The 124,391-nt window shown below is 36.0% G+C and overlaps 9 protein-coding genes across 15 annotated transcripts; 4 read left to right on the plus strand and 5 right to left on the minus strand.

Moving 5' to 3' along the window:
* Positions 1–2,916: 2,916 nt before the first annotated feature.
* LOC128244354 (uncharacterized) lies at positions 2,917–7,853 on the minus strand. The gene has a single exon (XM_052962368.1). It carries the CDS (start codon positions 7,851–7,853, stop codon positions 3,111–3,113), a length of 4,743 nt encoding a protein of 1,580 aa, XP_052818328.1. The 3' UTR covers positions 2,917–3,110.
* Positions 7,854–25,133: 17,280 nt separating this feature from the next.
* LOC128242414 (uncharacterized) lies at positions 25,134–29,301 on the plus strand. The gene is made up of 6 exons (XM_052959555.1): positions 25,134–25,209; positions 25,820–25,878; positions 26,586–26,723; positions 27,463–27,522; positions 28,321–28,447; positions 28,849–29,301. Exons 2-6 carry the CDS (start codon positions 25,822–25,824, stop codon positions 28,962–28,964), a joined length of 498 nt encoding a protein of 165 aa, XP_052815515.1. The 5' UTR covers positions 25,134–25,209; positions 25,820–25,821; the 3' UTR covers positions 28,965–29,301.
* An 18,625-nt stretch (positions 29,302–47,926) lies between these two features.
* On the minus strand, positions 47,927–57,850 carry LOC128243256 (uncharacterized). 2 transcript variants are annotated; one of them, XM_052960902.1, is made up of 3 exons: positions 57,692–57,709; positions 57,419–57,441; positions 47,927–53,653 (listed from the first exon to the last, which is right to left on the minus strand). In XM_052960902.1, exons 2-3 carry the CDS (start codon positions 57,439–57,441, stop codon positions 52,735–52,737), a joined length of 942 nt encoding a protein of 313 aa, XP_052816862.1. In that variant the 5' UTR covers positions 57,692–57,709; the 3' UTR covers positions 47,927–52,734. The 2 variants fall into 2 exon arrangements, with proteins under 2 accessions (XP_052816862.1, XP_052816863.1); XM_052960903.1 differs by lacking the exons at positions 57,419–57,441; positions 57,692–57,709 and adding an exon at positions 57,774–57,850.
* Positions 57,851–61,228: 3,378 nt separating this feature from the next.
* On the minus strand, positions 61,229–68,030 carry LOC128244605 (carboxypeptidase B-like). Its single transcript, XM_052962612.1, has 10 exons — positions 67,863–68,030; positions 67,404–67,479; positions 66,542–66,769; positions 66,124–66,225; positions 65,583–65,693; positions 64,035–64,151; positions 63,744–63,828; positions 63,067–63,266; positions 62,557–62,641; positions 61,229–61,537 (listed from the first exon to the last, which is right to left on the minus strand). Exons 1-10 carry the CDS (start codon positions 67,949–67,951, stop codon positions 61,332–61,334), a joined length of 1,299 nt encoding a protein of 432 aa, XP_052818572.1. The 5' UTR covers positions 67,952–68,030; the 3' UTR covers positions 61,229–61,331.
* Positions 68,031–68,627: 597 nt separating this feature from the next.
* On the plus strand, positions 68,628–80,433 carry LOC128243517 (zinc finger protein 729-like). Of its 2 annotated transcripts, none has more exons than XM_052961327.1 (8): positions 68,628–68,745; positions 70,423–73,874; positions 74,478–74,597; positions 75,097–75,215; positions 75,642–75,786; positions 76,585–76,641; positions 77,613–77,740; positions 78,824–80,433. In XM_052961327.1, the coding sequence occupies exons 2-8, from the start codon at positions 70,472–70,474 to the stop codon at positions 79,055–79,057; spliced, it is 4,206 nt and encodes a 1,401-aa protein (XP_052817287.1). In that variant the 5' UTR covers positions 68,628–68,745; positions 70,423–70,471; the 3' UTR covers positions 79,058–80,433. The 2 variants fall into 2 exon arrangements, with proteins under 2 accessions (XP_052817287.1, XP_052817286.1); XM_052961326.1 differs by lacking the exon at positions 68,628–68,745 and adding an exon at positions 68,777–69,212.
* Positions 80,434–82,656: 2,223 nt separating this feature from the next.
* On the minus strand, positions 82,657–101,064 carry LOC128245149 (probable ATP-dependent RNA helicase DDX27). The gene is made up of 21 exons (XM_052963395.1): positions 100,966–101,064; positions 99,100–99,171; positions 98,587–98,700; positions 98,160–98,265; positions 97,366–97,442; positions 96,556–96,648; positions 96,122–96,227; positions 95,533–95,706; positions 93,081–93,231; positions 90,721–90,820; positions 90,333–90,474; positions 89,703–89,839; positions 89,134–89,232; positions 88,763–88,845; positions 88,429–88,523; positions 87,732–87,932; positions 86,605–86,696; positions 85,961–86,081; positions 84,092–84,188; positions 83,099–83,176; positions 82,657–82,717 (listed from the first exon to the last, which is right to left on the minus strand). Exons 1-21 carry the CDS (start codon positions 101,056–101,058, stop codon positions 82,708–82,710), a joined length of 2,241 nt encoding a protein of 746 aa, XP_052819355.1. The 5' UTR covers positions 101,059–101,064; the 3' UTR covers positions 82,657–82,707.
* A 197-nt stretch (positions 101,065–101,261) lies between these two features.
* LOC128243506 (flap endonuclease 1-like) lies at positions 101,262–111,541 on the plus strand. Its single transcript, XM_052961306.1, has 11 exons — positions 101,262–101,411; positions 101,705–101,807; positions 103,384–103,486; positions 104,177–104,350; positions 104,984–105,120; positions 108,295–108,361; positions 108,760–108,891; positions 109,490–109,576; positions 109,879–109,943; positions 110,299–110,419; positions 111,167–111,541. The coding sequence occupies exons 1-11, from the start codon at positions 101,330–101,332 to the stop codon at positions 111,227–111,229; spliced, it is 1,134 nt and encodes a 377-aa protein (XP_052817266.1). The 5' UTR covers positions 101,262–101,329; the 3' UTR covers positions 111,230–111,541.
* A 1,528-nt stretch (positions 111,542–113,069) lies between these two features.
* LOC128243507 (uncharacterized) lies at positions 113,070–117,772 on the minus strand. The gene has a single exon (XM_052961307.1). The coding sequence runs from the start codon at positions 117,770–117,772 to the stop codon at positions 114,608–114,610; it is 3,165 nt and encodes a 1,054-aa protein (XP_052817267.1). The 3' UTR covers positions 113,070–114,607.
* Positions 117,524–121,072, plus strand: LOC128243510 (hydroxysteroid dehydrogenase-like protein 2). 5 transcript variants are annotated; one of them, XM_052961312.1, is made up of 6 exons: positions 117,524–117,658; positions 118,098–118,423; positions 119,097–119,297; positions 119,419–119,507; positions 119,644–119,785; positions 120,479–121,072. In XM_052961312.1, the coding sequence occupies exons 2-6, from the start codon at positions 118,170–118,172 to the stop codon at positions 120,705–120,707; spliced, it is 915 nt and encodes a 304-aa protein (XP_052817272.1). In that variant the 5' UTR covers positions 117,524–117,658; positions 118,098–118,169; the 3' UTR covers positions 120,708–121,072. The 5 variants fall into 5 exon arrangements, with proteins under 5 accessions (XP_052817272.1, XP_052817275.1, XP_052817270.1 ...); XM_052961315.1 differs by having other exon boundaries at positions 117,644–117,658; positions 118,148–118,423; XM_052961310.1 differs by lacking the exon at positions 117,524–117,658 and adding an exon at positions 117,663–117,804.
* Positions 121,073–124,391: the final 3,319 nt, after the last annotated feature.

The raw sequence follows: 124,391 nt of genomic DNA on the forward strand, positions 1-124,391 counted from the left end.
CTTCCAAACAATCCATAATAAGAGCATTGGTCGTCATGATTATGGTATAAAAATCAAGACCGTCCTCAACCCTTATAAACTATAATCTGTCACATCCTTTGCTAGAATCCACGAATCGTATTTCTTTGGCCAGTGTAACCAACGCACTAAGACTTCCTTTTGTTTGTAACGCGTTCGCTTTTTCAGCACTTTCTCGATATGATACTCAGTGGTTTCATTGATGTTTACCGCTTGTAACTCTGGTTCATAAAAAGTTCCATTTATACTCTCACCATCCCAAGCCTCGAGTGTGTAAACAGGTATTCCCTCTCTTTTATATCGTGACTTGACTTTAAAGAGTTCCCCTGTCCACTTTTGGGAATATTCTCGATCAAACATTCCTCTGACGTGGGAAATACGTACCGTTTGACCTAATTTATACTTATATCCTATTTTTCTTTTTATCTTCTTCTTTACCTCTTTCATTACATTTTTCTTTTGACCTTTTTGTCTTAGTAGGTATTGTTGTAGTCTACTTTCACTTTCGTTGTCTTTACCAAGAGACGCTGGGTTTTTGCCCAGACTTCTATGCACGGTGTGATTGTAACTATAGACAAAGTCCTGTAACTTGTTCATATACTCCTTTTTTCTTGTTTTTAACATGTATCTAAACAGTTTGTGCTTAATGGTTTTGATGACCCGTTCCGCGTAGTTGGCTTTGGTTTCATTTTGTGTCACAATATGGTTTATATTCAGTCCTTTTAAAAACTTAGATACTTGTGTGTTTTTAAACTCGCTCCCTTTGTCGGTCCGTATGGTATTTGGCTTTCTATCTCCATTTAATATTTTTGTTAAGGCTCGAATTACTTCCGTCCCTGTTTTCACTTTTAATGGTTGACACCAAGTGTACCTAGAAAAGATATCTATAACCACGAGTACGTACTTGAAATTATCGTTTTCTTTGGACAATGAAACCATATCCATTAAATCCATATCCCACATGCTATCTATCCCATTCACAATAACTCTTGATCTTTGAAAATGTCGTCTCGCCCCTCGAGTGAGTGAGTAAGCTTCTTGGTCTTGTAACCATTTTCGGATTCTGTAACGCCCAATTTTATATTTGGACTCTGATTTAACGACCTCATAGATTTTGTCTGGTCCCGAAAAACTGGCAGGATGGTTGGGGTTGAAGTAGATGGTGGCTAAATAGTCTTTCCAATTCATTATACATGTATCCACTTTTTTCTAGGTTGTCTTTCTTTCTTTTCAACTGGGCGTCCTGGGGGTCGCAATGTTATATCACTTTTAACAATGAGAGTGACGGGTATATGTAATTCTTTCAGTCCCTGGTAAAATTGTGTGGCACCGACGGGCGTGTAACTTTTGTGTTGATACTGTGTGTCTTTCAGCAAGTCGACTATATGAGATCCAAGAATTGTGGACCCTTTATAAATAAGTTCTCCCTTTGAATTCCACCCTATTGTGTCATTTGGATCTCGTGACGTAAAGGTCAGTATCGCTTCTACTTTAGACCGATACCGTTTTGGTATCACTTCTAAGATTTCTGAAATGGTCAAGCCAGAGTCCTTTGATGTTTCTACATGTTCCATGGTTTCAATCTCAGCTACTCCTCCTGTCTGTGATGTAGGGGTTGTGATAGGACGGTTCAGTAACCTTTGGTATTTGTCGTAACTTAACAGCACTGATTTTTGTATAAATTTCATTTTATAAGGTCCCGTAGGGCGGGTTCCACAGATTTCAACAGTTGAGCAATAAGCGCACTTTGTCTACACAGTAGTTCTTTTTTCTTCTTACTACCAAGCTTCGTATCTCCAATTCGGCGAATAATGTTTTTGTGTTTCTTAAGCTTCTGTTTTTGTGACGGTGTGATAGGGAGAATACTTCCAAGCAAATTTACCACGACCTGGGTCAACGCTCGCAACTGATCGTTGGTAATGGTATCCAACAGTACTTTTCGTTGCTGTTTGGACGAGGTATTCATCAGAAGCTGTAAGTAGCTCCAATGTTTTTTGACAAGTCGACTCATCTTTAATGGTAAAGTGCTCTATTCCCCTTATAATAGTGTGTAGATTATAGGGTTCTCGCGGGGGAACACCTTTGTTCTCATTCTATACTTATCTTGACCCATTGGCGTTAAGTCCAAAACTAAATAACCAAAGACGTCATTTGTTGCGTCTTGATAAGCTTCCAATAAGGCATTGGCTTTACCTGGAAACAATTGACGTCCCAAGGTCATTATCTGAGACGTACCCCGTACATTTTTGAACAGCACAGTATACCAACTATTTAAAGCGATTGTTCTGGCTGATTTACCTTGTTGAAAAATATTTTGGGACAAGTAGATGACACTCAGACGGCGATGATGACACCCTTGCGTAAACAGCAACTGTGTCTCTTTACTTTCAACCACCTGATGCATGAGATCGTCTATGATAATCAAACAATGGTCTCCATTCGCAAACTCTTCCACTTCTGTTTGTGTCGGAAGTCCCGGATGAAGTTCGAAATGGGGTATAGTCTTGTCCATCTCATCGTAAAGAGACTGATACACTCCATAACACCACATGATCTTCTGGGGTGGCTCTGTTCCATACATCATATCAAGATGATGTAACAACCGGTTCACCCACCGAGTTTTTCCACTTCCGGTTGGCCCCACTACAGTCATACTAGAACACGGTTTGAACGGAAGTAAGGGTATTTCACTGGACGCTGAGTGGGGGTGGATATTGTTGTTCTGTGGTGGTGATGTTGGTAATGGTTGGAGTGGTGGTGTCGGTACTTCATGTGACAGGTCATGTTTACTGCTCATGGTTTGTTCAAACACGTCTTATTTGTCCACGATGGTCCTTGTACATTGTAACTGACCCTTATAATGTTTAATTTGAGTGACTAAAAAAAACAACTGAGAAATATCGTATATGTTCTTTTATTTCAAACAAGACATGCCACAGTAAAACAATATCAAATATGATATGTACAATCAGGTAATAAAATGGTTATTCAATAACAGTACAAAAACATGCCAAAACCATATAAAAAACAAATAGTCACGTACATATCTTATTTACAATGTTAAACAAAGGTCAATCCAAAACTAATTACTTTCAGTAACCATAAGGTACCGTATCAAAGTTGTCTATTCTTCTACGCTTCGTGTATACCATTTGGTATGTTTTTTCTTCTTTTCTATTGTAGAGCTTTCGTTTTCTTTTGTCCCTACATATTTTTCTCGGATTAACTACTGTTACTGCTGATAGCGCTTCTGGGCATGTAACTATCTGTTTCACACTGTCAAAGTTGATCATTTGACTGTTTGTAAAATGTAAAGTGAAACCTCTCACTTTACAGGTTTCTTTGTTTGTATTGGTCTTATATGCGTAGTTTTTTGGACCTGCAGACACAAAATCGACAATGTGTTCACCTTCACTCAGCTCATCGGTGAGTTCACCCAGATAATCACCTAGTGGTGGATCGTACTGACCGGGTTGACTCACGTAGACAATAGAATCGGTATCAAAGTAGATTACTCGACGATCCAAATCTTCTAATACACTGTAGAGTTTAAGTCTGGCCCAACAGGTCGTGAATGTGGCCAAATAAATGTTGGTTTTGTTATCCACAGGTAGACAGTCATTCTTGTACGTCCATTCCATTTGAAGTGTGTCTTCAGCGACGATGTGAAAGTTCTGCGGTTGTTTCATAGGATCAGTGAATATTTGAAAAAACTTGTCCACTTCCGACTGGTGGAAAAACTGTGTTTGTCGCATGTTAAGACGTTGTCCGAATTTACCCCAGAAACTATTGAGGCACAACTTGGCCAACGCCCTCAATCCGGGATTTTTAAGGATCATATCACTCTGTAGCGAGACGCCTTCCTTTTGAAAGTAGTCATTGATATATTTGAGGACATCCTCCTCAGTTTTGATCCAGTCGGGAGGACCGCTTGCCTCCTGTTTGAACTTGAGAAAGGTGTTGATGTACTTGGCAAACAGACCCCCATCTTGTGAAGAGGGATTGTATTTTGTCGTGTCAGACCAATGGTACACTTCGTAGATTTGAATGATTGTGTATCCTTGCTGTACAGCCGTTTGAAGTTCCGGTGTACACCAGGTTCCAATTATCGCCCTTTCATCTTTCGAACAGATGCAATCATTTTGGTTTTCTGTATCGGCGCATGTTTTACATAGTGGGAACTTGAGTTTTCCATTTGAACGGTAAGGAAGTACTGGGTGATAGAGTCCTCTAGGCGGTAGTATTTTTACTTTGGCAATACCAAAGTAGTCACTGATTGTTTTGAAATTTGATGTTACTATTTCAGGGTGTCCTACAGGGTATTGACAGTATTTATTGACCCACGGATAGAGTGAAGTAAAATCGATGTACTTGATTTGTTCATCACCTGTAGTTTTATAGTAAAGCCGACTGGCATTGGTTCTACCACCAAAGAAACTATCTCGGGGATCCAGTCGGTCAGTAAAGTCCAAAGAGGTCACATATTGTTGAAGTTTCGGATCAGAATGGAGTTGATTTTGAAATTCATGTTCCCAAATACATTTGTAGGTCATTCCTAGACGCTCAATATACGTCTTTTTCTTCTGGGTCATGACGTAGAGTTCTCGCATTGACCGGCTAGTTAATGGGTGAATTGTGTCCTCTGCGTAACAGACGGGACAACCATGAAAGACACAACCGTGGTACTCGTAAGCCGTATTGGTTTCGGCACAGTAGCCATCCAATTTGTACCGTGTTCCCGGTAATGTCTTTTCTCCGCCATTGAGAGCGTGTTGAATAGTGATACCATCTTGTTTGGACATCAACTCCAGCCACTGTAGAGACATCCGACTGAAACTGTCTTTTCTGACAGACGGAATTTGAGCAATAGGAGATTTTATAAACCGTTTAGTTTTGATAATGTCGTCTTCTAGATGCCCTTCTTTAATCCAAGTATCGTTCTTCAGAATTTCTAAGTAACCGTCAATGTATCGGGCAGGTGTCCACTCTTTGGCGTCATTGATTTTGACCTCCCATTCTTCTTCAAAAAACTTGGTTTTGAAGATACCCATACACACGGAAGCGATGGTTGAATAGTTAAAGGGGTCAACAGAGACGGGACACATCTCTTTAACAATCTTCCCCTTTTTCTTTTTCGTTAATAAGGCAGAAGTCTGCGTGGCGGTTTTCAACAAATCTTTTAAGGTTAAACAAGCTTTTCTTAAAATATCAACGTCACTACGACAATACTCAAGCATTTCTTTTCGGAAGTCAAAGGTCTCTTCTTTCTTAGAATCGAGCCAAGCCAACAATTCTTCTCGTTCTCTGGCACTCATGAAATCATATCCGTAATATTTAGCGTCTGGGTACGGTCCAATATAAGTCTGGTTTTCCCTAGTGTTGCATAAGTGAGGAAACCAACCCTTTTTCATCTCTGTTAAGCCAAACGTCTTTGGCAGGGCAGCAAGCTTCATGGGGAGAAAATTCAAACTGTCTATAATTGTAATGTTAAGACCTTTTTCTATCGTCATATACATAATTTTGGAACCACTGTAAATGATTTTGTTCGGGCGTATGGACTGGTCAATGAGATACTCAAGTAGAAAATAACCGTCATATCCTTTCATATTGTGAGCAATGGCTTTATAGTGTTTGTGTTGAGATGAAAATAACCAGGTCCCAAAGGTTTCCAACGTCTCACAACCTTCAAAAATAAATTCACGCTGTCCGCAACTCGGCAAACAAGGTTCCTTTTCCTCTTTCTGACAGTTTTCGCAACGATCTCCACATTTTTTACACGGTGTGTCTGGCGCCTCGTCTTTACATTCATCACATGCTGTTTGGGCGACAACAAAATTGGGTCGATGAGTCGACTTTCCACACCAAGAAGACTTACAGTTCTGACATTTAAGGCAAGTATTACAATCTGGTTGACTGTGTTCACACTCAACTGGACGGTATCCTTCTTGACATTCTAATACTTCATCTTGAGTACATTCAAAATCAAAAAAGATAAATTTAGAATCGTTTTGTTTGTATGGTGTAGCTCTCAAGAAGCAGAGATGATCTTCGAGCACATATGTTTTACAAGAATTACATAAGTATTCTCCACATCTATGATCTTTTATATTACGCTTTGTCCTATTTATGACTTTATAACAGGTACGACATTTCCAGAATGTCTCACACTGTGACACCTCTTTACTTTGGTCGTCATCTCGCTGACGGTTAAGTCCCTCTGGTCCTTGACGGTGTCTATCGAAGCACTCTTGCGATCGGCATTTCATGTTACAGTCTTTACATATCACGGTGTTTTCTGACATGAGACAGTTGTCCTTCTTACATACACGGCATTTAATCTCACATTCATGTCTTCCTAGATTGCTGTAGTGCTTGAGACATTTGTCACAAAAGTAGCTTGCGTTGAAGAATCCGGTGATACTGGTTATGGCGTTAAAATGATTGTCGTCGACCAAATACAGATATATACACGGGTGTTCGCCTGTATTAGGGTTGGTGATAAATTTGTTACCTAATCGGGCGCTGATTATCATTATTTTCACACCGAGAACTTCTTCAAACGCTTCTATGTTACTGAGACTGGCTGGGCAATCCAGAGGTACATTCGCCATTCGACTGAGTATGACTGCAAGTTGTCTCTGCTCATTTCGTTTGTTTTTCAGCAAATTCGAAAAATAACTTTTTGGAACCTTGTTGTGTTTCAGAATCAGTTCCAAATTACTTTTCTTTCCTCTGTTTTTGACAATCTCTTTCCATTCTTCCGGTGAACATCTATTTAATTTTGCCCAGCTGACCCCTATAGCTCTGGCCATACACAGTTGATCTTCATTTTCTATAGTCACGATGGAAGTTTTGAGTTGTAAAGAATTATTTTTTCCTTTAAGTTTAATGATTCTTTGTCTAGTGCCTCCTTTGGGTAAATTGATCGATCCTATAGTTATTTCAAAACTTGAGTCAATAGCCAACCCCTGGTTACTATTAAGTACCTTTTCGATATTAGACATGACCACATCGGCACAGAGTTCACTCCATTTCTGTAATGGAATAATGATCGGATCGTGGAGTCCCCCGTGATGAATGATGACCCTACCCAAATCATTTCCCGCTAAATTCCCCCGTGCCTGACCTAACAGATCGTCAAACATTTGGTGAAGACCAATTCGTACATCGTGGAGACGTTGACCGTGATACTCTTCATCTATCTTGACTTCATAGGTCGTATCCTTTGCCGCATTTTTGGCAAAGGTTCGCACACCTTTCTTTCTTATAGTATACTTTAGTTTAGGTGTATCCAATTCATGTGATGGGCCTTGTGGGAGATGGTCGGATCTATTGGACGGACCCGGTTCGTCTCCTGCTCCGCATTGAACAGCTGTCACCGGACTCCATGGGCCGTCTTCAACACAAACATGTGATGCCTCTTTCACTTCATCGTCAAACAAAGTAGCTTGAACAGCTGGCGTCGGACTCCAGGGGCCGTCTTCAACACAAGCATGTGATGCCTCTTCTATTTCATCGTCAAACAAAATAGCTTGAACGGCACCCTCCACTTCATCTTGTTCTTGAACATAATCAAATGCCAAGTCTAAATCGGCATTCATGGCAGAAGACATTTGTTGATCAGTTGATGTAGATGCTCCCCCAAAATGTTGAAGTATGAGGTCAAGTTCTTCATTGACAAAGGTGCCACCGTACTCAGGATTTCGTATCTGTAAAAGTCGTAACCGTACAGTTGAAGACTCTTGAATACCCCATGTAGCGGCAAAATTCATCAGTTCATCTTCACTAGAAATGGTGTTCAGCATGAATTCGAGGGTTGAGGTCAGTAGATCCATGTTTCTGTAAAATGATTTCCAATGTTTACAGGACGCCCTTATTAAATGTAACACTCTATATATAACACTACTATAATTAAACACAACACAATAGAAATGAACATGATTAAATGTGGGTATATTTACATACTCGAATAGTTAATTATAGTAACATGAATGAAGTCACTGGTCTATTTATAGACTTACATGTTCAACCATACATATAATCATTTCATACCGATTGTGAAATACCTGGTAAGTCATAAAGGCAAATTAAATAATCACGTTAAACTAAGCTTAGCTTGGCTTTCAAACAAATGGCTTCTCATTTTTACACCACCAAAAAGTCTAACAATAAATTGTTGTCAACATTTTATTGTAAATAAGATTTAAAAAATTGCTATTTCGACTAGATTAAATATGTATGAAGTCTTAGTTGACTTATGTAAATCTAGTTGTGATAAAAGAAGTAAGGTTTGATATTTTATCTTGTGGGGGTATTTCAAATAGTGGACACAAATTGACAGTGTGTACAATTTCGAATTGGAAATAAAGATTGATAAAATACACATAAAAAGATATTATAGACAAAATATTATTTCGAAATAGACAGATTCGAATTAGCGAATTTAGGTTTAAATATTTATTCTGACAGTAAATAAAGAATGAATAAGAGACGTCACAATGCGACAAAACCATGTTTTTAATATGGGCAATCAGGAATTATAGTCAATGAATTACATGTACGGAAATCATTGATCTACTTCTACAACTTTGGTAGCAAGTCCAATCAGCATGCTTTAATTCACACTATGATTCATCACTATTCATTAATTTTAACTAAAAGTTGTTGGGTAAAACAACAACTCTTTCTATTTTTGTTAAAGTGACATTGTTCGTTACCCTAATGCATACCAATTACAAGCTAACAATCCACATCTACACATCAACTATCATCATAATTCATCAAGCGAAGGAAAATGGTAAAAACTGGAAAAATTCAGTGTTTTGTTCAAGGAATATTTCAAGAATAGACCCAATTTAGACAAAAATTCAATTAACAGGTGAATCAATGGGCGAATAATTTGTTTACCATGTCATGTTCAAATATTCAAGATTATTCCCCTGTACAGTAAGCTACTCAGATCATGGGAGAATACTTTGTTAACCATGTCATGTTCAAAAACATTAAAGATTATTCCCCTGTACAGTAAGCTACTCAGGTCAAAATGAATGTAGCCAACCAGTATGTCGGTGTTTGGTTGTATTGTTATACATAAACAAGTTAAACTGTGTTGAGAGTGCTGCTTTATATCTAAAATTCTTAACAGTCATAGTAGATAACTATTAGATGTTTTCAAAATTTATGTAATGAAGAGAAAAATTCCTTTCAATAAAAACAAAAAGTGTATCATAATAAAGATAAAATATCATTCTTAAAATGTTACGAAAAAACTATAATTGAAATAAGTCTTTTTATCTACAATTCCCTTAACGAACATAGACAGGAACATATTTACATGGGGTTGCCTGTTAAATCATAAAATCGCTTGACCAGTTCTTAATGTGTCCTTAAATGAACCAGCGGTTGGCAATTACTAAGTCTCTGGTCAATCTGACTGTTCAGGTGCAGTGAAGTTTAACATTGATTTAAACCATAGTAAATAATCAAACCGCTGGTTTTTAAAACACAATTTATCATTGTTTTTTCTCTCTTTATTTGTGTGTGTGTGTGTGTGTGTGCGTGCGTGCGTGCGTGTGTGCGTGCGTGGGTGCGTGCGTGCGTGCGTGCGTGCGTGTTTCTGTGCGTGTGTGTGTGTGTGTGCGTGTGTGTGTGCGTGCGTGCGTGCGTGCGTGCGTGTGTGTGTACGTGTGTCTCTAAACAGGATAATACCTTTAAATATTGTTGTTGGTTTTTTTTTCCAGGTCGCTCAAAGGTTCCACATACCATACTTATGTGATGTATCAGAAGGCGTATATTTTTCTAGTGCCTATTTGATGTTATTGATGTTGGTTCAAACTGGAATGGGACAATATGTTGTCCAGAAATTGAAACTGATCAAGGTGATACCCGATGGACAACAATATCCAAACAAACAGAAAGCACGGAAAATAAGTTTCAGGTATCCTGATAATTTATACAAAATTAGGTATGCACTCATTGACGATACAATTTATTAAAAAAAAAAAAATATTCAATTGACAAAGCATTCCGTATAGTAGAGGAAATATTCAATTTGTATACGCAATTAATTGGTCAAAGGTCCACCGAATTTGAAACCTTGGTAATCAAGTTCATAAATTCATCTGACACTAAGGCCATTGGCTTTACAATTAAGACAGAGGATTCAACAACGGTTATGATTGTACTGAATTTAGATTATATTTCTTGTACTGATCAGTTGATTAGTGTGTTTCTACACGAATTTAGCCATTTCCTGGAAGGTTTTAATCATGAGCATCATCAGTTAGAATTCTACTCTCTGTTTATAGCAGTTAAAACACTGTTTTTACATCATATGTCATCATTGATAAACACCGATATCATTCAGTGGTCTAAAGTTTCAACTTACGCCATGTCTGCAGATCGGTCTGATGCACACAACGTAATTGATTGAACGGAGGTAAGTTAAAAACATAATTAACAAACCTTTTACAGAGACATGTACACAAGTTTTTAGGGACGTTAAACTTTGACGTTTAACTTTGTTTGAAATATTCATTTTGCACACTTTTTAATAACCAGAGAGTAGAAATGTAACTGATACATACTCATTTGATCAGAGTTTGGAAAAAAAAACACCATATAATATAATGTGTTATTGTTTCATAGACTTTCATTTAATCAACATTTGCATTTCTCCTATGGAAAACATTGTTGTTGTTCTTTATTAAAAACTATCTAGTAAAAAATTCATGTGTTAAAAATATGTCATACATACAATAATGCAATGTACTATAATCTCTCAAAGTTTGTTAACTCTCATTATTGTAAATATTATACATACAACATTTTAACATTGTACATTTATTGTCAAATTAATTGGTTTGTACAATACATATGATTTACCTGCAAGAGTTGCTTCTTTAATTATTATGGTCGTTTTGACAGGGCTCGCACAATAATGAGAGCAATATTCTACTCTCCAATTTATAGGGCAGGTGAAAATTGATATCGTTCATTGAATCGGACTTTATAAGTGCCTTTTCAAGTGACGGGACAAAGGGTTAATTTACACAACCACTCAAACCCTTGACAGTTAAAGTGTGGTCAATGAGACACGGACCGTGCGTTTAATCAGCTATGAAATGCTACAAATTTACACTCACTTGACCCTAACCGTCATCTGCTGTTATTAAAAATAGTTACACACAAAGAAAATAAAACATACATTCCACGGCGTCTAATAATCTCAGTAGGAAACGCTTTTTCTCTAGATCAATTAGCCAGCTTTGTATTCACCAAGCAGCTGCTACAAAATAAGTAACACTCACTTGACCCTAACCGTCATCTACTGTTATCAAAAATACACACAAAGAACTGTCTGTATAGTGCCTGTGTAGTGACACAAAGAACTGCCTGTAGAGTGCCTGTGTTTTTTTTTCTTTCTTATGGCGTGTAGTCTCCAAAGATTAACAATTTCAAGTGATTATCTGAAATTTTGTTTGAAATACGTTTTATAAAACCAGTAGAAATGTAACAAAGACTTTTGTAAATGGTCGCCTAGATAACGTTTTATTGCTTCAAACATTTAACCAACATTATTACTTATGAATTTACATTATTCTTATCAATGTTTTTTTTTTAAAACTATCAAGTACATACTCATATTTATAACATACATCTTAGTGAATTTCCTTGAGAAAATGATTATTGAAAATTGTGTAAAAGGTTTTGTTCATTTATTTTCAAATTGGTATGTACAATAAATGTAGTTACCTCTGAAGTTGACTTCTTTGTGTGTGTTAATGACTGATCTCACTACAATGATAGGCGCGAAGGGTCAAGACTTTATATAAAGGAGCTCTTAACATAATTGCTGAATTCATGCGAACGTTTTTAAGTGATCATTGACAGTTCAAGTGTTTTTCTCTAGATCAAGTGTTTGATTAATGAAGACGGACCGTCCTCGTACAAGCTTTGTGATTCTTCAGCCGTTGCTGCTACTCAATATCATGATTAACATGTCATCCGCTGTTTATTAAAAAAAAACTGGACTTGCGCGACCCCTGCTACTAATTCATTGATACATTAAATCAATCCCCGTAAAGTGCAAGCTTTGTGATTCTTCATTCACTACTGCTATTCAATATCATGATTAACATTAATAAAAAAGCTGGACTTGGGCGACCCCTACTTTATTGATACATTAAATCAGTCCCCGTAAAGATTCTTCATTCATTGCTGCTATTCAATATCATCCGCTCAAAAGAGTTGGACTGGCGTGACCCCTACTTTATTGTGGACTGGCGTGACCCCTACTATTGACTACGCAGGGCTATTTATAACTGATGATGTCATTATGCAAATTTGACTACGGAGGACCATCTATACTACTCTTAATATTGTATTTTTCCCGATATTGACTGAGAACATATTATAAACGGACGATTCAAAGGGGTGGGGGACGGCGCGCGCGCTGGGACCGATTCCCCCCACCCCAACCCGCCCCCTGAATCTGCAATTGAGTACATGCATTAAAACCGTCTCCGTAGCCTATTGGTTAAGGCGTTCTATACCCTTCATTAAATTGACTTAATACTTCACACAATTGTTCAGGACCATAAGCCAATGAGGTTACATAACTCCATATCCTTAATACAAGTTATGGCCCCTGATTGACTTAGGTTAAACTTTTAGGCAAGTAAAATTTAAGGGGAAGTTGGAATTTAATAAAAAAAACTTCCATGGGTCACAATGAACCCAATGAACAATGTTCTTTAATCATGAGCTATATAACTGTTCAAGCGTTAACAGACACATTCGTGTGCAGACGAAACTTTTATTGTTTTTATAAGCACAGAACTTGTATTTAGCATTTACAGTTTCTATATAATTCAACTGAAAGTTCTATTTAACCATAATATATCAAATATTAAGTCACCATTCACTAGCGGATTGAAAAGGGGTGCAGTTGGCGTGCGCTCCCTCTAAAATCGTCCAAGTTTACTTTTTGTGTCAATATATGAGAAGAAAATAATAAAATATACACATATAAATGCATCATTTCCGACTACAAATTGTTAAAAATTACTTGACTGAGTAACCCTCAATCCTCCTGCAAACGCCCCTAAGTAACGCCCCCTTCTAACGAGAATTCCTGGATCCGCCCCTGGTCATTATATATTTTGTTTATCAAACGGTACAGAGACCAAGTGACTGAATCTGACTTCCATTTAATGAATGAGATGGTCTGTAAAAGATTTCCGATGAATATCCTATGAAATTTGCAGTCCTCCCGTTTCGACTGGTCATTGTTTGTGGATTTATTATAGTACACAATTATAAAAAATACTATTACCAAGTTGTCTCTTAAGGTTACGGGAGCCTATACTGTCAAAAGTTAAATATATATAATTTGTCCCCCTAATGCCATAAAATATGGATGGTCCCCTTAATGCCTCAAAAATAGTATTATATATACACTGGTCTCCATAAACCCTTCTACATATATACCTGTCCCCTTAAAACCTGCAACATACTTACAAATTATTAAGGAGACCCCAAATTACGTATATTTTTTGTTAATTAATTTAAGAAGCCTGAATTTTGTACTCATAATAAATGATCATTTCAATACTAAATTATCAACAAAAAAGCAAAATAAAGTATAAAACAAAAAATATACAAATTGTCTCCTTAATGCCGTAAAAAATATACGGTCACCTTAATGCCCTAAGTAGATATATATATATATATATATATATATATATATATATATATATATATATATACCGCATATATGCCATATATGTTTCGCTCCTGGGGGGGAGGAGCGTGTATCTAAGGTTGCGCCAAAAAGTTGCACCTCACTTAACCGCCCCTAACTAATGCGTATTTAAACAACGAGGTGAATCGAACTAAGAGTGTAACATGCGACGTCAAAGAAGGCCAGCAGATCCTTTCAGAGAAAAGCATGCTCGACCCTGAAGGGATCCGTTGGTCTTTATTTACAGTAAATTCTCAATCCACACGGAGTCCGGGCTTTGCAAATTTGCATATTAACAACAAAGTAAACATACGTACTATGGACGTACTTCGGTCTATAACGGAATGTTATACTATGAACGCACATCCGTCGCCTACAGCGGACCGTTACAAGAGTGTTGTTCATATATAACAAAAAAGCTTCATGCACTTACTGAAATTGTCTACATGCATGTATATTTCAACTGTTTAAATGCATCGGCAAAACCTGTGCAAATAACGGCAGTTTGTTTCATCCTCTCCACTTGGACAGTCCATGCTGCCATCACAGACCTTTCCTGCGTTGATACAAGCTCCATTACGGCCTGCACACTGGAACGCACCGGGACATCCACTCTCTTTATCTGTTCAGGAAAGATATGCACCAATGAAAGGTAATTTTTCATCCAAAGATCGTTAAATAGCGTTAAATTGCCGTATATGTGTAGCACGAATTGCGGTTAACATAACCACCAGAAAAGTGTTAAAGTGACAATAAATACATACATAGGTATAACGAACATACATTTTGACTGATAAATCTTTAACTACTTACTAAATCATGCATGAATGGAAAATATTAATTACTGAAAACAAGATTGTAACCATGGTTTTAAAAGCAGAAAGCGAAAAAACATTAACTGATTGGTGAATTCTAAAAGATTTACTGTGGTCTACTATAGCCTCATAAGGTAGGAATACTGTGTTTTATGCTCATTTCGTTCAAATAAAACTTGGTGCCCTTCATTAAAACATTTGTTTCCGACATTTATTCATCCTTTTTTTAATATTAAAAAATATTATTAATTGTGTTAAATATTATTTGGGAGTAAGAGTACATCTTTAACAGAAAACCATCCGGTAACTTGACAGGCTGAACTATTTATGCACTAAAATAGTACAACAAACGTCAGTGTTTCTTACGAAACATGTCAATGTTTTGATTACACAACCAATAACAAAAGCGATACGTTGAATAAAGCAACATTTGTAAAAGTTTGTGTTCATGATAATAACACATTTGAAATCACTGCTAAACACTATGATTTGCGGTTTTTATCCTAACGTCGGAATATTTCATGAATCTAATACTCATAGCTGATGAAATATAGACAAAGAAGGTGAATACTTACCATAATATGCGTGAAAAGGCAAAGGCTATCCATATTTCCATTGGTAACGACCGTGGCTCTTATGGGCCTTTGGGCTACCCAAATGGCACCCGACAGCCGTAAATCCGAACACCAATTGAAATAGAAGCATGTTCAAGGTCTGACATCAAGCAAAGAGGCTTGGTATATGTATGGGACATTTTCAAGCCTCTAGCACCTTACTCATAAATCAAACTTCATAGCGTCAGAAAAGCATACACTTAGCCAGGGGACCGTTACAATAAAAATCGATTAAATTGAAATTATTTTATCTTGCTGTATATTTGAATGGATTTTACTTGAGCATGTTATTAATGAACATGTAAGTGAGGAAATAAAACCATCAACATGTGTTGCCATTTCTGACGATTATACTGATTTAAGATTAAGAAGTTGCGACTATAACCCTTGATTGAATCTGGCCCCAGCTTAAGGTCATTTCACATTTATTAATTTGGTGGATTTATGAGCATAAATAATAAGTCAATGAATACTTAAGGATTAAAATTCGTCTTTATCATTTTATGGGGGTATGGTATGCAATGGGGCTGTTCAAAATGGGTGGAGTCCAAAGGACTCCACAAGCATTTTGAACTGCGCCATTGCATACCATAACCCAACGAAATGCAAGATGTCGAATTTTATACTTATATTTACATTTATTTAAATGTACATATCTGCTAAAATAAATAGATAACTCAAGAGCATTTTCTATTTTTTTCTTTCTCTCGTTGTTCTCAACGGTGGGTAAATTCGAACAGCTACAGTAACCTAAATCTATAAAACAATAAATGCGCTGTAAGAATAAATCCTTATTCATGGGTTTAATTTTCTATATTTTCAAGGAAAAGTATATTTTAACAACGTATTATAACTGTATTACAGCTAGAAAAATACAACTGGAGTTATGAAGAATTAACATTAACAAGAAAACAACACAAATATTGCCACCTACAAAGTTCTTATTATATCTCGCGATAATACGCGATACTAACGTTTGTTAGTCACGAGTTTTCAAATTGGAGAGAAATTCCAGTCAATTTACTTGTTGAGCGTTATGTTGAAGTATCAGTTGGTGTATGAACCATGTTGGAATACGGTCTTGGACAATTCAGCAAGTGCATTGTCATTTCTTTGGAAGTTAGCATCGGATGAAACGACAGTGCCGGTGGGTGGATTAACGTTTTTAGCAATGGAAACTTTCGCGGAAGGAAAGCCAGAGGACGCAAGAAGACTTCGTGTTGAACTGAGCTCTTTCCTCTGGACGTTGCTGATTGCACTACAATATGTTATTGTTTCATTTCCTCGATTTCATGTTTTGTCAGATGCTTTATTTTTTACCAAATGTCAATTCCAAATTCCAAAATAAGTCGTCATCATTGTCATTTAATATTTCTTCCACTGTTCCATCCACCATGAAATCAAAATCTACATTAAAATCAATCAAATTGCTCATATTGCTGTAACTGCTTTACTGCTGATTTGAGTTTTGCAGGTTGCCAATAATTTTACTACGATTACCTTGAAAAAAATAGTTCCGTAGTAAATATGCCCTGCCCATTAGTATTATTGCGTCCAATGACAGGACAGAAGTATCGAACAAATGCACACGATTTCGATGGGAAATGCCATTGCACTTTATACAGAAATGATGTGAAATTGGTAAACAACAACCATCGTTAAGAATGAAGTGTTAATGTAAATATAATTAAAATGATAGTAGTGCATTGTACAAGAGGTATGTTACCAGGTTTGATCTGGGATAACTCGGGTCAACTGTTTTTTAATAATTGAACCATCTTAGCCCAATGTAGAAAATATCTCTATAAATCAAATGTATTTTATCTATAACATCTGATCCATTATTAAAATTTTCTTTCTCCAATATTTGTAACGTGGCGCTCATGCTTTTTTGAAGTTTTCACTGCAACCATAATAGAGGAGGCCCAATGTGAAGTATGGTTAAATTGACCGTGTGGTTGAGGGATAAATTGTGTGTGAGTCAACACTTTATTGTTACTGACGTCGACGTCGAGGGACTGCAATTACCGACATGTCATTACATTACGGACGTACACAGTCAGAGCTTTGCTTGTAAAGACATAGAGTCGGTCACTTTTTTAGAACATTATACACCTGCGTTAAGGTTATAAAGATTATCTTTGGTGCAAGAAAGTGAATTTCATCAGCGGGTTTCATCAAATAAAGTCAACAAGGTCACAGGAAGTTACTATAAATTAATTGATTTAAAACATGCTATCGTTAACTTATTGGATAGAACAGTTATTTATATCAAATGTATGGACTCATCGACTTTTTCTTAGCTACACATAGTCAATAACATCCGGTACTTGACCTTGTATATATGGTTGTACTCGGAACGGAAGACGCCGCAAAAATTGTTCCCTAAAGCTTAATTTTGGTTATCGATTAAGCCGATACTTGTATCGTTTCAATATAAGAATGATCAAAGTATAAAATATGTTATGTCTTTACGGCGTTATTGCTAAAAGCAAACAAGGAGAAATTTGTCAATTACAGACATAAATACGTAATAATGGTTTTGGACCAATAGGATTGCTGTACTTTTAAAAATATATGACGTTTTATTTTATTACTCATCAACGTCTTATTATGAATGTCAGATATAAATATCATACAACCTAATAAGATGTTTGCACTGGTTATACCGAATAAATTTATATGTGTCACTTTGATTACAGATCATGATATTGCCAGCTCAAACCCATAAAATCTATGTCACTTTGATTACAGATAATGATATTGCCAGCTCAAACCCATAAAATCTATGTCACTTTGATTACAGATCATGATATTGCCAGCTCAAATCCATAAAATCTATGTCACTTTGATAACAGATCATGATATTGCCAGCTCAAACCCATAAAATCTATGTCACTTTGATAACAGACAATGATAATGTGCCAGTTGCCAGTTCAAACCCACGACATTTAAGTCTCTTTTATGACAGTCCATGATATTACTAGCCCAAACCCACGACCTTTGTGTCACTTCGATGAAAGTCCATGATATTGCCACCTCAAACCCATGACCTTTGAGACTATTTGGTGACAGACCATCATAATGCCAGCCAAAACCCATGCATGACCTTTGTGTAACTTTGATGACAGTCCATGATATTGCCAGCCCAAACCCATGATCTCTGTGGCACTTTGATGATAGACCATGATATTGCCAGCTCAAACCCATGACATTTGAGTCTCTTTCATGACAGACGATGATATTGCCAGTTTAAACCCATCACCTTTTTGTAACTTTGATGACTGACCACGATATTGCCAGCTCAAACCCATGACCTTTGTGTAACTTTAATGACTAACCACGATATTGTCAGCTTAAATCCATGACCTTTAAGTCTATTTGATGACAGTCCATGGATGATAATGTGTCTCTTTCCATTTAAAACCCACGACCTGTATTCGAAGTGTCCAGTTTTTAAGTTATGATTGCATCGTTTTAAATCAGTCAAATATATATTTGTCATATGTTTCAAAGTTTATTTATGGTATAATTAAAGAACTTATATTTACATTCTGACTGCTAAGTCTTGAATGTTTTCTCCACGAAGACATTTCTGTTTTGTCTTTACTCGAAAATATGGATAAAATGTAGGCTTATAAATGTTTTCAAATTAATTAAAAATAAAGGCTAGGACGTCAGTCAGTGAGTAAGCAATTGGAAGTTTCGGGTCAAATAACAAACTTCATTACCTCTCCCTCCACAAAGTGCACCAAAAAGGTAACACGAGGAACCAAGCGTCACCCATCCGTCCTGGAAAAGGTCTTTACTTTCAAGTTTATACGGAAAACACATACGACATTTTATTCACCTTTACATATTGCCTCTCATATCTCAGTGACGCAGACCCTCCCCAGTAGTAGCGGATCCAGGATTTGACGTAAGAGGGGGCGCAACTTAGGGGCGTAACCTTTTGACTTGCGTCCCTCCCTCAGAATCGAAATTGATGTGGTTTAAAGTGTTTGCAGGGTTATATAACACTATCTTGTTAACGGTGCATTTTGGTCGTATTTCATTATTTTTTTTCTCCTATACTTTAATAAAAACTTGAACGATTGAAGGGAGGCGCCGGGGGACCCCCTTTCCCCCTCGATCTGGTTGTACCCCCCGCCCCCTTTCCCCAGATACCTTACATCCACGAAAACCACATTTCTTTACGCATACAAACAGCAATATGGTACGAAGGCTAATTTTCGTTCCTGCATGCCTGCTGTTATAGACAGTTATAACGAGTGTCACAGTATCCATAGATAAGTATACACAAAGATGTACGTAAAGCGGGTTTAAAATATAGTGGTCGCAGTTGGCCCCTCCCCCAAGATGCCAAAAGTGGACATTTTTAAGACAATATCGGAGAATGAATATCTAACACCAGTACTGAAAAACACGGGGAGATGACTGCGTGGATGACGATGGCGAACATTCAATTCGTTAATTTATTTAATTTAACAAAGAAATAAAATGGCGGCGACTGAAGGCAAGAGTGAAAATTTCAGAAAAATTGTTTGATTAATCAAATCTTTGCTGTTGAGCAAACTTTTATAGCGAATGGTCGTGGTGTTGACTGCGGATGAAAAGGTACTGCGGCAAAACACCTGTTCGCAATCGGGACACCTCGGCCAGTATCCAACAGGAATTGACTCGAAGCTTGCAGGAGGTGGCCGAGTTGTTACGATTGACCTGTTCGGGCAAATATTTTTTCTTTCACTAAATAAGTTAAACAGTTGAAAAGAATTGACATACGGTTGAAATTGGTGATTACAATAAAGGATACAATTCTTAGACAAAAAGTAATATATATCGTAGTGCATTGAAAATATTCAGCCCCTCCCCCCCCCCCTCCCCCCTTCCGAGTCCATATAAACAGCTGGCCTCGATTTCTCAAAACCTTACTGGATTTAGCTAAGCCCACTATTTTTTTTCAATAATTTGCATATTATTTCATTCTTTTAGAGTTTTTATTCTTTAGATAAGAATTGTCTGATTATCATATTAAACAAACCATTTTTCTTTAATCAAAATTAAATTAAAGTATTATTTTGGCTTATTGAAATAAGCTACTTCAGCCTGTTATGCTTGAAAAGTTTCCAGAAAATTGTTTTGTCATTTTTTTGTTTAGGGTACTCTAAGCTGACATAACGAATGTCCAAATCTCATAAAAAAATACTCAAACATGCATTATTATGGCTATCCCCATCCAACCTCAACAAAAATGTGCTGTGCCAAAAACCCTGCGTTAAAAGGAGGGTTATTTACAAGTGTCCGGGTGGCTGAGATAAGAACAAGAGCATTGGGAGAGCATGTTGAAAACACTTAATTTAAAGTAAACTACACCCAAAACAATGTTTATGATACTAACCATAGCTGTTGAGGAACGCTGTAATAACTACTGGATTCAGAGCAGTGCCCCCCCCCCCCCACCCACCCAAAAAAAGGGATAGAAATTGTTTAAGTTTACTTTTTATGTCAATATTGAATATTGGGGGGGGGGGGGGGGAATTGTAATATATTAAGCTTAAAATTCCGGTGTAGAAATTGCTAAAGAAATCCCCCAAACTTCCAAGCAAACATTTTGAACCATTTGAATATCGGTTCTGAGAGAGGCTTGTTCACCCCCCCCCCCCCCACACACATACACCAAGTAACGCCCCCTTTATGATCTATATATTTTGGGATCTGCCCCTATTTTACTAAAAATAAAACAATGGCATACAAAAGTAAAGCGCGGAAATAGCTGAACTAGTAAGAACTCATACTGGGGCTGCAACTGAATAACAGTTTCATATCTAGGACAAAAACATAATATATATAAGTTTGACCTTGACCAAAAGATGACCTCTACTGGTTGAGATTGCATATAGAACAGTTTTGACATTTTTTAAAAAAAAACATCTTTGGTTTGGGTTGTATTAACTTCAAACATGGCATGACCCATGTTTGGTTCAAACCTCAGCATCTGCCAAAGTGCATAGTCACAAATTATTATGATTCATGGTAAAATTGATCCGCAGTAAATCTAAGTGGGGGGGGGGGACGTAATAGACGTTTCATGCAAACATTAAGTGAGAAAAATGTTTCAAGGCAAACAAAATGCCGGATTTAGAATCAAAAGTACAGATTCAGGTACCAACTTGCCTGGTAAGTGGACCTTTTCTTTAAATTTTGAACCATGTATGCGTCCAGTATGTGGAGAAAAACATATGCTTCCATCGACATCTTAGTTTGGTAGCATAACTATATAGATAAAATAGTTATTGAAATGATTGTGACTGAGAAGGCAAGGTTTACAAATAAACGTGTTGATTTTTTCACAATGTTTCGTATTTTCTCGGCAAATACGGCATATCTGTGCATCATGTAACTGTGCTTTCATGTATAAATTCATATTTTCCAAACATCATGGTTATAACTCGACTGTACAAGTTTCCTGACCGATTTTTTTGTTCCTTGTCCCCCATTTTGTTTATTGCAAGCACATTACCCACATTTTGGTGAAATGCAAACAAACTTCTGCACAAGTGTTCAGCCTTGAGAGGATACGTTTTTAGTTCTGGGAATCGCTAACGGTCACGAGTCTTTCAGTTGGTATGTGATGTGTATCATTTGTATAGTCAACGATTTTTTTTACTTCAGAAACGGACTTGAACTTCACCATGGCTCGATTTAGAAGACGAACGAGCCTCGTGTTAGACTGAAAATCACACAAGTCCGAAGTGAAAAGGAAAGCCGTCAGTACAAGAACAGAAAATGCTAGCATGTCGCCGATGAAAAACGCGCTTGTGTGATGACAACTTCCAAAGTAGTTAGATTCTCAGTGTTTAAACAGAGATGTTTAACATCTTTAACTCGTTACAAAACACCAAAATGGAAAAGATTAGCCCTCGAAATACTACATAGACATAAGCGCGTTTATCCCTCCTGATAAAAGAATGAAAGTATTCAATGAAGTCAATTTCATACAAGCTATTTGAAGACACATTAAAATGGTATGATTCGGAAAACACCTCCGCCATGCGTTATTCTGAGGAGACAAAAGATTTCTATTGGACTTGACAGAAATTACTTGGTGGTCAGTTTCTCCGATTTTAAAGGCCTAGTTTATTCCTTCTATAAGTTACCCCCCACAAAACTGTGTATAGTACACAGCCTCTGTGTATTGATCTTAATCTAATTGCCTTATTGTCTTATCAGATCTCTGATCTGAGTATCCTGCTGCGCAGTTTTGGTGGTTTTTATTATAGAAATAGACCCTAAATGCTCCTGAGCCCATTAACAAATACACAGGAAATTGGCTCCTACCGTGTCAATAGTACAATAAGCAGGAGATGCACAGCAAGGGATTGTCATGCCAAACATTCCTTAAACAAGGCCTTTCATGTCTTCAAATAATTTGTAGAAAATTGACTTCGTTTTTTTACCTGATGCGTTTACGGCATAGTTAAAGGGATGTTTGGCATGTTCATTCCCTGCTATGCATCCTTTGTTTATTGCACTGGGGTCACAGCAGTGGACAATTGCCTGTGTATTTGTTCATTGGTAAAGGGCCATTTAGCGTTGGCACTTGAAGAGTAGATAATCTCATTGTCTCACTAATATATAACCAATTCTTGTATAGCCAATGTATTAATAAATTTGACCGATGGGAAATAAATGATTAACAGATAAGAATAATAAGGCTGGATATGTTAGCCAGGTTAAACAGTATTTATTCATAACATTTTAAACAAGCGAGCAGTTTACATCAACCAATTGATGATTGGATCAATGTACTTACACTGAATCCCTTTGCTTGGTTGCTTCATTGCTCATGAAGTTGTTTAAAACTGAAGACAAATAAAAAAAAATGTACAAACTACTCACATTTTAATTTTAGCTTGATGAACTGTAACCAAGCCCTCTTGGAAACAAGGCTATTGTATAGTGGTAAAGATTGTTTTAACGGATCGATTGCGTCAAAACAGTAGAAAGTACCTTGAAGTGATTATAAATGATTTTGGAAACAATCTCAAAAGGGTCCCTTCAGCGTGCTTTGGGCATGAATCCCTCAAACAGACCCCTGGCTATTCTTCCGGATTGATAATTACCAACAGTTAAAACCCCGTGTAATAAAAAAAATAGTCTCCTGTGTTATAAACAACAGCGGTTTCTTTGTTCCTGGTTCCGTGCATACAAATAACGGATGTATAAACAATTTCAAAAGGGGTCTAAACTCCTTTACCCTATATTGGCATGATTCCCTTATATTCAAACAAACCCCTGGCTATTTTATTGGATTGACAATTATCAGCCATTAATACTTCTGTATAATACAAAATATTCTCCTGTATTATAAACATCAGCATTTTCCTTGTTCCTGGTTCCGTGCATACAGATATGGCATGCATACATATATTTTGTTTGGATCGTTTTAAAAAAACATTTCTGGAGATTACGTGTCATATTATGCAGGCACTAAGAAGACAGCTGTTTTTTCACTACGATCCGTGAAGTAAAATCCCATGCAACTTCACCGACATTTTACGTTATTGTTTCGTGGGCCTTTCACCCAATTACAAACGTTTATAGGAAGTCACGAACGTTCTTATACTAAAGAGTGAGCTGATGAGCATTTGCAGAAAAATGTCAAACTTATCTCATTTCTACACTTACGGTGAAGCCTCATTAGCAACATTTATTTAGGAGAAGCAGAATTGAAGCGGGCACTAAAGTGTTTTCCTTACTAAAGTAGCATACAATATCGACTACTTCCTTGTTCGAAAGAAAACGTGTGTTGACATGGGTTTTAATAAGTGTGTCTGTTGTTGTTGTTGTTGTTGTTGTTGTTGTTTTTTAGTTAAGGGAAGAGATAACTTTGTTGTCGTCGGCAATGTCGTGCACAAAAACCAAAACTCCATCATAACTAAAATAAAGTTCACTTAAGGCATGATTTGTGGGATTGATGTCAGTATCAGGATATTAAGGTGTGTGAAGTCCGAACATATCCGAAGATGCTGCGTTCATCGGATGATAACCGCAATTGTCGAAAGAATGAAAGTTGAGGTGTACATATTAAAGCAACGTTTGAAATGTATCCGTATGGAATTCAATTCACATGTTGCCCAATAGAGTATGAACATTTCACATTTCAAGCTTTAATACATGTCTAGTTAGGTCCCTCTTCGATTAAAAAGCAGTAAGCTTTGACTTAGTTGACTTAGATTGCATTGATATACGTTACATCCTGACCAAGTGCCGTCAAGATTAATTGGATCAGATACGTGGCCTTCAAGGGCCATGAATTTTCACGGTCTCAAATCAGAGACTAGACTTTAACTCAGAAAAACGCTTTTAGTAAATCACAAAGAATCATCTTTATTCCATTCGTTTTATAAAAAAAAATGTAAAAAAATAATTGGAATACAATACCGTATATTTTACTATCAATTCATAACGAGAAGGTATTGTTACAATGAAAAGAATATTTGCGGTTTTGCAACTTGAGTTTGAGCTCAGACTGTAGATTGTTCGTAACCATGGCCCCAGAATGCAATCAACGTTCAAATTTTGCAACTAACGAAAGCCAGCAAATACTAGAAGATCGTCAAATAACAATAAATTTAAACATGGACGTATATACATGTACTTGCAATATCGTTTTAATGCAAATACACTAAAATTAATTTGTAAACGTGACCTCAATTGGTGTAAATAAAACATGTATAACTTGAGCTAACGGACGTATTCTGATATTATGCAATAACGCGAAATTGTTCCGACACGTTACAAGAATAAAACATAAAATTGAATGGACTTCATCCCTCATTAGGAACTTCTGTTACATTTTAAGTTTTTTTTTAAAAAGGTAAAAGGAAGTATGTGTATCATTGGCTAGCCATTCGAGCGGCATTTGAGAGGGAAGCGCTGAATTTGTATTTAAGGGGATGCGTTGCTGTTGAAACTCAAACCAGCTATTTACCAGTGACGAACGTTGATAGAAAAGGTAAGAAATAATTATTATTTTATAATTTCTAATTTTGCCATGTATTGATATTCATTCTGAAGCAGTCGATGCTAAACAGCGGTAATAAATGATTCTCGTACTCTTTTTAACTTGCTTATTGTTCACTTCACAAAATATAAAACAAATGTATTAACTTCGTCAAATTCATTTTAACTGACAGCTTCACCCCCACAGATTTACCGTTTTGACAAAAATATTATTTGTTGTCTTTGAATTATCAATTGTTTGCGTAAGTATATGCAAACCAGTGATATAAGACTGCTGACAAAAAATCAGATCGCAGATTTTCATATTTTAGCTCAAAAATTGATGTTTTATGCATTTATCTTAAACCGTTAGTAACACTTGTAGCCATTAAACATTATAAACGAACGAATGTATAAAAATCTACGATCTGATCTTCTGTCAGCAATCTTATATCACTAGTTTGCAGATAGTTGCGCAAACATTTGCTCATTCCAAGACAAAAAAAATGAAAAAAAAAGTTGTTAAAACGGTAAATCTATGAGAGTGCAGCTTTAATACAAGAATACTATTAATTGAATGTCTGTAACCATAATAAATAGTGTCACTTTGTTATCTCTTGCAGCAATGATGATGAAGATCACTCTGATTCTTTTTGCTGTCGTTGTTGCGGCCACTGCAACGGTATGATCTAGCTTTTTTATTCATTCATCTTGTATATTATCATGTACTGGATTAGAGAGCAAAATATATACTAGATGGCAGTCCGCCTCCTCTTATTTAAATGCATTGCTTATTCTAACGGCAGCAACCGTGATTTGTTTTGGCTGCGATTTAGTAAAACATGCAGCAAGTGAGAAATATGGTTCAATTGCATTTTCTTGAAAATAATCCGTAAGAATCCACGAAAATAGGTTTTAGAATTGTATAATTTATTTCATTTATACAGTGATATATTTTTCGGCTTGAGTCGGTGCATGTGCCTTAAAGGGACGCACGCTCACAGATGTTATATTGACAACGATTTTTTACAACTTTGTTTAAGTTAACATATTTCACTTTCTTTTATGAACTAACAGCAATCATTAAGTAGTAGATACTCATATCACCAGAATGTTTTAAATCCTAGCCTAAAATAATTAAATTTCCAATAGCGTGATTCACTTTTTCGGCAAAAAGAGAATTTTTTGTCTCATTTCTAAATAAGTCCAAATGTGACCATTTCATAATATTTTATTATTGAAACAAAATTTTCTTCACAATTTACACAGAATTACCCTTTTCGATATCTGACCCACTAAAACATGAACGTATATCATTAAATGTGAAATATTAATGCATAAGATCTTTACTACAAGGCGATCACTCAGTAAAATAATTGCTGTTTTTAGCCGTTCCTCCAACTGAGTGATGACGACGGCATGGGTGACGTTGACGTGGAAATCTCGGTGAGAGGAGGGCAGAAGACGTTGACGTATAAAACTCCCAACGGCAACGTCCTTGACGTCACCCACGTTTTAAAGAACGAGGTAGATTTCTTTGGTCATTATCAGCGTCATTCAACAACATTTTCAAGAGTATTTGTCGACTCTGAGGGCGATAACCGTTCTGTCTATGCCTATAATAAGTTCGTTTTCAGCCCAGACGTTTTCTTTTACTCAGAAAATAATATAAAAGTGACATGAATTATTGTATCAAAGTATTTAAAAAAAATACAACTCATCATTCGTATATCTACCAATTTTCGACTCTTCGACTGAAACATTCGTGTTTTTGACACTATGTATGTTCGAAAGATGAACTCCATCCTTGGCATCCCAGTGTATTCATAACCAACGCTGAGGTGCCGAGGATGTTTTAAAGCGACGCTCTTATTCCAAATCAGAACATGATGTAAAACAAGCATAACTTTTAAGTGATAAACTTTTTACTACATGTACTTACTAAATAGAGCATTTATGGAAAATATGAATTACTGATAACAAGATTTTAACTGTGCATTTAATAGCTGATAGCGCAAAAATATTAAACGATTGGTGAGTGCTAAAATATTTACTGTGATCTACTTTTGTTTCATAAGATAGAAATACCGTTTTTTCTGCACCTTAACTTCAAGATAAACTTGGTATTCTTCATAGGACCCATTGTTTTCGACATTTTTTTCAGCAGTTGTGGTATATTATATAACATTTGTTTTAACTTTTAATTGTGGTTAATTGTATTTGGGAGAAAGAGTGCATCTTTAACTTATTCCATTCTTTTCCCCAGGGGGTCATCGTCAATATTCCCGGAGAGAATGAAGTGTGCAACGTCAGACAACTTCATCAGGTAATCTTTTATTGCGTTATTTTGTCATAGTTGTAGAAATTTTTAAGTGGATTTTAATTTGAAAACGGATACGGTTGTTTATAAAATCATGGTGTTTGTCATTTATGATATTTCGGAATGGAATTGTATTAGCTATACACAGAAGCATACACAAACTTTAATAGTTCTGTGTGTAGTGCTTTTTACATAAAGGCACAGTGAAGATTGGAATTTGAGAAAAAGACGAGAATGGGATATATTGAATTTGGCTTGTTTGTCTAAAGACAATATAATTACCATTTTCAAGTGTATTAGCTCCTCCTTTTATGTTACCTATTTAAAAATGGATTTTTTCTTTGTTGATTAAGCAATTTGAAAAACACTGGACTGTTACGTGAATTCCAGTAAGTTTGATCGAGTTCCATACATTGATTCTTTCTTGTATATCAAAGCCATTCAATATCTTTAGGGATGTGTTGTTTATCACATTATATTTATCCAAAATGATATTTATCAACATTTTAGACACAAACAATGAACCGGATGGCTGTTGTCATGACCTGAACATTTAAGTTAGATGAAACCCTGAGATTTACGTGGTTTAATTTTTAGGCTGGCAGTCATCTACAAGGAGAAAGTTGTTTTCCGAAAGTTGTATTAACATTTTTATTATTAAATATACAGGCACGCATCGGGTAGCCTTGACGGATGAAGAGCTGCTCCTGAGGCTTGCGGGGAATTGCCAAGGAAAAGCGATGTATTTAGATTGGTGTATTTGTGAAATGCTAATGTTTTTGCACGTACATTTTTCGTTACTAGACCATCAATGACGTGGAAGAGAGTTTGACTTGTTCAGAACGAGTAGCGATGACCGATAAAGAGCTGTCACCGAGGCTTGCCGAGATTTGCCGAGGAAAGGCGGTGTTTGCCGTGAAATTCGCGCCATGTAAGCTTGTCCAAACTAATCTTGATAATAACTAACCATAACAGTTATACATGGCATACATAAGATGCCTAAAACAGCATATTGATATTATTTATTTCCCGTGGTATATAATTGGTATCAGCTATTTTTAATAAATTGTGCTTTGCAAAAACTGCAAAGAACTTTTTTCACGCAATGAACATATAATACTCATACGTATCTATTAAATAACACATGTTACTTTCAAGACTTTTTTAACAAGCACACTGTTTGGAGATCAGTTGAAAAGTAAATGGTTATAATGAGCGTCGAGGCTTCCGAAAATCAAACGAGTTAAAGTTAGATATTAATTATGACACAATATCAAAATAGCTTTTTCGTGTACAATGATAGTAAACACACTTGTTGAAAATTATTTTCAGGTCAGCCCCGAACAAGTCAGCCCCGAGTTCGTCGAGATATTGCCTGCCTGCGACTTTGCTGGCTCTGTTCTGACGAACACATATGCTGTGGAGTCCGCTGTGTATGGACTGATTAAGGGATCCTGATGGGCTGAAGTTTGGGAGAGTCTGACTTACTCTCCGGTACAGCCGTGATAAAGGATCAAGTGCCAAGCTTAACTATCCGAATATTTTTTGCCGTCTGTATATGTTCTGTGCTAATATTGCTAAAAGCGTCTGTTATATTTTGTTTTTGTAATAACTGCCAGTGTTAAATCATCAAACTGATATCAAGGCTTTGATTTTCAACTCTATTAATTAAACATTAGAAATGAAATCCAAATATTAAAATATTCAGCCGATAACTGTATAGTGACTGGAATATGTGATATTTATTTTGAATATGCTTATTCATATGCATGTTTATTTGGCTACTAGTCCATCTTTCTTATTCACCTATTTTATTATGCATTGCTTGAATAAAAACTTAAAAAAGAGCGACTTAATTTTGAAAAGGGTTGAACAGTCTTCGGGTTGAAAAATCCAGCCCCCGTCTTACCTACACGCCATGGGCGTACCATATTTGAAGAAGTCTTCCCATACATATATTATGTTGTCTAGATCATACATATAATACATGTAAGCAAGATACAAGATACAAGAATCTGTATCTAAAGTCGGGTATGTATTAACAAGAACCATTAGTTCAATGAGCTATTTTCCGACATGAATAACAAACATTATCGTTATTGAAAGAGTTGAATAGTCTAGGGGTTGAAAAGTCCTGCTCCGGTCCTTTCATCACGCTATGATCGTATCACATTTGAAGAAGTTGCCCCATGTTCATATATATTATAGTGTTTAGATCATACACATAATACATGTCAGCTGCAATACGGTGCTGTGGTTCTCACAGCTGATAAGTGTCAACCCTAAAAATAGTTGGGTCAGTTTAAGTATGAGAGATTCATGCCCAACGTTGTTCGAAATTGTTTCCAGTCTTTCATTTTCATTTCAACGTACCTTCTACTGTCTGAAGCAAATGTTCGATGAAAAAACTACAACAATCATTACAACTGTACAATTGAATGAAGTTCAATCCTGAATTCAAGACTAAACTTTTAACCAAGACTCCCTAATGGTTTGATCAATGGCAATTTGAAATAGTTTCAGTATCAAAGAGAAGTTTCAATGTATACTACTTGTCCCCAAAACTTAAATACTTTATACTTATTTATTTTCCTGACAGAAACCAGTACTGCGTGCCTTCAAAAAAGCTAAGCGAACATTCCCTCGGTGGGGCTGAAACCCACGGCCCCTTTGGTGAGAGGTGCATACATTTGCCACTATACCAATCTTACAGGAATTCTTTCTTGAAAGTGGTAAGGTTGTATAACCGAAAGACAATAAAATTGCTCTGACGTTTTGTCGCTTTGTATGCCCTTGACCCTAAACTAGCAGAACAGGAACAGCCTGTATGCACATCGTCTCAATGCGTAGTTGATTGTGCACAAGACAATGATAAATATTAAAGACGAAATAGTTGAGTCATAGTATTTGTCTATTGGCTGCGTCAATAACTGCGCTATATACCGACGCAATGAAATGTGACGTCGATGGAAAAAGTGACATCATTGACAACGCCGCAGTTTAAACAGTCAAATTTTAACTACGCGTAAGTATCTTTGCAATGATTATAAATATAAACATTAAATATTTTAGAATGCATTCATTGTGAATTATAAAAAATATCCTTTAATTTATCTTTACTGTGTAAAAACTGTGAAAATGAGCTCCTGTCATGTGTACAGTTTCAAAATGACGTGTTCTAATTGAAGTTAATTTTTTGCCCAATACGGAAGTACTTTGGAATGTCGGCAAGTTCCATAAATGTCTAGAGTAGACTATTTTCAATTTCTTATAACGTCTACCTTGAAATATACCCTTTTTAGATACATGATGCTTGTTAGGTCTTAAATTCCAGCGCAAACGGTTATTATCAGATGACGGGCACATACATGGGACAAATGCAACAACCTTGAACTTCTATATTGTGCTGCCCTTATCCCAAATTTGAACATTGAGCAACGGAAACATAAAAAACACGAACAGTAAGTGTTACAAACACGACAAGTAATGTCAAGTAGGCCCTGGAGGTTGAGTGTTTTTTAAACAAACCCGGCTTTTCAGAGTGTCTTATATGCCGATGTAGTGTTAACACAATACTTCGTAGGATTCTGTTTATTTATAAAAGCTATTATATGGAAAATTTAAAAAAATGCTATAATGGAACATCTAAAATTCGTAATACAATGTACATAACAATTGTCACGCCCATGCGAAGGGACAAATAGACAAAAACAACCCAAAACCCGTTCAATTATTATTAAGATGTTAATGACTAGTAGTAAAATATGGAGAGATGAAAAAAACTCTTAAGACTGTGCAACGATATATTAAATTACATGTGTATTTGACATTCCAAATAGTTCTGGTCAAGCCTGATATATTTTTGCAAAATATCATGAACATTTTTGCATTGAACAACAAGGTATATAAAATGATTGGAGAAGTGTAGCAAGTTATTGTGGAATGGTACAGATATAAGTATGGACCTATGTTAATGTAAGTTAAATAAATAAAAACTGCTAAAAGCATCACACCTTATTAATATTCATGTATATAGATAAATATTACATGGACTGAACAAATTATGTCAGCGATGGTGTATGATGGGTCCTTCTCCGAATCATCTGCCAATTTCTTCCTGCCTGCAAGTTTAACCATGTGGACAAGAACAATAACGCCGACAGACAGCACTCTTACGTCGTACTCGACTATGTTCTGCTCTTCACGTTTCCTTGCCGCTTCCACTGCAACACGTAACGCGTACTGGAGGTGTTCTTGGAGACAGGAAACATACGAAGTTGGGAACTTAGACCCCCCATTTCAAGGAGACGTACCGAGAATATCGTCAATGGACGGACGTAAGTGACACCCAAACAGAATAAAATACGAGGAATACTAGTAACCCGTTGAATTCAATTGGTGGCAGTGGGATTGAAAAAGTTGAATTTATACATCTCATACCTTGGTCACCAGCCATCAACAACTACTGGATTTCATACATTGTTACAAAATTTGAGATGTGACCAGTTTCGCATATTTTGAGTGGCTTCCGGTAAAATGCATGTACATGCATGTGTGTGATTTATACACATGGAGGACCATGGAGGTGCTACATGTAGGATGATGCACTCTTGTGCATGGAAGGCTTTAATGGCATAATTCTTGAACGGTGTGGCGCTGGTGTTGATTCTCAAGGTTAGCCTGTAGATATTCCCTTTACTATTTTGCCGTTTAATATACTAGTGTCCATCATTGTCTTATGCACAATTAACTACGCATTGAGGCGATATGCATACAACCTGTTCCTGTTTTGCTGGTTTAAGGTCAAGGCCATAAAAGCGGAGCAATTTTTTGTCTTTCAAGAAAGAAACTGGTATAGTGCCAAATGTATCCGCCTCTCACCAAAGGGGCCGTTGGTTTGAACCCCGCACAGGGAATGTTTTCTTAGTCATTTGAAAGGGACACAGTACTGGTTTCTGTCAGGAAAGTAAAAAAGTATTTAAGATTTTGGAACAAGTAGTATTCATAGAAACTTCACTTCGATGATGAAACTATTACAAATTGTCATTGATCAAACCATTAGACTCTTAAGTTAAAGTGACACTCTTATTCAAAATCAATACATACACATGTATAGCAAACATCAATTTTGACTGATAAACCTTTAACGTCTTTATTACTACATAATACATTTATGGAAATATTATAAACTGATAACAAGATTGTAACCGTGTATTAAATTGCCGAAAACGCACATATATTAAATGATTGGTGTATGCTAAAAGATTTACTGTGATCTACTACAGTCTAAAAATGTTGAAAGACCGTGTTTTCTTAGTCATTTGAAAGGGACACAGTACTGGTTTCTGTCAGGAAAGTAAAAAAGTATTTAAGATTTTGGAACAAGTAGTATTCATAGAAACTTCACTTCGATGATGAAACTATTACAAATTGTCATTGATCAAACCATTAGGGACTCTTAAGTTAAAGTGACACTCTTATTCAAAATTAATATACATACACATGTATAACAAACATCAATTTTGACTGATAAACCTTTTACGTCCCAATTACTACATAAAACATTTATGGAAAATTGGAAATGTTATAAACTGATAACAAGATAGTAACCGTGTATTAAATTGCAGATAACGCACACATATTAAATGATTGGTGAATGCTAAAAGATTTACTGTGATCTACTACAGTCTAAAAAGGATGAAAGGCCGTGTTTTGTACACCTATCTTTCAAATTAAACTCGGTACTTCATAAAGACCATTGTTTTCCATATTTATTCATCCTATTTGGTATATTAAAACAAATGCGTTCATTGTGGTAAATCTTATTTGGGAGTAATTTTAGTCTTGAACTCAGGATTGAACTTCAACTTCATTGTACAGTTGTAATGATTGTTTTTTTTCATCGAACATTTGCATCAGACAGTAGGAGGTACGTTGAAATGAAAATAAAAGACTGGAAACAAGTTCAACCTACTTTGGGCATGAATCTCTCATACTTAAACTGACCCGGCTATTTTTAGGGTTGACACTTATTAGCTGTACGAAACACAGCACCGTTTTGCAGCTGACATGTATTATGTGTATGATCTAAACAATATACTATATATGAGTAATAAACGACTTGTTCAAATGTGGTTATACCATGGCGTGATGGTAGAACGGGAGCAGGACTTTTCAACCCCAAGACTGTTCAATCCCTTCAATAACGAGTATGTTTGTTATTCATGTCGTAAAGTAGCTCATTGAGCTAATGTTTCTTGTTAAAACATTACCGACCTGTCGAAAATAGCTCATTGAGCTAATGTTTCTTGTTAACACATTACCGAATTGACATAAAGATTCTTGTATCTTGTATCTTGCTTACATGTATTATATGTATGATCTAAACAATATAATATGTGTATAGGGAAGACTTCTAGAAGGACAGGGAAAGGATTTTTCAACCCCAAGACTGTTCAACCCTTTTCAAAATTAAGTTATTCTTTTTTCTTTCTCTTTTTTTAGGTTTTATTCAAGCAATGCATAATAAGATACTAGTCGGTGAAGAAGAAAGATCGACTTGTAGCCAAATAAACGTGCATATGGATAAGCATATTCAAAATAAATGTCACACATTCCAGTCACTATACAGTTATCGGTTGAATATTTTAATGTTTGGATTTCAATTCTAATGTTTAATTAATGGAGTTGAAAATCAAAGCCTTGATATCCGTATGATGATTTAACACTGGCAGTTATTACAAAAACAAAATATAACAGACGCTTTTAGCAACATTAGCACAGAACATATACAGACGGCGAAAAATATTCGGATAGTTAAGCTTGGCACTTGATCCTTTATCAAGGCTGTACCGCAGAGTAAGTCAGACTCTCCCAAACTTCAGCCCATCAGGATCCCTTAATCAATCCATACACAGCGGACTCCACAGCATATACCTTCGTCAGAACAGAGCCAGCAAAGTCGCAGGCAGGCAATATCTCGACGAACTCGGGGCTGACTTGTTCGGGGCTGACCTGAAGATAATTTTCAACAAGTGTGTTTACTAATATCATTGTACACGCAAAGGCTCTTTTGTTATTGCGTCATAATTAATGTCTAACTTTAACTCGTTTGATTTTCGGAAGCCTCGACGCTCATTATAACCATTTACTTTTCAACTGATCTCCAAACAGTGTGCTTGTTAAAAAAGTCTTGAAAGTAACATATTTTATTTAATAGATACGTATGAGTATTATATGTTCATTGCGTGAAAAAAGTTCTTTGCAGTTTTTGCAAAGCACAATTTGTTGAAAATAGCTGATACCAATTATATACCACGGGAAATAGATAATATCAATATGCTGTTGTAGACATCTTATACATGCCATGTATACATGTTATGGTTAGTTATTATCAGGATTAGTTTGAGAAAGCTTACATGGCGCGAATTTCACGGCAAACACCGCCTTTCCTCGGCAAATCTCGGCAAGCCTCGGTGAAAGCTCTTCATCGGTCATCGCTACTCGTTCCGAACAGGTCAAACTCTCTTCCACGTCATTGATGGTCTAGTAACGAAAAGTGTACATGTAAATACAGTAGCATTTCACAAAAACACCAATCTAAATACATCGTCATTCCTTGGCAATTCCCCGCAAGCCTCGGGAGCAGCTTTTCATCCGTCAAGGCTTCCCGCTCAGAACACTTCTGTTCTACTGCGTGCCTGTATATTTAATGATTAAAATGTTATTCCAACTTCCGGATAACACAACTTTCTCATTGTAGATGACTGCCAGCCTAAAAATTGAACCAAGTAAATCTTACTCAGGGTTTCATCTTAAATAAATGTTCAGGTCATGATCCAATACTGACAACAGGCATCTGGTTCATTGTTTGTGTCTAAAATGTTGATCAATGTCATTTTGGATAAATATAATGTGATAAACAACACATCTCTGAAGATATTTAATGGCTTTGATATACAAGAAATAATCAATGTATGGAACTCGATCAATCTTGTCGGATTTCAAGAGTCCAGTGTTTTTCAAATTGCTTAATCAACAAAGAAAAAATCCATTTTTAAATAGGTGACATGAAATGAGGAGCCAATACACTTGAAAATGACAAACAAGCCAAATTCAATGTCCCATTCTCGTCTTTTCTCAAATTCCAATCTTCACTGTATCTTTATGTATGCTTCTGTGTATAGCAAATACAATTCCATTCCGAAATATCATAAATGACAAACACCATGATTTTAGGAACAACCGTATCCGTTTTCAAATTAAAATCCACTTAAAAATTTCTACAACTATGCCAAAATAACGCAATAAAAGATTACCTGATGAAGTTGTCTGACGTTGCACACTTCATTCTCTCCGGGAATATTGACGATGACCCCCTGGGGAAAAGAATGGAATGAGTTATAGATGCGATCTTACTCCCAAATACAATTCACCATGATTAAAACAAATGTTATAATATCAAAAATGCTGAAAAAATGTCGAAAACAATGGGTCTTATGAAGGATACAAAGTTTATCATGAAATTAAGGTGCAGGTGTATGTACTTATTTTGAATAAGAGTGTCGCTTTAAAACGTCCTCGGCACCTCAGCATTGGTTATGAATACACTGGGGTGCAGAGGATGGAGTTAAAATTGCTCACGTACAAAGTGTCAAACACACGAATGTTTCGGTCGAAGAGTCGAAAATTGGTAGATATATTTTAGAATAATAAGTTGTATGTTTTTCAATTTTTTGATAACAATAATTCACGTCACTTTTATATTATTTTCTTAGTAAACGAAAACGTCTAAGCTGAAAAAGGATATATTTTAGGCACAGACAAAACGTGATCGCTCTCAGGAGTCGACAACCACTCTTGATTATGTTGTTAAATCACACTGATTATGACCAAAAATGTCTACCTCGCTTTTTAAAACGTGGATGACGTCAATGACGTTGCCGCTCGGAGTTTTATACGTCAACGTCTTATACCCTCCTCTCACCGAGATTTCCACGTCAACGTCACCCATGCGTTCGTCATCACCCAGTTTGAGGAACGGCTATAAGCAGCAATTATTTTCATGAATTATCGCCTTGAAGTAAAGAACTTATGCATACATTCATAAATATTTCACATATAATGAGACACGTTCACGTTTTAGTAAGTCAGAATTCAAACAAGGTAATTCCGTGTCAATTGTAAAGAAAATTGTGTTTCAATAATAAAACATTATGAAATGGTCATATTCGGATTCTGTGTTAAATATTTATTTAGAAATGGGACAAAAAGGCTTTTCTTGCCGAAAAAGTGAGTATTCGCCAATCATTCATAAAGCTTTCTGCTATTAAATACACGGTTACAATCTTGTCAGCAGTACTTAATATTCTTTATAATTGCATTATTAAAAAAGTAGTTAAAAGTTTATCAGTCAAAATTGATATTTGTCATACATGTGTTATAATGTCTATTTTTCGTGCATTCTTACTGATAAACTATTTTCAAGAAGACGCTATTGAACCATATTTCTCATTATCTGCATGTTTTACCAAATCACAGCCAGAACAAATGCTGCAGTCGTTAGAATAAGCATTGAAAATAAAATAAGACGAGACAGATTGTCATCTAGTATATATTTTTGCTCATTAATCCAATAAAGGATGATAAACACGAAGAATAAATGGAAACGCTTGATCATACCGTTGCAGTGGCCGCAACAACGACAGCAAACAGAATCAGAGTGATCTTCATCATCATGGCTCCAAGAGATAACAAAGTGACACTGTTTATTATGGTTACAGGCATTCGATTAAAGTATTTTTGTATTAAAGCTGGACTCTCACAGATTTACCGTTTTAACAACTTTTTGAGCAAGTTTTTGCGTACATATCTGCAAACCAGTGATAAAAGGCTGCTGATAAACAATCAGATCGCAGCTTTTCATATTTCCGTTCTAAAATTAATGTTTTGTGGTTAAAAGAGTAACTAACGGTTTAAGATAAAACCCATTAAACATCAATTTTTTAACTTAAATGTAAAGATCTGCGATCTGATGATTTGTCAGTAGTCTTATATCACTGGTTTGCAGATAGTTACGCAAATTGCTCATTCCAAGACAAATAAAAAAATAAAAAAAGTTGTCAAACCGGTAAATCTGTGAGAGTGTAGTTTAAACTTAGTTTGACGAAGTTAACACATTTGTTTTATAGTTTGTCTAGTGGACAAAAAACAAGTTAAAAAAGAATACGAGTATCATTTATTAGCGCTGTTTAGTGTTTAGCATCAACTGCTTCAGAATGAATAACATTACACGGCATAATTAGCAATCATGAAATAATTATTATTTCTTACCTTCTTTATCAACGTTCGTCACTGGTAAATAGCTGGTTTGAGTTTCAACGGCAACGCATCTCCTTAAATACAAATTCAGCGCTTCATTCTCAAATACCGCTCGAATGGCTAGCCAATGATACACATACTTCCTTTTACCTTTTTTAAAAATACTTAAAATGTAACTGAAGTTCCTAATGAGGGATGAAGTACCATTCATGTTTATATCTTTTTCTTATAACATGCCGGAACAATTTCGCGTTATTGCATAATATCAGATCGCGTCTAGCTGTTAGCCCAATGTGCGTAATGTTACACATGTTTTATATACACCAATTGAGGATACATTTACTAAATACTAAATGATTTTGTTGTGTATTTGCATTAAAACGATATTGCAAGTACATGTATATTAGTCCATGTTTAAATTGATTGTTATTTGACGATCTTCTAGTATTTGCTGGCTTTCATTTGCTGCAAAATTTGAACGTTGTTGCATTCTGGGGCCATGATTATTAACAGTCTACAGTCTGAGCTCAAACTCAAGTTACAAAACTGCAAATATTCTTTTCATTGTAACTATACTTTCTCGTCATGAATTGATAGTGAAATATACCGTTTTGTATTCCGATTCAATTTTTTAACATTTTTATATAACGAATGGAATAAAGATGATTCTTTGTGATTTACTAAAGTCTTGTCTCTGATTTGGGACCGTTAAAATCATGGCCCTTGGAGGCCACGTGTCTGATCCAATGAATCTTGACGGCACTTGGTCAGGATGTAACGTATATCAATGCAATCTAAGTCAACGTTACTCTGCTTACTGCTTTTTAATCGAAGAGGGACTTAACTAGACATGTATTAAAGCTTGAAATGTGAAATGTTCATACTCTATTGGGCAACATGTGAATTGAATTCCATACGGATACATTTCAAACGTTGCTTTAATATTTACAACTCAACTTCCATTCTTAAATGAACTGCCTTTCGACAATTGCGGTTATCAGCCGATGAACGCAGCATCTTCGGATATGTTCGTACTCCACACACTTTTACCACCCCAACTGCGTTCTTATCCCGATACTGACATCAGTCACACAAATCATGCCTTAAATGAACTTTATTTTAGTTATAACGAAGTGGGTTTTTTTTGGCACGACATCGCCGACGACAACAAAGTTATCACAAGACCTCTTTCCTTTACTAAAAAACAACAACAGACAAGCTTATAAAAACCCATGCCAACACACGTTTCCTTTCGAACAAGGAAGTAGTTGATATTGTATACTGCTTTAGAAAGGAAAACATTTTAATGCCATCTTCAATTCTGCTTCTCCTAAAACTTTGTTGCTAATGAGGCTTCACCGTAAGTGTAGAAATGTGATAAATTTGACATTTTTCTGTAAATGCACATAAGCTCACTCTTTAGTATAAGAACGTTTATGACTTCATAAACGTTTGTAATTGGGTGAAAGGCCCACGAAATAAAGCATGGGATTTCACTTCACGGATCGTAGTGAACAAACAGCTGTCTTCTTACTGCCTGCATAATTTGAAACGTAATCTCAAGAAATATTTTTTAAAACAATTCGAACAATATACATACGTATATGTATGCATGCATGCACGGAACCAGGAACAAGGAAAACGCTGATGTATATAACACAGGAGACTATTTTTGTATTACACGGGGGTTCGACAGTTGATGATAATCAATCCGGAAGAATAGCCAGGGATCTGTTTGAATATAAGGGATTCATTCCAGAACAGGGTAAAGGAGTTAAAACCTCCTTTTGAACGTGTTTATACATCCAGTATGTGTCTGCACGGAACCAGGAACAAAGAAAACGCCATGGTTTATAATACAGGATACTTTTTTGTATCACACGGGGGGTTAACAGTTGGTAATTATCAATACGGAAAAATAGTCAGGTGTCTGTGGGAGGGATTCATACCCAAAGCAGGGTGAAGGAACCCATTTTGAACTTGTTTCCGAAATCATTAATAATCACTTCTATGTACTTCCTACTGTTTTTGTGAAAGTTAGGGTGACACTCGTATTCAAAATCAATACATAAACATGTAAAACAAACATACAATTTGACTGATAAATCTTTAATTACTTACTAAATAATGCATAAATGGAAAATATTAATAACTGACAACACCATTGTAACCATTTATTTAATAGCAGAAAGCGCAAACAAATCAAATGATTATTATAAGGTAGAAATATCGTGCTTTTTGTTCACTTCACAAAATATAAAACAAATGTATTAACTTCGTCAAATTCAGCTTAACTGAAAGCTTCACCCTCACAGATTTACCGTTTTGAAAACTTTTTTTTATTTATTGTCTTTTAATGGGCAATTTTTTGCGTAACTATCTGCAAAGCAGTGATATAAGACTGCTGACAAAAATCAGATCGCAGATTTTCATATTTTATCTAAAAAAAAATAAATGAAGTTTTGTATATATTTCTTAAGCCGTTAGGCACGCTTTTAGCCATAAAACATTAATTTTCGAACGGAAATATAAAAATCTGTTTCATAAGGTAGAAGTACCGTCTAATAAATTGTACTTTGATAACAGAACTGTTTTCAGGCATTGTACATTACACACTCATACGTGTCTATTACATAAGATATGTTACTTTCAAGTATCATTTAACAAGCACACTGTTGGGAGATGAGTTGTAAAGTAAATGGTTATAATGAGCGTCGAGGCGTTCGAAAATCAAACGAGTTAAAATTTGGACATTAAGTATGACGCAATACCAAAATAGCTTTTACATGTACAATGATATGAGAAAACAAGCCTGTTGAAAATTATTTTCAGGTCAGCCCCGAGTTCGTCGAGATATTGCCTGTCTGCGACTTTGCTGGCTCTGTTCTGATGAACACATATGCTGTGGAGTCCGCTGTGTATGGACTGATTAAGGGATCCTGATGGGCTGAAGTTTGGAGAGTCTGACTTACTCTCCGGTACAGCCGTGATAAAGGATCAAGTGCCAAGCTTAACTATCCGAATATTTTTCGCCGTCTGTATGTTCTGTGCTAATAATACTGATATCAAGGCTTTGATTTTCAACTCCATTAATTAAAAATTAGAAATGAAATCCAAATATTAAAATATTCAACCGATAACTGTACAGTGACTGGAATGTGTGATATTTATTTTGAATATGCTTATTCATATGCATGTTTATTTGGCTACAAGTCCATCTTTCTTATTCACTTAACTTATTATGCATTGCTTGAATAAACTTAAAAAAAAGAATGACTTAATTTTGAAAAGGGTTAAACAGTCTTGGGGTTGAAAAATCCATGGGCGTACCATATTTGAAGAAGTCTTCCCATGCATATATTATATTGTCTAGATCATACATATAATACATGTAAGCAAGATACAAGATACAAGAATCTGTATCTAAAGTCGGGTATGTGTTAACAAGAATTAGTTCAATGAGCTATTTTCCGACATGAATAACAAACATTATCGTTATTGAACGAGTTGAACAGTCTAGGGGTTGAAAAGTCCTGCTCCCGTCCTTTCATCACGCTATGATCGTATCACATTTGAAAAAGTTGCCCAATGTTCATATATATCATAGTGTTTAGATTATACTCATAATACATGTCAGCTGCAATACGGTGCTGTGGTTCTCACCGTTTAGATTGACCGTTTTGACAACTTTTTTAAAATTTATTTCTTGGTCTTGGAATGAGCAATTTGCGTAACTATCTGCAAACCAGTGATATAAGACTACTGACAAATCATCAGATCGCGGATTTTTACATTTAAGTTCAAAAATTGATGTTTAATGGGTTTTATCTTTAACCGTTAGTTACTCTTTTAACCACAAAACATTAATTTTAGAACGGAAATATGAAAATCTGTGATCTGATCGTTTATCAGCAATACAATACAATACAATACAATACAATATTCATTTATTTGTAATATAAGGCCTCCAGCCCAAAATACATTCAAACAAGATTTTTCTATAAGAGTGATGCTATACAAAATGTTAAACAATAATATACACAAAATGAGAATATTAATACAAATGCAAACATGAAAACTATTATTATATAGTTGATCAGTTGTAACATAACCTACAATCTTTTTCTATAAATGTGAAGCTATACGATAAATATATTGTTGAATAATGCATAAAATAAGGATAATAACACAAATCCAAAATTAATATTTATTCAGTCTTTTATGACTGATTTGCAGATATGTACGCAAAAAGTTGTTAAAACGGTAAATCTGTGAGAGTGCAGCTTTAATACAAAAATACTACTAATCGAATGTCTGTAACCATAATAAATAGTGTCACTTTGTTATCTCTTGCAGCCACGATGATGAATGTCGCTCTGATTCTGTTTGCTGTCGTTGTTGCGGCCACTGCAACGGTAAAGAATATTAAGAACTGCTGACAGGATTGTAACCGTGTATTTAATATCAGAAAGCTTTATGAATGATTGGTGAATACTTAAAGATTTAAAGATTCATATTTTTTTTAATATTAAAACAATATGATTAATTTGAGAAATTTTATATGGAAGTAAAAGTGCATCTTTAAATAGTAGATACTCATACCAACAGAATGTTTTTAATCCAACCCTAAAACAGTTCAAATTTCATTGGCGTTACTCTTTTTTTCGGCAAGAAAAGCCTTTTTGTCCCATTTTTAAATAAGTATTTAACACAGAATCCGAATATGACCATTTCATAATGTTTTATTATTGAAACACAATTTTCTTTACAATTGACACGGAATTACCTTGTTTGAATTCTGACTTACTAAAACGTGAACGTGTCTCATTATATGTGAAATATTTGTGAAAGTATGCATAAATTCTTTACTTCAAGGCGATAATTCATGAAAATAATTGCTGCTTATAGCCGTTCCTCAAACTGGGTGATGACGAACGCATGGGTGACGTTGACGTGGAAATCTCGGTGAGAGGAGGGTATAAGACGTTGACGTATAAAACTCCGAGCGGCAACGTCCTTGACGTCATCCACGTTTTAAAAAGTGAGGTAGACATTTTTGGTCATAATCAGTGTGATTTAACAACATAATCAAGAGTGGTTGTCGACTCTTGAGAGCGATCACGTTTTGTCTGTGCCTAAAATAAATCCTTTTTCAGCTTAGACGTTTTCGTTTACTAAGAAAATAATATAAAAGTGACGTGAATTATTGTTATCAAAAAATTGAAAAACATACAACTTATTATTCTAAAATATATCTACCAATTTTCGACTCTTCGACCGAAACATTCGTGTGTTTGACACTTTGTACGTGAGCAATTTTAACTCCATCCTCTGCACCCCAGTGTATTCATAACCAATGCTGAGGTGCCGAGGACGTTTTAAAGCGACACTCTTATTCAAAATAAGTACATACACCTGCACCTTAATTTCATGATAAACTTTGTATCCTTCATAAGACCCATTGTTTTCGACATTTTTTTCAGCATTTTTGATATTATAACATTTGTTTTAATCATGGTGAATTGTATTTGGGAGTAAGATCGCATCTTTAACTTATTCCATGCTTTTCTCCAGGGGGTCATCGTCAATATTCCCGGAGAGAATGAAGTGTGCAACGTCAGACAACTTCATCAGGTAATCTTTTATTGCGTTATTTTGGCATAGTTGTAGAAATTTTTAAGTGGATTTTAATTTGAAAACGGATACGGTTGTTCCTAAAATCATGGTGTTTGTCATTTATGATATTTCGGAATGGAATTGTATTAGCTATACACAGAGGCATACATAAAGACACAGTGAAGATTGGAATTTGAGAAAAGACGAGAATGGGACATTGAATTTGGCTTGTTTGTCATTTTCAAGTGTATTGGCTCCTCTTTTCATGTCACCTATTTAAAAATGTTTTTTTCTTTGTTGATTAAGCAATTTGAAAAACACTGGACTCTTGAAATCCGACAAGTTTGATCGAGTTCCATACATTGATTATTTCTTGTATATCAAAGCCATTAAATATCTTCAGAGATGTGTTGTTTATCACATTATATTTATCCAAAAAGATATTGATCAACATTTTAGACACAAACAATGAACCAGATGCCTGTTGTCAGTATTGGATCATGACCTGAACATTTATATAAGATGAAATCCTGAGTAAGATTTACTTGGTTCAATTTTTAGCCGGACAGTCATCTACAAGGAGAAAGTTGTGTTTTCCGGAAGTTGGAATAACATTTTAATCATTAAATATACAGGCACGCAGTAGAACAGAAGTGTTCTGAGCGGGTAGCCTTGACAGATAAAAAAGCTGCTCCCGAGGCTTGCGGGGAATTGCCAGGGAATGACGATGTATTTAGATTGATGTATTTGTGTAATGCTACTGTATTTACATGTACACTTTTCGTTACCAGACCATCAATGACGTGGAAGAGAGTTTGACTTGTTCGGAACGATTAGCGATGACCGATGAAGAGCTGTCACCGAGGCTTGCCGAGGAAAGGCGGTGTTTGCCGTAAAATGCGCGCCATGTAAGCTTTCCCAAACTAAACCTGATAATAACTAACCATAACATGTATACATGGCATGTATAAGATGTCTACAACAGCATATTGATATTATCTATTTCCCGTGGTATATAATTGGTATCAGCTATTTTCAACAAATTGTGCTTTGCAAAAACTGCAAAGAACTTTTTTCACGCAATGAACATATAATACTCATACGTATCTATTAAATAAAATATGTTACTTTCAAGACTTTTTTAACAAGCACACTGTTTGGAGATCAGTTGAAAAGTAAATGGTTATAATGAGCGTCGGGGCTTCCGAAAATCAAACGAGTTAAAGTTAGACATTAATTATGACGCAATAACGAAAGAGCCTTTTCGTGTACAATGATATTAGTAAACACACTTGTTGAACATTATCTTCAGGTCAGCCCCGAACAAGTCAGCCCCGAGTTCGTCGAGATATTGCCTGCCTGCGACTTTGCTGGCTCTGTTCTGACGAAGGTATATGCTGTGGAGTCCGCTGTGTATGGATTGATTAAGGGATCCTGATGGGCTGAAGTTTGGGAGAGTCTGACTTACTCTCCGGTACAGCCTTGATAAAGGATAAAGTGCCAAGCTTAACTATCCGAATATTTTTCGCCGTCTGTATATGTTCTGTGCTAATATTGCTAAAAGCGTCTGTTATAGTTTGTTTGGGTAATAACTGCCAGTGTTAAATCATCATACTGATATCAAGGCTTTGATTTTCAACTCCATTAATTAAACATATTCAACCGATAACTGTATAGTGACTGGAATATGTGATATTTACTTTGAATATGCTTATCCATATGGACGTTTATTTGGCTACTAGTCCATCTTTCTTATTCACCTATCTTATTATGCATTGCTTCAATAAAACTTTAAAAAAAGAATGACTTAATTTTGGAAAGGGTTGAACAGTCTTGGGGTTGAAAAATCCTGCTCCCGTCCTACCGACACGCCATGGGCGTACCATACAGTAAGAGGTCGTCGCATGCTCATATATATATTATATTGTTTAGATTATACATATACTTTATGTAAGCAAGATACAAGAATCTTTATTTAAAGTCGGGTATGTATTAACAAGAAACATTAGTTCAATGCGCTATTTTCCGACATGAATAACAGACATAATCGTTATTGAAGGGGTTGAACAGTCTTGGGGTTGAAAAATCTTGGAGTTGAAAAGTACTGCTCCCGTCCTACATTCACGCCATGGGCGTACCATATTTGAGGAAGTCGCTCCATGCTCATATATAAAATGAACGCATTTGTTTTAATATACCAAATAGGATAAATAAATATGGAAAACAATGGTCTTTATGAAGGATACCGAGTTTAATTTGAAAGATAGGTGTAGAAAACACGGTCTTTCAACCTTTTAGACTGTAGTAGATCACAGTAAATATTTCAGCATTCACCAATCATTTAATATTTTTGCGTTTTCGGCAATTTAATACACGGTTACAGTCTTACAATTAGTTAATAATATTTCCATAAATGTATTATGTAGTAAGGCGTTTAAGGTTTATCAGTCAAAATCGATGGTTGTTATACATGTGTACAATGACCCCTAAAAGCTTAAGAGGTCATCTACAGGTCAGACGCAACTCCAAGTCAAGTTTGAGGGTCATGGGTGCAGGCATTGTCGAGTTATCACTCAAAACATTTTCGCATTCAAGGTCACTGTGAACTTGACCTTTGACTCGATGACTCCTAAAATCAATAAGGGTCATCCACTCTTCAGGCCCAACTTCAATGTCAAGTTTGATGATCACAGGTTCAGGCATTGTTGGGATATCACTGGGATAAGATTTGTTAACTTTTTTGCATTAAAGGTTACTGTGACCTTGACCTTCGCCAGATGACCCCAAAAGTCAAGTGGGGTCACCTACTGGTCAGGCCCAACCTTCATCATGATGTTAATTTTGATGACCATAGGTCCAGTAATTGTCGAGTTTGCTTTCAATGTCACTTTGACCGTGACCTTTGACCCCTAAAATCAATAGGGTTCATCTACTGGTCAGGTCCAACCTCCAACTATAGTTTGAGGGCCATAGGTGCAGGTATTGTTGAACTGTGACCTTGTCCTTTGGCCTGATAACCCCCCAAAACAATATGGTTCATCTACTGGTCAGGCCCAACCTCCGAGTCAAGTTAGAGGGCCATGGGTGCAGGCATTGTCGAGTTATCTCTCAGACAAACTTTTACTATTCAATGTCACTGTGATATTGACCTTTGGCGCGAGACCCCTAAATACAATAGGGGTCATCTACTGGTCAGGCCCAACCTCCAACTCAAGTTTGAGGGCCATGGGTGCAGGCATTGTCGAGTTATCACTTGGACAACCTTTTACCATTCAAGGTCACAGTGACCTTTGGCCCGATGACCTCCCCCCCAAATAAAAAAAAAAACACTATGGGTCATCTAGTGGTCAGGCCCAACCTCCAAGTCAAGTTAGAGGGCCATGGGTGCAGGCATTGTCGATTTATCACTTTGACAACCTTTAACCATTTAAGGTCACTTGACCTTGACCTTTGGCCCGAGACCCCTAAAAACAATAGGGGTCATCTACTGGTCAGGCCCAAACTCCAACTCAAGTATGAGGGCCATTGGTGCAGGCATTGTCGAGTTATCACTAGGACCTTTTACCTTTTAAGGTCACTGTGACCTTGAGCTTTGGACCGATTACCCCCAAAAACAATAGGGGTCATCTACTGGTCAGGCCCAACTTCCATATCAAGTTTGATGAGCATAGGTCTAGGCATTGGTGAGCTATCAATCGGACAAGCTTTAAAATTCTTTTACAATTAAAGATCACTGTGACCTTGACCTTTGACCCGATGAGCCCTAAAATCAATAGGGGTCATCTACTGGTCAGGCCCAACCTTCATGTAAAGTTTGATGACCATACGTCCAGGAATTGTTGAGTTATCACTCGGACAAGCTTTGGTCTACCGACGGACCGACCAACCTATCGACCGACATGTGCAAAGCAATATACCCCTCTTCTTCGAAGGGGGCATAATAAACAGAATCATGAGAAGTATTGTGTTACCACTACATTGGCATATTAGACACTCTGAATATCCTATCCTATAATAAAAAGTTAATGACAAAGCCGGGTTTGTCACAAAAAACTCAACCTCCCGGGCCTACTTGACATTACTTGTCCTGTTTGTCTAAATGCAGTTGTTTCATAACACTTACTGTTCGTGTTTTTTATGTTTCCGTTGCTCAATGTTCAAATTTGGGATAAGGACAGCGCAATATAGAAGTTCAAGGTTGTTGTATTGGTCGATGTATGTGCCCGCCATCTGATTATAACCGTTTGCACTGGAATTTAAGACCTAACAAGCATCAGGTATCTAAAAAAAGGGAATGTTTCAAGGTAGACATTAAATGAAATTGAAAATAGTTGGTGTCGAAACAGAGCGGCCAAGAAACGGCCAAGAAACAGCCAAATCTCGACTTGACACTTGGACGTCGGCCAATAAACGGCCAACCCCGCTGTAGCAGAAACAGCGGCGGCCATTTATATGAAAAACAAATATAAAACTCTGTAATTCAATATGTACTTCATCACTAACCGAATTAACAATCTTTCTTGACATGACAGATGCTATTTGACACAATAAAGACATAAATGGAAAATGTTTTTTATCGGCCTATTGTGTTGGGTCAACTGTCATCAATTAATTAAACTTTGGATTCAATTTATAAGAGTCATTCATAACAAATAAAAAAACATAATGACGAAAATAATTAGAAAATAATTAAGAAATGTAGACGTTTATTAAGATTTTTTTTTAATTTATAAGGGACTCTACACGGGATTGGCACCAAAAAAGTTTTTTTTCTGTAACGAATCTCAGGACAATTATTTAATAAAATGTTTTACTCTTTGGTATCATAATTGTAAAAAAAATACCAAAATGTAAAAAAAACATCTAGTCATAGACCGGGTGCGAACCGAAATTGCAATCCAGTGTTGTATCCACTGTGCAATGAAGGCTTACCCTAAACGTTTGGAATATTTAAGCTGTATACCTAACATAAGGTAGACATACCTAGTAATCTTTTCCAATGGAAAAATATGAAAAGAAAATCGAAAATCAAATTAATTGTAAACTATGTGGTACTTCAGTTAGTAGGTTTCAATGCATTGTACTCATCGATACCAAGTTTCTGACAATTTTCTTTTTCCTTTTTTCGCTATTTCATCATACAGGGTACAGCCCCTTTAAATTCAACATTGAGACACAAGCAGGTATAAAATAACTGTATTGACCAATTATAAACAGTTCATATCAAAGTCTATGTCACTATATCAAGACACAAGTTGTACATCATAACAAGAACAATTTTATTAATAAGATTATTTGAACAGATATGTATTCCAAATATTTTCTACACCTGGTATAAAAATAGTTAAATATGTAATTCAATTATTTACAAAATTGCAGATACATAAAAGTCATCCTACAAAATGAAGATGAATCATAAAGGAAATCATTAACATGATATTTTAAACCTGATTACATAAGGAATAAAATGAAATTGCAAAACACTGAAAAATATAATTCATGAAAAATTAAACATCATTAGATAACAAGAGCTATCACAGAGACAGCATGCTCAACTATTCCGCCGCTTTTTAATGTAAGGATTGAAAAGTTTTGGCGAAACATGCATGGATCACTGTTAGATATCAATGCAATACATGAAGTGCTGAGATATTAATATAAATGTGGTTACATGGAAAATCTTAACCAGATTTTTTAAGTCTAATAATAAAGAGCTATTATTTGCAAAATACAGTTATTTAACTTGGTTATTCAATTACGTTGGGTGGTTGAATACCATTGTATAATGTCTAAAAGCAATACATCTAGTCGTTGCTGTGATATTATCCTACGTGTGCTAACATGCCAGACCGTAACCATTTCTAAGTCTCATAATAAAAGAGCAAAATTTATATAATATGAAAGATAGAGTTATCTTACTTGATTAAAGAAGAAGGTTAAATGGTTGGGAGCCTGTGTGTAAATTTTCAATGCAAGCTGAGGTATTGACTTAAAAGTGGTTACATGCAAAACCTTAACCAGAATTTCTATGTCAAAAAGGGGCAATTATTTGGATTTAATGCAAACTAGAGATATCTAACTTGGTTAATTAAGTAGGTTGGATGGTTGAGTACCATTGTATCAAGTAGTTGCTGAGATATTAATCTATGTGTACTTGCACGCAAAACCTTAACCAGAATTTCAAAGCGAATAATAAAGGCCTATTTTTTGCATTAAATGCAAACTTGAGTTTTCTAAAATGTTTAATTATGTAGGTTGGATGGCTGAGTACCATTGTATACAGTCTCAATGCAATACCTCAAGTAGTTACTGAGATATTAACCTATGTGTGCTTGCATGCAAAACCTTAACCAGAATTTCTAAGTCGAAAAATAAAGGGCAATTATTTGCATAAAATGCAAATTAGAGTTATTTTACTTAGTTAATTAAGTAGGTTGGATGGATGAGTACCATTGTATCAAGTCTCAATGCAATACCTCAAGTAGTTGCTGAGAAATTAATCTATGTGTGCTTGTAACGCAAAACCTTAACCAGAATTTCAAAGTCAAATAATAAAGGCCCATTTTTTGCATTAAATGCAAACTAGAATTTTTTAACTTGGTTAATTAAGTAGGATGGATAGTTGAGTACCATTGTATCAAGTCTCAATGCAATACCTCAAGTAGTTGCTGAGATATTAACCTATGTGTGCTTGCACGCAAAACCTTAACCAGAATTTCTAAGTTGAATAATAAAGGGCAATTATTTGCATTAAATGCAAACTAGAGTTATCTAACTTGGTTAATAAAGTAGGTTGGATGGTTGAGTACCATTGTATCAAGTCTCAATGCAATACCTCAAGTAGTTGCTGAGATATTAACCTATGTGTGCTTACATGCAAAACCATTACCAGAATTTCTAAGTCGAATAAATGGGGTCATTATTTGCATTAAATGCAAACTAGAGTTATCTAACTTGGTTAATTAAGTAGGTTGGATGGTTGAGTACCATTGTATCAAGTAGTTGCTGAGATATTAATCTATGTGTACTTGCACGCAAAACCTTAACCAGAATTTCAAAGCGAATAATAAAGGCCTATTTTTTGCATTAAATGCAAACTTGAGTTTTCTAAAATGTTTAATTATGTAGGTTGGATGGCTGAGTACCATTGTATACAGTCTCAATGCAATACCTCAAGTAGTTACTGAGATATTAACCTATGTGTGCTTGCATGCAAAACCTTAACCAGAATTTCTAAGTCGAAAAATAAAGGGCAATTATTTGCATAAAATGCAAATTAGAGTTATTTTACTTGGTTAATTAAGTAGGTTGGATGGATGAGTACCATTGTATCAAGTCTCAATGCAATACCTCAAGTAGTTGCTGAGATATTAATCTATGTGTGCTTGTAACGCAAAACCTTAACCAGAATTTCAAAGTCAAATAATAAAGGCCCATTTTTTGCATTAAATGCAAACTAGAATTTTTTAACTTGGTTAATTAAGTAGGATGGATAGTTGAGTACCATTGTATCAAGTCTCAATGCAATACCTCAAGTAGTTGCTGAGATATTAACCTATGTGTGCTTGCACGCAAAACCTTAACCAGAATTTCTAAGTTGAATAATAAAGGGCAATTATTTGCATTAAATGCAAACTAGAGTTATCTAACTTGGTTAATAAAGTAGGTTGGATGGTTGAGTACCATTGTATCAAGTCTCAATGCAATACCTCAAGTAGTTGCTGAGATATTAACTTATGTGTACTTGCACGCAAAACCTTAACAAGAATTTCTAAGTCGAATAATAAAGGCCTATTATTTGCATTAAATGCAAACTAGAGTTTTCTAACTTGGTTAATTAGGTAGGTTTAATGGTTGAGAACCATTGTATAAAGTCTCAATGCAATACCTCAAGTAGTTGCTGAGATTTTAACCTATGTGTGCTTGCATGCAAAACCTTAACCAAGGTGTGACACCAAGGCCGAGTCTTGGGTGAGTAGTATAGCTCTCCATATTCTTCGAATAGTCGAGCTTATACAAAGGCATAAAATGGCGAAATTACCAAATTTGTTGGTATGAACTCAGGGATTGTAAGTACTGTTGAAATAACAGAAATAATATCAGAAATAATTAGTAGCATATCTCAGTTCATATCTAATCATACCATATTTGATTCATACCATTTCTGTGAAATTTGTTAAAGATGCACAAATAAGATTGAACACATTTAATAAAATTGTTTTAACAAACCGAAAAGGATGAACGAATGTCGTTAACAATGATGCTTATGAAGGATGCCAAGTTTAATTTAAAAGAAAGATGCAGAACATACGGTATTTCTTCCTTATGAGGCCATAGTATATAGCAGTAAATCTTTAAGCATTCACTTATCAATTAATAATTTTGCGTCTTCAGCTATGAAATACACGGCTATAATATTGTTAATAGTAATTAATATTTTCCATACATGCATTATTTAGTAAGTTAGTTGCAGTGTATCACTAAAAATTTATGTTTGTTTTACATGTGTATGTATTGTTTTTGAATAAGAGTGTCACTTTAACGAAGACCACAATGATACTCAGCATTTACTAGTGAAACGCCAGAAGGCATATTAAAGGTCTAGTTTAGGCCTTCTTTAAGTGATCCCCTCCCCCCAAATCTGTGTACAGTACACAACCTCTGTGTATTGATCTTTGATCTAATTGCCTTGAACCCTCTTATCAGATCTCTGATCTGAGTATCCTGCTGCGCATTTGTGGAGGTTTTATTATAGAAAATGGACCCTACATGGCCCTGAACCAATAAACAAATACACAGGAAATTGGCCCCTACTGTGAAACCAGTGCAATTAGCAGAAGATGCACAGCAGGGGATTATCATGCCAAACATTACATAACCTAGGCAATTTTACCTAATATTTGTGGTACCATTTTTAGCAGTCATCCCATTGAACCGTATTGTTAGAATACTCCAGAGGGTTACAAATGCAATATAATATAATGATCATTGAAATGTTTTCTTTTTCGAAAGACTTATAATTTTACTTCTGAATTATTATTTTTCCCAAAGTTAACTTCTTTGCCAGTTTCATTATACCTACTTAAGTCTCGATAAAAGGCAAAGGAGAATGGAAAGGAATATGTAAATATTTATCATTTCGACAAAATTGTTTAACAAGATGACACAATGTCATCCATTAAACATTTAATTTGATTTGCATAGTACGTTTTAAAGCTACCAGTTCAACAATGTCATAACCATTCAACAGCAACATCAATTCAATGCTGGTCTTTTAACAATCTAATGTGATAAGAACAGTTTCTTTGTCAGCGTGGAAGTTACCACAGGGACAGGAATGTCATAGTCTTTGTAATCATCCAATTCCATATTTTCCTTCAAGCTCTCAGCAAGTGAATCTACTTTTCCGACTATGAGGGGTGTGTTCGACAAAAAATCTGTGTCTGGGTTTTCAGTGAGAACATCAATGAAAGCCTGAACAAGTAGCGACATCTTTTCTTTTTTCGGATCATCAGACTTGTTCATAATTTCACCATCATATGTTCTCTTTACATGTTTACCTAGATTGGAAAAATCCTGTGGAATTGTTGACATCAGTATAATTCTGTCAGCATCAGTAGGTATCTTTCTCATATCTTCACCGGTCTCGACTCCCCCAGCTTTAATAATCGTTGTTGGCTTCAGCATCCGCAGGTCATCAGCTTGAATCAGGAAAAGCTTGGGTTTTCCTGCCATGGATTCAAATGACTTGATCGTATCGAAAAAATGATCAACCAGCACTCCCCTCCCATACACCTGAATTTCATCCCTCTCTGTATGTACGTATGTGAGGATGACAAATATAAAGGAGCCATACTGGTGTCCCTTCGTCTCCAATTCCTGCAGTTTTGCGTCTATTTCATGAAGTTTATGATTCCTCATCAATTTAAAGTCAGGCTTCATTCCAGGTCGTTTACTTTGGGGTAGTTTGTTGATGAAATTGTGAATCCCAAATATGTCCACATCAACATCTTCTCCATCTAGATACGAGCTTTCATCCTCAATGGTTTTAATCTTTTTCTCATTAAGCCTTGAGCCCATTGGTGCTGGGTGTGAAATGAAAACTACCAAGCATTTTTTTCTGAGTACGTAACGATCACTTAGGAAATCTTCCAGAGGTATTGCGTTAGATTTGTCTGCTCGTATGTCCTCATCCATTGCTCTGAAATGACCCAGATTACATATCAGACTTGCACTAAATAATGTACAACAAAAAAGAATAATATTATTTAATCCGATTACATTTAGAAATGCTACCAATAAAAAAATGACATGTTTCTGAAAATAACTGTAAAAAATACCTCTATGGATGATGTTATTTTATTTCATTTTTTTCTAGTGGAACAGTGTGTGTATACCACGTGATAAATAACATCATATATGCTACATCAGAAGGCAGCATTTTGCTTAAAATGAAGACTAAAATCAAAGATAACTTTTCTTCAACTTCTCATTTTAAATGAAACTTATGACAGTCTGTTGCGCTTAAAGAGCCCCACCTTCGTTTTATAACCGGAATTTGATAAGGTGATTAGTTTCATAAACAAGAGGCCCAAAGGGCCTATGCTCTACTGGCATGGCTCTTGTGGTCATTTTCAATCCAGAGCATGTACGTTTGAGTAATAGGCAACAAATATATACATGTAGTTCACTTTTAGTGTTTGGGTTAGCTGATAACGCTGCACGTTCAACATCTGAGGACAGGAAGTGTTGTAAGCAGATTAGTTGCATGAACTATTTTGATATGTGCCAAGTGAAGGTAATCTGAGGTAAAAAATATTTGCTTTCAAAACTGTACTTATCGTCATTTCTGTAGCTTTAATTCTGTAGCTTTAAAAATAAAAAGTCGGTCAAAGGTCAAAGTCAAGGACATCCGAGGACAACATTAATGCTTGTTTGCAAAACTGTTCACATGGTCAAAATTTCATTACTGTAGCTTTAAAAATTAATAAGTAAGTCAAAAGGGGTGGGGCCAGCTTTTGCCCAAGGGGCATTATTTCAAATGTTTTCAATTGCATCATATGATGCTCCACAACAAATATCAAAGGTATGGGCCTTGTGGTTTGAAACAAGAAGATTTTGAATATATTTCTTAAATAAATCTCTAGGAAAATAGTGACACCCAGGGCAGTGCCAGTGTTGGGCATAATTCGAACAACCATGGTAGTGGACCACTAAATAAAGCCTTGTTCAAAATAGCAAGGATTTGCATAGTGGTTTCAGACAAAAAGGTTTTTAACATTTCCCAATTGAAGGTGGGCGGGGAGTCCGTCTCTTACAAAGAAAAGAGAACTCTTCCCTGGGCCTCCGCCAACGTCCCGAGGTCGTTTGCATTTGCCGCACGGGGGGGGGGGGGGGGGGGGGGGGGGGGGGGGGGGGGGGGGCACAATTTGAACAAACGTTCACAAGCAATTGTGACTTTACATGTAAACTTGGCTAAAAATAGACTTCGCTCATGTTGACTCGGCTAAAAATAGACTTAGCTTAAAATAGCATTTTTTATACTTTCAAGACCCATAATCCAGGCATGCATGGGCAGATCTGGCTGGTTTTCAAAAGGATCCGAGTTCTAATGGATATCTAAATACTGTACAAGTTTCATCGAGATACAATCAAAACTGAAGACTGTATCATGTTCACAAGCAATTGTTTACAGACAAACTGATTTATTAATACTTTCAAGGCCAATAATCTAGGCATGCATGGTCGGATCTGGCTGGTTTTCGAAAGGAACCAAGCTCTAATGAATACCTAAATACTGATCAAGTTTCATTGAGATACAATCAAAACTGAAGACTGTATCGTGTTCACAAGCTAGTGTTTACACAATAGCATTTTTTTATACTCTCAAGGGCCATAATCTAGGCATGCATGGGCGGATCTGGCTGGTTTCCAAAAGGAACCGAGCTCTAATAGATATCTAAATACTGTACAAGTTTCATCAAGATACAATCAAAACTCAGAAGACTGTATCGTGTTCACAAGCTAGTGTTTACACAATAGCATTTTTTTATACTCTCAAGGGCCATAATCTAGGCATGCATGGGCGGATCTGGCTGGTTTTTGAAAGGAACCGAGCTCTAATGGATATCTAAATACTGTACAAGTTTCATCGAGATACAATCAAAAATGAAGACTGTATCGTGTTCAAAACCAATTGTTTACACAATAGCATTTTTTTATACTATCAAGGGCCATAATCTAGGCATGCATGGGCGGATCTGGCTGGTTTTCGAAAGGAACCAAGCTCTAATGGATATCTAGATACTGTACAAGTTTCATCGAGATACAATCAAAACTGAAGACTGTATCGTGTTCACAAGCAATTGTTTACAGACGCACGAACGCATGGACGCACATACACATTACCATCGCATAAGCTCTTCTGGCCTTTGGCCAGTAGAGCTAAAAACCTAAATATGAACCAATACCTTCCACCAAATAAATATTCACAATATATTCTAATATAACTTACTCTCAAGTCAATTGACCCCCCCCCCCCCTCCACCCCCCTGGTCCAGGAAATATGAGGAATTTCTTATTAGCACATATGCCAATATGCTAAAAATCGATTTACTGATAATTATTATTATTATTATTATTATTATTTACCAAACTTATATAGCGCCCTTTTCATATACACGTTCAAAGGCGCTTGATAAGCGCTAACCATAGCAACTGTAACAGGTAAGTCAAACTTTGTACGACCTGGCCTCTGTTTATTATAGATTTGCATTGAATTGGTGTGGATTTACAATTACAAGCCTACGTCTTTTAAAAAAAAACATTATGAAGTTGAAGCACAAAAGCTGAATATCGTCCTAGTCCCTAAAATCGCGACCAACCTTGATTCGCGGCCATCTTTGTTTTTACCTGGTTATCACGTGAAATGCACGTATCTGCAAAGCTATGACGTCATTTTTACTACGAACTATTTACAAGAGTAGATGCTTTCCAACTCGCGAAAAAATATCTTTAAAACAGATAAATTCACTTGAAACAATAGTTAACACTGCAAACAACGTAGTTTTACTAATCCCAAATTAATTGCCATAGAAACCAATCATATTTGCCACATAACATCCTTAAAAATTCCCTGGTTATTTCGTCTGCTTTGTATACACTTTAACAATGACAGTCACGTGACCTAAATTCTTGTAGGAAGGCAAAGCAAACTTATAATATGTGTTTTCATGACCCATAGTCTTAGTGTCAAAATAAAGAAATTAGTGAGTGTTAATTTCTGTTTTAGGTGCATCCCTATAAAGCAGTGATAAAGCAGTACATAATTTATTTCCAACTGCCCTTAAACATGTTTATGTACAAAATGATCAGAGAGGAAGGCACTTATGTCCTTAAGTCATCTAGAATGTTCAGTGTTCCTGAAAATACACTTAAAGATCTTTGACAGTTTTGTCTTTGGGTTAAATTATACTACTACGAGTAATTTGACATGATTTAATGTTTTATGTTCACAAAATACTGTAAATCTTTTATTACAAGTTGAAATTTTGAAATTAACATTTTTAAAGATATGTTTGACTGTTTTTCTCAAAAAACAATTGATCAAAATAGTGTTGGCCTAATTAAAACGTGCTGACCTAGATTACGTCAGAGCTCGCGAATCAAGGTACTAGAATCAAGATGGCGGCCTAGTTTCAGTGTCTGTACTCTGTTGACATTATTTACGTGAACTTTTGACCGTTTGTTCTTAAATACTTGTGGAAATATGGATAAATAAATGGCATTTCTGACAAAAGTAGTTAAATTATTTCATTGTTTTGCTCAACTTTATTATTTTTTATTTATTCCTTACATCCACGAATCATGGTTAGTTGAGGATATATGTCTGTGGTCGAGACAATTTCACCGTCGCTAAATTAAAAAGTGGACATACATATACCCCTCCAAATTCAATGAAACTTACAGGAAGCTTCCTTGGGTGACCATCTACAAAAAATATAACAAGGCATTGAGATTGATCAACAACAACAAAAAAATGGCCGTCTTACTGTTTTGCTTTAAAATAAATCTTTGAAAATACCAGGCCAAAATCAATGAAACTTAAATACTGGTAGCTTCATTGCATGACTCTTTACAAATATAAAACAAGCCATCGTCATCAGTAAATATTTTTTAAATTGCATATTAATTTTTATTAATGCTTTAATTTATCACAGAGCTGTGGCCTTTTGCTTACATGTAGGTGAGCGTTTTAGGGCCATCATGGTATAATGATATAAACGACCGATTCATTTTGTAATGATAGCAAAACTACCCACCTTACAGTTCAAAGTAGACGTTTAATAGAAACGAAAGTAGACCTATGATATTTACGTCATTGGGTACGGAAATAAACTAGCAGAATAACAATCTTGTGTAAACAGCAAAAGTCGCCAACAAACGTCACGGTTATATGAAGCACTTGGGAGATACCATTCTGAGATAAAATATTTATTTGGCTGAATTTATAACATGTTATATAATGTGAACTTAGAAGGATATTCGGAGTTTAAAAGCACAAACACAAATTGAGAGTACATTGTATTTCATGTGTTGTAGTATCCCATCCTCAAAGGCCTTTCGTGATATTGGTCACTCCTTACCTGACCTTGTCATTCTGCGGAGTAGATTTGGCCAGAATTGGCTTGTAGACTTCTCCTCTACGTGTTATATGTACGGAACCTGGTCAATTAGCCCCCAAGTCAAATAGCCCCCTAGTCAAAACGCCCCCACTTTGGTCAAATAGCCCCAAACTTTTGGTCAAATAGCCCCCACTTGAAAAAAATGGTTAAAACGCCCCCAATTTGATAAAAACGCCCCCATTTTGATCAAATAGCCCCCACTGTTTTGTTTTATTTGAAATTATATTTGAAGGTAAGTTGTAATATTTTTAAGATACATTGTATTAACATAATTGCTAATCAAACATTTATCTGATTTCTAGACAAAACATTTTTTGACAATTAAAATGTTTTAAAATATATTAAAATAATTTGCACATATTAAAGACTTATGAATTAGAGAAGATAGGGCAACTAAATTATCATATTGTGCAATAGTCGTATAAATGTGAAGCGCATATGTCTGAAACATAAATCATATGCTTAAATAGTAATTAATCAGTTGAATATGAATAATGTTTGACAAGCCCCTAAAAATAAATGTACTCGTAGTTTTTTGTCATAAATCTGTGAAATGGGTAAAAAAAATATAAACATGAAATACACTTGCTTGTTTTAATTTATTAGTGTTACTTTGTAATGATACACTATAGTATACATGTACAGATTAATCTATCTACTAGAGTTAAGTCTACAGGTTGTATAAAGAAAATAGTTGAAAATTATGTAATACATACTGCACACCATACCAATTTTAAATATGTTTATAATTAGGAAAAAGAAATAATAAACTGACAGTTGAAATTAGAAGCTGGACAGATGTTGAGTATAATAATAGAAAATGAGAATTTCATCGTCTGAACAAGTTCTTGTTCTTGTTGGAATTTTATGAAATACGAAACGCAGTATAAATCGTAAAAATACACTAGTCTCGTGTATTTATATTACATAAAAACTCTTCTTGTCATGAAGTGTGGCGTGAGATTTATTTAATAAAATTAATTCTTGATAATAAATACTATTAATAAACAAATAACCTAAAGAAATTTTATCCAAATGACTTGGATTATTTATTGATATATAATATACATGATCCTTCTATGTCAATGTATATTGTATTGTACAATGCGAATACTTTTTACCATACAGTATAAATGTGTATTTTCAAAATACGAAATAAATATGTGAAGACTACAATGTGCAAATTATTAAAAAAAAAAAAAACAAGTTAAATTATATCTGCTTTATGTTTTGTTTTTTATTTTGATGCGATATCAATATTAAAAGAAAGAAAAACAATAAAAACTTATGGTTTATAAGCATTTAAAATGTAGATGTGATATATTATTTATATGTAATATTTAAAAACTTTATTCTTACTTGGTTAAAATGTCAGATTTATCAATTTACAAATAATGTTGGCTGCACTTCATTTTGTAAATTTAAAGCTTTAAAAATGCTTTGAATAACATAAGTATGCATACATTCATACAAAAAAATGGGGGCGTTTTTTTGTTGTTTTTTTTTGGGGGGGGGGGGGGCTATTTGACCAATTTTAAAATGTGAGTGGGGGCTATTTGGCCAAAATGGGGACTATTTGACTTGGGGGCTATTTGACTTAGGGGCTATTTGACTAGGAAGCATCTGTACAGGTTCCGGTCATGATTTATGTATTTATATAATTATGTAGCTCCACTAGTATATGTCAGTTAGATCAAATCTTTTACATCTCCATGAAAGGCCCAGCTTTGTCTTGAAACTTATTATTGAATCACTGGAAGCAATGTTCTCCTTCAGGCTGTTCCAATTTTATGTTGCACGTACTGGGAATGAAATTTGGCTCTTAGCCTTTCTCACACTTGGCTTTTAGATTTTGAAAATGTGTCCTCTTTTAACGGTGTCATTTAAGGTGAAAAAGGTTCTCAGGGGCAATGTCATCCACTTTGGTAATTATTCTAAATATTTGTATGATATCATTGCGATCACGATGAATTTTCGGTGTTGGTATATTTAGCTTTTCAAAACGTTGAGCATACTTAATTAAGACCTTTCATTTCATGAATTATTCTGGTGGCTCGGCGTTAAATGTTTTCAATAAGTTTTGAATAAGTGATTTGTACAGAGTCATAAATAGCAAACAGTCCATATATATTTTAAGGGTCTTATTATAATTCCAGTTAGTTTCTTTATTTTGTTTACAACTCCTAACACATGCACTCTCCGTTTCATTTTAACATTCTAATCTAAGAGATGTTGTATTTTAACTTATTTCACCGTTTTTTTTATCATAAGTTCTTAATTTACTGATAAAGCCAACAATGGGCACTGATATCTGGCATTTATTAACCTTAAATAGGATTTCCACGTGTTATACGATATAAATTAAATGACCAAAAGTGTGTCATACATAAAGTTGTCAAAAATTGTACGTTTGCTGTTTATTTAAACTGAAATGGGACATAAACGACATATTCTACAACCTTTTAAGTTAAAACACTCTGTGTAGTAGCCATATTATTTTCGGTAATTGTTTACATTTTGTTGTTGTTGTTCTGCACACAACTCTTTTCAAATGGCATCAAAATGATATGGGGTCAACAGGTTTTCACGATTCACGATTTTTCGGCCGGATACCTTGAACTATATAAGTGTTTACCATTTAATAACATTTTGGCTTAATTTCGGGTTGAAGTATTATTGTTTTTTAACATAAAAGTATGTATAATCCATGAAGTCATTGAGTACAAAGTATTAAAAAAATTATCATATCATATGACCAGTGAGATACTCAAATTAGGAACGTGATTTTAGATAGGGGATGCCTTAAACAGTTTTGTAAATATCGATGTATAATTTAACCATGCTAAAATAACCATAAAAATAAGGGTATATATCAGGGAGCAGATTATCTACTCGGAAAATCAAATTATAAGCACGTAAGGTCTTGCATACCATATGTGCACACGCCTCTACACATATAATTTTTCACATCCTCTCTTTTATTTAATGAGTGTGTTGCAAAGCAAAGAGTTTTTTTATTTTATCAAACAAGATTTTTAGATAGATTTATATGTATTGTAAAGATGGTAATCTCAAACAAATAAAATAATTGGCAAGCTTTAAAACGTCTTTATTTAAAGTATTAAATATATCAAACAAACATGATTTACTCATATTTGAATGGAACAAAACTAGAGCCTTTGGTTAAAACATTGTTTATAAATCATTATAATATTGGATGTTCTCATAAATGTACATGACCAATGCTCTAACTGCCTCCAATGTTTCATGTCCAGTTGGTAAAATTTGGTCCTCCGGCAGCAAAAAACCGTATTTCCCCGTATCACGTAGTTCAACCGCGTATGAAAACGGTACTTTTAGTTTCCCGTACACCCAGTCAGCGCTTGAGCCACTAGCCTCGTCTGTAAATTAAAATTGTTATGTATGGTAAATGAGAAAAATAGTTGCATTCCAAAAATTAAAAACAAACGATGTTTTTTTTCGGAAGCAACACTATGAAGCTGTGCATACGATAGGAACTCATTTTCAGCTATACAGTTTTAACACGATACCAATAAATATACAGACAACATTTCATAAATCACAATCAACGTATTCCTAGTTATTCATTTTTTATACGTATGCGTATTATTTGCATTTTTTCTCTGTGGTATAGTTCAACCTCAACAATATTTACGCTTCGAGGACATTTGAACAAGGTAAAGATTCGGCTGATTGAACAGCTGCGGTCTCATTGACATCACTTGTTTCATCAAGACACATACATTTGACCATGATAAAAGGTCATTTGACCAATCATAAATCGTCAGTTTTGTACTATAAGAGGTTTAATCCGAAGATGTTGCGTTCATTGTATATGAATTAAATTTAAAGGATATGCGTTCATCTAAAAAGTTAAGATTATGAGTATCTTCCATGGCCGAGAGTGTAAGATAGGTTCATCCCGACCCGAGCGTAGGGTGTTTTGCGGAAACGAGGTTTACCGAGTGATTCAGATTATGTTAATAGTCAAATAGTTCTAAGGAAAGTGAAGCATTATTTCTTAAAAGGTGCGTGAGAACTGTTTTATGGTAACATTTGAAGCGAGAAATAATTAATTAGCGTTCTAAATATTGCCATAAGACAAGGTTTCCATGATGCTACAGGCGACAGTATTCAACAAGGGAGGTAATTACAATGCGGCGACCATTAAAAAGGAGTTCCATACGGGCATTTTATCTTCGCCTGTGGGCAAGATAAGAATTTCTAGCATGGTTAAATTATGGGATCTACTAATCTGAGATGGGAGAAAAAAATCTAGCATGGTTAAATATTGGATCTACTTATCTGAGGTGGGGTAAAGATAATTATTTAGGAATTCTTGGGAATTACAAGCGAACGCTTTCTTTTTTCCGCCAAAATAATTACAAATCTGCATTACAGAGGATGCCGGCTATGGATCCGTGTTCGTACTTCGTCCCGTACATTTTCTCCAAGGCATCAGTTGCTACAGCGGAACCTCCGTCCTGAAAAATTCACTTGTCTACATGTATGTACTAGCCAATCGTACTTATCCTACTCCTCTCATTATATAACAGTTTGGAAGCACGTGTGATATATGAACAAAATATGTATAAAACTATTGTTTTAGAAAACGTCTTGTTGCGATTGTTTGATAAACTACCTCAGTACGTGTCAGGGACGTTTTATGTGACACACAGTTTAATACTAACTAGTAGACACGTATTGACTTTCTCATATATAATAATGCTGGAATGACCCTCGTTGACTTTCAAATACATAATTTTCATGTCGTTAGAAGCATTTTTTTTTTTGGCAAATATCAGAATGTATAGTTTATTTTGTATGTCATTTTTTTGTTCACTGTATACATTTTTACAATAAAAACTACAATAAAGTAAAGCCTTAATAAAAGTACTCTCCCACCCACCTGCAGTTTATAATTTTCTGGAAGTTTCTTTGTATATCCCCAGGGAGACATCCACAGCTGTGAGTAGCTGTGAACGTCAATGAACGCCTTGAGGTTCGGCAGCCCCTGCAGGAAGTCAGACACGCCTTTCACTTCCGGTTCCGAGAAAGCCTCCGGGCCGCAGTAGGTATCCGAACATGGGTCCTTGCTGGCTCCGCTCTCTGCAGGAAAATGCCATGGGTGGTTTTAAAATGCGCTGTGCGTATCTCAGAAACAAATGAGATGCGATCTCAATTACTATTGTCACCACAATTAGATATATTCATTTAATAACAAATTAAGGGTCTATATTTGCTCGAGAGTGAATAATGTTAACCGACTGTTGATCAAACTTTTCTGAGATATCCCCCACTCCCCCAATGCAGTAATGGTGTTATAACAAATGCACAAATAATAGAGAGGTAAAAGTGAATTTAGTAAATGTTTAACCTTTCAATGGCAAACACTCCAGTGATAATATTGTGATCTGGCTCTGATCGAAATCAGTCAACGATCGAAATCAGTCAACGGATGGTATGCCCATGAACTCTGAACCAAGTTTGGAGAGCAATGCTGAAGTGCGAGAGTGGATAGTGTGAAATTGGTAAAACTTTGACATTTCAATGGCTACAACTCCCGAGTTGAAAATGAGATCTTACTGCACCACTCCAGGTCCCAGTTACGGTTCGGGTCCACGCCAATACATTTACCCTGGGGAGAACGGGTCTTTCTCCATAAACGACTCTGTATAATGTAAATGAAAACATGTTTAAAAACATGCTTAGTGTGGCTTTAGAGTGGGTATTACCCGACGGCGAGGTTAAATAAGCTTACCCCCTCCCCTTTAGAGTGGCACATTGGGGTACGTATGCATACACTTGAACCATTTAAAATACAATTTTGGTCATACGTCTGTGAACCAATTAAGTGTGTGCACGACTGCACGCTACCTTATCGTCCTTCCAAGTGAACGAGTAGCCGTCTGGGTTGGTGACCGGAAGTATGTACCAGTCGAACTTGTCAACAGCTGCCGTCAGCTCCGGGTCCAGCTTATACAGGTCCAACATCTACACGAGACATTTATAATATATCAACAAAAATTGTGGTTACACCCTCGGTACCCAGCCCATTCAAGACTAGTATAATTTGGGCCGATTGTACAGAGCTTTGTTAAAGTTAACAACGTGATTGCCGAGATCGTTGTTAACTATTAAGTGTAAATAATATAATGTTTTACGATCGATGTGCTCAGATATTTATATAAAACCAGTGCATCTGAAACTGCTGTCTCCAATCTTGTTAAAAATACTGCCGATCATAAGTGTATCCATTAAACTTCCATAGAAGTAAAGAAAGATTAACGATGACGTTATCAACGTTGTTAACTTTAACAAAGTTCTGAAGAATCGGCCCATTACGTATAGTAATCGGACTAATATAGCGTGGGTTCCGACGATATGATATATATATATGTACGAAGTGGCTCAAAGGTCTCAATATGACAACACATTCGGAACTCCTCGGCCATTTTTATTGAAAACAACCTCGGATGTATGCCGGTACATCAGTTGAAGTAGTTCGTAAATTTTTGAATTATATCATTTATGAAATGTAGTGTTTTAGAATTGTATTTATTGATCTAAGTTTAAATTGATTGTCAGTGAAGTATATTATTGCAAACATAATTAAGATTTTCAAGTGTAAAGTCATAAAGTTTAACTGCTAAATAAAATTACTACGCGATCTACTTGCAGCGGACTTAAACGTACCTCTTTTGAGTATGTAAACCGTCCAAATACATCCGAGGTTGTTTTCGATAAAAATGGCCGAGGAGCTCCGAATGTATGACAACAGTGACCCAATCAAGTATAGCTACAGTTGTATATGAATACATGTAACTATAGTTGTAATTTGTAACTGTTGTTGTGTTCCAAAGTATAGTTACAGCTTTATAATTCAGCTACTGATATGTAGTTATGAGAGACTATTGTCGTTTATAGCTAAAACTATAACTATGGCTACAGCTGTAATTTATGACTGTTGTTGTATTTTATTCGTAGCTGCAGCTGTGAGTTACAGCTATATTTTTTTAGCTGTAGGTATGTACTTTCAAATGCAGCTGTAGCTAAAACATAAAGATGTAGCTATAATTTTAGGATGAAATTTTACAGCTGTAGCTATATGTTTGCCTTACTGTTGTTGATTGCACTCTTATAAGCTCTTGGTACGCCACATATGTGCACTACTTTCTATATCGCTTCCTGGATAGAAACCAGTACTTGTGTATTATAATAGGCCATGAGAACTTCTCCCTGATAGGGCTCGAACCCACAAGCTCTTGTGTGAGGGGCGGACGCCTTAACCACTAAGCCACTCTTAGTGGTGGATGGGGAAGATCAATCATCTATACAATCAGTGTTTTAAACATTAATTGTGGAAATTCGTTATAATGTAACTGACTGTCGTTCAAATAAATGTGTCGCAAACATTTCTGTTACCTGACCGGCCATGAAGACGACTGTTGCGGGAGAGATCCATTCACGGGCATGGATGCCGCCTTCGATCCAGAACGCCGGCCGGTCTGCGGGGCCAACTGAGGGGTTGCTGATCTACATTGAACATTATTTCGAGTGTGTGAAAAAAACAAGTTCACTACAACTGTGGTACATTCAACATACAGCAACTGATGAGTATGCATAATACAATCTCTTGTGTGTGTTCTGTTCTGTTGTGTGTATGCGTGCGTTCGTTCTTGTGTGCGTGTGCACGTCATGAATGCGTGCGTGAGTGCGTTTGTGTCTGTGTTTTTTCACCTGTTTATTTTAAATGTAAGTGATTTTATCACCTTAACTGAATGCATATAACTTCTTATATACAAATATTATCATGATGTTATCGAGTCAAATCTTCACAAATAGGTCAAGTCCTTTTATACTCATATGACATTGTTTAACATTGAGGTTATTTGATATATATTTCCATTTTTACATACTTTAAATATTTCCATGTAATTTAAGCAAAATGTTGTCCCTTTTTCACCTTTAGTCCCATTAGTGGCCTGCCTTCGTATGAAGTCGTGACGTTGAAAAGGGAAGCTCTGTCTTTGTACACGCTGGTGATGTTTTCCATCCACGCGAATATCTATAATAACAATTATGTTATTATAACTCTCCTAATTGTTCGGATTGTCATCATATAAATATACATGAAGACGAAAATACTAAAGCGATATTTTTTCATAACAAACACTGTACGGGTAAATTTTACCGGTGCATGAAGCCTAAAACAGTTCGAGAGCGAATTTTCCAAGTTCTGTTGATATGTTCATCGTAATGTTTATCTTTGAGTTTTTTAACATAATTTTGGAGTGTACGCTTTGCGTGACATTGGAAGAAAAATCTTCGTTTAGGTTAAAACTATCAACTTCCCTGGTATGTGTACATTTTCTAATGATTACCTCATCAAGTGTGTGATACTTGAAATATTCAAACTCTCCGACACCCCTTGATCTGGACTTCAGAGCACTGCTTCTCTGAACGTCAATTAGCCTCTGTACGTCCTTGATCATCACGTGGAACTGCAAGCCATTCGTCTGAAGGACCGGAAGGAACGTCCGCCGCTCTTCTCTGGACAACATAACGTCCATGTTCGGACTTCCGGCTGACGGCCATTTCCAGACATCAAACTGCCGTCCGTGTGGTATATGTTGTGAGATATTTCACATACGGACATTACAACATTTACTTGTGATCATTATGCACGAGTCGATTGTAACAACCCCCCCCCCCCCAGGTCCGGAGAAAGGCGAGGATTTTGACTTACGGTTCAGCCAAGCCCGTGTAAAATCTCTGTCCTGCGAGGACGAACTGCTGGTATATCCCCGCCAAATGCCCCCGCAACCCAGGGATCCTAGGTAAGGCCCATTCCCGCTAATTTCATCCTCGGCACCCAGTGTATTATAACCTTTATTAATAGGTTATAATACAATGGGTGCCGAGGGTGGCTAATTTTGACGCGAAGCCCAAACTACCGCATTCAACCGGCATTGCGGGACCACCAGGAAGGTAAAAACACGGCCCATTTCCCCGGTATTCCCTCGGACCTTGGGGTGGGGGCGTGTTCACAATTGACTGGTGTATTAGTACTTGAAATTGCAATGAAGTTCATGAAACTGCTTATGTTAGAGGAGTTCAAGGATTTAAATGAAGAACAGCAAAGATTCACTCTGACTAAAGCAATGGTTGCTTGAACACTGCTGTTTCTTTTATTCATGTCGACACATATATCGCATTTTTCTCACGAAAACTTAGCTTACGTACGTTCGCATTCTTGGTGAGAGCCAGTAGAGTCTCGACGTCACTGCTGTCTGAAGGAGTGATCCGTATTACCCGAAACCTTAAAAGTCCATGTACCATATATATTCAAAGTGTACCTATGGGTGTGTTTTTGAAAGACTTTTAATGCATTGGCCTTAACTTATTTGAACTTAAAATGTCACTTACATCAATGTAGTACACAATTTAGTTATTGTTTAACCATATATGGTTGAAATGGTTCTTGATTTGACAAAGAAAACGTTCGGAGTCTTTTTTTTCCAGGATAGAGGATTTGCCATGATGCAGAAAGAAACAATATTCATTATGATTTTTTTTTCATCTAATTTAGATCATATCCATACATGAAAGTATGCTGTTTTATGCAATCTATTTTCTATAGCAAAAGAGCATACCGCTATCCAAGAAGATTTAATTGAGATATTATACTATACGAGTACATACTGTGACAAGGGTCCGGTTGAAAGCACTACGTTCACGCCATAGTGCAGGGAAACAAATATTCCGAAATATAAAGCCTTAAATGCAAACATGATATTTATCCTGACTGATAAATGTGTAAGACAGACACAGCATCAGTATATTTTGAAGTTTGTGACCATTGTAGCTGAATTGTATATCTTATCCCGTATTATCAGTATATAAGATTATTTGATTATGTACAATTCAATACATCATTTTCGCTCATGTATGCGCGGGTTATGTAAGCAAAGTTCAGGGACAGTATATGGCAGAAGCATATCTTAATTAAAAAATTCTTATTGTTATGTTTATTATTATTATTATTATTATTATTAATATTATTATTATTATCATTATTATTACTGTTATCGTCAGTAGTGGAGGTGATGATGGTGGTGGTGGTGGTGGTGGTGGTGGTGCAGTAGTAGTAGTAGTAGTAGTAGTAGCAGTAGCAGTAGCAGTAGCAGCAGCAGCAGTATTGCAGTAATCCGAGTATTCTTCAAACACCATTGAATAATGTCAGTATTCTTCAAACACCATTGAAGTAGTCAGTATCCTGCAGTCAAACTCTACTGAAAACAATATAATTATATTAACGTTAAGAAATCTGCTGTAAATCAATTGCTTTTTAAATACAGCACGTGTCAAACATTGGTCGATGTTGTTAGTAGTATATGATAAAAATAGTAAACATTACGTACTTTGGTAACTTTCGCGCAGTGCGGTACAATATTTAAGAGTTATCTGCTCTGATCAAAATGCGACGCCATTTTTCGGTACCCAGGACCGGATTTTTGTTTATTTGACGGTTCGTAGCCTGAAATGCTGGGACACATACCCGAAAATGATGGATGCATATGAATGTGTAGGTTATATTTTCAAGTGTGATTTGTAGCTTGTAGAAAAATAATCAGCATTATAAGTCCAAGGATGTCTAATATCGTGGCCTAAGAAGAAATCAGTAGACAAATGGCCGAAAGTTCAAATAGATCTACAAGAGAAACTGATTTTTATTATGTACAGTATGTTATCATGCAACCTATTATAAAATGAATCCTAAAATGAAGTTAAAAAAGTACTAGTTTATTTAATAGTATACACCAGTAAACAAAACTGGAGCCTTTTTCCTTCGGCATCATACAAGTACAAATTTGAATAGACCGATTTATCGGGCTATTTTATTGATAATGCACAAGTCAATTGTAACCACGGCCCCCAGTTCATAGAGTATACTGGGGATAGCCAGGGAAATGGGCAGTGTTTTTATACCATCCCGGTGGCCCCACAGAGCCTGGTGAATGCGGTGGTTTGGGCTTCATGCCAAAATTAGCGGTAAGTCAAAGTCCCAGCTATACCCCGGACCTGGTCAGAATGCTTGTCTCAAGAAATAGACTTATTTTTTACCGATTGGAAAGCTGATCGCCATCAAACTTGGTCATAATGTTTGTCTGAAAGAAATCTAGCTTAAATACTTCAAGCTTAAAAACAAAAGCTTCAAGATTAAAAACAATTATTTGCTGACAAAAAATCAAAAGCGATTTATTGAGGCTTTAATTGAATAAAATCTAGGTCAAGTTTGTCTATATATATATATATATATGTTAATGTCAGATATGTGCGGTAAGAAGTAGGTCACAAGGCCAAATATAAAGGAGAAACCTTTTCTAGCTCTCTTTTATACCATATAGAATGCATTTTCTACCCTTGGTACATACCTAGCTAATGGACTTTATACAGGTGGCATGATATGACTAACATCAAAATGTCTGGTTTAAAAAAAAATAAGGCCAAGGACTTCAGTTAATTGAATTAAGGTTTTTTATGAAGACTCAAATTCTTATACTAGTGTTTTGCATAAAAAATTGTCAACAAGCACATCAATATAAAGTCCAGAATTTGAGCGAGCCCGGAAAGCATTTGACTAGTGCAAGGCTTGCACTTATTTCGTTCACTGAGAGGGATCAGGCGTTTGATTCAATTGTTTTGTGACACCAAATTGGTATAAACCTTTTTCATTCAAAAGTAATCAGAATTTTTGTCTTTATATCACTTTGAGAGTTATCTCCCTTTAATTATAGAAATTGCCTAAACTCAGTCTTGTTGATAAATAACATTAGAAGCCTTTGTCCAATATTCACTAAATTTGGTCAGAATTATTTAAATATGTATGGGCATATTTATTTATAATACCTTGGACAAGTGCGTTAATCAGCCATATTGCTAATGTCAATTTTAGTAATTACTTGCTTGATCAATAAATTTAGAAGTCTTTGTCCAATCATCACTAAATTTAGTCAGAAAGTGTATGGGCAGAATATTATGATCAGGTTAGATAACCAGCCACGTCGTCTTAGTCACTCCAGAGCTATGACCTTCGAATTTGCAAAAACGGTATTTACAGTGTCCGCTCTAAATATTTGGCTAACATAAAACCAATTTTCATCAAACTTGGTTTTCTGATATAGGATGAGCGAATTGTGCAACAGTTAGCTCTTGTTTTACAATTGGCATGAAATGTTAACTATAAGTCAACTTGTTTTAGGTTGACTGCTAAACGAAGCTGAACTTCACTGATCCTATTCAACGAAAGCATGGAGAAAACAAAGAGCAAAAGCTTGTATCCCTTTGTGTGTGGAATCTGTTCAGAGAAATACAAAAGTCTTGCCAAATACCATGCTCATATTCAGGGCCATGGGATTGTAGAAGAACTGGACTCTGATAATGAAGGTTCGGAAACAGATAAAGCAGTGGAGAATGAACGAAGTACCAGTAAGAAGTCTTCTAGTGATAGTTTCAAATGTGGTATTTGTATGGAAGATTTTTCATCTATGACATTGCTGCACAATCACATGGTGAACGAAGAGAAGATCACTAGCTATAACTACAGCGATACTGATCACATTGCAAGGGCAAGTATACTTGAAACTGGAATTGACATAAGTCCGAAACCAAGAGGTAGGGGAAGACCTAGGAAAATAAAAAATGAAATACCTTCTTCACCTAAAGAAGACACAATCCAACAACAAACAGAAATAGCTGTGGAAGCTGTTGATGAAAAATCGCCAGCAAAAAGGGGTAGAGGGAGACCTCCTAAAAGGTTAATTGATGATGACAACACGAGGATAACAAAGTTGCAAAAGAGAGATGCTGAAATTACAGCAGAAGAAAGTGCTGACATGGATGAGGAAATTGAAGAACAGGTGGAACAGGACGGCAAAGGAAGTATGATTAAGAGAGGAAGAAGGGGAAGACCAAGAAAGAGTTCTAAAGTTGAGGATTTAGACGATGATTATGTACCGGAACAGGTTGAGATTTATAGTAGTCCTAGAAACAAGAAGAAGATAATTGCAGATGATCATGAGCCTCCAAGGAAGAGACATGGTGTTGTTGCAATTAAGAAAGACCTACTGCAGGAGAGCGGCAATGAGAGTGCAGGTGAAGACCGTGGTACAAGAAGAAGTTCCAGTAGGCGGGAAGTGAAACTTGTTGATTATAAAGCATTAGCAGGACTGGGGTCCCCATCTAGAGTTAAATCAAATGCAGAAAAGGAAAAGAGTACCTCAAGATTGAAGTCAGAATATTCTGATAAAGGCACGGGCATGGAAGTTGATACTAATGAGAGGAAAGAAAAGAAGTCGAAAACACAAAAAATACCTGTCGTAGCGTTGAAGAAGATAGACAAAGTAAAGACAAGTGATTTGGAAAAGGAGCAGAAATCGACTGCTGATGGAATGAAAGATATCAAAAATAAGAAAAAGAAATCTGAAGTTAAGAATGATTCTGAAGTAAGCAAGAATTCACAGAAGCTGGGTTTGGTTGATCTTGGAAATGTAGAGATTGAAGAAGTTAACAATGATGAACTAGCAGCGGAGGCTTTCATGGACTTTGTCGATATTGATACTGATAACACTGATGATAAAACTGAACAGAAACTCTCAAAGAAAGATAAGTTCAAACTGAGTAATGTGATAAAAAATAAATACTTCAAGGGAAAAGTCTTGACAAGAAAAAACATGTTGTACACTTGTAATATCTGCAGCCGATTAGTACCATACAAGGGTTTAAAAAGACACAAGCTGTCTCATGTCAAGGGGAGGCTTGAACCTAAATGTAAGATATGTAAAAAGTTTTACAAATCCAGATTCCACCTTGAGGACCATATGCGGTCAGTTCATAGCAGGACAAAATATCTCTGTCCTAAATGTTCTAAAAAGTTTGCATCAAAACAAGCGATTGAGCAACATATTGCAAGACATATTCTGCTTCGGCATATACCTGAAACATCTTTAGAGGATGTACCTTATGAAGTTCTCAAAGCTTCACCGCAGACATCAGAAGATGACAGGAAATATGATAATGATGACAGTGAGGGTGCTGATTACAAAGTAAAAACAGATGCAAAAGATGAAATTTCTTTCGTTGAATTTGTTGATGAATATGGCAATACTGTTATGTCAAGGGAGACCAAAACAGAGGATATTGACAAAATACAGATTGAGGCAATAGAAAGAGTTGATGAAAATGGGAAACCTGTTTATTTATTTGGATCAGAGGATGGGATATTTGAAATGGTAAAGAACAAAGATGTTGTAAAGAAATGGAAAGAAAACAAGCTTAGTGATCCAAGTACTGACAAAAAGTACATTAAAAGCATTGAAACTGATTTCATGGAAGAGGAGTTGGCCTCAGTAAGTGAAAAAAGACTGTTGCATCCAAATACATGTTCAATGTGTCTCAAGGCGTTCATGAATAAAGAAGCCTGTGACAGACATGTGAGAAGATTCCATCATAATCGGATCTATTTTTGTACACTTTGCAGAAAAGAACTGGTCAGAAAGGAGTATTTCCATGATCATATGAAAATGCACATCAGGAGATGTGAACTGCAAGAGTCTGAGGTTGATTTTGAGGCTACTGTAAACAGACTTGAAGTTCATCTGTTTAAAGAACCCAAAGATGATGAAGAAGTCATTCCCCTGTCAAGACGCAAGAACACATATTGCTTTTTTTGCAAAAAGGAGTATCACATTCGAGATAAATACACACAGCACATGAGAAAAGTACACAATCCAAGAGTCCACTACTGTGAATTGTGCAAGAAACATATGAGGAAAAAAGATGCCTTCAAGAAACACATGGAGGGACACATAAGGAATAATGAAATTGCAAGAGAGGATATTGATTTTAATAGAACAATAAGGATCCTGAACGCAAAACTGGAAAACAGTGTCTATGTCAGTGCAGAGAATGGAAAGCCAATTGACGGTGATGATGATTTTGATGAACTTGCTGAAGCGGCTGAACTTCAGGATGAAGACATGGCAGGTGTTGATGAGAAAGTAAATGTTAAGAAGACCATAACTGTAAAAGTTGAACCTGAAGCTCATCATGTCAATGTCAGCTTAAATGAAGAGTCAGAGACCGGTCGTTGCTCACGGTGCCCATTTAGATGCTCTTCAAAAGAAGAACTTGATCAGCATTTGGTGAAGCATGATCCACTTAAAAATCTGACATGTAAGGATTGCAATTTCGTGCATGAATCACCTGAGAGTATGCTTGCTCACAAGTGCCCAAGCCGTAAAGAAAATGTTCCTCAGCAGTGTACTATATGCGAAGCATATTACACATCAAAGAGGGCATATCGAAAGCATAGAGTAAAGCATCTGATGAGAAATGACGAGTACCATTCAAAAGAGACTGTTGAAAAACTGCAGACAGAAATGGCACAGGAATATAAAGAAAAACTCATTCAAATGCCGAAGGTAGAATTTACATCGCGGCAGGAGTATTGGACTAGCTGTGAGATATGTGGAAAAAAGGTAAATCGGAAGAGATTGAAACGCCATAAAGAGATACACAGGGACTCTCTGGACTTTGAATGTGAGGTGTGCAGTAAAAGGTTCAAAAGTTTGCGATACCTGAAGGACCACAAGATGAAGACACACGACAAACAAGCGGACCAGATATGTAACATCTGTGGAAACATGTACAAAGGTGAGGATGGGATTTTAAGAAAATGTTTGATTCATACTTTTTTTATAGTTACACAATGCTTATAAAATGTTGCACTTCTCTAAGTTACTTATTTATGGTTGGTTATCTGTACATACATGTGTATGTAGGACATGTCAAGCATTAACACAGGCAGAGTATAATTGTACTAATTTTGTTATACAAAATAAAGTTATACATGCCGTACCATTTCCAAACTTCATAGACAAAGGTTCCGCACTACTGAGGCTCATTTCAATTATCATTTTAATAATGGTTTTGCCAGGGAATAACTATTTTCAGTAATTTTAGTTTTATTCGCATCAGGTTGTTTTTTCTGTTTGCGAGTTTTGTTTTTTTATGGAGTTTTGGGGCAATCTTCATTTCTAAAAGTAAATAAATATGGTAAGATATTTTTTTAAACCGTGTTTGCTGAGGTCAAAATTGTTCACATGAATCACAATGGGAGATAAGAGGCTAGAGGGAGAATAAGGGGTAGAGATGGGTGATGTGGGAACGAGGGGTATATTTTCTACAGCCTTGATTAATTCTTTATTTCAAAGCACTATACGTTTAATAATATAGTTCAAATGCATTGTGTTACAGGAACGAAGTACCTTGAGATCCACATGCAGACCCATGGACCGAAGGACAAGATTTGCCCCAAGTGCGGAAAGGGTTTTACCACTGCTCTCTACCTCAGGGTGCACATGCAGACTCATCTAGGTGAGTGCACCTTGTTCCTTAGTGATAATTAAGAAAAACCTGTAAATGGTTATGAAATACTGAAAATCTCAAATACTTGCAGAAAAACAATATGGTGTTGAAAATAGACATACAGTCGAACCCCGTTACCTCGAACTCCCTGGGACAGGAGAAAATACCCCTTGTCCTTCGGGAATGCTTACCATCAGTTTATAGAAATTGGTCCTTTAAATTAATCCAGTTTGACCCACAGAGGAATTCGAGACAAGCAATTGGAGCCAACAGGGTTCAACTGTTTACACAATATCTCACAGTAATGGCTTGTGTATCTATGGGTTAGTGTTCAGGTCTGCCCTGCAAATGTTTAGTCTTATATGATTGTGTACGTTTTAAACATGACCAGAAATTACCATCGGTCTGTTTAGTCTTTGTATACGCCTTAACATTATCATAAAAGGTGAACAAATAAACAAAACATAGCCCTTACTAGGTAATCATCCTCACACTTAACCACTTCCAGGCCGGAAGAGCTTCAAGTGCCAGAAATGTGAGGCAGCGTTTAGCCACCGTGCCCGACTCGTTATTCACCAGGTGGAGGTCCATGGCTTGAAGCCCGGTAGCAAGTGTAAATACTGCTTTGTAAGGAAATATTCATGATTATGAGGTTGAATAAAGAAATTGATATGAAAAAATATATTTTTACGGAAACTTTATTTTTGATACTTGGCGAATCTTGTCATTTTACAATTGTGTTAGCCAATTGTGTTTTTTCCTGATGTTGAGTATAATTCTATAATCCATTAAAAGCCAGTATGTCATAAACTATGAATTTCAATGATAAAAATTGAGTTTGATTAAAGTCTTTTACAAGAAATTACCATTGTATTTAAGCATGTTCACTTTATGGTACAAGTTTGTGCATACAGTCATACATTGAAGGCAATGTAAGCCTTGGTTGGAAGATTTAAGTCACAATGAATTTGATATAAACACATAAATCGCTAAAATATGTGTCAATACCATATTGATTTATTTTGTTATTTTATTTTATTCTTTCTGTTGCAGGAAGAATTTCCATCACGGCAGAAGGCCAGAATTCATGAGAGGCGAGTGCATGAGGGCTACATTCCTCAAGGGAAAAAGAAGAAGAGGCGTGTCATGCTGCCATCGCATCACAAGACGACAATACCTGCTGGTGAGGGATACATGGGTAAGGCTGGTTACAAATGTTTAGAAAATCGGGACTGGTGTACCTCTATTTAATTTAGAAGTGCTGGTCTAAAAATAAAAGTGCACCTCTAGTTTATGAATACAAATTCATCTCTGTATCAGCTTTTTCTACTGTCAGCTAAAGGCGACTTCTGAAATAAATGGTACGGCATTAGTGGTTAGTGCTAAAAAAAACAATTTGAGAGAATGTCAACCTAGGCTCTAACTCACCATTTGCCAACCTATTGGCTATTCACATTCAACTTGAAAGTATAAAAGCAACTATTGACAATATGGTCAACCCATTCTCATTCAACTTGAAAGTATAAAAGCTACCATTGACAATATGGACAACCTATTCTCATTCAACTTGAAAGTATAAAAACTACCATTGACAATATGCCCATGTGTAAGAAAGCCAAGCTTTTGCTTTATAAATCAACCACTGATAAAGCAGACCAGCACTGGCATCTACTTGAAGTGTTTTGAGATGTACAGTGAGTTCTATCAACTTAGGGCCGACACTTGGTCACTTTTCTAATGCTTAAACATCTTTCCCAATGTGAAAATAAAGTTACCTTTTTAAGAAAATTTTGTCCATTTTTTATGCATTCTTGTTCATTTCTAGGTAAAATTAGAATTTCATAGTTTAGTAAAAATGATCTTTTTTCTTTTACTGAAAATCCCGGCCCCATTCCCAAAATGGTTGAAAAAAATCACTGCTCTATCACTGCTCTATGTTTAAGATGAGGTTTCAACCTGAAGCATTATTCTAAGGTTATGTTTTTTTACTTTACAGTGGTGATGGGAAATAAGAAGCAGCCAAAATACGTGGTTGGAAAGAGAAGAACTACAGGTATTTGCCATACGAGTTTCAAACAGAAATTAAGGATACACCCACCCCTGTGTAGTTTACTTGCTTTGACAGGCCATAATACCTATTTCTAAACAAGATACATATTAAAGTTTGGTATCATATTAGAGAGGGCAAAATGATCTTTTGCATCACATTATTTATTTTAATGTTATACATCCCAGAAAGATATATTAATTAAAATGTACAAAATGACAGTGGTAAATGTAAACTGCAATTACCCTTTTTTCTTTTGATGATTATTTCCCAAATTTCACAGACCGAATTTACTAGCAATAGACTATCATTGCACCCTTGTGTAATATGTTAACAGTTTTTTTCTTTCATTTTTAGAATGCATATTTCTACAAATTACTCAGTTGTCTTGAAATAAGAGGTACATATCTGCTGGGTATATCCTTAATTAAGTCAGGGCTTTCATTAGTGGAATTGTGGGAGTATGTTATTCCCTAAACATGGACTTCCAAAATTGAGTCCTTGGAAGTAGAAACAGTTTTATTTTTTTAGAAATGAAAATCCATAGTGGAAGTTTTGGATGTTCAAAATATCCAAATTGGTTGTCACATGTATGGCCTAATTTTCAATAATTCATGAAGTAAAACACAATTTTTGTGAAGTTGGCAAGTTATAAATGCAAAATATTTAAAACATAATATTCTTAACAATCTTGAAAACAAAAGTAAGTGTTAAATAGACTTTAAATAACACATTGAAGAGATTTTTAGACCTCAATTTTAATGCATAAATAATCATATTTGTCATCCATTTCTGTAATAGTTGGGTAAAAAAAGGAATTAACATAGAACTTTTGTGAATTGGTTCAAGCATTTTAAAATTAACAAGTCCCTGTAAATACTTGAAACTGTATGGATTCTGCAGTAATTTTTATTATAAATTGTTCTACTTAAAACTTTATACCATCTAACCAGCAGTTAAACCCATATTGCTTTCAGGTGCTCCGACTGTTGTCCAGACTAAAGGTCATGTGACTGCTACCAATGGTGACCATCATTACCAGTCTGAAGATATAGGGACACGCATTATTACCGAGGACGGGGAGGAGATACAGCTTGTGATTGAGGTACTGTGAAAAATAAGATTGCTAATGAATAAGTATTAATGCAGTAATCAGTTGAGAAATTTAGATTTATTAAAAATGTTGACAATGGGGTCTGCCTAACAGACTGATGTTTATTAATAAACTAGGCAGGGATGTGATTTTCCGCAGAGGTCCGTGGATCTTATAGCTCCAGGGACCAAAAAACATTGTTTTTTTTAAATATAAAAACATAAAAAATTATCTTATTTAAAAAGGTTTACTGGTTGTTTTTGATTGTTACCGGTAATTTATTTGATGTTAGTATTGATACTCCAGATGGCTTCAAATCTGAATTGCCCTGAAAGTTCTTCTCAAGTCAGTTTTGCTTCTGTGGCAGGGTGCTTCACCCCAATTGGGTGCTTAAAGCCAACTACATGTAAAACCCATCCATAAAATAGTTTCAGCTCTTCAGCTGCCAGGGCAATCACATCCCTTACTAGGCTCAAGATAAAATATGGAACTCAAAGATGAAATATATCTATTTTTAAGCAGATCATTATTGAACGCACAAAATGGTGATAGGAAATGTTTTGCAAAACTTTATTTAAAACTCCTTGTTGTATCATAGTGGTTTCTTTTCATTGACCAAGACTTATTCTTATATAAGAATACAAAACATTTTTCATACACAAGTATTCTTATATACAGGTGGTACTTACTACATGTATTTGTCTTAATTGGACCAAAGATAAATGTAGCTTATCCGATTGGTATAATAAACTAGGCAGCTATGTGATTTTTCGTAGAAAAAAAACAAATGAATTTTTTTTTTTTTTATCTGATTTAAAAAAACTAAAAAATTATTTTAACACTTAAGTGGAAAAAAATAAGTCATAAAAAGGGGATAATTCAGATATGTGGATTAATTCTTAATTTTCATGTGTTTAAGCAGTATGAACACTCAGCCCGATTGCGAATTGGGCCAAGCGCTCAAAAATGCATGTATGCACGTAAAAGATAAAACTCGATTCAAAATTTAATTCATAATTTTACCAACTGGCGCTCATGTATATTTGAATACATTTTGGACCTGTACATTTATTGTTTACTTTTCTTTCGAAATAGCACCATGATCAAGACTCCGAGCTCGTGCAGTATGTGGAAGCAGATAGTGACGGAGAACAACAGAAGTATGTGGTCCAAACCACAGAGGATGGGTCCCAAACAGAGCTGGGCTCGCCCACACAGCAGGTACTCGAGATTCCTGAGGACGCGCAGCAATGTCAGATCATCCTTTACCCTGACGGGACATTCAAATTGCTCAATGTTATGGATCAGGAGAAGGAATCGTCCTCTTAGCCCAGGGAATGCAGCGTTAAAATTTGTTCAATGTTGCCATTTGTTATAGTTATTATTGTGAACAATTAGTTAATGTTGGATCACTCCTATTGGGCCGATTGCTCAGAACTTTGTAGTTAACAAGATCCTTATTAACTTCTAAACTTGAAATATGTTCTCATCTATTTAATTAAACCAAGTACATCGGAAAACATTGTCTAAAATCTTGTAAGAAATACTGCAAATCAAAAGTATTGATTAACTTGCCAGAGCCTCAAGATTTGAATGATGACAAAGATGATGTTAACAACATTGTTAACTTTAACAAAGTTCTGAACAATCCACTTATTATTGATTTTCCATAACCTTTTCTTAAATGATACAGGTATTCATATTTAAGCAGAAACAGACAACATTTTCACAATGCCACTAAGAGACATATGACTGCATGCATTTGTTAAATAAAACATACATGCTGTGAACATTTATGCTTTAAATAAAAGTATTATAATGAAAGTATAATAATATTGTATCACAACTTTAAAATGGAGTTGAGCGTTATCAAGAACAAAAGTTCGAATTTTATGACTGATAATTGTACTGTTTTGTAACACATTTTATTATTATTTTTTTTATTGTTTTTATAATAGTAATATAATTATATTTAAATGAACAGTTATTTTCCTGTAAATATTTACACCACAACTTTCATTCCTTCAATAAACAGACTTTTAGCAATTGCGAATATTTTCCGATGAATTCAACATCTTTTGATATTTTCAGATTACGAATCATACTGTATTAATATAAATAGCATACTATTGTTTATATTCTTTTAAGCTGGCCATGAAATATTGAAAAGTGTTAAATTATGTTTTGTTAAATGTATTTTGTTAATAGCGTTTCAATTTTACGTTAAAAATTGATTTCATTTTCGAACTATATTTTGTCCGTAGCAATGAAATGTGTAAACCGGTCGAGTGGTCCTATCAACAGCATGGGTTAGAAAGAATTACTGTAAGGTTTTCTTAAATAAAATTAAGTAATTTATTAACAATTCTGAAAAGAAATCATGAGCTATTGTTGTAAATATAAGTAAAGAGTTGCTTGATTGATGTCATTATCAGGGATGTGAATGCAGTTGGGCTGGTTAAAGCATGCACACTTTAATCAGGCCAAATGCGTTCATACCCTGATAATGACATCAAGCACGGAATTCATTCCTTCAATGTATCTTTTTGTTATTATTACCTATTTGAATATGTTTCTTTTTCTCATTGAACAAGCAGGCACCCTTTGTGTTTAATCCATAATGTATGTAATGGTACCAAAATGATATAGTAATGCTGTTCAATTAAAGTAGTTCATGAGATCATGGGAATAAACTTTTGAAAGTTCATGCTTGTCAATTCTTTTAGTGTAATATACATCGTATGATTTATGAATTATATAACTGACTTGTTAAAGGTACTGTTAATATGATCAGCTGGGTACCCAGGTGTCTCAAATCTTCTTACAGTGTTTAATTCAAAGTAAATGTTCCTATGTAAATCGTTATAAATGTATCATTTACACCCCAAAACGCCCATGTAGCATGATCTTGGAATCAGTTATCTCCCAAGTGGCTGTATTCTGCACAGGGCTTACATACGGTAATTATAATTACAATTGTGATATAAATGAAGAATCATGAAGAAAGAATTTGAAATAACTCGATTTAAATTAACATGGCAGAACAGTTCACGGTCTCAATCTTAACTGCTCCAAGATTGTCAAGATAACTCTTATGGGTCAAATGCCAGACAGCTATTCTACATTATCCTTTTTTGACTCGGTTATGTTCAACACATTTCAAAACAAGAGCTGTCACAAGAACATGACAAATGCCACCAAAAAGCCTTGTTGGGCATATAGCCATTAGTATTTGGGCTTGTATGGTATTAGCCTTCGGTAATCAAACATACTTTCCTGATGACCTTGAGCCACCAGTCAAAATCAGTATGGGTCATGACCAACCTGCCTTCCATGTTTAATATCTCTTGGCCTCCAGCATTCTTCAGGTAGTTATCAGAAACAATTTTCAGCTCAATGTCTTGACCCACTGACCTCAAAATCCTTATCTGTTCATGACCAACCAGCTTTCCAAGTTTGAGATCCCCGAGCCCCAGCATTCTTCATTTAGTTCAAACAGAATTTCAGCTCAAGGTCACTACAACATTGACCTTTGCCATAATTAGTAGGCATCATCTTCTGTTTATGACCAATCAGTATACCAAGCTTGAAGTCCCTGGGCCCAAGCATTCTTCAGTTATTGATCCCAAATGGATTTTAGCTCAAGGTCACGATGACCTTGAACTGTGACCCACTGACCTCAAATCATATTGGGTTCTGGTCATGACCAACTTGCCTACCAATTTTGAGGTCCCTGGGTCCAAAGCATTTTTCAGTTATTAAATCAGAAACAAATTTCACCAAGACCTTGATCGTTATTCCACTGACCTTAAAATCAAGGGTTTTAGGGTTCATATACTGGTGATGACCAAAATCCTACCAAGTTTTAGGCAAATGCACCCAATTGTTCTTCAGTTATTAATCAAAAACAGATTTTAAGGCTTAGGTCACCATTTATATCGACCTTGACTTTGACCACTGACCTCAAAATCTATTGTTAACATTTATCTGCTGGTCATAACTAACCTGCCTACCAAGTTGGAAGTAATTTAGCCCAAACAATCTACAGTTATTGATCGAAAACTGATTTTCATGTTAAGGCCAACCACAAAACGACCTAGACCTTTGACTTACTGACTTTAAATTCTTACTGTTTATCTGCTTGTCATGACCAACCATCATACCAAGCTTGAGGTCCCTTGGCCAAGCATTCTTCAGTTATCAATTTAAAATGGATTTTCAGCTCAATGTCAGGATGACTTAACCTCAAAATCAATAGCGTTCATCTGTTGGTCATAACCAACCTGCCTACCAAGTTTGAGGTCTCTGGGCCAAATCGATCTTCAGTTACTGATTGGTAACCACGGGTACAGACAGACAGTCATATTACTATATGCCACCCTAAAGGCGCATAATAACCTGCCACAAATGTGCACACACATTGCTCATATAGTGTTGATTCAAATTTAAAACTTGACTAGACTAGGGTCATTACCATACATCTGATGCTAAATCTAACTGTAGAATGCATATTATCATCACTCTGGCGTACAACAATGGGCTAGGATCTGATAGCCATTTTTCAGCTTCCGAATTCCTCTATTGACGTTCTAATTGCGATGAAATGTGACCTGTAAAGGGCGCTACAGGTACGTTTAGCTATTTTCAAATAAAACATGCTAATAAAACTTTTACCTGGATACAGAAAACCTGCTATACACATACCTTTCTCTCAACCATGTTTGGTAACCACCAACCAAACTCACATGCGCCAAAGCCGAGAATTGAATGTCGCCTTTGTGAGAAGCAAGTGCACTTAACAGACAACCAATCGAAAATTGTAGAAATACATAAAAATAATTTAAAATGGAAGGAGAGAATAACTTCATTCATTTCCGGAATAACTATTCTTCAAGAAAGAAATGTGAGGAATGGAAAATTGATGGAAGGACATTTTCAACAATTTATTTCTGAACAATACAATTTATTTCAAATCCTGATTATCTTTTCCTGAAAATGAAATAAAAAGTCAGATTTATTTGCAATTTAATGCAACATACAAATTTTATCATCATAATTATAAAGAATTGTTATGAAAATTGCATTAAAATAACAAATCAATTTGAAGCCATACAGTTTATTTCAAACTAGTTGTATTTGCTTCGGAATAATTGATTTTACTACGGTTTTGGGATGAATACTGTCATACAACCATTGTGGTCCCATAATGCATTATTGTGTGTGTGTTTTTTTCATCGAAATATGTTACAGTAAATGACACATTATAATTTTAATAAATAAAAGTACTAGTAAAATTTTTAACTTAAGGTTAAGGTGAGAGATTTCAACATACAGCTATACACTATTGAACGGAGAAAAATAACTGCATACCTTTTCATGTTTTTCTGTTGACCAGATTTCTTTTTATTGCCCCCTAAACCAAGCTCCTTCCTCTCCTTATAGGATGGCCTTAAAATAAGAAAATATTTATCAGTACCATGTGCTTCAAATATGAATATTGAAGCATACTATACAACATGTTTTTTTAAGTAATACATACTATATTTTACAAACAATAATAATTTAAGCATACATATATATTTGACAAATATCTATCTTGACTTTTTTCCTGATACTAATACAAAAGTGATATATATCTTAGAATCTTAAATGAGTTGCTGTTTCTAGGAAAAGTTATAAAGAGTGCCAGTCGTGTGGTCTATATCTTTACCCCAACAAGGTTTATAAAATGTTGGTTTGAAATGGCACCTTATGTAAGATTCTTTTTATCATATGACAAAGTTGTTGCAAAAATGAAGATTCTATTTAGTTTTCTGTAAAAAGTTTAATGCTAATTTATTACAGCAAAATGATGTCAATGTCCCAAGTAAACTTACACTAATGTTAAAGTAAATGTAATATAATAAAATATGTAATGGTTGTATTACAATTGAAACCAGAAAACGTCAGTGAGTATGCATGTGGATGCCAACTTTTGAGTTCATTACTGTCTTGTTTGTTAAAAAGGGGCATAACTCAATGATTATTCAAGCCAGAGTAATGGGCCTTGCCTCGTGTGTTCATACAGTCTTTAGCAGTTTTTTTTTATTTCTGTCTTAAGTTGAAGTTTAGTTTGAAAAGCAAACTAAAAAGATAAAATACAACAACAAAAAATCCCCAGTAAAAGCCAAATGTATTTCTTTGTTTGTTTATTCTCATTTTAATACTCATTTCATTTTTCAGCCATTACAATGAACAGTGACCCTAATAAAAATGCATTAATACCTTCATGCTTCACACTATGGCATAAAACCATTTAGCAGGCTTTATAATTATTGTTGCCTGTATAAGAAAGACCCGGGTACACAAGTACTTTAGCCATACCCTGCTCTGTACTGCCTGACAGCAGTCCGGCCAGTGTTGGTCAGCTCCTTGTCAAACGCAGACTTCATCTTGTTCTTCTTCTTCTTTTTACTTGCATCTGTAATACATTACATAGTAATGTACAATTTGATGGCAAAGACACAGTTGACAGTTCCTGCCCCTTACAGCTACTGAAAAACTATAGCATCCAATTGGTTGATTGTTTAAAACTTTGTTCTAGTTAACAATTGTGATTTAAGAGATCATCGCTAACTTTTAACAAGAGGCCCAAAAGGGCCTATTCTCTACTGGCATGGCTTTTGTGGTCATATCAATCTACAGCATGTATGTATGGGTAAAAGGCAACAGACATATAGTTTATGTTTTGTGTTTGGGTTACCTGAAAACGTAGCACGTTCAACATCTGAGCCCAGAAAGTATTGTAAGCAGATTAGTTGCATGAACTATTTTAATATGTGCCAAGTAAAAGTCATCTGACAAAAAAAATGCTTTCAAAACTGTACTCATAGTAAAAATTTCTGTAGTTTTAAAAGTTAAAAAAAGTTGGTCAAAAGGTCAAAGTCAAGGGCATCCTAGGACAACATTGATCAATTTGAACAAACATTCACAATCAATTGTGCTGAGATGGATGCACGAACACACAAAAAGATTTTCAAACCTTTTCAGATTTATGTTTACCAAACCTGTGAACCCTGGGTGTGGCCAGTAATGACACCAGGTGCATAACTTAAACATTCACAACCAATTTTGTTAAGATGAATGCGCAAACTACAGAACTTAAAGCTAAAAAATGGCCTTTGGGCTTACAACAAGAACAAGGCAGAGTAATTCACAAAATCAACTGCAGAAGCAAAAAGCAAATTGTCTCTCAAAATCCTAGACTTGCAAATTGTCTCCCTTAACTCTAGACTTGAATTTACATGTACATGTAAACTTGGCTAAAAATAGAATTCACTCATGCAGACCTGGCTAAAAATAGAAAGCATTTTTTTAAAACTTTCATGGCCCATAATCTTGGCATTTATGGGCGGATCTGGCTGGTTTTCGAAAGGAACCGAGCTCTAATGGATATCTAGAAGACTGTATCGTGTTCACAACAAATTGTTTACAGACGCACGACCGCACGGACGCACGGATGCACATACTACGTACACATTACCATCGCATAAGCTCTTCTGGCCTTTGGCCAGTAGAGCTAAAAATGATTTATTTGATGATGTGGTCATTAATTTAAATAAATCAGCTATAGCTGTAATAGTTGTCTCAAATCTTGTTAGAAATACCATCGATCGCAAGTGAATTTATTTAACATCCAGAGCAGTACAGATATCAAAGTTAACAATGATGACTTTAACAAAGTTTTTAACTTTCACAATATTCTTAACAATCAGCTCAATGTTACTGTTCAGTCATTTTGGCACTACAAACATTAGCAATCGGTGAAACTACATAAGATATTTAAGGTACTTCCTTTTTAAAACCTTTAACACAACATACATATCAGTTTTTCATGGATGTACATGCAGGTACATATGACTTGATTGGTCAGACCAAGTAATTTAAAGGCAAAGATCTCTTTTATTACAAGGAATTTGGACAGTGTCTTGGACCAGCTGTATTTCAGCCATGACTGATTCAAGTATTTGAGGCCATGATAGTTAATGTAACCACGGTCTCAGCTTAGTGCCAGTGACTTTCAAACAAGTTAATCTATAAATAGATTTGACCAGGATTTCACGAAGTGTGCTGCAATTATGATCAGCAACTTGTGTATTTAATGTTGAGAACATAGATAAACGTTTCCATTAGATATAGAAGGAAAACTAATCTAAGGGATTTTTGCCTTTAAAGCTAAGAAAAGCCACATACTGTTGTTATTTAATGAAGAGTCAGTGATCCCCATCACTTTCTGCTGTCTGGCCGTCTTCTTCGCAAACTTGGCAGAATACTGTTGTGACTTCTGAATCTCAAAGAATGACCGGTCTTCTGGCTGAAAGGGGGGGAAAGGCAGGTATAGCATTTCTAAATGAAACTTATAAGAACTTGATTGAACTACATGGTTCCCCATGTTTAACTGTATGGTTCTCCATGTTTAACTGTACGGCTCCTCATCTTTTACTATATTGTTTCTCCTGTTTAACTATATGATTTCCCACCTTTAGCTACCTGGTTCCCCACCCTGTATGGAAAACTGTCAGATCAGACTTGGTGATAGTTTACATCAATTAAATGCGTTTTGCATGTTTACCTGATTTAAATTATAATACTTGTCGTTTAAAGCAATAACTATGTTTTTGCTAAATATAACTTTGTAACGCGAATATCAATCAATACTGTAAGGAAATTGTGCGCTCACAACAGCAATTTCATACTTGATTTTACCAAAACATACTTATACAATGATTTTACGTATATAACTTATTGCAGTTTTGCTTAAATTGGAGTCTCAAAATCTTAGGTTCTTCGACAAGGAATCCTTGGGATATCAACTCTTGACTTTGCATGTTACTTACTGTGTTAGGCTTATGCTTCAACTGATCTTTTGTAAGTTTTTTCTTCTTCATCTTGCTAGGCAGACTATCGAAATCACCCAGTCTCAATGCCTCTGGAATAATTCAAAGAAGCTATATTATCCTATATTTCATTATTAAAGTATATACTATAAAATTATATTATACTTTACAAACTATAAACTGACCCCCCAAAAAATCATTTATTTGTAAACCACAATACTTAAACACTCAAACTTTAAATAAACCTAGTTCATTAAAGCCCTTGACAAGTTGATGAGGTTTGGTTTAACCAAAATTTATTACACAGATCATAAACATTGAGAGAGTATCAAGGAATTAGACAGGTAAGGAACAGAACTAAGAATTAACCAGAATGGTTATAATGAGTCTCTTCTTTATGAAGTTTTTAATAGGTTACAAATACCATATGTATACTTAATCGTCTAATACCCTGAGAAAATTAATACAGTTTAAATCAAATGAGGTATAAGCTTGATAGTGGCTTGCATGCAAAACTTAAAGATGAAATAAAAAAGGGCCATAACTATAAACAATCAATACAAAGAAGAGTTACATAATTAAATTTCTTTATACTGCTGAGGATTATGATGAAGTTTAAGCTGAATGTGGTAACTGAGATTTGTGCATGATCGTGGATTTCAACCGAAACTCTTAACCAAGCTGCAACAAAATCGTAACATCTCAGCCATCTTTGGCAAACTCGTAAATATGCTTCAAGATATACAAATGTGATGAGGCCACAGGCTGTTAACTAAATAATCATTACGCTAAGTAGACCCATTGGATAACGTAATCAATGTATTGAAATGGGTGATTTTCCTGTCATATTTATACTCTGAACATGAATTCGACCAATATAGGTCCAGTGTAAAGTCGCTACTTCTCCTCCTTTAAACATTAAATATGTCCCTTGACGGTTGAAAATACGAAAAACCCATTTTCAATATGGTCGCCACCATGATGGACTATTTAAAAGAAAGGTATTGTTTCCGAAGTCACATCTGTTGGATAATGGCCGAGGTGTTCTGATTGGCCTCAACAGTGTTCCATGCGCAAGGATGACTGTAACATCCCTCTTTAACCTTCAAATCATCAAGATAAATTACCTTTCTCAGCCAACCTTTCCTTGTGGGACTGGAACCAGGTCCTCTTCCCCTGGTCGGGCTGGTTCTCATCCAGAATCCTAGTGGCCTTGTTCATCTGGTTCTCCGTGGCTCTCATCTCCCGCTCCTCATTTTCCGCTTGCTCTATCTCCACAATGTCCTTCTCCAGGGCAGAGATTCGCTCTCGGTACTTTGCTATCACATCTACCAAGGGAAATCATATTGTTTATACATGTTCAATAAATATCAGGTGTAAGAATCATAGTTTATAAGACTTTGAAGCAATCAATGATATAAATACAACAAATATGTATCACAATAATTTCATTTCAAGCCACCAGTACATCCATATGATATTATTTCATTTTTTATTTCAAAATACTTTGTTGCTTTTACCACCTTTAAGACTTACTTAAGTTGAAATGCATTGAAGAAGGGAGAGTTTAACTTCTTTTGGGTATGTTTAAGCTACATTCATTTATATAAAATTTTCAATATAACTACTAGTATTTATTTACTTAATGTTGTTTACCATGCCATGGATGTTATAACAACACTTTTGTAGATTAAATGAAATCAGACTGCGGCCTTACTTTCTGTGAGTACACTCAATTTGCCATATTGCACAGAAATTCTTATAATTACTAAACCATCTTCTATTTTATACAAAGGAAGAAAGGCTTGAACACTATGAGCCGACCTTGTGGCACTATACGAGTCTTCAGAGGGGTCTTGGCCTTCTTCACGACCTCCTTCAGTAACTTCCTCTCCTGCTCACCAACCAAGGATATGGACCTGTAACGAATGAATCAATCCTACTTCTAAAATCATTAAAAGAGTATTTGCCATTTTCTGATATAAAACAAAAAATAAACCTTATGTTAAAATTTAACATTAATTTTATATATATGGACTTTGTTTAATTTGTTCACTTGTCATAAAAAGAAAAACTCTCAGACACCAATATTCATCAACTTCCAACATGCCTTTAGACAGAAGCTAAAATGGCTATTTTAATGTTGTAACACGCTTACCTGCCACTTTTCCCAGCACGAGCCGTTCTCCCGACCCTGTGCACATAATGCTTCACAGTGTTCGGCATTGTAAAGTTGATAACCTGCATGATAAAACATTTCATATGATATTAAATCTTTAAAAAAATACAATTCCCACAAAGATAAAAGTCGATGTCTGATCCAATAATAAATAATAAGAATTTTATCATAAAATTAAGTGTTTATCCTAAAGGCAACATCATAATCTTTAATTGCATACATTATGATGTATAAACAGTAAAAAAAAACATGTTGCTATTAGATTCTTATTTTTTCGTTCATTGGTGATTTCATTCCCAAATTTGCAACATCCCTGGTATGGTTAAAATATAATAATTTGTGATCCTCACAGTTTTGATGCCGTCTATATCGAGACCCCTAGCTGCAAGATCTGTGGCCAACAAGATGTCTATCTCTGATTCCTTGAACCGTCTTAATGCATCCAAACGCTGTAACGGAATTTGCATAGTATGACTGTAGTGTCTTGATAATTATCACATACCTAATAAACTGAATGAAATAACTTTTGAAGTTCAGTGGTCAAGATATGCAGAAACTAACAAGCCATGCAATAGTAAAATGCTTCCCGCTTTTCGAAAATCCTTGATTTTATATAAGAGGGCTGGAAAAAAAAGACACTGCAAGCTCTTATTAAGGATTCAGGCTTATTCATCCTAAAGTCTTGTTTCTGATGACTAGATTTTGCTATGCCACATTTTTATGGCATTTACATTACTTTCAACTTCACCTTTACAAAATGAAAATCTTCAAGAATAAGTCTACCAAGTTTCATTTCAATATCTTGAATGAGTTTTGAGTAGCGACCAAAATTTTGCAAAATGACAACAACGAAACATACCTAATCTATGACATTACATTGATTTTTTTTTAAAGAAGCATACAAGCTAAAGTGGCTTACCTGGGCCTGTGAGAGGTTGCCATGGAGCTCCCCAACATTAATCCCCAATAGCCCCAGGACAAGGTGCATCCTGTGGGCCTGCTTCTTTGTCTGTATGAACACAATGCAGTGGTCTGGGAATGTACGGCTCAACAAAGCTGAAATAAGTCCTTGGTTATAAATGGGGTAAATCATCGCTTGGCTTCTTGGCTTAATTAACAAAGACAACACTTAATGAAAAAAAGCTCATCAATTACGTGAAATATTTTTTCTCATTGTAGGTGTAAAGCTTCTTAATTTATAGCTGATATTAAGCTGAAAGGTGGCATAGTCAGTGAAAATAAGTCATGTGACAGAAAAAGTGACATTTTCATTTCCGCAAGGTATGTTGTCTCTTCAGCTGGCAATCAAAGCTAGTTTTAAATATTTCTGAAAAGTTCTGCAAAGTTCATTAATCCTGTCACTTGGTTAAATTTTGATAGTTGTTGGAAATGTTAATCCCTCCGTAGGACTCATTTTTGCAGAAATCATTACAAATACAACAAACATGATTAGGGATGGCACAAAATAATTTAAAGAATAAGCCTTTCAAGTTATCTAAAGATTTCAACTATAAAGAATTGATGCATAATTTCTAAATCTCCACCGTACCTGCTACAATGGCTTCCCTATCTCCCTCTCTGTTGGCCCGTATCCTCACAAACTCCTGTCTCAGCCCCAGTGCCGTATCCGTATTCTCATTTATAAACACTTTCACAGGCTTGTCCAAGGAAACAGCCGCAAGATCCTTCACCTAGAACAAGAAAGGTCATTGTGTGTAAGACTATCTCTGTATTCTCATTTACTCTAAATTTGACCATACTTGGATGGAAAGTTTCTGCACCAAAGCAAATGCTCTACCACTATGCTATCAGGGTAGTCAACTTGTGACAATTAAGCTCATTTAAGCTGATTGTATGGCTATGGCAATGCTGATGATAGCAGGGTTATGATACATAATTTGCAACCTGCAAGCTAAAACACTTATACTATCAAGTACCTCTTCCGTCATGGTAGCAGAAAACAGCATGGTCTGTCGTGTACGGGCACAGAGTCGGATTACCTCCTTCATCTGCTCGGCGAAATACTCGTCCAACATCCTGCAATGTAATTATCAATCATTAATCAACGAATGTCATTAGAATGTATAGAGCTGTTAAATCATCCTTTCATTGTTTGTATGTATGAAATTTGGTTTACATAGAGGTAAGAAAATTTAAATCAGAATACCATTACTGCTTCCAACAAATGTGATGCTTTAGGTGATCAAAATTCATGTGATAAATAAAACATAACATGTGTTGTTTTTTCAGATAATACTTTAGGACAAAAGTTTTGCACAGGTTGTCAATATTGAAAGTCTAGGTACTAAGAGACATCCAATCATGAATAAATGGCAGCCCTAAATGGTAAAAGTATCCTCTCCTTAAGATAAAATTGTAGAAATTTTAATATCTTCATGTGTAGACATACTGCTCACAGATTAGAGGCTGTTATTTGTTAAAATTGTATTCTGTAGATGTGTTACAAAGGGTAACGTAAAACAACTGTTGGTAGACAATTTGGCAGTTCCTAGTGGAAGCATTGACTGAACAATCATCAAGGTAGGTAAATGTCCACAGACACCACATAAAATGTCTCTGACCATAATGTGGCAAGTTAGAAACATTTTGATGCATCAATGTTCAAAACATTTGACCACGTTCGAGGCAGTATGTACATATTGAGTAAAAATGTGTTCTAAATCATACTCTTAACTTTGCAAATATGACTATAAAATGTCATTTGAACACCAACAGAGGATATTTTTGTAAAAACATTACACTATGGCCCTTATTTAGTTTTTGGATACAATAAAACCATTATGTCCGGCCAAAAAAACTAAGAAAGGAAAATGGTATGTTTTTTATTGTTGTAAAGAAACAGCATCATTTTGATTGGTATAATTTGTGGTTACCATAAATTATATTGAATTAAACAATATGGGCCTTGATCCTAAAAACTAAAATAATTTAAAAAATTTTACTTTAATAGCTCTGGCTGCCATGTTGTGCAGTGGACCGAAATGATTTGGGCAATTTGAGTAAAGGAGCACCAAACAAACATTTCTGTCAAGTTTTATCGAAAAAAGGTCATCGGTTTCGACGACAAGTCGTATAAAGTTTGTGTTTTTTTTTAGCTCTGGCAGCCATGGTGTGCAGTGGACTGGAACCATTTAACAAATTTTGGTTAATGACCATCCAAGGAACATTTCTGTTAAGTTTCATCAAAATCTGATCATCGGTTTCTGAGAAGATGTTCTTTAAAGGTTTTTCTATTTTTTTTGCCCTGGCAGCCATGTTGTGCAGCGGACCGGAACCATTTGAGCAATTTTGGTTAAGGACCACCCAAGGAACAATTCTGTCAAGTTTCATCAAAATCTGCCTATCCGTTTCAGAGGAGATGTCGTTTAAAGATTTTGCTATTTTTAGCTGTGGCGGCCATATTGTGCAATGGACCAGAACCATTTGAGCAATTTTAATAAAGGACCACCCAATGAACATTACTGTCAAGTTTCATCAAAATCTGCCGAACCGTTTCAGAGGAGATGTTGTTTAAAGATTTTGCTATTTTTAGCTCTGGCGGCCATATTGTGCAATGGACCAGAACCATTTGAGCAATTTTGGTAAAGGACCATCCAAGGAACATTTCTATTAAGTTTCATCAAAATCTGATCATCGGTTTCTGAGAAGATGTTCTTTAAAGGTTTTTCTATTTTTTTGCCCTGGCAGCCATGTTGTGCAGCGGACCGGAACCATTTGAGCAATTTTGGTTAAGGACCACCCAAGGAACAATTCTGTCAAGTTTCATCAAAATCTGCCTATCCGTTTCAGAGGAGATGTCGTTTAAAGATTTTGCTATTTTTAGCTGTGGCGGCCATATTGTGCAATGGACCAGAACCATTTGAGCAATTTTAATAAAGGACCACCCAAGGAACATTACTGTCAAGTTTCATCAAAATCTGCCAAACCGTTTCAGAGGAGATGTCGTTTAAAGATTTTGCTATTTTTAGCTCTGGCGGCCATATTGTGCAATGGACCGGAACCATTTGAGCAATTTTGGTAAAGGACCACCAAAGGAACATTCCTGTGAAGTTTTGTCAAAATCCGCTTATCAGTTTCAGAGAAGATGTCGTTTAAAGTAAAAGTTTACGCACGCACGCACGCACGCACGCACGCACGCACGCACGCACGCACGCACGCACGCACGCACTCACGACGGACAATCTGTGACGACATAAGCTCCATGGCCTTCGGCCAGTGGAGCTAAAAAGTTCTTTAATTCATGATAAGCCAATCAAATGAAGGCATCAGTACAAACCTGTCTGCCTCATCCAGCACAAGTATCTCCACACTGTTGAGGTTGAAACTGGGTGAGTTGTGTAGATGGTCAATCAGACGACCTGGGGTCGCTATCACAATGTCAGGGCCAAGTCTCAGGGCAGCCTCTTGCGCTTTCAAGTCAAGGCCACCTGAAATTGTTTAAGAAAACTAGCATAAGAAAAAAGACCTTAAAAATTGATTTAATCAAGGATTGAATTTCATTTTGATTGAGTTCATGGTGTCAACATGGTACAGATCAATGTAGGTGTTAACGTTATTCTGAATTCGAGAATGTGATCTGGCATTGTAAGCAAAGGTGGATAGTAACATAATGTCCTTAGATTATTCTTGAATATTCACATTATATTTTCTGCAAGATTGATGGTTGGAATACATGCAAAAGAATGATTTCTTTTTCTTGTGTGGAAAGAAATCTTGCTGAGATAATTATATAGTGAATTACTGTAAAAATCAGAATTTTCAATGTTAATTTCAACAGTAGTATTTCTAATCAAATGCAAAATGACCTACAGAACAATAGCACAAAAAGTCTAAGGCAATGTTAAATTTTAATTAAAAATTCCTTTGTAAACATGCCTTCAACTAGATACTTTTAGGAATTATTTTGGTGACAGGCCAGTTAGCATTTCCATTATACAGTATAGCCTTATTACACAATTCAATTAAGGAATGAATCCATGATTAATGTCATTATCAGGGTATGAAGTTGGAATGGTTAAAGTGTTTGGACTCTTCCCTAACTGCATTCATATCCCAAATAATGACATCAATCAATGACTCCAATAATTATTATTTCTAAGAACGATCCAACCGTAACCAAAAACAGTTTATCATATGATGTCACAATAACACGAGAAATAACTAACCACTTCAAATCACTTTTATATGTAAATTTGAAACACTAATGAGAATACATTTGACAATTGATTTCCATTTCCTAAATTATCACTTTCTAACATGTGTATACAAGTTTTCATGGCCTGCTGACACAATACAAACAAGAGATGTTTGTCAAACATTATGCCCCCTGAGCGCCAAGTTGCCAGAAATATTTGGACAATTGAATGAAATATGCATGGACTGAAATGACAGCTGATTTGTCATTGGATGCATATGAGGCAGGTCATCTACTGGTCATACCTAATCTTCATGTCAAGTTTGATGACCATAGGTCCGGGAATTGTTGAGTTATCACTCGGACAAGCTTTGGTCTTCCAACAGACCGACCGACATGTGCAAAGCAATTATATAACCCCTCTGCTTCGAAGGGGGGCATAATTAAACTAGATGTTCACTGAAAACTGATACTTCAACTCATGCATTTAGTGACATATAAATTTCTACTGTCTACTATATAAGACAAATATCAGAACAATACTCTTACTTTAAAACTTTACTGAAGAAAATATATCCTTGATGATCATCTATCTTAGTTTGAAACAAACATGGCACTTAGTGGATAGAGGAGCTTGAGGCAAATTTTCTCCAAAATTGCATAAGATGCACTTTACTTATGATAACTTAAGAAGGCAAATAAATGCCCAACTAAAATAGTAACATAAAAGAAAATCATTTCTATACAAACATTTATACATCAATCCCAATCATCTGTGCATGCATTAAAAAAATATGGACAATCAGAAAACCTTTTTTCAGCTTACAGTCACACTGACCTTGACCTTTGACCCACTGACCTCAAAATCAATAGGGTTCATCTGCTGGTCATGACCAATAAGCCTACCTAGTATGAGGTCCCTGGGTCAAAGCGTTCTCAAGTTATTGATCGGAAACCGTTTTTCATGTTAAGGTCACACTGACCTTGACCTTTGACCCACTGACCTCAAAATCAATAGGGTTCATCTGCTGGTCATGACCAATACACCTACCAAGTATGAGGTCCCTGGGTCAAAGCGTTCTCAAGTTATTGATCGGAAACCGTTTTTCATGTAAAGGTCACACTGACCTTGACCTTTGACCCACTGACCTCAAAATCAATAGGGTTCATCTGCTGGTGATGACCAATACACATACCAAGTATGAGGTCCCTCGGTCAAAGCGTTCTCAAGTTATTGATCGGAAACCATTTGGTATTCCGACCGACCGACAGACAGACCGACCGACCGACCGACCGACCGACCGACCGACATGTGCAAAACAATATACCCCACTTTTTTCAAAAGGGGGCATAACAATGACAAGATCAACGATTTTCAAATTACATGTACATTAATAAGCAATGATTCCAGATCCGAACATATCCGAATGTTGTGTTCATTGGAAAATATTCGCAATTGCTGAAAGACAATTCATTTAAGGAATGGAAGTTGAGGTGTAAATATTCAGTTTAATTCCTGTCTTAATGTAATAAACACTGAGGTAGATGAAACATAAACTATTCACTTATCAAGGGTTTAAACACTATGACATACCTGCTGCCAGTGTGATCTGTATGTTTGTGTAGTTAGCCAGCTGCTTGGCGACAGCATGAACCTGTACTGCCAGTTCACGAGTTGGTACAACAACAAGAACCCGGGTCACCGAGGTTTCCTTTGGCTTGTACAGCAAACGCTCCAGAATGGGTAACATGAAGGCAGCTGTCTTACCTGCATGTGGATAGAAAACATTATTTACATGTAGTTAACACTTATTCAGTTCAGCTTAGATTTTAAAACAGCTACATGTATAATAGGGTTATTGGTACTGGCTACCCTATGTAGATCCAGGAGGTTAAATTTGACTAGGGTGAAGCACTAGCCGAGTGCAAAAATCCATGAGGTGAATTTGATCTACAAGATCAAAATGCAGTGTAAATTACCTTTTTTGGTATGTATTCATTTTTGGATAGAATCATTAAGATGACTCGTCTCAACAAATTACTTTACATTTAAATGATAGACTTTTTCATTTTATGACAAGATTTTAACTTGTGTAATAAAATAAAATTTGAGCAAGAACATTATCTGTGAGACCACCAGGCCAGTGCAAACAAATATTTCTTTAAGGGCTTTTTCTACATACCAGACCCAGTGACGGCACATGCACAAATATCCCGGCCCAGCAGAGCTATGGGGATCGTCGCTGACTGTATAGGGGTGGGCTGCTCGAAGTTTAACAGACCCAGAGCCTGTGGATTGAAAGGAAACATACAGTATAAAAAGACAACAACAGTTGGATGCCTGTAGTGATAACAGGAACAAACCAGTGCCACTTCGATGATCTCACAATAATCTATTACAAAATTGTGTTTTATCATATTTTGTCTTAAAGATTATACCTATGTCAAAAATAACAAATTATGGAATACTAAACAAAGGAATTTGATTTATTTGACAATTATAAAACACACTAGACCATTAATACTGCCAAACAATAATTTCTTTAAATGCATACATAGTATTGTTTATATCGTATTAATTTCTTTTAATGTAAAATTAATGTTATACATGTCGTACCTTCATTAGAGGCCTTGAGATGTTCATATCGCTGAAGGAAGAGTTTCTGTCGTAAGTGTCAATCCGCTCAGAAAACTGAATCTTTTCCCCTACCTGATATAATATTGATTACAATAACAATCATGATGAGGATTTTCTGTCGTAAGTGTCAATCCGCTCAGAAAACTGAATCTTTTCCCCTACCTGATACAATATTGATTACAATAACAATCATGATGAGGATTTTCTGTCGTTAGTGTCAATCCGCTCAGAAAACTGAATCTTTTCCCCTACCTGATACAATATTGATTACAATAACCATCATGATGAGGATTTTCTGTCGTAAGTGTCAATCCGCTCAGAAAACTGAATCTTTTCCCCTACCTGATACAATATTGATAACAATAACAATCATGATGAGGATTTAACACATTAATACAAACAACTACTGTGAGTGAACACATATTAATGTCATACTATGCATACAAAGTATTGCAAAGTATGGAATCTTCTCTCTATCTAAATATGCTACGCGTGAACATTTTTCTCTATAGATATATAGGTTATGTTAATTTATAGAACAACATATGGATGACAGATTGCCCTGAATGATTGGGCTGGTATAAAGGTATTTGCCTTAGCTGCTTCAGCGTGTGATTGTCAGCAATCTTTGTGGAAATGCTGAACACAGTCATGCTTTTTTTGAAGCACAATTATTCATGATAATAACCCTTCACATGTTGGAAACAGATTAAACTTCAGAAATGAGTTGAAAATTCTTCAAAGAAATGTTGTATACACGGTAATATATATATTTCTGTATTTGTTCACCTGTTCCTCATCCGAGTCTGGCTCCCCTTTCCTCTTTCTCTTCTTTTTCTTCTTCTTCTCTTTTGTCCTCAAAGTGTCTGTTTAAAGAACAACATCTTTAAGTTGATTTTTATTGGTTTTGTTTAATGATTCCCAAAGTTTCCATCTTATTATCTTTATTTGTTCATTAGAAAAGGTCATATTACATTCGATGCAGAAACATCGAATGTCGTTACATTTTTCTGAGAAAATAATCATGATATCGTGTGCATCATTATCATCAATTGACAATGATAATATAATATTGATCATTGATTCCATCATAAGTAAGGCTACATGTCGTAAGAATGATGTTTCATTCACATTCTGCCGCGAAAGCATAGTGATAGAGCATTGGCTTCAGAAAGCCCTGGGTTCAAACCCTGCCTGCATCATACCGACAGAAGTTAAAATATGGTACTCCCTTATCTGGTGCTGAGTACTGGTTTCATCCAAGGAAACTTGTCTCAGCGCTTTAAAATGGTTAGCTTAAGAACCAAGAGGTCAATTTAAAAAGAATAGGGTATCGCATCCACATCTCCTTGTATCTCACTCTATTTCTTTAACTCTTCTGATATGTTGAAGTGACTGAAGATTGTTGTCATTTCTAACTCATGTCACTTGGGGCATTTAAATACACTTTAAGTCATGATTGTTTCATGGCACAGTCAAGCTATTATGCAGTGAATGGGCTTTTATAAACTCTTTACAATCAAACATTATTCACAATCTGTTGTTACATGTACTGCATAGTACTACACAAGGATAATTTATACCTGCTACAAATTCTCCATCTGAAGAGTCAACATCTTGCTCCAGCTCTTCATCTGGATTGTCTCCCTTTGTTTCCTCCTCACTGTCTTCCTGTATATCATCTCCATTCTGTAAACAAAGGATATTATTACAAGAGTGGTCATTCAAAACAACTGATAACAAGAGCATCATGGAGGGAAGGCCAAAACTTGTCTGTTCTTGCTTGTTTAGTCAAACAAGGGGCATAACTATTGTTATAAGAGCAAAAATTATGCGCCTTTCTAGATATGAGCTTATTGTCTCTGGCAACATGTGTTTTATTGAAAAACAGACAAGCTAAAAATGAGCCATGGCATTTAAACACTATGAATGCATAAAAATTACAGGACTAAGTTTGTTAAAGGTTTATAAGTTGCCCATGAAAATTTAGACACAAAATGACTTGAATACCTGTAATTTTCTCCTCTTTCTTGCAGCTTCAATCTTCTCATCCAGTGTGAAGGTAGGATCGGCTTTCTTGGCAAACTTTAATTTTATGCTTTTAAATCCTTTGAAGGGATCCTCCTGTGTATTTCAAACAGAGTGGATTAAAATGATGACAGTTTCAAAAGAAAACTCCTTTCTAATTAGATATCTAAACAGCTAACAACTCAGGTAAATTCGTAACACTTGTTTTAGCATGTATATAAATATAATTAATACCTTCATCAAAAAAGTATGTACAGTGTCCACTATTTTTTTGAAAGGCCCTTAAATCAAGAATACTATGAAGAAGAACTATGTGGAGATGCTTTGTTAGAATCATTTATAAAACCTATTTGTATTAAAAGTATCGGTATGCAGCAGTATTTTTTGGTAAAAACACATTTGGTTTGCATGTGTACAAGTATCATCAAGTAATTATAGTACATGTACCTGTTTATACTGTTCTTGTAATATAATTGATAAATTCACTCAAATTACCTGATCTGCAAATGAAAATGCGTTGTTAAAATCTGTTTTCATCTTCTTTTTCTTCTTCTTCTCTTTTTGCACCTAAAATGAAAAGTTTGGTTATACCATTTCAGGGGTTATCCCAAAATGCCCAAATATTCTCAAATTTCTGATGTCAGATTGATATAACAAAATATTGAATTCTTGTTTCGGAACAATCATGAAGTTTTTAAGTTGAAATAGGTAAATTATTTCAACTATAAACATTTTAATATCAGGTCCAGCAAAAAGGCTTAAGGCTTAAAATACACATTGTCTGATAGCAAATCTAGCTAGACAGATTGGATGTTTAAATTCATTTATTTTAAAAAATGTTTGCCTTGCATTGCATTATACTTAAGGTTAGTTTTGGAAAAGATACAGATTTTGTTATAAAAAATCACCTTTTTAAACATTCCTTTATTGTTTTCACTATGTAGTTAAAACTCATAACAGGAAAGCACTTACTAGCACCTGTCAACTTTGCCTTATATTTTCAATGTTGTTGTTTTTTCCAGAAGAAACATTTAGCCAAGGTCAATTAGCTGTCTGATATTAATTTAAACTTTAAATTAGCTTCTATATCATGCAAATCAGGACAAATTAAAATCACATTGAGTATGCCGGATGGAGAAAAAACGAAGAAACATTTGTCTTGTTTACCAAAGTGCAACAAACTGCAAGATTTAGCTCACTTAGAATAGATGTAATACGATGAAACATTAGCAGAGAAAAACACTTAAAGACATCCGCAACTTTTGCCTCAAAGGGCCAAGCAGCTCATAAAATTAAAGTTTAAACTGAATCTTTGTCTTTATATTAAAAACGGTTTAAGATACATCAAATTTCTTTAAAAATGTATATGCATTTTATTATTTGCCATCAATGAATACTTTCTAATGTTGCATACACCTTGCAGTCATAACATTTAAACTTAAAGCTACATCAGTATCCAAACGCCGTATGCGATAATGTTTAACTATTTATCTTCTTTTATATAAAGTTTTTTCAGAATAGTATGGTTTTATTCATTCATTTTAAACTTTTCAGAATACTACAGTACAGGTGTCATTTCAAATGTTTTATTTGATATCAGAGGGTATTCAACACATGATAATTGTGTTTTCAGCTGATTATTTTGGATGTTACATACATTTCAGTAGCTCTGCACATGTATTTTGAAAAGAGGCTAAATGTTGTTAAATCCATGTGTTTGCTTTGTCAATGTTTTCTGGGTGCCCAAGAACTCATATCCGCAGCCTGTTGATTATGCACCAGTCAATTGAAACCACGGCCCCCCCAGGTCCAGGGAATAGCCAGGACTTTGACTTTCGGTCCAGCCAACCCCGGGTAAAATCCCCGCCCTGTGGGGACGAACTGATGGTTAAACCCCGGCCAAATGCCCCGCAGCCCAGAGACTCTTTAAAAGGCCCAATCTCCGCTAAATTGGCGCTATGACAAAACCACCGCGGTCACCCGGCCCTGCGGGGGCACCTGGAAAGTAAAAACACGGCCCTTTTCCCCGGCTATCCCTGGACCGCGGGGGGGGGGGGGGGGGGGGGGGGCGTGGTTACAATTGACTGGTGCATTATTTTACATACTATGACATGAATTCAATCTTTTATTTAACCAGTGGCAGGCTTGCAGAGGCTTAAACCTATGATAAAACGACTTGTTATACCTTAAACAGTGATATAATGTTTCAAATATGTTTCAGAAAGTTTCAAACACCAAATCGAGAAAACGCATGGGATGCTAAAAATGTAAACAAACCCTCAGCGGCAAGTTTTTGATAACGATCGCTGCAAACTGTCAACAAGCCAAACCCAAATACAAAAAATAAATATATTTTCCCACCTCTTCCTCACTGTCAGAACTTTCTGAAGCAACTTTAACTTCATCATTTTCGCTAATTGTTCCAATGAGTCCCAAATCTATGTAGGCTGACATTTTGAATGCTAGCTCTGGTTTAAAAATGTTCGAATTTATTTTCAATTTTATAAAATCTTCTCCTCACGAGAACTATATAAACAAATGCATTGTCTTATTATTTGAAAGGATAGATTAATTATTTGCATAGAATTTTTGGCTACCTATTTTTTCTCATCTTTTCTAATTCGAAGACACGGTTTATCTTGTCCGAAACTATCCGAAGTACTAAATATTGGCGCGAAACGCTCTGTCAGCAGACCATCAAAAAACGAATTCTGAAACATAAATCATGGGAATAAAAGGGTTATCACAGCTGCTTGCCGACCACGCTCCTGGTTGTTTGAAAGAAAGTGAAATTAAAAACTATTTTGGTGAGTATTCTGCTGATGCCACTAATAACTGTAGCTGTTTTATAATAATATTTATTCACTTTTCACAAATCAAATTATCAATCATTGAATCGACAATATCAATCATTGAATCAGCAATTGTTTGAACACCTGTACTTGACTTGCATTTATGATAGTAATCTAAAATGCTGTCAATTTTAGAATGACTAGCATTTATGACATATTAATGAGTGTCTATTTCAAGGGATTTAACACCTTAATGACAGCTTATGATAATTTTGTTATCAGTTTAACTAGTTTTATTTCACTTTCAGGCCGTAAAGTTGCAGTAGATGCCTCTATGTGCATTTACCAGTTCTTGATAGCCGTGCGCCAAGATGGAAGCCAGCTTACAAATGAAGATGGAGAAACAACAAGGTTTAATTAAAGTTTGTTTTATAGAAATGTGTATTGATATTATCATTCATCAGGGGTGTAGAAATGGGCCGGGAGCCGGTAAAATAACCCGGCTACATTAGCATCTCCATCCGGCTAATTTCCCCGCATCAACAAAAATAAAATCTGTTATTTTTTACAATAACATAAGCTCGATACATGACCTTATTAGTCGCATCCCCTATGTTTTGAAATTAATGATTTGCGAAGCAATGGAGGGTGAAATAAATATTTTTTTCCAGACACAAAAAGCATAGTAAGTATGCAACATGAGCGTGTCTGGCCTTCTGTTAGTCCTATTACCATTTACGCAACAGTAAATTTTATATACACAGGCCTGTTAACCAGGTGTAAACAAAATGAACAAGCATGCGGTGATGTCACTGCTAAAAATAATCCATTATTTTGATGAATTTTACATGTACGTTGGGTGAAATTTAGTACGCTTTAAATGTCACCGAGTGTCCAGACATTTCTTTTGGTTATTAAAATGGAATAAGTTAGCTGCAGGTAAAATATCTAGAACCACAGAAAATGAAGTTAGATGTTTAATTTTCAGAGGTTAATAGTGATTCAGTGGCTGAAAGTATATAATTGGTAGAGAGGTAGGAGGTAGGAGGGAATAGCTAGCAAATGACAAGGCATGTGGTCTGGAATGTTATAATATTATTCTGAATCTGAATTTGACAGTAGTTTGGTTTATTAGTTAGCCCTGACTGGTGGGTGGGGGATAGTACTCAGTTTCAGTATCATATTATAGTACATTTATGTTAAGGTTCCCTGTTACAAAATAAACATGCACCAGAAGACTAGAATGTTTGGTTAAAAAGGCTTAAATTCATCCCACAAGGGGCGTTGCCCTCTTGACCCTAACAGGGGGAGGACACCCAGACCCCCCGCCTACTTTTAGGATATTCCCTGCTACTTGAATTAATTTCTACAGCCCTGATTCATGGTTTGCATTTGGACTTGCCTAAGACTAACACCCAGGACTGGCATACTCACAAAATGTGAGTAGAATTTTAATGCAACAAGTGACTGTTGCCCTAGCCCACAAAATTTGAGCAATTTTGCTCCTTATGAAGCCATAATTTAAAACAAAGCTGCAGCCATTTTATGGTAATGATATTATTTAATGTCATGATAAATGAACAAAGATTTTAAGAATGTGTTTTGTCAGGTCACGCGCAATATATGCCTTTTTATTATATAAGTGTCTTATTATTATATAATAACATCTTGAGCCTGCCATTATCAAACTTTTCACCTATGAGTGGGACAGGTCTGTCAGATAAAAAATGTAAAATTATGCTGGCAACTATCTAAAGTCACCAGGTTTAACTGCAGAAATAAGATCCCACATCTAAAAACTGAAAAGATTTATTCTTAAGTCCGGTTTATGATCTTTAAAATAAACTAACTGTACATTGTTATTTCAATTTTCAAATTATAGAAGTCTGTGAAACATGATTTAATGCTTACTTTATTGGTTTTAAAATAATACAAATGATTCTATATTTCTTTTCTTTTGGGTAATATTTATAATTGTACATTCCAGTCATTTGATGGGGATGTTTTATCGCACTATCCGGATGGTGGAGAACGGTATCAAGCCCGTGTATGTGTTTGATGGAAAACCTCCAGAGATGAAATCAGGAGAGGTTGGAGATTGACTTGTTCAAATTGTTGTAATATTCATTTTAAAGCAAATGTCAAAGGTCCTTTTGTACTAGTGATGTTTTGCTATGCAGAGGCATTGGCAACTGGCAGTGTGAAACAAAATGGACTTGTATGCAGTTGATATGTAGTTGACACTTTTGATAACCTTAAGTTAATGTTTGCTTTTAACAGTTAGTAAAACTTATTATTTCAGAAGATTGGTTTTGTTCTAACACAATGAGTTGAAAAAAAAGTGTAAACAGGCATTTCAGACATAAAGTCATTCAGTTTTCCCTATGGGTTTGTCTTAGACTCTGTGGGCTCAAAGGCAGTCTTGAGAAGCTATGACTAGCATTTTAATAGTATACATGTGTTCAAAGTTTAACTGTAGTCAAACCTTACATTTACATGTGATCTAAATTGAACTGTTAGGTTCGCATTCATACCTAAGTGAGTGGATAGAATTAATGTTTTATATCATAGTTTCAAAGGCACAATTATATTTACCAAAATGTTGATGAATAAAAAAAATAAATATGACTATAGTGATAAAAAAGTTACTTCAAAAATGTTGTTGAATCAGGATATTACTGGTTTTTAGATGTCATGTATCCAACAGTCATTTGTAATCTAACACTTACATACATAATAATCATAAATTTTCATATCATTATTTTACATTATGATAACAGTTAGAGAAGCGTAAGGAAAGGCGTAGTGAGGCTCAGAAAGGGTTGGAGCAGGCAACAGAGGCGGGAGACACCGAGAACATTGAGAAGTTCAACCGCCGTCTCGTCAAGGTCACCAAACAACACAATGAGGACTGCAAGGAGCTGCTAAAGAGAATGGGCATTCCTTACGTCGATGTAAGTACTTAAATAAGGCCACACCAATTTAGTGTTTGTTCTACAAATTTGTGCAAAAAAATGGAGCTAGTGGGCGAAATAAAAATACAGTTTTCTCATAAATATAGTAGTAAAGCGGGAGTGGATGTAAACGTATCTTTTTCCTATATAATTAATACACTTGAATTAAATTGTTGAACAATTCTCCTCTCTGTCAGCAATTTCAGACTGAAGCAACGATGATAAAAGGTACTTCCCTTGTGAGGTATTTGTCCAAAAACATTTTTGCAAGATTTGATACATCTGTTGAATGAATCATCAATTTGGTGTTGCTTTAGTGATAACCAGAATTTAATGAATGTGAAGTATTAATATGAGTGTGAAAGTTTTATACCCAATGGCAATGCTCATTTAATCAAGGTGACCAAACATCGTGTTTATGTCACGACCTTTTCTGCTGTCTTGGAATGCTAGTGCTGGAGCAGAATTACCTGTAAAATTTAAAACAAATATTACTCAGTTCTCTTATAGGAGGGAAAGATTATGCAAGAATTTCGCCATATTCCCTTTTGACCAAGTTTTATTATCATTCTTAATTCAAGAAATAAAACTGACAACTGTAATTTAGGTTTCTCTAACATCTGCACCTTACAGGCTCCATGTGAGGCCGAGGCCCAGTGTGCCGCCCTCGTGAAAGCTGGAAAAGTCTGGGCCACAGGGACAGAAGATATGGATTCTCTCACATTTGGTTCCAACGTAGTGTTGCGACACCTCACATTCAGCGAGGCCAGGTAGGAAAGATTAAGTAAAGATGCTAGCAAAATTTTAACCATTGTACATCACATACCAGTCTTGAATGAGTTATTTGTTGATTTTAGACAGCACTGTTTTTGTGCAGTAAGAGAAGATAAAATGATGGAGTCCAGGTCATAAAAAACATTTAAATGTCTGAGTAAAATGAGAACTAATTGAAAATTGGCTTTAAAACAAATCTTTTTAGAAGGTTTGAAGATTCGAGAAACTCCAAAATGGCATTAATTGCTACTTTGTTCCTTTGCCTGGACTAGGAACCTGACAGACTTATTAATCAAGGTGTCTGTCTCACTGTCTAGCTTAAAAACTGCAAGAAATTTGCTTAAAAGCAACATAATCAAACTGTCACTGCTCCCTTAATGGCTTTGTTGAGTGTATTCCCTAAATGGCTATATGGAGTATGTTCCCTTAATGGCTATATGGAGTATGTTCCCTTAATGGCAATATGGGTTATATTCCCTAAATGGCTATATGCATTATGTTCCCTTAATGGCAATATGGAGTATGTTCCCTTAATGGCAATATGGAGTATATTCCCTAAATGGTTATATGGAGTATGTTCCCTTAATGGCACTATGGAGTATGTTCCCTTAATGGCAATATATAGTATATTCCCTTAATGGCATTATGGAGTATGTTCCCTTAATGACAATATGGAGTATATTCCCTTAATGGCAATATGGAGTATGTTCCCTTAATGGCAATTTGGAGTATATTCCCTTAATGGCAATAATAATATGGAGTATGTTCCCTTAATGGCAATATGGAGTATGTTCCCTTAATGGCAATATGGAGTATATTCCCTTAATGGCATTATGGAGTATGTTCCCTTAATGGCAATATGGAGTATATTCCCTAAATGGTTATATGGAGTATGTTCCCTTAATGGCACTATGGAGAATGTTCCCTATATGGCTATATGGAGTATGTTCCCTTAATGGGTATATGGAGTATGTTCCCTTAATGGCATTATGGAGTATGTTCCCTTAATGGCAATATGGAGTATGTTCCCATAATGGCAATATGGAGTATGTTCCCTTAATGGCAATATGGAGTATGTTCCCTTAATGGCAATATGGAGTATATTCCCTTAATGGCATTATTGAGTATGTTCCCTTAATGGCAATATGGAGTATGTTCCCTTAATGGCAATATGGAGTATGTTCCCTTAATGGCAATATGGAGTATGTTCCCTTAATGGCAATATGGAGTATAATCCCTTAATGGCATTATGGAGTATGTTCCCTTAATGGCAATATGGAGTATATTCCCTAAATGGTTATATGGAGTATGTTCCCTTAATGGCACTATGGAGAATGTTCCCTATATGGCTATATGGAGTATGTTCCCTTAATGGGTATATGGAGTATTTTCCCTTAATGGCATTATGGAGTATGTTCCCTTAATGGCAATATGGAGTATGTTCCCTTAATGGCATTATGGAGTATGTTCCCTTAATGGCAATATGGAGTATGTTCCCTTAATGGGTATATGGAGTATTTTCCCTTAATGGCACTATGGAGAATGTTCCCTATATGGCTATATGGAGTATGTTCCCTTAATGGGTATATGGAGTATTTTCCCTTAATGGCATTATGGAGTATGTTCCCTTAATGGCTATATGGAGTATGTTCCCTTAATGGGTATATGGAGTATTTTCCCTTAATGGCAATATGAAGTATGTTCCCTTAATGGCAATATGGAGTATGTTTCCTTAATGGCTATATGGAATATGTTTCCTTAATGGCTATATCATATGGAGTATGTTCCCTTAATGACAATATGGAGTATGTTCCCTTAATGACAATATGGAGTATGTTCCCTTAATGGCAATATGGAGTATGTTCCCTTAATGACAATATGGAGTATGTTTCGTTAACGGCTATATGGAGTATGTTCCCTTAATGGCAATATGGAGTATGTTCCCTTAATGGCAATATGGAGTATGTTCCCTTAATGGCAATTGAAGTACGTTCCCTTAATGGCAATATGGAGTATGTTCCCTTAATGGCAATATGGAGTACATGTATGTGCCCTTAATGGCAATATGGAGTATGTTCCCTTAATGGCAATATGGAGTATGTACCCTTTGTGGCAATATGGATTATGTTCCCTTAATGGCAATATGGAGTATGTTCCCTTAATGGCTATATGGAATATGTTTCCTTAATGGCAATATGGAGTATGTTCTCTTAATGGCTATATGGAGTGTGTTCCCTTAATGGCAATATGGAGTATGTTCCCTTAATGGGAATATGGAGTATATTCCCTAAATGGTTATATGGAGTATGTTCCCTTAATGGTATATGGAGTATGTTCCCTATATGACTATATGGAGTATGTTCCCCTAATGGGTATATGGAGTATTTTCCCTATATGACTATATGGAGTATATTCCCCTAATGGCATTATGGAGTATATTCCCTAAATGGTTATATGGAGTATATTCCCTTAATGGCATTATGGAGTATATTCCCTTAATGGGAATATGGAGTATATTCCCTAAATGGTTATATGGAGTATATTCCCTTAATGGCATTATGGAGTATGTTCCCTTAATGGGAATATGGAGTATATTCCCTAAATGGTTATATGGAGTATGTTCCCTTAATGGTATATGGAGTATGTTCCCTTTATGACTATATGGAGTATGTTCCCTATATGACTATATGGAGTATGTTCCCTTAATGGTATATGGAGTATGTTCCCTATATGGCATTATGGAGTATATTCCCTAAATGGTTATATGGAGTATGTTCCCCTAATGGCATTATGGAGTATGTTCCCTTAATGGCAATATGGAGTATATTCCCTAAATGGTTATATGGAGTATGTTCCCTTAATGGCACTATGGAGAATGTTCCCTATATGGCTATATGGAGTATGTTCCCTTAATGGGTATATGGAGTATGTTCCCTTAATGGCTATATGGAATATGTTTCCTTAATGGCAATATGGAGTAGGTTCCCTTAATGGCTATATCATATGGAGTATGTTCCCTTAATGGCAATATGGAGTATGTTCCCTTAATGGCAATATGGAGTATGTTCCCTTAATGGCAATATGGAGTATGTTCCCTTAATGGCTATATGGAGTGTGTTCCCTTTATGGCTTTGTTAAGTATGTAACCTTAATGGAATGTTAAATTGCAGGAAGATGCCTATTAAAGAATATCACTACAACAGAATACTGGAAGGTCTTGGTCTATCTCAAGATGAGGTAAGATTATTAATATATTTTTGCTTTCAAATGCTTTCAAATTCTTTAAGTAATTTTTAACAAGTAACATCTCAAAGTGAAATATCAGTGTTTTGTTCACTTTCAAGGCAATGGTGGTGGGGTGGGGACTTTGAATCATTTATAGGGGATAAACAGCATCTTTTTTTACATAAAGGGGGAAAATACTTCATTCATATTATGTTTCATTTGTTTTTAAACCTTTATCTAACAAACCTAATGTCATATTCATGTATGGCATTGTATTGCTACACTTGCTAAATGTTAAGAGGCCAATGCTCCTAAAAAAATTAAAAATAAATAAACGAGCCATGGATTGTAAAGGCTTTTTTAAAAGAATCAATAGTGAAATCAATACTACATGTATATCTTATATCTAGTTTATAGATCTGTGTATCCTGCTTGGCTGTGACTACTGCGAATCTATCAGAGGCATTGGTCCAAAGCGAGCCATAGATCTTATTAAACAGCACAAATCCATTGATGAAATTGTCAAACACCTGGACACAAAGGTATAATTATGAATGTTGAAGATAAAGTTATAAATAGGGTAGCACTGTCTCCTTGCTGTTTGGTGGTTGGCTCATTCTGGTAATTTAAACATATTTTAACTTATTTTACAATAATTGTGAAATGTGTTTTAACAACATTAATCATTCTTGTTGGCACGATTTTACCCGAGAGTGGTGTCTTGTGTTGTGGAGAAAAACTGGAGTACCCGGAGGAAACCCACTTGTTCGGTTTGGTGGCCTATTATGTTGATTTGTGACTAAATAATTATAAATGTTCCTTTGATTGAGTCATATCCGGAAAGCAGATTTCTGGGGCCATATTCAATAGCCAACTTAGATTTATCTTAAATTTAAGAGCAGAATCTGAGTGTTTTGATACGGCAGTATAATTAATTGGCCTATCTGCTGAATGGGATCACTGAGTCATATCTAAGTATAAGGACAAAAATTATATTGAATACTGGCCTTGGAGTAACAACAAAATCTGGTATGATCAAGCTGTAAATAAAAAGTAGGCGTTAAACAATCTGGTACAAAATAATATTTCATAAGAGTGCATGGATAGAGAAGTCACTGCTTCCTTTCTTTTTTCCCACAGAAGTACACAATAGCAGATGACTGGCTGTACAAGGAGGCCAGACAGTTGTTTAAAACCCCAGAGGTGGCAGATCCAAGCACATTGGAGGTAAATTGTAGATGAATTTGTCTTATGTTCGTAGTCATTAATTTGCTGAATGCGTATATACACATCATCCGGTGTAAGTTGAATTGGAATAACTTTCAGAAATTTTACTGTGATAGCATATGCATTTTTTTTTAAATATGTGCTGTTGAATAGAGCCATCTTGATTTTCATCCATTATAGCTTTTCTGTTTTTATTATAGATGTAATAGATTTATTCTGAGTTAAACACAATATTTCCTATTCAATCAATGTGACAAACGCCTTTGAGCATAATAAATACATATAGATTCCTACTCTTACAGCTTAAATGGACAGAGCCAAACGAGGAGGAGTTGATAGACTTTATGGTTACACAGAAACAATTTAGGTAAGATCAGTGTGCAAATTTTGCGTATCTATTCCATTAGATTGGCATATTTTCATATTTTCGATCATCAAATATTAAATATACAATTAATTAGTAATTAAATCTTTATGATTTGTTCAGTCTAGTGATTTAAAAAAATGTACCCAATCATGCTCATGAAATGATAGTGAGTCTCCATTTTCTTTCTTTAAAAGTATGCGGTATAGGTATATGCCCTCAACTATAAAGGAGTCCAGAGTTCTGGCACTTAATTGTCTACAGGTCTTGTTTAATGTTTAAATTTTTCATAGCCAAATATCTTCAGTATGGATTCAGGCTTGTTGTGCAAGTGTATAATATCAAAGTCTTGTTTAAGTGAGGACCGTATCCGTAATGGTATCAAGAAGTTGACGAAGGCTCGGTCAGGAAGCACTCAGGGTCGTCTAGATGGATTCTTCACAGTTATCTCCTCAAGCCCAGCTACCGGAAAGAGGAAGGTTAGTATGGTATCATTCATAAAGGTTCTTCACATGATGACAAAAGTCAGCTCAGGGATAAATCAGTGTACAAGAACAAATTCTAATATTTAATAGTTTTATTCTCTTTGGTCTTTCAGCAGTCGAAATTAACACAAGCCCGCAAGCCCTGCACTGATTATATGTCTCACGGGCTTGTCCAAATTCTGCATAATATATAGTAGGACTTGTTCAAAAATTTGATGCCAAGTAAAAGTATAAGAATTCGGGCTTGTTCATCAGTAAGTCTAATGTCGATGACTGGTCTTTATTGTTAACTATGATGCATATTTGAAGAGTATGCTAGTAGTTCTTGTGAAGCCATGCAGTGTCCTGCTGGTAAAATAATTGTGTTTATATTAAAATCTCTGATGTGGTGAGAATTTAAGTAGAATATCTCATAGTGTTTGCCTTGTCTAGTTAAAGCTGCACTCTCACTGATGGATTGTTTTGATAACTGTTTTTATTTTTGTCTTAAAATCAGCCAATTTTTTTGAAAATTTCTGGAAACCAGTGATATAAGAGTGCTGACAAAAGGGAAGATCTCAGTTTTCATATTTAGATTTGAAAATAAATGTTTTATGGCTCAAAGCGCAATTAACAAAAAAAATTCAGCAGTTCAACAAACAATTGAGATATATTCTGTCATGAGCTATCTTAAATTACTGACATTCGTTTGTTCTGTTTCCATACCTTCTACATGTTTATAGGTTGTGTTTGTACTTGCAGGCTGAAGATGCCAAGGGGTCAGCAAAGAAAAAGGCTAAGGGGGGCTTCAAAAGGGGCAAGTGATGAAATGGAGAAGATTGTTCTGGGAAATACAGATTGGAAATAATTGTTGACATTGCTGTAGTGTAGCATGTCAAATAGGGCAAGTGTCGTTTATTAAGCTGTTTAATACTCCAATGGACTTGCATGCCATTTTTCCAACTGCTTTTCATTTTATTATTTTCAACAGGAAAGTATTGTTTATTTTTCGCTAAGATTACTAATGTTTAATGGTGCATGAATTTCCTTACACCTTTATTTGTTTAATATATATATATGGATACTATTGATTACTGGCATTTGCATTTTCTCTATTTGAATAAAATTGTATGTGTACATGAAGTGTACTTGTTTATATCATAATGAGATATTAAAGTTGATTTAAGAAAATACTTTTTCAAATTAATTTTAAACCAATCTTGTCACTAACTTCCTCCGGCTTATGGAGATCTTAGGAATTCTCAGGTAACTGTACAATGTGCTCGAAACATGGTAGGTCTCATAAATTTGACAACTTGTAAATATTTATCTACGCACCACGAAGTGGGAAGGTATTTAAAAAAAAAAACTCCATTCGTTATTCCTCAGTGCGTACATCCATAGCATTTTAAATATGTTTGGAGAGCTTGCACGTCAAAAAAGTATATAGAGCCAACAGCTTTGGGCTGCATTCCCAAACATCACGACTCCGAGGCAGCTTGAAGGCGCCGCGACCAGTTCCACCACGGGCCAGACATCCGCTCCGGGTAAGGCCACGACCAGTTCCACCACGGGCCAGACATCCGCTCCGGGTAAGGCCACGACCAGGACACAATTTCAATACTAGAGCCTTATTTTATGGCGACTATATGCTTCGCCACTCGTGAAAATATATTTTTTCTATGACACTCGTGAAATAAAATACGATCTTACACTGAAATAAACAATTATCTATATATTGAATGAAACCAGTCTAAGTGTTCAACCAGCGACATGACTCGTGTTGGTCAACGTTACATTAATACATGTAGATCATGTATACATAACAGGCGTGGATTTTATGTCTGCTTCATGTGTCTTATTTGTTCAATAGGACTTCAGTTACACGTTTTGCTGTTCAAAGCGAGGCCCAAAACCCATTATGCTGCTACGCCAGCTCAGGCCTAAAAAAAAAAATTGTTTGGTTAGGGTTACATCCTTTTCAAAAATAGGTAGGGTAGGTAGGCTTTTTATTTTATTTTTTATTAGGCTTTATATAAGAATGTCATTTTCATCATTGGAGAATGGTGTTAAAGTTATCTTCTGTATAAGCATTTAAGGTTTTAAACTACATATTGAAAAGCAAAAAAAAAGAAAAGAAAAATTATTATTTTTTTTTATTTTTTTTAGTTTTTCATATTTTTTTTTCAAACTGACTATAAAAACGTTAGGGTCGGCGCCTATTCCGTAGGTAGGGTCGGGTAACCCGAACCAAATGTGTTTTTTTTTAGGCCTCAATGTCAATGTCTCAATCCTAGTTCAAGAGTAGAAGTCTTACGATGTGTGTTTATTTCACATTTTTATACCTGAAATGATACCAATTAATCAAGTTGGTGTGCAACTCCTGCAAATGTCACTGATATTTCAAGCGACGGCGTGGATATGGAGCCCCTTCGTTCCGACTGTCGTTATTTCATCGTTGAAACGTAAGGGAATTACAGTGATTGTGAAACAGTTGATTAAAACATTTATCACTCGTTGATATGGTGTTTTTCTACTTGTGGGGGACACCAACTGGTACGGCTTCGTGACCACAAACTCACGTGCACCAGGCTGAGAAACGAACAAGGGACGACTTGTTGCCGTTGTCGCGTGTATGGTATATATGGACTTAAATTAACAGGTGTTCCGAGTAAATACAATTTATTGCGAATAAAACAAATGGAATAATATTGGATTCCATGTGAATATTGGACAAGTCATTCAAACAGGTTAACACTCACACAAAAGGGAAATAAAGTGGATTTTGCAACGACTTCCAGAAACTAAAAATCAAAAACGTTCTATTTTTTTCTTTATCTAACATCACTTAAAACTTTTTCGCTTTCTCTCATCTCCTTACATTACACGCAGTTTTCTAAGCAATCGTGTTTATTTTTGATCTTCTAAACGGTCGAGTCCGGCGCCGACTAGACGTTTATAAGACCGAAAATAAATGCTTACTATTTTAGTGTTCAGCGCGAAATGCCTCTTGATTGCCTTTATACTAGCCAGTGGGCATGTGCGAGCTTTTAAATAACTTGCTTAATAAAACCAATTAATGACAAAATGGATAATTGGCCACTGTTTTCGTGACTTAATGGAACTTTGGCAGTTGTAATCTGCTTAATAATATTTTGGTTGTTATTCCTCTTTTAAATGATTGAATGTGAATCTGTCCAGCGATTCCATTGGCCTGAACACTAAATCCAAGTATATTTAAAAATTTACAATAAAATTGTATGTAAAAAACAATGTAACATATAATTGTTACAATAATAATAACGTGTGTAAGTAAGAAGACAAATAGTTATTGAGTATTATTTCAGTTCCCTGCAAAGAACAAGGCCAAAATAAAGTTATGAATTTACATTGATGAAAACAACAATGTTACATATGGTTGTAACAATAATAGTGCGTGTAAGGAGGAGGCAAATAGGTATTGAGCATGATTTCAGTTTCCCGCAAAGCATAAGGCCAAAATGAAGTAATGAATTTACAAGTGTATGTAAAACATCAATGTTGCATATCATTGGTACAATAATAGTGCGTGTAAGGAGGTAAATAGTTATTATGTGATATTGTAGTTTCCTGCAAAGGACAAGGCCAAATGCACCCGGAATATAAAGAAAATGCATGTTTATTACATAATCACACTGAAATATCGCCTTGCTAACCAAGCGAACAGTTTAGTGAAGTTTGCGGTATATGAAAGCTATTATCTGATGAAAAATTGTGAATACGGGTTAAGGATTTATCCTGAAATCGGGATGAGAGCTTTTTGCTCAAACATACGCATCAATCAACCTTGAAATGAATATATAAATGAATTTGGATACAATTTCAGTTGGGGTCTAAGACCCTTCACCCTGCTTCGGACATGGATCGCCTTTCCTCGATCAGACCCCGGGATGTTTTTTCAGGCTTGGCAATTATCAACCGTTAGAGACCCTGTATTAAATACTCAAAAGTTACAAAGATTTAAAGTGAACATAGCCTTAAAGATATAACTAATGTTTTTATAACTCACGGAGTTAAATACATACAAATGCATGTCCTTGAGCACTAAGTAAACATATACATGTACATGAATAAGTTCATGGCACAAAAGTAGCATGCTATCGAACGTTAAATACAAAATATCATCTTAAGTCGTGTGTCGCTCAAAGAAGTTCGATTCTCTTCCTACTTCGGTGCAATAGGGCCGTCATCTATGAATTCCCCAATGGGCACATATTTCACGTCATCGTCAAGTCCAAAGGCTTGGGGTCCGACGAATTTCAGGGCCATCTCTGAAGACATCACTGGATTCACCCGGAAAGCGACAATCGCCACACGCATACCAAAGCTAACTTCCTCTGTCGGGATTGGCTGAGCGGTGTCGGAGTCCATCATTGTGATCAGGTCAGGGACGCATACCAGTACTTTACTGTTCCCGTTGGTAACATCCCTCACGGTCAGAAATTCGTTCTGAAACTCAATCGACATTTTCTTTCCGTCATCTTCATCGAGGCCATCGATATCAATTTTACCCCTATTAAATCCGCCAGTGGTTTCTCTGAGAACGTCCACAATTTTCCCGTACATGATGTACTTTCCGCGCTCAGCGTCTACGAGAGCCTTCACTGGTGCCCGGTTTTCGGCACGGGCTCGGAGAACTGTATCGCCAATTCTTCTAGCATGACTAAGACTATGCTGAATCGTAAATTTCATGATTTCATCCCTGTGTAAATGTGTCAGACTAATTCCGCTGCTACAGCCCATGCTGATGGCAACAGCCCTAAGATGATCTTCGAGGTGCTTTGGTGTATCGATCTTCAGTACAGCAGCCCGGCGGCCTTTGTCGTCGGCCATCGTTGCCGGATATGGCTTGTAGCCGTACATGAACGGAGCGAACATCTGCAGCTCCGGAAACGCGCGTCCCATTCCGTCACAGTCAAGGATTGGAAGTTCAAGCTCGGCGCCAACGATCAAGGGTTCCAAACAGTTCATGCCTCCGATTTCGCAACTCATGATCGCTACAATGTTTGTTTTGCCAATCTGTTTGTGTCCACTTTCAGCCCTTTTCGTGTAATTGTCAATATAAACCACTCCGTCCTCCTTCTTTACTTCGACGCCATCTTTGTTGCGTAAGTCACAAGCCTCTGTATCGTAATCGCCACAAAGGTAAAGATCCTGCATGCACTGGAGAGCCCCGACCGTTTCGTTTCCTGTTATAAGCTTTTCGTAGAAAATCAAAGGTGCTCCCATAAAGGCAACCATGCTGACCAAGTCGTTTTCTTGGTGAGCAGTTTTCATGAATCTGGAAGGAGTTACAACTCGCATCTTTTTACCACTTTCTAGCGCTTTGAGAGCTAGAAGATAGCCAATATGTGGGTTCCCACCTCCACCGCATCCCATTATACCAGCACCAATGCTCAGACATTCAATGTCGTATGGTGTCAGAATCCATTCCCCCGTTTCCTGGTTAATCTCTGGCTCTCTGACTTCAATACCGCTAACTTCGTCTGTCAACACTACTCCTGTTGTGGTCATTGTCTGTTTCTGCGTTTGTTCGCCGGTCACCGGTTTTCTGTTATACACACTCTCATCTACTAAGAACTGCTCCGTTGAATCGTTATTAACAAGCAGGTCGCCGACGAGTTTGACTTTAATTCTTACAGCGCTTCCTGGAATGTAGGACAAAGTGACGTCATACCTTTCAACTACTGTCAGCGTTTCTGCCTTCGCACCTGAAGCAACCGCCTCGGCTTTAAGCGCATCGATTATTTCATTTATCGCCATATCTCTAGCCTCTTTGTAGAACCCTTTCCTGGATTTTTCAGTGATACTCCTCCTTAAATCTTCATCAGCATCTGGATGTTTCTCTAACTCACTTTGAAGGAACTTGTCAAGTTTAGGTTTGTCCACATAGTGCTCTAAATCTACAACTTTGTCTGCGGTCGCGGAAACCTGGCTCAAGGCTGCACCGACTGCATTAGCAACGCCAAAATGTTCGGGGATTATGATCTCCGAGACTCCTTCGAATTTTGCCTCTTTGCCAATGATAATGCTTCCTCCGCCGACTAGAACCAGCGGCAAATTTCTATCATTGAATCTCATTTTGTCAACGCATTCTCCGACCAGGTTATGGATTTTATCAACAGCCTCTTTTACAAAATTCTTCTCAAGTTGGCTTACACTCTCCTTATTGCCGACTTCACCAAATCCTGCCGCAACTGCTATATCTGTTGCTGTAACAACCCGCCCCTCAGTTTTCGATGACTCGGCGAACACGAGCGACTCCGAAACAATACGAAATCCAGCGCTCTGCGGTCCGACCTTCATTTGTTCCTTGCCCTTGACGACCGCTTTCCTTACGTAAGATCCACCACCAAGACCGATGCTGATGACGTCCGGCATACGGAAATTAGTTCGGATACCGCCAATTTTAACCTCGGCCGAGGCTTCTCTCGGGAACCCATTTTGCAGAATACCAACATCTGTGCTTGTGCCACCGATATCGCATATCAATGCTTCTTTCAAACCAGTCAGGTAAGCTGCCCCTCGCATACTGTTTGTCGCGCCGGAAGCAAAGGAGAATACAGGAAACTTCAACGCCCTTTTTTCGCTTAGAATTGTTCCGTCGTTCTGTGTTAAATACAAGGGACATTTTATTCCAAGGTCGTCCAGTGCCCGCCGAAAACCGCGTATGGTTTGCAAACATAACGGTTTGATGCACTCATTCAGTACCGCAGCATTTTCTCTCTCAAGAAGCCCAATCTTTCCAATTTCATGGGTAGCTGTGATGCTTGCTTCTGGGTACACTTTCTGGATAAGTTCCACCACTCGATTTTCTTGCTGTTGACGTACCGGTGAGAAAATACCTGACACGACTATATTTTCCTCTCCATTCGCCTTTAAAATTTCTACACAATTCAGGATTTCTTTTTCATCGACCGGCGTAATTTCTTGACCATCGAATTGGTAACCACCGTTGACCAGAAACAACGAACCACGGACAACTGACAGCAAATTCTTCTCAAAATCACTGAATGGTGGCAGCTTTTTCGAGGCAGTTCCACAAAGCCTTATCACAGCAACTTTTGCGAGACGTTTACCTTCAACAACTGCATTTATAAAGTGCGTGGTACCAATGTTGACTTGCTGTATTGCTAGCGTCCGATTTTCTTTCCGCGAGGCAATCAGCGCGAGATGAATTGCTGTGCTAACACCGGTAGTCACATCAGCTGTCGTGTGAGTCTTTATTTCCGATATAATTTGTAATGTCTCTGCAGATTTGTCAATTATAACAGCATCAGTGTTGGTTCCTCCGACATCAACTCCGATCACAGCGCGTGTCACCGTCATTTTAAAAGTTTATGCACTAAAACTTAACACTGGTAAGTTGATTATCCGCCGGTGTTAACTTATGTATACATCCGTGTATTTTTATACTTATACGCACCGATGCATTTATACGTATAACTAGTACATGTAGCTGATCAAAAGTTTATTTGTGTTATTTTCAAACAATGCCCTTGAGTTGCAGGCGTATTTGGTCGCACAAAGTTAACTATGCTGCCTATGATAGGGTTATCACATTAAATTTGACAAAACATGTTGTAACAGCTAATATGACATGTATAGCTGATTTGTTTGATGTAAAAGTTAACATAGTTATCATGACTTCTAGACTACTGATTTTCAAACACGGTCAATCTCAGATGGTAGTTTATCACGCAGGATGTCATAAAAGAGAACGAATATGACGTCACTGAAGTCAGCACTCGTGCTCGGCGCATCTCGCGGTATTGGGCGCCAGATAGCAATCACGCTTTCCAGGAACGGGTATAGCGTTATTGTAGCGTCAAAAACTGTTGAATCCACGGATAAACTTCCGGGATCTATTCACTCCGTTGTCAAGGAGATTGAACAAGATGGGGGCGTGGCATTTCCGGTACAATGTGACTGCAGGAGCGAAGGCGATATACAAAACGCTGTTCGCGTTGCCATTGAAAGGTACGTTTACGCCGAGGTCACCACTACTAATTCTGATTTATATTTGTTTCACAAAAGGTCGAGGAATCATAATTGCTTTCTGACGCTGTAAATATCACATTTCTTATTTCTGAAGTAATGATTTGTTTATGAATTTAGTCGACACGTTCTCTCAACTAATATCATTTAGAGTTAAAAGGCAAGTTGCGCCCTCCATTAAATTCATTTATGAAATATTTTATGTACGTAAATATCGATTGAAAATATCTAGTTATTCACCGTGGGAGAAAATGCAATCATAATAAAAAAATGATAGATAAAATGAAAGCCTAAAGGCGCTTTATTAGCAAGTTAATCACTTTTATTCATGATAAGAATTTTGATGTGCAAAGTTTCTTACTATTGAAATAATATCAATAGATGTTGAATTGAACTGAAATTGGTAAATTATGCATACACCACATTATTGTATTAACAAAAAAACTTAGTATAAAATCGGAACCATTGGGGAGCCATCGTACTGTCGCGTTTTGGTTATCGTAGTTTCGTAATTTCGCGTTTTCATCATCGTACCTTCGAGTATCGCGTTTAAGATTAACATATTCACATGCGATGGTACTAACGGAATTTGCCGGTTATCTTATTCATGTAGAATACTAGTAATTCTTTTGAGTTTGTTTGTTCCCGACTTCAGGTTTGGACGCATTGACGCTGCAGTGTACAATGCGGGCGCCATTCTTTGGAAGCCCGTACTTCAGACGTCATTGAAGCGTTTTGACCTCATGATAGACGTCAACGTGCGGGGAGCCTATTGTCTCGTGCAGGAAGCGGTACCGCGCATGCTCGAGCAGAAACACGGCAGACTGGTTCTGGTCGCACCACCAATTTATAACAGGTTTCAGTTAATATTTGTATAAATTTGTAAACACATACTAGTAGTGTATTTCATATACAATATACGAGGGTATTTTAACATTGGTCGTTTCTATTTCAAAAACGATGTTTCATATCCAAAGGTTTTTCAAAGGCAAGACTCCCTACAGCGTCAGTAAAGTCGGCATGACGATTCTAGCGAAAGGCCTTGCACACGAAATACATGCGACTGGTCAGTGCATTTTTTAAAATGAAATTGCTCTGTAGCTTCGAAGTTTGTATTAATATTTGACCTGTTTTAATAATGCAATATTTTTACAGTTTATTGTGATTAATGATTATTATAATGTTTATTTTTATGTCGCCAGGGGTGTCAATTAGCACGTTATGGCCCGCGACAGTTATCCGAGCACACGTGACTGACGTCATGAACGTTCCCGCCTCGCACATGCGCACTCCAGATATATTCGCAGACGCTGTATGCAGGATAGTAGATGAACCTTCAGACAAGTACATTTGATTATTAAACAAATGATTTCTAGAGCATTCTGCATAAAGAATCAGCTGATTTGGGCATCAGTGTTTTTTCAATCAGTCATAATTAAAGGATACCATAAAACATTAGAACAGGGGCCATGATTACGAACAGTCTCAAGTCCAAGTCTAGACTCAGTCTCAGAAAAGCTTTTTTATAAAGGAACAAAAAATCATATTTATTTCATTACTTTTACAAAAATTTATGTTAATAAAGGTAAAACATTCAAATATGAATATCAGTAAATTTTACCATCAATACTCTGATAGAAGGAAAGTTACAATGAAATGAAGTTTTGCCATAATGAGTCTTGAGTCTGAACTCAGATCTCAATTGTTTGGAAAACTGTCGATTTTTTTATTTTTCTTACTAACACTTTAAGCCATAAAACATCAATTTCCGACGGTAAATAGTAGAAACTGCGATCTGATCTTTTGTCAGCAGTCTTAAATCACCGATTTGCAGACATTTACGCAAAATTTGGCTCATTCCAAGACGAAAACAATTAGAAAGTTGTCGAAACGGACAATCGGTGAGAGTGCATATTTAACAGTATTACATCCATGTACTATAATTGATGGACTGATTTTTTAAATGTGAACAAAAAAGATACATATTCAGATTAATGTTTAATATTCAGGCAAATGTTTTTGACACATGTTCCATAGGTTGAATGGCGGTGTTCTTATTGACGAGGACTACTTGCGGTCAGAGGGTGTAACGAGCTTTACCAAATACCGATGTGACCCGGATGTAGAACCCCCGCGCATGATGCCGGAAGTGTTCCCCGACCTGTCCGTGCGGGAGGAGCACGTGGGTATGGACTTGAATAACAACAACGGCAGCGGAGGTGCCAGTTCAGGGGCGGATGGGACGAGTAGACAGAGCAAATTATGACGTCATGGTTATTGACTAAGATGTGTGCAGTACATAAGGACTTGGCTCTTTTTCATATTTTATATTTCTGTGTTTGTGAGAGTAGTCCTGAATATATTGTAAATTGCACCATGCAAAACCAATGAAAACATACATGAGATAAGAATAAAACTTCGGCGGTGAATTTGAATGTAAGAGGCAGTGCATATTCAGCATTATTGTCATTCTCAATCATCAGAGGTTCGATCATGATAAATCCAGTAGACTACTTATAGCATCATCACTCTGGTGAACGAGAATGCATTATTGCTAGCTTTATGTTTTAACGGTATGCTTATTTTATATTTGCCTTCACATTTCTATGTAAAATGAACATCTAAGACCAATATTTGGGATAATTTCGAACGAATGCAGACTTTGACAATCATTGAAAACCATACATATACTTAAGCCTTAAAATACAACCTGCATTTTGATTTTAAGACAATAAGAATGCGTGTGGCGGATGGCATATCATTCTTAAAAAATTTTTTTACTTGACTACTTACCATAAAAAACACATTGTCCGCTATGACATTTTCATCAAAAATGACCATCGCCTTCATAATGATACTGTTAGTGGAATAAATATGCTTTACTAAGTAAAACAGTGGTTTTACAGAGTCTACCTTATTTTAAAACATTCCTAATGAGAGAAGGTTTCGGAAGAACGAAATTTATTATCCAAAACCTGGAAACTCTAATCTCGCCAAGACGGTTAAATTGGAACTGTTCTATAACAGTGTATATTTGTATCACTGTTAACGCCCTCATCTATAGCCTCACATTCTCATTCATCAGAGGTTTGACAGTGATAAATCTAAAGTATATCATCCCATCATATATCATCACAGTGATAAATCTAACGCATATCATCCCATCATATATCATCACAGTGATAAATCTAACGCATATCATCCCATCATATATCATCACAGTGATAAATCTAACGCATATCATCCCATCATATATCATCACAGTGATAAATCTAACGCATATCATCCCATCATATATCATCACAGTGATAAATCTAACGCTTATCATCCCATCATATATCATCACAGTGATAAATCTAACGCATATCATCCCATCATATATCATCACAGTGATAAATCTAACGCTTATCATCCCATCATATACCATCACAGTGATAAATCTAACGCTTATCATCCCATCATATACCATCACAGTGATAAATCTAAAGTATATCATCCCATCATATATCATCACAGTGATAAATCTAACGCTTATCATCCCATCATATACCATCACAGAGATAAATCTAAAGTAAATCATCCCATCATATACCATCACAGAGATAAATATAACGCATATCATCCCATCATATATCATCACAGTGATAAATCTAACGCTTATCATCCCATCATATACCATCACAGTGATAAATCTAAAGTATATCATCCCATCATATATCATCACAGTGATAAATCTAACGCTTATCATCCCATCATATACCATCACAGTGATAAATCTAACGCTTATCATCCCATCATATACCATCACAGTGATAAATCTAACGCTTATCATCCCATCATATACCATCACAGTGATAAATCTAACGCTTATCATCCCATCATATATCATCACAGTGATAAATCTAACGCATATCATCCCATCATATATCATCAAAGTGATAAATCTAACGCATATCATCCCATCATATACCATCACAGTGATAATTCTAACGCATATCATCCCATCATATACCATCACAGTGATATATATAACGTATATCATCCCATCATATATCATCACAGTGATATATCTAACGCATTGCATCACATCGCTCTGGTGTTCGTGAATGTAGCACCAGCGTCAGCGGTACATTCTCAACAGCTAGTTTTGACGCTTTCAACGATCCGGAAAGACCAGCAAAGTAGGTTCCTACACTGGGAACGAATCTGCCGATCTGATAGAAAGTTTTAATATCGGGAACGCTGACCCAAAGAGGACAAACATGTTTACGACGTTGCGGAAAAGCAGACTACATCCGGCGAACGTGACGTCAACGGATTCGGCATAAAACTTGGAAGTTTAATCCAACAATTACTTATAGTTAAAAGGCGTTGAATTGACGTTGAATTGATTTTTTATTGTTTGAAATGCTTTTAACCTTAGACGGTTGAGTACTGTTAACGTCACGATCGGCGGATGTAGTCCGTTTGCCCACGACGTCGGCGCGGACTCGGCAACAAGTAAAGAGACGTCTCAGAAAAAGACCAAAATACTTCTGAAAACGGGAAAAAATGACACTTAATACAAATGTTGTAAAAGCCATGCTTTCATATTTTCATGGAAACCCATTGAATATTAATCGAATGTCGGCCATCTTGAAAAATGTCCGCAAAATTGATTTTCATACATTTTGAGCATTACCGTCATAGGATGTATACGGCTTTTCTAAAACTTCAATATTCTTTTAAAATGTAATCTTTTAAAGAAGGCTTTACTTGAAACATAAAACTGCAATATTGAAGTTATCATTCTCCGTGGAAATAACTAAACAAGCGTCCACTAGAATGATTAGCTTTTGTTTCTCATCACATATACAATGTAATGGGTATTGATAATAACGTTTCCCAAGTGTACATTTATCACATCATTTTAATACTCCTTTCAATATTAAATGTTGTTTTCGTACGTCATGTATCAGTATACATCGCGTTTCAGTCGACGTATAAATATCTTGACAAGAATTTTCAACAGTCGACTTTGAATCTTTTGCTTCGACCCATTGTATCATTGAACACATATCTCGACGACGTTTTAATTTAATATTCTGTTTTAACGACATGCGGCGAAGTTTAGTCAGTTTTGTTGTTACAAGTATGGTACTGTTTGCCAATGTATCGGAGTGCTCCTCCCCTATACGTGGCTCAACATCCGCTACCACAAACATACCGGGACCACCGGGAGTATTTCAAACATCTTCTTTTCCATTTGGGCCACCGACCGGCACATTTACGTCAGTGAGGTCACCGGAACCAGTGCCAACTAGTTCATTTCCCTTTGGGCCACCGACCGGCACATTTACGTCAGTGAGGTCACCGGAACCAGTGCCAACTAGTTCATTTCCCTTTGGGCCACCGACCGGCACATTTACGTCAGTGAGGTCACCGGAACCAGTGCCAACTAGTTCATTTCACTTTGGACCGCCAACCGGTCCTGTTCCTTCAGTGTCAACTACCTTATTTCCTTTCGGGCCGCCGGCCGGCCCAATTTCTTCAGGGTGGCCATCGGATCCAGTGTCAACTACTTCCTTTCTTGAAGGTACTGCGGCACCGACAGGCACTGTGGCATCAATGTGGCCACCAAGTTCTAGTTCAGCTAAACCGCCACCAGATTTTGTTACATTAAACACGCCGCATAAGCCACTGTGTTCTGAAGGTTCAATTAACAGCACTCATGAACCAATTAAGAACATGGGTGCACATATGAATACTATGGATAAAAACGGTGTGTTCCACTTTAAATCTGAAAACTCGAGCTTAAGTTGGATTCAAGACTCATGGTTGAATGAAAACACGTTTTCTGCAGTAGAGTTTATAGAAGCGATATGCCCGGGTTCTTTGCTCTGTAATACCGGATCTTCTCGGTCTTTGGAACATACGTATTTATGCTGTTCACAGTGCAGTTGTTCCAGCG

This window comes from Mya arenaria, chromosome 8, assembly GCF_026914265.1.
Source record: "Mya arenaria isolate MELC-2E11 chromosome 8, ASM2691426v1".
Taxonomy (NCBI): Eukaryota; Metazoa; Mollusca; class Bivalvia; order Myida; family Myidae; genus Mya; species Mya arenaria.

Bases quoted from the DNA above. Each gene is read 5' to 3' on its own strand.
- LOC128244354 (XM_052962368.1), bottom strand. From the start codon at position 7,853: ATGGATCTACTGACCTCAACCCTCGAATTCATGCTGAACACCATTTCT.
- LOC128242414 (XM_052959555.1), top strand. From the start codon at position 25,822: ATGATGATGAAGATCACTCTGATTCTTTTTGCTGTCGTTGTTGCGGCC. The intron at 25,879-26,585 runs GTATGATCTAGC...TGCTGTTTTTAG, and splicing joins TTGTTGCGGCCACTGCAACG to CCGTTCCTCCAACTGAGTGA. The intron at 26,724-27,462 runs GTAGATTTCTTT...TCTTTTCCCCAG, and splicing joins CCCACGTTTTAAAGAACGAG to GGGGTCATCGTCAATATTCC.
- LOC128243256 (XM_052960902.1), bottom strand. From the start codon at position 57,441: ATGGTCACCCAAGGAAGCTTCCT. The intron at 53,654-57,418 runs GTAAGTTTCATT...GGGTCATTTCAG, and splicing joins GTCACCCAAGGAAGCTTCCT to AGCAATGGATGAGGACATAC.
- LOC128244605 (XM_052962612.1), bottom strand. From the start codon at position 67,951: ATGTTTGCATTTAAGGCTTTATATTTCGGAATATTTGTTTCCCTGCAC. The intron at 64,152-65,582 runs GTAACAGAAATG...TGTCTCGTGTAG, and splicing joins TCGTCTTCATGGCCGGTCAG to ATGTTGGACCTGTATAAGCT. The intron at 62,642-63,066 runs GTGGGTGGGAGA...TGAATTTTTCAG, and splicing joins CAGAAAATTATAAACTGCAG to GACGGAGGTTCCGCTGTAGC.
- LOC128243517 (XM_052961327.1), top strand. From the start codon at position 70,472: ATGGAGAAAACAAAGAGCAAAAGCTTGTATCCCTTTGTGTGTGGAATC. The intron at 75,787-76,584 runs GTAAGGCTGGTT...TTTACTTTACAG, and splicing joins TGCTGGTGAGGGATACATGG to TGGTGATGGGAAATAAGAAG. The intron at 76,642-77,612 runs GTATTTGCCATA...TATTGCTTTCAG, and splicing joins TGGAAAGAGAAGAACTACAG to GTGCTCCGACTGTTGTCCAG.
- LOC128245149 (XM_052963395.1), bottom strand. From the start codon at position 101,058: ATGTCAGCCTACATAGATTTGGGACTCATTGGAACAATTAGCGAAAAT. The intron at 99,172-100,965 runs GTGGGAAAATAT...TTTTCATTTTAG, and splicing joins GTTCTGACAGTGAGGAAGAG to GTGCAAAAAGAGAAGAAGAA. The intron at 84,189-85,960 runs GTATGTGGCTTT...AATGTATTACAG, and splicing joins CTCTTCATTAAATAACAACA to ATGCAAGTAAAAAGAAGAAG.
- LOC128243506 (XM_052961306.1), top strand. From the start codon at position 101,330: ATGGGAATAAAAGGGTTATCACAGCTGCTTGCCGACCACGCTCCTGGT. The intron at 104,351-104,983 runs GTAAGTACTTAA...TGCACCTTACAG, and splicing joins TGGGCATTCCTTACGTCGAT to GCTCCATGTGAGGCCGAGGC. The intron at 108,892-109,489 runs GTATAATTATGA...TTTTTCCCACAG, and splicing joins TCAAACACCTGGACACAAAG to AAGTACACAATAGCAGATGA.
- LOC128243507 (XM_052961307.1), bottom strand. From the start codon at position 117,772: ATGACGGTGACACGCGCTGTGATCGGAGTTGATGTCGGAGGAACCAAC.
- LOC128243510 (XM_052961312.1), top strand. From the start codon at position 118,170: ATGACGTCACTGAAGTCAGCACTCGTGCTCGGCGCATCTCGCGGTATT. The intron at 118,424-119,096 runs GTACGTTTACGC...TCCCGACTTCAG, and splicing joins GTTCGCGTTGCCATTGAAAG to GTTTGGACGCATTGACGCTG. The intron at 119,508-119,643 runs GTCAGTGCATTT...TTATGTCGCCAG, and splicing joins ACACGAAATACATGCGACTG to GGGTGTCAATTAGCACGTTA.